General features: G+C 57.7%; 8 protein-coding genes across 20 annotated transcripts; 2 read left to right on the top strand and 6 right to left on the bottom strand.

Moving 5' to 3' along the window:
- Positions 1 to 6301: 6301 nt before the first annotated feature.
- Positions 6302 to 10626, bottom strand: TRIM47 (tripartite motif containing 47). Its single transcript, XM_079798960.1, has 6 exons — positions 9904 to 10626; positions 8798 to 8893; positions 8312 to 8542; positions 7977 to 8175; positions 7474 to 7548; positions 6302 to 7248 (listed from the first exon to the last, which is right to left on the bottom strand). The coding sequence occupies exons 1-6, from the start codon at positions 10579 to 10581 to the stop codon at positions 6608 to 6610; spliced, it is 1920 nt and encodes a 639-aa protein (XP_079655086.1). The 5' UTR covers positions 10582 to 10626; the 3' UTR covers positions 6302 to 6607.
- Positions 10627 to 14376: 3750 nt separating this feature from the next.
- Positions 14377 to 20297, bottom strand: TRIM65 (tripartite motif containing 65). The gene is made up of 6 exons (XM_079797136.1): positions 19716 to 20297; positions 18824 to 18919; positions 18351 to 18584; positions 18094 to 18268; positions 17895 to 17960; positions 14377 to 17348 (listed from the first exon to the last, which is right to left on the bottom strand). Exons 1-6 carry the CDS (start codon positions 20136 to 20138, stop codon positions 16774 to 16776), a joined length of 1569 nt encoding a protein of 522 aa, XP_079653262.1. The 5' UTR covers positions 20139 to 20297; the 3' UTR covers positions 14377 to 16773.
- A 704-nt stretch (positions 20298 to 21001) lies between these two features.
- On the bottom strand, positions 21002 to 26248 carry MRPL38 (mitochondrial ribosomal protein L38). Of its 2 annotated transcripts, XM_079798694.1 has the most exons (9): positions 26115 to 26248; positions 25802 to 25981; positions 24163 to 24297; positions 23878 to 24086; positions 23685 to 23757; positions 23525 to 23570; positions 22437 to 22595; positions 22096 to 22232; positions 21005 to 21930 (listed from the first exon to the last, which is right to left on the bottom strand). In XM_079798694.1, exons 1-9 carry the CDS (start codon positions 26179 to 26181, stop codon positions 21794 to 21796), a joined length of 1143 nt encoding a protein of 380 aa, XP_079654820.1. In that variant the 5' UTR covers positions 26182 to 26248; the 3' UTR covers positions 21005 to 21793. The 2 variants fall into 2 exon arrangements, with proteins under 2 accessions (XP_079654819.1, XP_079654820.1); XM_079798693.1 differs by having other exon boundaries at positions 21002 to 22232.
- A 1358-nt stretch (positions 26249 to 27606) lies between these two features.
- On the bottom strand, positions 27607 to 45598 carry FBF1 (Fas binding factor 1). 8 transcript variants are annotated; one of them, XM_079798794.1, is made up of 30 exons: positions 45177 to 45598; positions 44590 to 44675; positions 44001 to 44028; positions 43237 to 43278; positions 41778 to 41871; positions 40881 to 40941; positions 40314 to 40364; positions 39643 to 39781; positions 39120 to 39197; positions 38475 to 38594; positions 38002 to 38140; positions 37759 to 37892; positions 37154 to 37253; positions 35896 to 36378; positions 35672 to 35800; positions 35380 to 35468; positions 35045 to 35103; positions 33919 to 34074; positions 33686 to 33786; positions 33355 to 33561; positions 32625 to 32732; positions 32407 to 32546; positions 32210 to 32328; positions 31186 to 31308; positions 30914 to 31099; positions 30322 to 30498; positions 30095 to 30232; positions 29875 to 29992; positions 29054 to 29131; positions 27607 to 28450 (listed from the first exon to the last, which is right to left on the bottom strand). In XM_079798794.1, the coding sequence occupies exons 2-29, from the start codon at positions 44590 to 44592 to the stop codon at positions 29058 to 29060; spliced, it is 3396 nt and encodes a 1131-aa protein (XP_079654920.1). In that variant the 5' UTR covers positions 44593 to 44675; positions 45177 to 45598; the 3' UTR covers positions 27607 to 28450; positions 29054 to 29057. The 8 variants fall into 8 exon arrangements, with proteins under 8 accessions (XP_079654920.1, XP_079654919.1, XP_079654913.1 ...); XM_079798793.1 differs by having other exon boundaries at positions 27609 to 28450; positions 29054 to 29172; positions 30340 to 30498; positions 45177 to 45597; XM_079798787.1 differs by having other exon boundaries at positions 27610 to 28450; positions 29054 to 29172; positions 45177 to 45597.
- Positions 45599 to 48498: 2900 nt separating this feature from the next.
- ACOX1 (acyl-CoA oxidase 1) lies at positions 48499 to 73569 on the bottom strand. 2 transcript variants are annotated; one of them, XM_079796819.1, is made up of 14 exons: positions 73329 to 73569; positions 72923 to 73082; positions 67011 to 67171; positions 57600 to 57707; positions 55839 to 55958; positions 55577 to 55692; positions 54546 to 54715; positions 53477 to 53639; positions 52661 to 52851; positions 52244 to 52423; positions 52021 to 52126; positions 51748 to 51891; positions 51278 to 51484; positions 48499 to 50393 (listed from the first exon to the last, which is right to left on the bottom strand). In XM_079796819.1, exons 1-14 carry the CDS (start codon positions 73447 to 73449, stop codon positions 50343 to 50345), a joined length of 1998 nt encoding a protein of 665 aa, XP_079652945.1. In that variant the 5' UTR covers positions 73450 to 73569; the 3' UTR covers positions 48499 to 50342. The 2 variants fall into 2 exon arrangements, with proteins under 2 accessions (XP_079652945.1, XP_079652946.1); XM_079796820.1 differs by lacking the exon at positions 67011 to 67171 and adding an exon at positions 59719 to 59876.
- TEN1 (TEN1 subunit of CST complex) lies at positions 73541 to 84974 on the top strand. 4 transcript variants are annotated; one of them, XM_079796824.1, is made up of 5 exons: positions 73541 to 73666; positions 75558 to 75682; positions 77469 to 77603; positions 78872 to 79029; positions 84690 to 84974. In XM_079796824.1, the coding sequence occupies exons 3-5, from the start codon at positions 77512 to 77514 to the stop codon at positions 84806 to 84808; spliced, it is 369 nt and encodes a 122-aa protein (XP_079652950.1). In that variant the 5' UTR covers positions 73541 to 73666; positions 75558 to 75682; positions 77469 to 77511; the 3' UTR covers positions 84809 to 84974. The 4 variants fall into 4 exon arrangements, with proteins under 4 accessions (XP_079652950.1, XP_079652948.1, XP_079652949.1 ...); XM_079796822.1 differs by having other exon boundaries at positions 73596 to 73907; XM_079796823.1 differs by lacking the exon at positions 73541 to 73666 and adding an exon at positions 73936 to 74009.
- A 384-nt stretch (positions 84975 to 85358) lies between these two features.
- CDK3 (cyclin dependent kinase 3) lies at positions 85359 to 89006 on the top strand. The gene is made up of 7 exons (XM_079796821.1): positions 85359 to 85584; positions 85876 to 85953; positions 86038 to 86158; positions 86240 to 86410; positions 86500 to 86601; positions 87027 to 87230; positions 88329 to 89006. The coding sequence occupies exons 1-7, from the start codon at positions 85469 to 85471 to the stop codon at positions 88452 to 88454; spliced, it is 918 nt and encodes a 305-aa protein (XP_079652947.1). The 5' UTR covers positions 85359 to 85468; the 3' UTR covers positions 88455 to 89006.
- A 117-nt stretch (positions 89007 to 89123) lies between these two features.
- EVPL (envoplakin) lies at positions 89124 to 105441 on the bottom strand. The gene is made up of 22 exons (XM_079796818.1): positions 105113 to 105441; positions 102354 to 102453; positions 101885 to 102039; positions 101667 to 101793; positions 100775 to 100900; positions 100551 to 100589; positions 100271 to 100432; positions 100078 to 100185; positions 99818 to 99913; positions 98223 to 98348; positions 97674 to 97820; positions 97344 to 97498; positions 97056 to 97153; positions 96636 to 96808; positions 95587 to 95765; positions 95362 to 95500; positions 95088 to 95281; positions 94628 to 94778; positions 93831 to 93914; positions 93606 to 93716; positions 93433 to 93525; positions 89124 to 92845 (listed from the first exon to the last, which is right to left on the bottom strand). Exons 1-22 carry the CDS (start codon positions 105196 to 105198, stop codon positions 89405 to 89407), a joined length of 6090 nt encoding a protein of 2029 aa, XP_079652944.1. The 5' UTR covers positions 105199 to 105441; the 3' UTR covers positions 89124 to 89404.
- Between the last annotated feature and the right edge of the window lie 2262 nt (positions 105442 to 107703).

Here is a 107703-nt window from a genome sequence, read left to right as displayed (position 1 = left end):
GAGCAGAACAAATATCATGTGTGCTGAACAAATAATCACTCTTCTTTGTATGCCAAGACCTCAAAAAGGTGGAGAAGCCATGTGCCGGGGCGTGGCTTTCCGCGGTGGGCAGTGAGACTTGAGCAGAGCAAGGACGACGGGCCAGATTCAGAAGGTCACCAGGGAGGAAAGCCTGGGTGCCTAGCACCGGCCAGTTGTAGGGGGGACCTCGCCCCCAAGGGACCTTTCTGCCCTAGCATACCTGTGGTCACAGGCTTAGACCTCCGCACCTTTCCGCCCTAGCGATAACCTCTAGGCCTCAGTGGTATTTCAGCTCCAGGCCCAGAAGAGCAGCAAAACCAGACCAGCTACACCAAGGCTGACCTCAGGACTAACCGCATTGGCTAAGGACCCCTGACCTGGAGACCAGCAGCCTGCAAGGACACACCTGGAAAGCTACGGATCTTCCCCGGGACCTCCCCTAAAATCTGCACCCTTAAATCCTCAGGACGGAGGACCCAGTGCCTCTCCCTCCCGGGAGCAGGCCCTCACCTCTCTCCACCCTCTCCCTGTCCCCCTTCCTCACTCCCCAGCTCCCAGGGCCTTCCTGTGCCTCTGTAACTGCTTCCTAAGGCCACTTCTTCCAGGAATGACTTCTCCTCTGGGATTTTCCCAGTCAATGTTCTCTTACAGTTGGGGTCTTGGCTCTGAATTCTTTCCCAGCCCGAGCCCAGGTCCCGAGGTTGCTGGACCCAGGTGGGTCTGACCCCGCCCGTCTCACGCCCGCTGCCCTTCCTGCTGCCGCCAACATTCCCTTGTGTTTAAACTTTGACCCGCAGCAAGCAATACATTTTATAGCGAGACCCATACGCCCGGGTGCGTATCTTAAGTGCAAAGAAAGAGTGAAAATCAGCTGGACAAGCAAACAGCCTGCATCGCCCCGGCTGGGAGGGGAGACGCAGGCAGAGCCCCAGCCACGCTGCAGGGGACCCCCTTCTCCCGAGGTCACGCAGCAGTGGTCAGAGGTCATGAGGACCCCCTCCCTCAGCGACTGCTGCTTTCTTACCAGAAATGCCCCAGGCAGGCTTGGCAATTCCTCGCCATTAGGGGGTGCCCCCTGCTAAACTGCAGCACCCAACGCTCGTGAATCCCGCTGCTTCTAATCCCTGCTCAGGGCCAGCAGCCCCCTCCCCCCTCCCAGGACCGGCCTAACCCTCACTTCCTGTGGACCCTGCTCAGAACCCTCCAGAACCCACACCTGACTAAGACTACTTCCCGCCTCCCTCCGGTGGGCCGCGGGCCATCCTGGGGTGAACTGTCCGGGAGCCACTGTTTGGCCAGAGGAGACCGGGCGCCTGACCAGACAGGTGGATGGTGGGGAGCTCATTCCCAGAAACACGCTTCATGCCGTGAAGGTTTATCGAAAAATCGCTTAAGGTTTAAGTGCTTAAGCTATTTCCCCCCAAAAGGAGACTGGATTACATCAGCTAAAAAAAAAAAAAAAAAAGCTGTGCGTTTGGGACAAGTTTTATTTTATATTGTTCTCCAATATTCTCTATTCTACTTTGTTATTTTAAAAACTTGCTAATGGTTAGGCACTGAAGAGGTTTTGCAATCCTCGTCTTGAAAGCCCCCTTCCCGTTCCAGAAGAAAGGACGGGGTGGGCTGGGGGGAGGGGGCGGGGGGAGGAGAAGAGCACCCACTCGATGGGACCTGTGTTCCTGGAGCTGAATCTGCCCCATATTTATGGCTCCCCAGGCCGCGTGCTGAAGGGCGGGCCAGTGTGGCTTACGTAGTTCTCGACCTCTGGGGGTGGCAGGATCATTTATTTATTTATTTATTTATTAAATATATTTTATTGATTTTTTGCAGAGAGGAAGAGAGAGGGATAGAGAGTTAGAAACATCGATGAGAGAGAAACATCGATCAGCTGCCTCTTGCACACCCCCTACTGGGGATGTGCCCGCAACCAAGGTATATGCCCTTGACCGGAATCGAACCTGGGACCCTTGAGTCCGCAGGCCGACGCTCTATCCACTGAGCCAAACTGGTTTCGGCAGGATCATTTATTTTTTAAAACATATTTTTATTGATATCAGAGAGGAAGGGAGAGGGAGAGAGAGAGAGAATCATCAATGATGAGAGAGAATCACTGATGGGCTACCTCCTGCATGCCCCCCCCCCCCCACTGGGGATCGAGCCCACAACCCAGGCATGTGCCCTTGACCGGGAATCGAACCGCGACCTCCCGGTCATAGGCCGACGTTCAACCACTGAGCCACACCGGCCAGGCAGGGTCATTCTTTAGATATGCCCTTAGTTTTCCTCTTCCCTCGGTAGGAGACTCGAGAGACTGACAGGCATTTTCCGGAGGACAGCAGAGAGCGCGGCCAGGATCGCCACTGTGGCCGGCCAACCTCCCGGCGCTGACGGCCTGGGACAGACGCTCCCTCGCGGCCGCGGCAGGAACAGGTCTGGCCAACACCTTGATTTCGGTCTCCTGGCCTCCAGACTGCGCGACAGTAACTGGGGTGGGGTGGGGGGGGCGGGCAGCCTGTAGGACAGAGAGGAGAGGCGCGAGGGAGGCAGGCCGTTCTGGAGGGACGGAGCCCCGTCAGGATTCTGGACTTTTCCTGGGAGCCCTGGGGAGCCTCAGCAGGCTTTCACCCGGGGAAGCAATGCAATCCGACTTGAAAGTGGGAAGTCACTCTGCAATTTAGCTGAGAAATGGGTTTAAGGAAAGAAAAGAGGGTGAGAGGGGCCGAGGCTACCCTGTCTGCATCTTTCCGGGTAGATGGAGAGGAGCACCCCCAACTCTGGGAAGGGGGACTAGCCGGGAGGGGTCCAGGCCCCCAGGCGCCTGTCCGAGGCCTCCTTCCCTGAGCGCCTCCACGGGGCTCCGCAGGGCTGGCTCCCGGGGCGACGCCCGCCTCTTCCCGGCTCTGTGGGCCTTGGAGGCAGAGAGGAGCCGGACAGCAGGTCTGTGTAAACACTCCTCGCGGATGGCTCAGAACCGGCCTGCGGCTACATCTGGGGAAATGGAACTTGACAGAGCCAGGAGGTCTGGACCGGGAACCTCGGGGTGGGGCTCATCTCCATAGCAACCAGAAACAGCCCCCGCCGTGCCCTGGCTCTGCCTCCGGATGGAGAAGCAAGGGACTTGTGTTACCGAAATACCCAGGGCCAACGTGACCCGCCCCGAAATAGCTCCCTTCCACCTCACCAGGGCCTCTCCTGGCAGCGGCCACTCTGCCCGCAGCGCAGCCAACTGTCCACAGAACGCCGGACGTGAGGGTCACCGAGTTTCTCTCTCTCCCCGGCTGCGTGAAACAATCCGGTGCATCCTGCATGAATTTGCTCCAGAACCCTCAGGTCCAAGAAATGCCAACTGTGGTCTTTTCTTCTAAATAAAAGTTTATTATGAGCTGCCCTTTGTCAAGAGGGTAAGACCTTCGACCGCAGGCACCTCTGGAGGTGGCGCTGTGTCTCCCAGCTCAGCAGAGCGGTACTCTGGGTTGGCACGGCGCCACGGGACAGAGATCTGTCCTGGTGTGAGCGCCATCCGGCCCTTGTCGGAGGGCCCCGGGACATAGGCTGGGGCTTCGGGGGGGGGGCACCCCGGCCGCCAGCCCTTCTTATGCATCTTCCAGAGGAGAATGCAAAAGGGCGTGAACGCTGGCATCGAAGGGCGTGTGCGTGTGCGTTTGTGTGTGTGTGCGTGTGTGTGCGTGTGTGTGTGTGTGTGTGTGTGTGTGTGTGTGTGTGTGTGTTGGGCGTGGGACTGGGTTTGACGCAGACCCTGCAGCTAAGTGCTATTTTCCTCCCGGGGAAACCAGCCCAGCAGGGCCTCTGGACCTCAGCCCTTCCCAGCCCAGCCTGCCTTCCCGGACAGCCTGCTGCTTGGCCACAGCCTGGGCCTGGGAGGAGGGGCGGGCAGGGGACCGAGGAGGGGAGGACAAGGGTGGAGATGGTGTCTGCCTCGGCCCTCCTGGGGCGGGCGGAGGGGCTGGGAGCGGTGAGGGGTGCGGGACCCAGGGGTGCGGGACCCCGCAGTCCGCAGCTGCCAGAGCAGCGATGCGCCGGTCTGCTGTCGGAGATCCTGGACTCATTTTCCCCCAGAAACAAAGTGCAAGCGGAGGCCGGCTCCCCGCCTGGCCCAAAGGAGCCGGACTCGGCAATAGCGACAGCTCAGGGCCCTTCACACTCTCCACCATTGTCTGTGCTGGGCGCCTGCGGCAGCTTCGGAGACCACACATCCTGGGCCGCCCCGCCAGGGCTCTGGTGGCCATGGCAACCGGGCCCGGCCCAGGGCAGCTCTCATACAGGCTACTGCAACGCTGGGGAAGAGTGCATGCTTGTGCATGTGTGTGCGTGCACGTGCTCAGACATTTCTAAGCAAGGACACACCTACGCGTGGAGCATGGAGCATGTGCGGGACCGGGGACCCTTGGGGGGACCTGCATGTCCGTGCCTCGGCTTCCTCCTGTGGGAACGGTAGAGGCAGCAGGCTTGGACTACATGGGGTTTCTAACCTTTTTTCTTTTTAACAGTTCCTCTTTTTTCCAAGCAATCTCCAGTGAAATCTATCCAATTCAAGTGTCGGCGGGTGGTGCGGGGCTAGCCCTGCCCCCCTGCCCCTTCCCAGCTGCCACCTGCCCCACCTCGGGCACCTCTTATCTCCTGGTCTTCTCAGGACAGTTTGAAAAGTACAGCTGGATCCAGACACACAGATACAGACGTACACCCAGGCAGACAGGCAGATGTACACACTCCTACATGGCACACACATGCATAGACACACAGACAGACACACGAATACACAGAGAAACACAGAGACTCCCACACGCCATCCCTCCAGCTCTAGCATGATCCCAGAGTTAGAGGAAGGGCAGGCGTGTGGATACCCCAGAGTGGGGACCACAGTGACACCTGGGCCGCGCCCGCCCGCCCGCCAGCCCCGTGCCCGCTGTGCGGCCTGGGTGCCGCCCCTGCGCTGGGCTGTGAGGCTGCAGCGCCGGGTTTGCGAGGAAGTCGCACATGAGTGTTGGGAGCTGAAATCACTGCAAGTGGCGGGCACGCTGGCTGCAGACCTGACAAGTCAGCCGGAATTCCACCAGGAAGCCCCGGTGCCGGGGAGGGGGCGGGATGAGACAGAGCGGGGGTGGTGGGAGGGGTTGTGAAAGGTGGGAGGCTCAGAGCAGGTGAGCGGACACTAGGAAGCCCCACGGGTCCACCTCGTGAGGGCCCCAGCGCCGCCTCCCTCATGGGCCCCAGCGCCTGGGTGAGCTGGGGGCCCTGCTGCCTAGGGAACGGTGTTTTGAACCCAAACACCAGGAGCCAGGAGGGCCCGCCCAGAAAAACAACATCCTGGCCGTGGGCTGGGGCCGGGCTGCGCAGGAGGGACTATTTTTAGCCGCCGAGGCAGCCAGGGCAGGACTTGTATGGCCTTGCTGTCTGGCTGCATAACTCACCCATTGTCCCGCCTGACCTGGGCCGGGTGCGGAGAGGCCTCCGTCTGCCCTGGCCCTTCCTGCTGCGGGTTCTCTGGGGTGCCTCTGGGGTGCCCCTGGGCCACAAAAAACCGAGGGAGGGCAGGCTGGCCTGGAACACCGGGCAGGCAGCCTCAGGGAGCAGAATTGGGGCATCCCAGGCCACGATGAAGGTTTGCGGGCAGCAGGGGGCACCCGCCCTTCCAGACAGAGCAGAGGCTCTGCTGGGGTGCAGGGCACGGGTCTCCCCAGCCTGGAGGCTGAGCCCTGTCTCAGCTGCACAGCGGGGCCAGGAGGTGAGGCAGAGTCCAGAGGACACAGGTCCCTTTACTGGAGATGTTCTGGGCTCCAGCCACACCGGGTCAGCTGTCACACCTTTCCTGGGCTGAGGTGTGTGAGTGACAGAAACTCGCGTCTCCAGCCTTCTTGCCCACGCCCAGGAGCCGTGCTCTGTTCTCAGGGGGGGGGCGGAGGGGGTGATGTCTGCCTTTAGTCCTGGGCATAAACGCCACAGGCAGGTCCAGAGCGAGGCTGTGGCATTAAGGATGGAAACAGCTGACGGGAACCAGGCCGGCAAAGCAAACCCGTGGGCAGCCAGAACGACTGTGGGCTGGACCCCCACGGGAGAAGCCGTCTCTAACTGCCCCTGCCCGGAACCAGGGAGTAGGGCTGCCCCGAAAGGGCAGGCACCCCACTTCAGCCCCCTCTTTGGGCTCCCTCCCTCCCAACAGGAATCCCGGGACCAGGGGCTCTGTTCCCTTCTCCTGCCTTTCAAGACCGGCTCTTGAAAGATGAGAAACACCGGGGAAGTCTTGGTGGGTGGAGAGCACGAAGGAGTCATTCCTTCAACAGATGTTTATTGAGCACCTACTGTGTGCCAGGCACTGTCCTGGGCACCTGGCAAAGGAGGGCTTGGGGCAGCCTGGATCTGTCCTGGCTGTGGCTCTCTCTCCCGGAAACAAGGCCTGCAGGGGGGGGCGGAAAGGGGGGTCTGAGAGGCACTTGAGAGGGTCTGGGAGGCCTCCTCCCTGAGAGGTGGGAGGCCGAGTGTTCTAGAAACGAGGCTGCTGAGGAAGGACGTGTGGGCTGCGGAGACGCGCACGCCAGGAGCCGAGCAGCGGCGAGGCCCGGCGCCCGCTCTACCTCCTCTTCAGCACGGATATGCAGGACTTCTTGAGGGGCCCGATCTGCAGGTGGGCGTCCACGCTCTCCAGGAAGAAGGCGGGCTTCAGCCGGCTCCGGAAGAGCTCCGGGAAGTAGCTGTCCACGAAGCTCTGGAAGGGGTCGCCGAGGGAGGCCGGGGGGCCGCTCCTGCGGGCCCGGGTGGCCTTCAGCCTCCGCAGGAGGCTCACCTTGCCGTCCCGCACGGCATAGAAGGCCAGGGCTCGGTCGGCATATTCCAGGCAGACCCCAACCGTGGGCGAGAAGGCGTGGGGCAGGGGCGCCTCCTGCCCGTGGAACCACACGGAGAAGCCGCGCCCGTTCCACTGCAGGCAGCAGGAGTGGGCGTTGCGGCCGAGCCGGCCCCGGTCGTAGGGCTCTTGTGGGGAGAAGTCTTCAGCCATGACCCCCACGCTGACCCAGCCCTCGATGATCTCCACCTCCCAGTAGTAGGTGCCCCGGTCCAGGGCGCCCTCGCCCAGCACCTGCTCGCAGTGGGTGAAGCGGGTGGGCGACTCGGGGTAGCTGATGGGACACAGCACCCTCTTCACGCCTTTCGTGCCGAACAGCTGCAGGAACTTGTCCGCCGTGTCGCTGTCCAGGTCCACGATGTAGGCGACTGCTCCCCGGGCGGGAGAGGGAGACGCGGGGCTCAGGGGCAAGGCCAGAGAGGACCCCCTCCCCTAGGCGCCCACCTTTGCAGCCAGCACTACCCAGGCCTGCTGGAGAGCGCCCCATGAGCTGGCCTAGTTCACCCCATGGACAAGGGAGGGACTCCAGGGCCAGGCCAGCCCTGCGGCGTCAGAGGGCCCGTGTGCAGAGGGCCGAGCCCAGGGGAACTCACACTTGAGGAAGTAGTCCCGGGGCGCCTCGCTGTCCAGGTGGCTGCTGGTGTCTGGGTCTTGGGACTCAGCATCGGCTGCAGAGAGGAGACAGCGGAGGGGTCTCACCAGCTACCGGGGACCGGGCTGCTCCCCAAGGTGCCCCTTCCAAAGCCGTGACCCCAATTCCCTCTTCCCCCAATTCCTCCCAGCAGCCCGAGCCTCCTGGGACAGGCACACCGCCCAAGTAGGGTACCCTGTGTTCCTCGGAATCTGCCCTCTGCCCCCCTTACCCCCGGACCCCAGCCCCTCTGAAGTGACAGGGTGGGCGAGGAGAAGCCCCCTCCCGCCCCGTCCTGTAGGCTGTGCCAAAGCGGCTGACTGGTCATTGCGGGGTGGTGGCTCCAGTCACTGGCAGGATTTGGGCTCCGCCCAGCAACAGGCGGTTTCCATCCTCTGCCCCTGAATGGGCACCCGGCCTGGGGGGGAAGCCTGGGGAAGGTGAGTCACTTGGAGGGGCACCCACCTTCTGGGCCCAGCTTGTGCGGCCCGTCCTCGTCACCGCTCAGCCCCCGCAGCTGCCCCCACTGGCTGGCGCAGGCCGCGGCCAGCGCCTCTCGCACCGCCTTCACCGCCTGGGATGACTTAGTGAAGCCGAGCTCCCGCGGGGGACCAGGCCCGGGGCCGCACCCCTCCTCCAGGGCCAGCCTGAGCGCCAGCAGCTCCTGTGCCAGATACAAGCCCATGAAGGCCCCGCGAGCCACAGGGCCTCACGGCAGGGGTGAGGCAGCCCTGCCGGGAGCTGGCACAGCCCTGCAGGCTCGGCACCCGCTGCCTCTCTGGCCCCAGATGCGGCCTCACCTGCAGGAAGCTCACTGAGTCGGCCTCGGGGACCTGGCCCAGGTTGTGGCGGGCCCGGCTCAGCCTGCTGCGCTGCTCCTCCTGCCGCCGAAGGTCGCCCTGGGAGCGGCTCAGCAGGGCGGCCTCCCCCTCCTCGATGAAGCCCAGCACCTCCTTCTGGAACTCCTGCAGGGTGGCCGCAGCCTCCGCAAACAGCTGGCTCACCCTCTCCCGCTCAGCCACGGCTGCGCTCTGCACCGGGCCAAGAACATCACTGTTTGGGCCCCATCCGTCCAGACCCCACTCTCCCACCCCAGCCTCTGGGAGGGGCCGAGGGACCCGCCGGGGCCGCCCTGGGTCTATGCCAGGTCGGGGGAGACACTCGTGCTCAGTGGGACTGGGCAATGCCCTGGGCACAGGCCTCCTTGGAGGAGACCAGACCACGCTGCGAGCTCACAGTGCCAGGAGCCTCCCGCAGGAGGGGCCGGGGTCGGGGCCGGAGCTGACCTTGATGAGGGCCACGGTCCGCCGGGACTGGGCGATGCCGGCGCCCAGCTCATCCATGCGGTCCTCCACGGCACTCAGCACTTGGGGCTGCTCGGCCTGTGGGCGACAGCTTCATGAGCACGGAGCCGGGCAGCGGCCACAGCCTGCCCTGGGGTCCCAGGCCTCACCCCGGGGCAGGACAGGGGCGACGTGGGAGTGGTATCGGTGGGACTGGGAGTGGCCGAGATGTCCCACAAAATGTCAGAGGGCACTACGTCAGGCCGAGGCGGGTGGGGGTCCCAAATGGCTGGGGGCTGTCGGCCTCCCTCTCTGACCAGTGGGCAAGTCCAAGGCCATCCGTGGTCCTCCATGTCACATTCATTGGAGAACTTCCTTCAGTGGAGAAGAGGCAGAGAATGGAGGGAGTAGGGGCCACACAAGAGGCCATTCAGCTGTGCTGGGGACCCCTGTCTCTAAAGAGTCCGTGTCCCCAATCCAGGCCTTAAAAATGGGGATTCCGGGCAAATCCCCTGGGTCTTATGAGTCACGGCGGCTCAGGCTGGAGAGACGGAAAATCCCGAGGCCAAAGCGCCAAGACCGGGCTGGAGGCCAAAGGAAACTGGGGGCGGAGGCAGCGGGAAGGACCGCGCGCACATGGTCCCACCGCGGCCCGGACAGCGGGACAGAGCGGTCTGTGTGCTCCGCCGGCCACTCCGGGCGCCGCCACACCCATCTCCACCCGCTGCCTCCGCGCTGGCCGAAGCTTGAGCCCGACCCGCAGGGACTGGTCGGTCTCATCGGCCGCGCTGCGGGAGTCAGCTGCCCGGGAACCGCAGGGCCTAACCCAGATCCCTCCTGCCTTAGACCCCCACGGGCCCCGCCTGGGCGTCAGCCCCCTGCCCACCCTCCGCGTCCTTTTCCCGTTCTCACTGGGTCCCCCCATCAGCCCAGCCCATCCCGAGCGCAATGTCCCACAGCGAGCGGAGGGCATGGTCAGGGCTGGAAGGGACAGCAAGGATCCTCCACTTACAGGAGACCATGAACAGAATGGGGAAAATGGGGGGCGGGGGGCGACCCGTGACCCTCGGCCCGCCCGCCGTGACCCGTGCGCGGCGCCGGCGCCCCACCTCCTGGAGCGCGCGCTCCTGCTCCAGCGGCACCAGCTCGTGGCCGCGGTGCTCCTGGGCGCAGGCCTCGCACAGGCACCGGCGCTCCGCGCGGCAGTAGCGCTCCAGCGGCCGCAGGTGGCGCGGGCACAGGCTCTCCTCCAGCCGGCGCAGCGGCGGCACCAGGCGGTGTCCGCGTAACGCGGGGCTGCGCTCGTGCGGACCCAGGTGCGCGGGGCAGAAGGAGGCGAGGCAGGAGAGGCAGGAGCGCGCGGCGGGCAGGGCGGCGCCCTCGGGGCACGCGTCGCAGCGCACCGGCCCTTCGCCCGCAGTCCAGGGCTCGGGCGCGCAGGGAGCCGACGGCTCGGGGGCGCTGGGCGGCGCGCTGGGGGCCGCGGGCTCGGGAGCGGGGGCCGGGGCCGAGGCCCGGCCGGGCCCGGGCCCGGGGCCCGAGCCCTGGCGAAGCTGCAGCAGCTCGGACAGCGTGTGGTTCTTGCGGAGCTGCAGGCCGTCGGGGAAGGGCTCCTGGCACAGCGGGCAGCGGGCTGCGCCCCCGGGGGCGCCGGCTCCGCCCGTGCCGCGGTGCGGCCAGAGCGCGCCCAGGCAGGCGAGGCAGAAGTTGTGGCCGCAGGGCAGCGTCACCGGCTCCCGCAGCGGCTCCAGGCAGATGGGGCAGCTGAAGGGCCCGCTGCCGTCCATGGCTCCGCGGCCGCCCGGCGCCGCCTGTGCTGCTCCCGCCGGGGCGGGACCGAACCGCTCCCGCCCGGGCCCCGCCCCCTGGAACCGCCGCCAGGGGCCCCGCCCCCGCCCCTCCTCAGCTCGGACCGCCCCCAGCGCCACTGGCCCGCCCCCGGGTCCCTGACACCCCGCCCCAGCTCTGACGGCGGGGTGGCCCTGCGCCCCCGGACTTCGAGCGGCTCCTGGGTGATGGGTCCTCCTGGGCCCGCGGGTCTGAAGGGCGGCGCTGCTGCGAGGAGTGAGAGAGAGGGCCCAGGGCAGAGGATGCGAGCGAGGGCAGCACGCTGGAAGGAAACCGGGAAGGAGTTCACCCCTCCATTACCCTGCAGGGCCCCCCCCCCCCCCAAAAATGTGGCCACAGTGTCGCGCAGCCAGCACCTTTGACCTCCAGCTCCCTTCTCTCAGCTCCGGAGCCGCTGACGCAGGAAAAGAACTGCTGATGTGCGCATGTTTGTGCCCTTTAGCGACTCCATTTACCGCCCCCCCCCCCCCCCCCCCCGGGGAACTTGGGCCTTTTCTAACCCTGAAATGGGAAGTCAATGTCTTCTTCCAAGCCCCTTGTTTGAGGAATTCAGTTCTGGTCCATGGACACGCGTGGGCACCTGTGGTGTGCCTGGGGCTGGGGGTGCGGGTCCCCAAGTGGAGGCTTTTGTTAAGACTCATCTCACTATGTATTTAAAATGGTGCACTTTATTGTATGTGATGCTTTTATTTTTTAATATATATTTTTTAAAATATGTTTTGTTGATTTCAGAGAGGAAAGGAGAGGGGGAGAGAGATGGAAACATCGATGATAAGAGAATCATTGACTGGCTGCCTCCTGCACGCCCCCCACTGGGGATAGAGCCTGCAAGCCCGGCCTGTGCCCTGACAGGGAATGGAACCTGACCTCCTGGTTCATAGGTCGATGCTCAACCACGGAGCCACGCCGGCCGGGCTATGTGTGTTAACACAATAAACAACAAGATCTGATGGGGCCTAACAGTTACTGTATCTTTGAAACAGTGATGAACATAAATGGTATTCCAACGTCTCTGTCACCATGGCAACATGCTCTGAAACTGTCTGTAATTTCTATTGGTGACAAGTCACCGGTATTGCTAGTAGCTTTGTGGTGTGTTCTCTCCATTCACAACAGAGAGAAATGCTCAATTTCAGCTAGAGGACAATGAAAACACAGCTAGACTCTCCCCGCAAGACCCCAGGGTAAGAATGTCTACTTTAGAAATATGCTATGGAGCCCTAGCCGGTTTGGCTCAGTGGATAGAGCGTCCGCCTGCAGACTGAAGGGTCCCAGGTTCGATTCCGGTCAAGGGCATGTACCTTGGTTGCGGGCACATCCCCAGTAGGGGGTGTGCAGGAGGCAGCTGATGGATGTTTCTCTCTCACCGATGTTTCTAACTCTCTCTCCCTCTCCCTTCCTCTCTGTAAAAAAATCAATAAAATATATTTTAAAAAAAGAAAGAAATATGCTATGGAGAGCCTCCTGACATCTTCCTTCCCTGGGGGTGGGGTTGGGGGTGTGTGTGGGGGGGAGAAAGCTAAGATCTAGGAAACATTGAAAGAGAGGTGCCCTCCACTCCCGCTGGGGGGATTCATGATAAAGGCGGGAATCACGAAGGCCCTCCTGGAGGAAGTGACATTGGAGCTGGGCGTTCGCAGACTGACCGCTAGGGCTCAGGAGTGCAGAAACCAGGGCGGGAAGAGATCTTCAGGGCGGAAGGACAGCGAGGGAGCGGGCCTGGGCGGGCCTGCCTTGGCGGGAAGGCGGGTAATGAGTTCCATACGCTGGTTTCCACAGGCAGCCCTTGATCCTGAAGGTCCCTTGTTTGCCAAGACAGGAGCGGCTCAGAGGCTCCGGCGTCAGTGCCACCCTGCTCCTGGGCTTGCGGACACCACAGGCCTGCCTGATTCTGGAGGGGAAATGGGGTACCTTTCGGGTTGGGGGGTAGTCAGGGGCGAGTCCCAGCTGTCCCTCTGCCTCCTCCCCCACAGCCTGTTCAGGAAGATCTGCTCCCCCAGGAAGGCATGGCGATTTGATCCGTCGGGGGGGGGGAGGGGGGGTGTGGCATTTTGATAGCTATTTGCGTTATCATAGCTTTAAAGTTGTTTGCCCAGTATAGTCATTCCTTTTCAGTGAGCTGGCTCTGAAGGGTAAAGGGTAACTGGCACTTTTGAGCTCTGCTGGAGCATGCTCCTGCCTGCATCTCCCTCTGTCTCTACCCTTACAAGGACTGTTGTGAGGGATGGGAAGTGGAATTCCCACAGGCTCCGCATCTTGCCATACAGGTCGCATAACTAGTCCTGCCGAGGAGGAAGAGTTTAAACCCAGAAGGTGCAGGCTGAAAATAATCCTGAGCCTCATCGCTGAGTCTGTCTGGTTGCAGTATCGCTTAGGAAATAAATAAAGCCCTCACCGGTTTGGCTCAGTGGATAGAGCGTCAGCCTGGGGACTAAAGGGTCCTGGGTTCCATTCTGGTCAAGGGCATGTACCTTGGTTGCAAGCACATCCCCAGAAGGGGGTGTGCAGGAGGCAGCTGATTGATGTTTCTCTCTCATCCACGTTTCTAACTCTCTATCCCTCTCCCTTCCTCTCTGCAAAAAACCCAATAAAATATATTAAAAATAAATAAATAAAAGTCGACCAGAAACAAAAGTGAACAAAGCAAAAGCCGCCCAGCCAAGGCGAGTCATGAACAAGCCAGCCTCGCTCTGCTTGCATCTTTGAAAGAAACTGAAACGGGACCCACGCCTCTTGAAGTTTTAAACAATGGGATGTGTTTATTTCAAATAATATACTTAGAGTCCCTAAAGAGTAAACGGTTTCGTGTAATGAGGCTTAGAATAATAAAAACTGGCAGTCCTGTGCCCCGCATACCCCGGATCCTTGCTCCCACGGACAGCCAGTTCCTGTCAGCAGTTACCTCCACTCTCAAGTGTGCCCTCATGAGCCATGAGCCTGTGTGGGTGCTGTGCTCCGATTCCTGGAGATTTACATTCTTACTCACCTTTCATGTCCCAGTTCATTGTTTGGATCCCAGACCTTCCTTTCCCTTCACTGATTTACTTCTTTGCTTTTGAAAAGTCCTCTGGGGGCTTCCTGAGACTGGGTGGGCAAGTGCCTGCAAAGGTCTTTGTTCAGGCTTCAACCTTGATTGACAGTTTGGCTGGGTATGGGATTCTGGAATGGAAATCCTTTCCTCTCCGAATCTCGAAGGCCTGGCTCCATTGTCTTCCAGCTTCCAGTCCCCTGACTTGGAGCCACGTTTCCTACGATGGCTGTGCTGCTCCCTTCCTTCCCGTCCTGCCTGGGGGAGAGCCGCCTCCTCTCCACCCCTTACCTCTCTGACCTCCAACCCAACTCCCTCCAACTCCACTGGCCCCTAAGCCCCTAAAAGATGTACTTTTTAGGTTTTTTTTTTTTTTGTTTTGTTGTTGTTAATCCTTACTTGAGGATATTTTTTCCATTGATTTTTAGGGAGAGTGGAAGAGAGGGGGAAAGACAGAGAGAAACATCGATGTGAGAGAAACACATCAACTGGTTGCCTCCTGCATGAGCCCCAACCAGGGCCTGGGCCGGGGAGGAGCCTGCAACCAAGGTACTTGCCCTGGACCGGAATCGAAGCTGGGACCCTTTGGTCCGCAGGCCAACACTCTATCCACTGAGCCAAACCGGCTAGGGCTATTTTTTAGTTTTTTAATTCAAACTTTTTATTATTATTTTGTATTCGTTTCAGGTGTGCGGCATAGCGGTTAGACAATCATATACTTTACAAAGTGCCCCCCCTATATTTCCAGGACCCACCTGGCACTATCCTTAGTTATTTCCATACTAGTAGTCCTGCACACAAATCTGTGCACCAGTAGCTCTCTGCGGGGCCTGGCCGCTCCGCGCCCGCGGCCCAGAGGCCCATCCGCGGCCAGGTGAGGAACGCTTGCCTCGTCGCCGGGGCAACGAAGCAAGCATTCAGCCAGGCTGCTCACGCTGCCCCCTCTCAGCGGCCGCCCCCCAGGCCTGGGGGCCTCCGGCAGGGCTGAGAGGACTGGGTGCCACCATCTTTGTGATGGAGTGACCGTTAATTTGCATATTACCCTTTTATTATACAGGATTGGCAATATCTCCTGCGCTGTAAGGGTCTGTCTTGTAAAATCTCTCCTGCCCTCCCGTCCTTGTTCTGTCTGTGTGTCCCTCCTCCTGATTCTGCCGCACAGACGCCCAGACCTGTGAGCAGTGGGGGAGAAGTGCTGGAAACGCCCACGCTAGTCAAAGGTTACTCCCCAACGCCCCCGCTTCGTTTCCCTTTTACCAATGCATTTCTCTGCCAGAGCCAGTAGACCGAGTCCACGGCAGGAGCTCTCCGAGGGACTTACACCCAGAGAAGCACTGCTCCGATTCCCACTACAGAATGGCATCTCGTCATGTGACATAAAGGTTCACAGTCACGATCCAGAACACTCCCACCGAACAGTATGGAGACACCGACACCCCATGAGAAAGTACATTCGTAGAATAAAGGGCCCCTGGGAGCCGAAAGGGAGCCAGTCTTCCTTCCGCTGTCCCTGTCAGAGTGTGGGCTCAGCCAGCTGGACACGTGTGTTGGGGCCCTCGGACGAGGAGGGATGGGTGGGAGCTGTACCCTGGGGTGGCCAGCAGTGATGGCCGCGGGGCCAGCCCAGTCCTGCTTCCTCCCACGGGGTACGGCTGCTCAGTGAGGTCCTGCTGCCTCCTGTTACTCTGTCAGGCTGCCCAGGGTGAGATGCCCGCCCCCCAAGTTTGGGGAACTCCCCACACCTTAGGAATCTGATTGGGGGCTCCTTGCCCAGGCTGTACCCATCAGAGGCCTGGCCCTGTCCTTGACCAGAGAGCCACACGGCTGAGGAGCAAGGCCACAAGATGGGGTTTGCAACCGTGGCAGTGACCAAGGCCAGGTATCAATGTGGGAGGGCGACACACTTCTAACAAACACAAACATTTTTTGTACTTTTTGGAGCGTTTGCATGTGTTATCCTTTAGAAAGACTTTATTTTTAGGAGAGAAATACCGATTTGCTCTTCCACTGACTAATGCATTCACTGGTTAACTCCGGTATGTACCTGACCCGAGAGCGAACCCACAACCTTGGCATATTGGGACGACGCCCTACCCTGCTCAAAAATACTCATCACATCAATATCTTTAGGAGCCCAAATCCAACAATTGGAATGTCTGATAATGGGTCAATAAAACCCTGACGGCCATGAGAATGACTGTTTACAGGATCATCGTTCAGGAAACAGTTTTTATAATGTGAAAAATGCTTACGTTCAATAAAAATGCAGAAAACACAACTGTTTATGGAGTGGCAGCCACAAGGATGTACAAAATAAGAGATTAGAATATAGCAAAATGTTAAGAAAAGCCCTGGCTGATTTGGCTAGGTGGATAGAGCATTGGTCTGCGGACTGAAGGGTCCCGGGTTCGATTCCAGTCAAGGGCATATGCCTGGTTGTGGGCTTGATCCCCAGTGAGGGGCGTGCAGGAGGCAGCCGATCAATGATTCTCTCTCATCATTGATGTTTCTCTCTCTCTCTCCCTCTCCTAGGCAATAAAAATATATTAAGAAAAAAAAAAGAACTTAAAAAAATGTTAAGGAAAAAGAAGAGAGACAGAGACGGGGAGGAGGAGGTAAAAACCACCTTTCTCTAGATTGTCTTTAGGAAGAGTTTGCGGTTCCCCGCCCCACACCCCGAAGCTCCCCGGCTACAGTCTCGGTGGCAGGCACGCTGGAGCCGCTGGTGCACTGTTTTGCCGCCGTCTGTGGCGGGCACCACATTGCCCGGCTCTCCTGTAGGACCAGGGGACCCTGGGCGCTGCCCTTGCCTCTGACGCCCAGGCAGCCGCTGGAACTGGGCTCTGCCTGGAGCAGGGGCCTCCCATTTTACTCCATTCCTAGTCCCTGTCCCCTTTCAAAGAGGCTGGCAAAGTTAACTCCAGTTTGGGGGTCCCTCCACCCCCACAAGTGGCCCAGCCTCACCCTGAGTCAGTCTGCTGGCCAACAGCTGGCCCCGCGATAGCTGTGGCCTCAGGTCCCCAGGCCAGGGGCAAGGGCGGCTCCTGGGCACACAGGCGCGGTGGCTCCTGTCCCCAGTCCAGAGTTCCCCCCTGTGCCTTCCTCAGCGGAGCCCCGAGGCCTCTTCCTGGAGCCCCGGAGGGCACCTGGCCTCAGGCTGATGGCACAGGGTCAGGGTCCTCCCCTCCAGGAGCCAGAAGACAGGGTGGAGGGGCTGGGTGAAGATGGCGTGGAAGGTGTGCAGGCGCTGGGTCTCGGGCTCCAGGCTGTAGAAGGTGAGGCAACCAGAGGCCAGGTCCAAGTCCACGCCCAGCAGCTTCCCTGGCACCCCTCGGAGGCGCTGGGCCTCCCCGTTGTGCCAGGCCTGGGCGCTGTCCTCCTGAACACAGAGCCCCCACGAGCCGGGCCCCCGGCCGATGTTGTCCGTGTAGGGCCCCAGCTTGCGCCGTGCCAGGTCCGGGTAGGCGACGCCCAGCGTCACCAAGTGGTTCGGCGTGTGCACCTCCCAGTAGTGCCGCCCGGACCGGAAGCTCTGGGCGCACTGCACCTGCCAGAGCTCGAAGCTGCCCGGCTCGGCCGGGCCTCGGGGCACCCGCCGGTGCTCCACCTGCCGGGCCTGCCGAGACAGGTAAAGGTGGCGGTTGGCACTCTCCGGGTCGAAGGTCAGATTGCGATAATCTGTTGGGGAGAGAGGGACTGGAGGTGAGCGGGCAGGGTGCCTGTGCGTGTCCACCCTCAGGGGACAGGAGAGACGGAGACGGACGCTCCACTGATGGCGATTAAGCCCCTGCCAGGCACACTGCCCGCGGAGCGAGCGCTCAGTCCTGGCGGCGGCCTCTGAGGCAGAACCGGCCGTTAGCCCCATTTCCCAGATGAGAAAACTGAGGTCCAGAAAGGGAACGAACTTGACAGCAGCAGGAGGAGCATGACCGATCCAGCTCTGTGGGCCCAGAACCGCCTTAAACACTAAACTGGCTCCGCGTGTAGGAGGCGTGCCTCCTGCAACAGGGGTGCCGGGGCGAGGCCAGACCCAGGGAAGGGCATGGACGGGGCAGTCATAGCACGTGCCACACACACACACACCCGTGCACACACACACGTGTACAGACACACGTGCACATACACATGTGCTCACAGTGCATGTGTACACACCCGTATCCACATGTGTGCACAATGCACTCACACGCGCACACAGATGCACACGCATGTGCTGGGCCTCCTTACTCTGCCAGAGTTTCCTCCTCAGCGGACAAACCGGGCTTGGGACCAATGCCAGGGCGCCTGGGGTCTCTAGGGGGCAAAGCAGAGTTAGGGGAGTGAGGGGGAGGGGAGCTCATGGGGGCTGGGCCCTGATTCCACTCCCACCCTCAGTGGGAGGGACAGCGGGGCTCAGGGTGAGGGAGAGATGTGGGGTCAGCCTTACCCGGGGGACCCGAGTCAGCCGCCTCAGCTGGTGCCCCGCGGGGGTCCCCACTGTCCAGGAGGAGGCCACAGAGCTGGCTCAGCAATCCCTTCAGGCCGTCCAGCTGCTGATCGGCATCCCACTGTGGGGGGGTCAGCGGCCCAAGAGGCCCTGGGGGCGCCAGGAACTGTGACCCCTGAGTCCCGGGCAGCTGCAGTGAGCCGGGAGCAAGGGGCAGGCACCCTGGTCCCTCAACCCGCCGCCCTCTGTCCTGGTACCTGGAGGAAGGTTCGGTCATCCGACTGCTCCAGGAGGTCCTGGGTCCTGCGGTCAAAGACGGCCGTGGCCTCCAGGTGGCCCTGTAGCCGCCGCTCCTCCTCCTGGGCCTGCGCCAGGGCCTGCGTCTTGGCCACCTCGATGCCCCGCAGTGCCTTGATCTGAAGCAGCTCCAGGGCCTGCAGCAGGCGGCTGAACTTGCCGGAGACCATGGAAGCCAGGGTGCAGGCCGAGCTCTGGGTGGGCACAGGAGGAGCCTAGGGTGGCCGGGGCCACCGCTGCCCACTGGGCTGAGGGGTGCGGATATGGGGAGACAGGGTCCCTGGAACCTCTTTCCCCCAGTCAGCCCCTCCCTGTCTGATCCCAGGAGGCATGTTCAAGGTGGCTCACACCTACTGCCCGGGGTCCCAGGGACCAGCTGTGGCTGCCTGAAGGGCACAACATGCATTGGGGGGTGGGACGGGCAGGCCGCTACCTGGATCCGGCGGCTTCGCTGCTGCAGCTCCTGTAGCTGGCCCTCGGCCTGGGTGGCCTGCTGCCGGGTGACCTCCAGCGTGGCTCTCAGCTGGGCCTGTGGTGTCCGCCGGGGGACAGGGGGCGAGTGACAAGAGGGGGCCAGCATTGGCTGTGAGGTGTCCCCTCCTCGTGCCGCCCCCGGCGAGGCTGACCGGGGGCCCGAGGGGAAGAGGGCACTCCTGTGTGGCGGTGCCCCCTCCGGCCCCTCAGGATATAAATGTAATGTCCCAGAGCGGGAAGAACGCCCGCTGCCAGGATCTGCTTCCCTGCACCTGGCCAAGCACCTGTCTGGCGTCCTCTCCTCCCAGCCACACCTGCAGGTGAGGATGGGTGTTATCCCCACTTCCAGACCAGGAAATGGTGAGAGGTTGACAGTGTGGCCAAAGCCATCAGATCTTCCCGAGTCCAGGCCCGAGCAGGAAGTGGGTCATCTGGTTCCCCCAGAGGACACCCAGCAGCCCTACTTCACTTCCCCTCCTTCTAGCAAAATCCCCTCCACTGGCACAAGTGCCATCGGTGGGACCGCCTGTCCCCGTCCCTCGTTGCTGTCATCTACTGGCCCCTGCAAACCCTCGTGCTTAGTGCCCGTCTCTGTGCCACCAGCATTCTCGCCCAGGCCTGTTCCCTGAGACCTGGGCAGCCACGGGGGTCACCTCCTGACCCCTGGCTCTGGCCCCTGACCTCCTCACCTGCACAGCCCTTAGCTTCACCCCCTCAGCTCCTCACCACCCCCAACCCCACCCGGGCCTTGTCCCCAGCTGGGGCATCTATTCCTAGTGCGTTTTCTGACCACCGCCGCGGCGTAAAGAAGCTGCCCGCACACAGAGAGCAGAGGGGCGCCGGTGTGTCACCTCGCGCTCCCGGCGCGCAGCGTCCAGCAGCACCCGCTCGTGGAGGCGACAGTCGCCGACGGTGCACGCGCTGCACACGCAGCGGCCCTCGGTGCGGCAGAAGAGCTCGAGCGGCCGCCCGTGCTGCGGGCAGCGCGCGCCGGGGTCGGGGTCGGGGTCCGGGTCGGGGTCGGGGCGGGGGGCCGGGGGCTCGGCGCGCACCGCCTCCACCACGTCGCTCAGGGTCACGTTGCGGCGCAGCCCGGCGCGCGCGGGGCAGAGCTCCCGGCACTGGGGGCACTCGGGGCTCTCCTCGTGGGCGCGCCACCAGTCCCGGATGCAGTCCCCGCAGAAGTTGTGGCCGCAGGACAGCGTCACCGGGTCCCGGTAGAGCTCCAGGCAGATGGCGCAGGTCAGCTTTTCCTGCAGCAGCTGCTGGGCCATGGCGGCGGCGGCGGGGCGGGCGGAGCACACCCGGGCGGTCCGCGGCTTTTAAAGGGACCGAGCCCGCGGGTGCGGCGGGGAGGAGCGAGGGCCCGCCTGGGGAGAAGAGGGGGACCGCCCTCCTCCGAGGACCCGGACCAGCCGCCACGCCCAGCGCCGCCGGCTTCCGCACCCACTCCCGCCCTGCGACCCCGCCCACGGCCCCCCACTCCGTCTGCCTCCTGCCCCCCCCCCCCCCCCCGGGCTGGGAGGTGGGGTCCAGCTCTCCGGCCTCACCCTGGGACCTCCTTCCCGCTTCCCTAGACCTCAGGGCGGCAGCTCCTGAGCAGGGGGTCCGGTCCCCGCCTCCAGAGACAAGAACCCCAAGGGGCCTCCGCCTGTCCGCAGGCCTCATCTGAAAATCTGCCCCCACGCCCTCCGGCCTCAGCGGTTACGTGGACGGGGCGAGCGGGAGGGTCCGGCAGGAAGAGCGGGCGCAGCCAGTCCTCATTCAGCGCCCTCCCGCCCACCGGCCCCGCTGCACTTCCCCTGGAGCTGTTTCAGGCATTTGCCAAACCAGGTGTCTCCCTATCAACATGAGGTGGGCCTTTCTGGTCAATCACAGACCGGTCCAGCGGTTTTCCCACACCCCCTTCATGGAAACCGGAAGCACTTAACTGCACTTGGCACCCCCGCTCTGTGTGAGCCGCTGCTGCTCCAGAACCTCCCCTTTTCAGAGCAGAGGGCTTCTGATTGCAAACCCAGCTGCCCCGGGGCAGGGCGAGTCTGCCCAGGCCAGCTGGAGGAGGGTTAACTCTTCAGACCAAGCCGGCCCAATTTATTTATTTTAAAAAATATATTTTTATTGATTTCAGAGAGGAAGAGAGAGGGAGCGAGAGAGAGAAACATCAATGCTGAGAGAGAATCATTTATCGGCTGCCTCCTGCATACCCCACACTGGGGATCGAGCCCACAACCCGGGCATGTGCCCTGCCTGGGAATCGAACCCTGGTTCATAGGTCGATGCTCAACCACTGAGCCACGCCAACCCGGCCCACTGGAAAGGTAAGCTGCCCTCAGCGCAATGCAGCACCGTGTCTTGGGTTGTAAGTATGTGAAGTCGCGCTTTCTGGAGAAGGTGCACAGAGCTCCTTGCTTGGCTAGAGGAGGTCTTTCCCTTTAGAGACAGACTTGCCCGAACCACCAGGGAGGGGGCAGGGGCTCTGTCCCAAGCAGGGGTGTGAGCCTGAGGTCTCAGACACCTGACAGGCCAGGAGCCTGCACCCCACAGCCCGCCAGGGGCCAATGCTCCGTGGGCAGGCCTCTTCCCAGAGGCCTGTGGGAGGAGCCAAGACCTCGGCCTGCTTTTTCTTCTGGACCTGTCTTCAGCCACTGGATCCCAGGGGTCACTCCTGGGGTGGGAGGCAGCCCTCCTCCCACCACAAAGCAATACAACCCCATGGGGGTGGGGAGGGGAGCTGGCTGCTCCCGGAACACAGACCCAGACCAGCTATAGACATCATCTTTATTCACACCCCACCTGCCACCAGCGGGGCTGCTGAGACAGGCCCAGAGCCCCACCGCTTGGCCCCTGGAGCTGTTTATGGTTCCTGCCCGCGGAGCCTGACGGAGGGCCCAGGCCCAGCCCGCCCTCTGAGGGGGTGGCAGTCTAGCACTCAGTAGATGCCGTAGGTGGGCTCATGACTGTCTCGGTACCGGTCCAGGTAGCGAAGGGGCTGCCTGTGGGGGAAGCACTTCTGCTTGGGGTGGTAAGGGGGTGGCCGCACAAACTCGAACACGGGCTCCCGCATATCTGCAAGAAGAGTGAGGAGTGTGGGTGTGGACTGCTGCCGGCCCGAACCCCATCCTGTCTCTAGGGTGGGACTAGCCAGCCAGCCCAGCGGAGGACTGCCTGCCAGGTCTGGAAAGGTCTGTGAGTGTGCGCCAGCCACCCCCTCCGGCCCCCCACTGTCCCTACCCAAAAGCTGGTGGAAGGTGTGGGTGACCGAGTCGTCCCAGCGGCACTGGAAGAAGGCCAGGCCGGCTGGAGTCATGGCTCCCTGGTGCTTCTTGTAGAAATCAAAAGTGTGGAAGGTCCGCTGGGCAAGCTGGTAGCTGTAAGATGGGGAGAGTGTGAGTGGGGAGGGACACCAGGGCCCCACACCCGCTCTGCCCCAGAGGCAATCCCGAGAAGCCCCTGAGGGCCTGCCCGTCTCAAGTCCCGAGGGAAGAGAGGCAGGATGACTGAGCAAGGCTGGCCATTGCTGGGAAGCTGGGCTGGGGGTGGGGTGCGGGGACAAGTGTGGGGGTATAGATTACCAGGGGGAGGGCCGGGTATCCTCAGAGAAGTCGATGGGCTTCTCCTGCTTGAAGAGCAGGAAGGCAAAGCGGTGGAAGCCAGAGCCCCGGGCAGGGAAGGGGGGCAGGTAGGGACACGTCTCCTGTCCTTCAGCCACCCTGTTGCCTGGGATGTTGGTTCTGGCAGGAGGAAAGGAAGCTGTTAATTGCCACTGGACAGAAGTGGCGGCGGGAGCGTCCCCATCCAGCACTTCCTAGAGGCTGAGACAAGCCCGGGGGACACAGAGCCTACAAGGACCTCTTCTGCGCAATCAAGCAGGAGCTGGAGCTCTGCGAACCCCTGGGGCTTGAGGCGGAGGCCTAGCTGCAGAGTCAGGATGAGAGCAAAGGCAGCAGCCTGTCTGCTATGCCCTGGGAGCCGGGGGGCGGGAGCCGGGGGGCGGAGACCATGACACCTTTGAGCCGCTTCTTTCTCCGTTTCCTGAAACTCTGGGCTTTGTCAGAGTGCCTGCCCAGCTGGCACCGGAACGGCCACTGTACCCACCTCAAGAGGCAGCCCAGAGGGCCCTGCTGCAGGTTGGTAACTGCAGTTGAATAACAATGACAGAAACCAGCCTCCCAGTCACGGGCCTCGACTACCCAGAAACTCCAAGGCTGCAGCCACCTGCCTGACTTCTGCCTCCTGGTGTTCAGAGCCAAAGCCTCCGAGAAAGCAGAAGGCGGCCACCTGAGCACGTCTGCCAGAGGCCGCTCACGGTCCCTCTCATTGGACTGTCACAGAGCCCCTGAGGCGGGTAAGGAACGTGGACGCCTCATCCTAGGTTCACGGGTGAGGAGGTGCGTTCAGGGAGACCAGAAGGCCCGTGGGAGCAGCCAAGGCCCAAGGCCCGCTGCCTGCTTTTCTTCTTTCCTGTTTGCAGCCACTGGGTCCTAAGGCCCTCACTCTCTCAGGAAGCAGAGGTGAGGGGCCACCTCCAGGGGAGGGAGGTTAACCCACAGTCCCATTGTTAACCCGCGAGGGAGCCGAGACGGAAACTCAGGGGCAGCTCTTCCCAGGATGCCAGGGCCTCCCCGCGTGCCTGACCCACGGCCCCACCCCAGGTACTCACACCAGCCAGTGGACATACTCGGCATCCGGCTCCAGCAGGTGTCCATCTGCACATAAACAGACCCACCGACTGAGGGCCCACGAAAGGAGCTGGGGCTGCGGCTCTCCACCTGGCCCCGCCCCCGCCCCAGGGCCCTGGCTCCTGTACCCTAGACACCTACCCAAGTTGGTGAGCAGCAGTGTCCACAGGGAGCCCGCGTCTGCCTCATAAGTCACCTCTGGAGCCTGGGCAGCCTGATGGGGAGAGAACGAGGGACAGACGCTGTGACAAACAGACGTTCTTGGAGAAGGGAGGACATGGCCCTGCGGGGAGGTCTGCGCACAGGGCAGGAAGGGGCACAGGCCGGCAGTTACCTCTGTGGGAGTGACCTCGTTGCCGTGGTACACAGGCATCACGTCGTCCTCACCCACGGGGTAGGCCACGTGCAGGGGGACGCGGGGCACGAAGGTGGCGCCGTGGAACAGGTCTCGGTAGAGGCCATAGTACTCCGCCAGCCGCTGCTTGTGGTAGGGCCCACAGGTCCTCTCCCACTCGGCCCGCACAGCCGCCAGCGGAATGCACACTGGGAAGGAACGATGCCAGCTGGGCCCGGCGTGGGGGCAGGGACACAGCAGGGCCTCTCCCCTGGGAGGGCTTACCTGTGCGGAGGCGGGCGGCCCGCTCCTCCTCAACATCGGCCTTCAGCTCCCGGATGAACTGTTTCCGCTCCAGCAGCTGCTGGGTCCGACAGACCTTGGGTGGCGGCAGCCCAATGTCAATCTTGTCTTTGGGATCTAGGGAGGAAAGATGTGTTGGAGGAAGTGGGATCGATTCTTGGCCAAGCCACCTGTCTCTACCTAGTCCTCTCACTTGCCCAAGATCTGCTGCTAAAGCTTCCCCTTTAATTCACAAAACTAAATCAATGGGCAACAAACTCATTAGTCAACAGAGCCAAATATCAACGATTGAAATTTCTTTTGAGAGCCGAAAACCGACTTCTGCGAATGGGCCACGAAGTTTCAATTGCACTGTGCGTGCGCGCCCACATGTGGTATGTTGTGGAAGAGCCACACTCAAGGGGCCAAAGAGCCACATGTGGCTCACGAGCCGCAGTTTGCCGACCACTGAACTAAAACACTGTGTAGTCTGCTTCTCAGACCTGAGCAGGGTCCAGTTGCTAAGCAAATTGGATAAGCTTGAGAGTGCATTTTCTAACCCCTAACCCCTTCCACTGACTGTCTAGGTCATGGGAAACAGAGGCACATGCCTCCCAATTATAGCTGGGATCACCTTCAAGCCTGTCACAGCGGGGCTCGGACACACACCTGTGTCCTCAGTAGAATAGCTGAAGCTAGAACTTAAAGAAGCGCTTCTCACACTTTTATAAATGAGCCATACAAGTCACCGGGGAAATTTCTTAAAATTCAGATTCTGATTCTGCAGGTCAGAGTGGGAACTGAAACCACATTTCTTTTATTTTTTTTTAAAGTCTCACCCGAGGACATGATTTTTATTGATTTTAGAGGAAAGAGGAGGGGGAAAGAGAGAGGAACATAAACAGCTGCCCCCTACTGGGGATCGAACCCAAAACCTGGGCATTGCCTGACTAGGAATCGAACCCGTGACCTTTTGGAGTACCTGAGGGGCTCCAAACCAACTGAGCCACACTGGCCAGGGCACGGCAGTGCATTTCTAAGGAGTTCCTAGGTAATGTCTGTGCGGCTGGTCCCAGAACAGGCTTTTGGGTAGCAAGGCCCTAGAGAACTTTTAACCCAACACCTTTTCCATTTACATTAGTCAATAACAGTAACACACGCTGCACCCTCAACACTGGCCCAGCAAAGGTTTCGAAAGGATGCACTTGAAAGCTGCTCAAGGGCAGCCTTCCCCAGGCACCGTGTCCAGGGCTTTCTATTTCATTCAGCAAAGTATTGTACACTGTGGGGGTGCAAGGATCCAAAGATGGTTAAGACAGGCGGGACCCCTGTCCTTGGGGGCTCACAATCGGAGAGAGGCAGCGGTAAGAAAGTGCAGTGTGGGCAGGGCTACACACGGAGTATTTTAGGGGCACAGAGGGCGCTCCGACTCGCAATGGGGGGGGGGGGCGGCGGCGGACAAAGATTTTAGGAGTAGAAATAGCTAAGGGGGACCTCTAATGGGGGAGGGAATTTTTCAAGCAGGGGGCCCAACAGGTGTGAAAATCCTGGCTGGACAATACCACCAACGCGGGATGCAGGCCGGCCCCCGCCCCCAGGGCTCGGGGCCCGCCCCCACAGCCCCGGCTCCGGGCGCCCGCACCTGACTCCACCATGAAATGCTCCCGGTAGGTCCGCCACCAGTGCGGGGCCCGCGCCTCCTGCTCCGCCCGGCGCCGGTAGCGGTCGAAGCTGCGGTACTTCTCCAGCCGCTCCAGGTTGCTCACATCGATGTCCTCGTTGGGCATCGGCCCCAGCGGCGGGGTCCGGCGGCTCAGCGCGGCTGCGGGCAGAGAGCGGGACGGCTCAGGCCGGCGACGGCCCGGCCCCTCGGAGGGCGGGCGGGCGCTGGCTCGAGTCCCAGGGTTCGGGCTTAATGGGGACCTGCAAGAGCCCCACACCCTTAGACCCCTCACCCGAGGTGCTGAAGCACCGCCACCTCCGACTTGCGCCCAGCACCGCCTGCCACAAGGGCGCCGCCATCTTCCCTCAGGTCGGCGCCGCCCCCGCCTCCAGAAGCCTACTGAGGCGGCCGCGACGGCGCCTGAACGCCGCGGAGGCCCCGCCCCCGACAGACCACGCCCCCGACACCCAGGAGCCACGCCTCCACCCAGGCCCTGCCCCACCCCGCCCACCAGGCCACGCCCCCGCCCAGCCAAGGCCACGCCTCGGACCCAGGAGCCCCGCCCCCGCCCAGGCCAGACTCCTCTTTACGGGCGAGAGCCGGAGGTCCTTTCCTTCCCGCTAGAGGCGCCAGAGGCGGTGGAGGGCCCTGGGCTCCCGGTCCCGGAAGTGCTCGGAGGACGACAGGGCGGAGCTGGGAGCGGTCGGGGCTCCTGCCTGGAGCTCCCTGAGCCTCAGACCCTCCGGCCATGGTGTGTAGCTTGTAGGCGAGAGGTCCCAGGCCCCGCCAGTTCTAAATTAGCATTGAAAGCCACTGTTGGAGTGTAAATTGGTCCAGCTACTTTATGGAGCAATTTGCCGGTAATTAGTACAGTTTTAACTAGTCAAGTTAAGCACATATTCTATGACCTAGAAATTCTACTTCTAGTATCTACCTTAGAGAAGTGCTTACATATATGCCAAGGAGGCATGCCCAGCACAGTCGTGGCAGTATTGTTTACAATAAAATCCCAATAAAACGGTAAACACCCTAAATGCCCATTAGCAAAAGAATGAGTAAATAAATTGTGGTATAGTCAAACAATGAAATAGTATTCAGCAATTAAAATTCATGAACTGCAGCTACATGAAACAAGGTTAAATGTAAAAGTTTTGGAAAAACAAAGCTTATTGGTATTATAAATACTAGAGGCCTGGTGCACAAAATTTGTGCACTTGGGGGGAGGGATCTCTCAGCCCGGCCTGCACCCTCTTGCAGTCCATGAACCCTCACGGTATGTCTGACTGCTGGTTTAGGCCCAACTGCCCTCCCCTGCCGGCCTGATCGCCCCCAACCACCTCTGCCTCGCCCCCGCCACTGTGGTTTTGTCCGGAAGGACGTCTAGAAGACATCTGGTCTAATTAGCATATTGCCCGTAATAAAAGGGCAATATGCTAATTAGACCAGATAGCTAAAGGAGCTTCTGGACAAAGCTGGGGCTGCGAGGGCTGAGCCCCTTGCATGAAATTCCTGCATTGGGCCTCTAGTATAGGATAATACCATACAGATATTTTTAAAATTTTAGGTATTTTTAAATTGATTTTAGAGAGAGGAAGGGAGAGAGAGAGAAACATCAAAATACTAATTGATTGCCTTTTGCATGCACCAGGTATCAAACCCACACGTGCCCTGACCCAGAACTGAACCCACTACCTTCCAATGTATGGAACGACTGTACTCCAACCAAGCCACACTGACCAGGGCTAGAGATCTTTAAACACACAAATCAATATTCTGTTTTGTTTGTGGATACGTACATAGAGTGAAACTGTAGAACCAGAAAGACAAGGGCTATCTCTGAATCAAATATGGCAAGAAATGAAAGGTAGTTGGATTAAAAAACATAGCAATTTAATGGGTCCAAGATGAAGGCTGTAGATTGTTGGTAAACAAATAAGTTCCCCCCGAAAGCTGTTCTGCGACAGACACACGAACTGCCTGCTCAGGGCCACTCAGCGCGCCCCTCTGCCTTCGTGCTCACCAGGACATGTTCTTTCCAAGTAATTTACAAGTAATTGCGATTCCCACCCCTCTCCTGCCCCTGCACCCCCACCCCTGGCCAGCAGGATGGAGGCCCTTCAAAACACGTGGTCCGACTCCACGTCCCCATTAGGGAGGGGCCCTGTGCTGTCTCTGCTGGCCTCAGGCGGGAGGGCAGGAGGCTGCTCAGGGCATCCCTGGAGAAGACCCCGTCTCAGAAGAGGCCCAGGTGAAAAGACCCCTCAACCACCTGCCTACCGACGAGGGGAGGGGTCCAGAGAACCAAAGCTGAAGCTGACAGTGTCTGGGGGCAGAGACACTCAGCAAACCCGAGGCCTGGGGGCACCTGCCTGCCTCAGCTGCGGCTGGCGTGGTCGGAATGCCCTTGTACCCTGTCTATTTAAAGAGCTGCTATCAGGCCCTGGGCATCTCAGAGCCTTTCCTGGGCACTCCCTCCCTGGAGCTGGCCGCCAGGGGCACTAGGACAGAGTGCCAGGGTCTTCTGTTGAGGAGGCAGCAGGGCCTTCAGGCTGAGTGGGATGTCATGTTGTAGGAGGCTTGCTTCAGGGTCTCCAGGAAGAACTCTTCATTCTCCAAGAAGTCTCTGTCCTGAAAGGCAGAGCTGGGTGAGCACCCCCCTCTGGCCCCTCCTGTACCGCTTCTGTGAACAGGGACACAGACTCAGGGACTGCGTGAGGTGGATCCCTGGGTGCTAGGGAGCCAGCCCTCACTCCAGGCCCCTCCCCACTTACTCCCTGGCTCTGGGAAGCTGTGAGCCAGAAGGGGGGCCTGGGAGGAGCAGGTGCACTGGAGTGAAAGACCAGGTCTGTTCTGGCAAGGCCACTTGCTAGCACATGACATCACTCTCTAAGCCTGTCTGTAAACTGGAGAGAAGAGCATTACCTGCCTGGAGGGCTGGGGGAGAGGAACGCTTCAGGATAGAGCCTGAACACAGGAACTGCTGTCACTGCTACCACAGGCTTACTGTGAGGGTCAACTGGCAACATATATGCGATGGCTTTGAACAGAACCTGGCCTACAGGACAGGTCTGAGATGGTCCCCTCCGGGGGGTGGGCCCAGCCCTCCTCAGGGCCAGGACGTGCTCCTCTCTGACTGCCCTGAGTTGCCTGTCACCAAGGTGACCACGAGGACCCTGGTCCAGGGGGAGTGGCGGGCCTGGGTGGAGTCCGCCTTTGCTATGGGATGCTTACCTGCTCAGCTGTGTGTTTCAGCAGCACCAGCTTGGCATGGAGAAGCGAGGGGCCCAGGGTGGCTGATGGCTGGATGCCCTGAGGATTGGCGGAAGCAGGAGCCACGATGGCTGAAAAGGCTGAGGAGGAGGTCAGGGACGACGCATGGGTGGGAGGACAGGGCGGCCACAGCCTCTTTCCCGGGGGCCTTCTTACCACTGCGGGTGGGTGCACAGGACCCACCTTCTCCAAGGCTTTGAAAATGCTCCAGGGATTTTACCTGGCAAGTCTAATTCTAGGAACTTATTCAAGGGAAATAGCCAGGCAAAAGCGCAGAGCTGTACGTACAGATCGTCACGGACATGCTATTTATCTTAGTGACAAAAAACCACCCAGTAGAAAAACCATTAAAAGTATGGAGCAGCCTCATAATGGAAACTTATACTGATTAAAAGTTACGGTTAAATGTTTAATTTCTGGTATGAAAACATGTTCTGTATGTATATTTCCAAATAAAAAAACCAAGGCACAAAACAGTATATGATATGATGTCAATTCTGTTTTTAAAAACACACACGCAGTCTAGAACACCATGCACCAAAATGTTAAAAGTGCTCGTCTCTAGAGTGTGCGGTTGAGAGTGACATTTTATTTTAAAAGTTTTCTTCCCTCTATTTTCAAATGTATTTTTCTGTAATGAACATGCATTACTTGTGTAAAGACGTATTAACGGGATAACTTTAAAACCAGCTAGCCCCTAACGTGAGTGGAGGGAGGCGTGGGCAGGATGCTCCTGGCACTGCCCACCTGATGGTCCAAGTCCATCCTCTGGAGCCACTTACCACTCGGGCCGGACGCTGCCAGGCCCTGGGCCTGGGCGAGTGGCCCCACAGGACCGAAGGGCAGGTCCTGTCGGACATGGTCCAGCTGCAGCCTCTGCTGGGCCAGACTCAGATGCTCCTGTCCCCCGTCCCGAGAGAAGGACACAGCCATGAGGGTCTGAAGGTGGGGGGTCAGTGGAGCCAGATGGGGGATAAGGAGCTTGGGGGGGGGGGGGCTTGCCTGCTGCATGTGCTGCTCCTGCTGCTGCAGCCGCTCTACCTGCTGCCGCACCAGCTGTAGCCGGGCCTGATGCTCTGACTGCACCTGCCGGGCCTCCCGCAATGCCTGCTCCCCCTCCTGGTACTTCTCCGAGGCCACCTGCGGGGACACCGCCTGGGTCAGCCAGGCGGCCTGAGGACAGGGCACTGCCCACGCCCCGGCCACGCGCCCAGCTGAGCTGCCGGAACCTGGCTCATCTTCTCCACCTCCTCGGAGCGGAGCCTGGTGCGCAGGGCAGTGGCGCGGACCCGCTCCTTCTCCCGCCGCAGTTCTTCCCGTTCCCGCTCCAGAGCCTCCCTCTCGGCTGCCAGCTGGTCCTCCTTGGCCCGGAGCTCACTTGCCCGGATCTTCAGCTCTGCCTGCTCCTGGAGGTGGCAAAGCCTTCACTCCTGTGTCCTCAGGAGCTGAACTGGGCTCTGCTCAGGGTTCGAGGAGCCCCTGGCCCGCCCGCCTCATTGCTTTGGCTCCATCTGATCCTGATTCTGGGAGAAGGGGGTGGGGGAAGGGGGTCCCAGAACCAGTCAGGGAGGCCCAGGGCCATGCCTCAGTGCTGCCCTCACCCCTGGGCTCAGCTTCTCTGAACCCGTTTTTTATATCTAAGCCATGGAAATGCGATGAGGATTGAATGAGCAATGTGCGTAAAGCACGAGGACAGTAGAATGGAGTTGTTACTATTATGATCATTGTTGCTGTGCCCTTTGCTAAGCTGACCCAACCTGATGGAGGTGCACACCGTGAGGACCGGAAGGAAGGGGCAGGGCTGGCGGCTCTGGGCTCTACCTTGGCCAGGCTGATGAGGGTGCCCTCCCGCTGGGCGTCCACCTGCAGCGCCCGCTCCACCTCTCGCTCGGCCCTCTCTTTACTCAGCTTCTGCTGTGCGAAGAACTCGGCCCACTCGGCCGCCAGGCGCCGCCGCTCCTCCCCACACTTGTGCATGACGGACTTCTGCTCCTCCAGCAAGGCACTCTGGGACGAGGGTGCGAAGGTCAGGGGTGAGTGTCCTCGGGCATCACGGCAGGGATGGCAGCCGGATACGGTGTGGCTGGACTCACCTTGGCCCTCTCCAGCTCCTCCCGCTCCATGGCCAGCTGCTGGGCCGTGACCTTCCTCTGCTCCTCCAGGGCGCGCTGCGTGGACTCGGCCTTGGACTGCTCAGCACTCGCCCGCCAGCGTTCCTGAGGCAGGGCCGAGAGTGAGCCCGCGGCGCTCCACCGCCCCGTCAGGCCTCACTGCTGCGCAAAGCCACCCGCGCCTCCCACACTGTGTCACAATCACTTCCTTTCCAGAGGTGCAAGTGAGGGACACGAGGAGGACTCGGCCGACCGCTGGGCTAATGCTCCAGGGCTAGGGCTCAGGGCCCTCTCTCTGCTGGGAGCTCCCGAGGCAGCAGCATTCCTGGTCCCTGAATTGCCAATGACAGCACTCGCCTCCCTGTCTCCCACCAGCCACGCAGGCGAGGCAGCGGGGTGGGCATGACACTGCGCGTGCCAGGGAACGCAGGGCACACACAGCATGAGGTCAGAAGCGGACTGGCCTGGCCCGAGGCAGGGCTTCATAAAGGTACCCAGTGAGGCCTGAGTAAACACGGTCCAGGACACAGAACCCTCTCTGTCCACACACTGCTAGTCCACAGGCACCGGTGACAGCACCAGGGCTCTCTCTGGCTAGTGGGTAATTTTCACTTTTTTCTTTATTGTTTCATGTAGTTTAATTTCTTTCAGTGCAATGTATCATGCTATAACCTAGTAAAAAAGAAAGGAAAGGTATTTTTTAAAGACTACAGCTTCCTCTTATATGTAAGCTATGTAGGGAGTTCAACATCTTTCCCAATGTCACAGGCACCAGCAGCCATGACAGGTTCAAGTGACTGGAAAGAAAGTGGGACATGCAGCGGCTGGGCAGAGAGCTCGCGGCCGTGGGCGAGGGCACTTGCGGAGGTGGGGATGGGGGGCCAGGGCAGGAAGGGGCAGGAGACATTGCAGAGGGAAGTCCCGAGGCCCAGGAGGTGAGCTGAGGGTACCACTGAGCTCCCTGGTGCTCTGGGAGACGGGCCCCACGGGGTGGAGGACGGCTCACCTGCTCCAGCAGCCGGCTCTGCTCGCTCAGGTGGGCCTCCATCTTCCCGATGACCTCCTGGAGCCGGCTCCGCTCCTCCTCCATGTCCCGCTGCTGCAGGCCCAGCCGCTCCTGCAGCGCTGGGGCGGCCCACAGGACACTCAGCGTCCGCCCACCTGCCCCCTGAGCTGGGAGGGGGGAGGCGGGCCGTGCGGTACCTCGGAGCTGCCTGTCCTGCTGCCGGATGCCCAGCTCCCGCTCCTGGGCGGTGGTGAGGTGCGAGGCCTCCACCCGGGAGGACAGCGCGTCCAGGCTGCTGGAGAACTTCTCCATCTGCTCGATGACGCCATTCAGGGACCTGGGGAGGACCCGGTCACCCTGGCCTGGGGACCCCAGCACCGCCCCTGGGTGGGCAGGGCCCGGACCTCACACATACCGCGTGTGGGAGGTGGCACTGGTGACAGCATCGATCTCGCGGTCCTTCAGCAGCTTCAGCCGCTGCAGCTGGTCCTCATGGTCCTTGCGCATCTCCAGGATGGAGGCCCTGCAGCGCCGCGGGAGGGCGGGCTGTGGGCCGCTTCCAGGGAGGAGCGTGCCTCCGGCGCAGTGCTCCAGGCCTCCCTTTCTTCTCCGGGCACTGCCTCAGTTTCCCTGGCTGTCAGCCTTAACTGCCTTGGTGCCTTAATGCCACATCCACCCTCTAAGGGGATGTTCCTTCCGTCGTTCACGCGGAGGAAAAGACAGGCGTGCCTGGACTCTGACAAGTGTTAGGGGCCCTCTGCCTCATCAGCCAGCTCCCTAGGGACCTTTTCTTAGTTTTGCTCTAACCCAGAAAGGCAACCAGATCGCCATGCCAGGCACACAGTGCAAACCACACCAGGGTCCGTCTAGAAACTAGACCTGAGAGGTCCAGCAGGCGAGTGGGCTGACCTGGGCTGAGTTAGGCTGTCTGCTTGCTGCCGCCAGGCCCGGCCCAACCAGCCCTGTGGGTACCCACTCCCACCTCTGTAGGGGCGATGCCCCCTTTCCTGGGTGGGGTGGGTCAGTGAGCTGGCCTGGGTCCTCACCTCGGTTCAAAGGCACGGCGCGGGGGTGTCATGGCAGCCAGGTCGCCCGGCCACCCGAGAAGCCTGCTCCCTGCCCGCCTGGCCCGGGCCTGGCCTCACCGCTGCAGCTGCCGCAGCCGCTCCACCTCCTGGTCCTTCTCCTGCTCGGCGGCCGCCAAGCGCCGCTGGTGCTGGGCGGTGAGCTCGGCCCGGGCCTGCTCGGCCTCCTGGCAGTGCGACAGGTACTGGGCGGACAGCTCCTCGTTCTCTCTCCGCAGCCGCTCTTCCCGTTGCTGGTAGGAAGTTTCTAGCACCATGATGCGGCTTCTGCCAACAGAACACCCAGCTGTGGGCTCAAAGGTGAGGGCGGCCACCGGAAGGGCCTCCCCGAGCACATGGCTGGGGCAGGCCAGGAGCCTTGGGGAGCCCCGAAGGCTGGGGCAGGGGGTACCTGTGAGCACTCTCGATGAGCTCCAGGTCGACCTGGTGTCGCTGTTGCAACGTCTCCAGCAGCAGCGTGTGCTGGGCCCGCTCCAGCTCCAGCTTCCGCACCTGAGGCAGCAGAGAGACGGCGTGGGGGTGGGAGGCAGGTCCCGAAGGTCCCTGGGGAAGCCTTCCAGCCCGCACAGTGACGCCTTCCCACCGCAGCCCTGCCTCCCCCCTCCCCCGGGCCCAGACCCTCACCTGGGCCTCCAGCTCTGCCAGCCGGGCCTGGCTCTGCAGAAGCTCAGCCTGGAGCTGGGCGGTGCCACTCTGAAGCTGCACCTGCGCGGCCAGGAGCTGCTGCTGGTATCCTGTGCCCGGCAGCAGGCTCTGCGCCAGCGACGGCGGCAGCAGGGACTGCGAAGGAGACATGCTCCAGGTTCGGCAGGGGCAGGGACCCAGCAGAGCTCAGTTACCTCGGGCCCTCTGCTCACTGGGCCTCCCAGGCCCTGCACCTGACCGGGGGCTGCAGATGGGGTCAAGGACATGACACCAAGAAGCCGAGGAAGGGGCCCGGAGCATCACGTGGTCACTCAGGTCTGGTTAGGAGAATGAGTCCCTCCTTCTCAGGACAACACCTTCGCACAGTGGTCAGACTCCTAGACCAGTGGTCGGCAAACTGCGGCTCGCGAGCCACATGCAGCTCTTTGGCCCCTTGAGTTTTTAGCAAAGGCCAGCTTAGGAGGACCCTAATTAAGTTAATAACAATGTACCTACCTATATAGTTTAAGTTTAAAAAATTTGGCTCTCAAAAGAAATTTATATCGTACTGTTGATATTTGGCTCTGGTGACTAATGCGTTTGCCGACCACTGTACTAGGCCAACGCCACACCCAGCAGTCTTAATGACGACGAAAGCGTACGAGGCGCCTTTGCTGTCAGCCGCAGTCCAAACGGCACAGCTCCTGTTTCCTGCCCACCAACCCCATCTCCAAAAGGGCCCTGGGTTACCAGGGACATGCTCCTGTGGGGCGAGGCCTCCTCAGGCCCAGGGTCAGAGGTGACACCACACCTGGGAAGCAGGTGGAGGCATGGAGGGAGGGTGGCGGGAGAGAGGAGGCTTTCTAGATGGAGCCAGGCACTGCCACCTGCTTTCGGACAGGAGCATCCTGGCCACGCCGCCTGGGTACCACCTCTACTTCCCCATTGGTGCTGGCAAGTTGGCACCAGCTCTGCCCGACAAGGCTCAGTGCAGGGAATGCTGGTGGGAGAGCCGGGTGCGCTCTCTGACATCCTGCAGGCCACCAGGGCGAACCGCTGCCGCCACCTCTGTGCGGGGAGCTGCATCATGGGGCTGAGACCTGTGCCTATTTGTCTGCCTCCCTACCTGGACAGGCCCAGCAAGCCCTGTGGGGTCCTGGGAGCCCGGGAAACGCACTGCAGGTTCTGAAAACAAACAGCAGAGAACTGAGCAGGACGGAGGCCCACGGAGGCCCAAGGTCTGTCTCTGTCTCTCTAGCGCGCGCGCGCGCGCGCGCGTGTGTGTGCGTGTGCGTGCGTATGTGCGTGTGTGTGTGTTCCAGCATCACTGTGTGCGTGCATGCGTGTGCGTGTGCGTGCGTGTGTGTGTGTGCTCCAGCATCACTGTCTTCTGGGAGCCCCGAAGGACGCTCAACGTGCCTCTTTCTCACCCAGATTTCACCCCCAAAGCAGAAAACAAACCAGTGCCAGAGAGGCCTCCAGGGACTGTGTCCTTCTTTGAGTCGCCTGCATCGAGGGCCAAGGTGGCCAGGCTCCAAGTCCCGGGGTCCCTGCGGACACAGGGAGGGTGGCAGGAAAGGAAAACAGGTCACGTCCTCAGCGGGAGAGGCCGTGGCTGCAGTTTCACAGTGAGGCCTCCGTGAGCAGAGATGGCCGGCTGCAGGAAGCGCCTTCATCCGGGGCTGCCTCAGTCAGGAGGAGGCCGGGTGGGCCCCAGCCCTCTCATCACCCCCAGCCCTGGCTGCAGACGTACCCCGAGGCGGCAGGCTGGGCAGGCGGCTTTGGTGCTGCTGGTCCTGCGGTCCTTCCAGCAGCTGCTGGCTCGAGCCCTGGAGGGCTCGCAACAGGCTGGCCGAGGAATCCTCCTCCCGAGTCCGAGCCCCTGTGCCGCGCAGCGGGAGGGAAGCACAGGGAAGAGGTGGCGTCCTGCACCCGGCCCAGCCCTCCCGCCACTGGGACAGCAGCCCGAGCCCGCACCTGCTGGAAGGGGGTCGGCCCGCTGCCCCCACCGAGATCTGGCCCTTAGAGGCCGCAGCACGCTCTTCTCTGGCCAGGTCTCGGGCCTTCTTCCGGGACAAGGCATGGCTCAGCCAGTCCTCCTCCTCTTTCTCCGCAGACGCTCCCGGCTGGGGGGGCTGGCTGGCTTTGGCAGGGGGATCTGCACCCTCGGGCGGGGGCTGTGCCCCGGAGGAGGCGGGGGGCAGCCCAGCTGGGGCAGAGCGCGGGCCCGGAGCCGAAGGCTGTCTCTCGGGATGGGGCCCGGAGGGTGTGGGGAGTGCGGAGCCTCTCCTGCGAGGCTCTCTGGTGGGAGAGGGCGGGAGCAGGTCCTCATCTTCGTCCTTGAGGCCCAACCAGTCAGCGCCGCCCTTCCTGGGGGGGGTGGGGCTGGCTGTTGCTGGGGCGGCCTGCTTGGAGCCTGGTTCTCCCTTGCGGTCTATGCCATCTTCTGCGAAGAACCTACTTCAAGACAGAGAGGAGGGGTCGAGGGCAGGGCAAGCAGCCTGTCCCAAGAGCCCCCATAGATCTTCCCCTCTGCTGTGGGCGGGGTGACTGCCAGGCCCACGCCAAGGAGTCTGGGGTGCCCAGGGGCTCGGCACAGCCTGAGGCCCTGTGAGCACGGTGCTCACACCGGTTCAGGTGGCAGCGCGGTGGCACAGACACCTTAAAACCCATCGCAGGAACCGGGACAATTCCACGTGCAGTGACCAGGCCCAAATGCCAGCCAAGGCGCACAGGTCCAGAGGGAAGCAGCCGGTCAAGTGGTTTCCGGCAACAGTCATTTGGTTCCCGGCGCCTGCACTCGGCCACTGCCTGTGTCCCCGGCCGGGCAGCAGGGATGGAAGCGTGTTGCCGTGTACAGAGGGTCATTTAGGGAGAAAGAAGGGCACCACGCCCAACACGGCATAATGTCAGCAACCGCGAAGTCCGGGCGAAGGGTAGGAGGGAGTTCTTTGTATGGTTCCGACAACCTTCCTGTCAGCTTGAAGTTATTTTAAAATACAAAGTTTAAAATACAGACTGGGAGGAAAAAACCCTAATCCAGACAATTCTCTTCCTTCTGCGGAGGCTGGGAGCGGAACTGGGCCCAGGCTCCTGCTGGGGCGCCTCTACCACGTGGCCTGTGCAGGTGGGACGGGCGACCTCCCTCTGCCCTCACACCCGCAGAGCCCCAGCCCCGGCAAAGCGCAGCGAGGCCTCCCAGCAAGACTGTCGTGGGAGGGGCGAGGCCGCCTACCTGCCGGGCTGCCGGCGGGACTGCCAGCCCTCGGAGGAGCCCACGGTGGGCTGATAGGCCCCAAAGGTGAAGTCCTCGTCGGCCCAGGTGTCTTCTTTGTCTGTGAACGAAGGAGCCTGTGATCTAGGGCAGGGGCGTGACTCTGTCCTGGCAGCGTGGCGAGTAAGGCTGTGCGGGCGAGGCTGCTCGGCAAGAGGCGGGCGAGGGGCTGGGTGTCACCCGCCCCGCACTGGGAGCCCGCGGGGAGCTGCTGAAACGCACCAGCGGGGCCTGCCCGACAGCCTGTAGTGAGGCCACGAGTGCGTGTAACGAGAACGCGTCAGCCCCTGCGTGATGCTGTGAGCAGCCCTGCGTGGTTTGCACACTGAGCTGCTGCCTGTTAGCAGGCAGAGAATGCAATGAGTTGTGACACTGTATTTACAAATCAAATGCCGTACAAATGAAAAGTAGCAGGATGGAACGCGGTAATTATTATTTCCATGACACTGTCTCCTTTATAAACGGGAATAGCGTGTGGGTCCCGATGTAAAGCTTAGTTGTTATTATGGGTTGTGCCAAACCTGCTCTAGGGCCCCCCCACCTCCCTGTCCCGCAAGCTTCCTCACCCTGTGGCCTCTGGCACCTCCTGTCCAGCTTGAGCTCCAGGGGCTCCCCGGTGCCCCGATGAGCCAGGTGTGTGGTGGCAGCGCCTCGACCCAGCAGCTCATCCAGCTTGGAGCGAGCAGGGCGGGGCCCTTCCCTGCAGGACGGACACAGGGCTGGCACGGGTGAACACGAGGGGCTCCTGGGGGCACGCTGTGCCCACCCTCCAGCTTCGGCCAGGGACTCTGCCCTCTGAGGGTCCTTACTGGTCTCCTGGCGGCCTCCTCTCTGCTCTGGGGCTGTCTCCAAACCCCAGGGCGGCCATGAGGTCGTCCTCATCGTCAAAGAGCGATTCTTCTCTCTTCCGGACCGGGGTGTCCCCGGGAGTGAGCGGAACGGAGGGACCTAAGAGACAGGCGCAGGGCACAGTGCCAGGCACCCGGCCCGCAGCGGTGGTGCTTGGATGGGGGAAGGGAAGCGTTTCCCTGCAACCCTGACCTGTGGCTGGGGCAGCAGGCATCGGGGGGGGCCTGATCTGCCACAAGACCTGACCCCCCAACCCGCCCCACTCCCAGGCTTACCCCCTCCGCCTCCCCGCTTCTTAGAGATGAAAGATCTCTGGATCCTGGATGTCAGGCCTGCGGTCCCCGCCTGGCAGGTCTCTGCTTTGCACCGGAAAGTTTGGCGAGCGACTGCCCCCTGCCTCTTCCCGGGACAAGAAACAAGCCCCCTGCCCCACCTTGGTCTCTGGCCGGGGCTGGGCTCTTTTCAGAAACCGCTTTGCTCTCCGTCCCAGGCAGCTTCTTGGTGGTCCCTTCCTCATCGTCGGAGAGGAGTCCTGCCAACGGGTCTTCCACGTCTGGGGGAGGGAAGCTCAGGTCAGAGCGACGCCGCGCCAGGAAGACGAGCCCTGCGCTGCCTGGGGCCACCGCGTCTTTCCTCCCCTTCGCTGCCCCTCGGCATTGGACACAGACCGGGCTCCTCGCAAGGAGGGGATGGGACAGCGGCCCTGGGCCTGTGGTCCAGCGTGACTGTGCCGGGCTGGCCGGGACCCAGACCCTGAGCCGGCACAGCCTTCTGGAAACATCCCCCGGCATCGGAAGAGACGTCCAACATCTGTGTACCCACGAAGGGAAAGGGCTTCTGCACTTGACAAAAGCTCCAGCGTGAGGCCTGGCTCCAAATTTCTTGCAAACAAGTTCCCCAAATGTCCGGGTGAATCCACATTAGTCCGCCCTGGACTCATGAGGATTAAACAAGCGGCACCCGCCCCTGCTCCGTGTCTGACACACACAGCGACTGGGCTGCGGGCAAGTTTGGGTCGCCATGGCTTCTCCCTCCCAAGCTGGAGTGCCCAGAAGCGTGGCCGGAAGGCCTGTGGTACCTTCGAAAGAAAACTTCTTGTATTGATGCCCAAAGCTGCTGGGAGAGGGGGAGGGCTTCTTGGTGGGAATGGCATCCCCTGCGGAGAGAAGGCAAGGTCATGGCCGGGGCCTGGCGGGGTGGCGTGCATTCTCCCAGGGGGAGCTCAGGGGTGGCCGTGCCTCAGCCATGGGCTGTGTCTGCTCTCCCTGTTCTCACAGGCTCCTGGCCGGAAACGTGGCCTGGGAGCTCTCTGCCCGTCACCAGGCGCTCCAGGGACACAGGCCTGGGAGCCGCCCGGGCTCCACACAGCTCCGCGTTACCTCGGGTGGCTTCTGCAGGAGCTGCCGCTGGGCTCGGAGGGAAGGGGACAGGCCTGGGAGGAAGCTCCCTTGTCCCCCTCCCACCACGAACACTCACACAGTCAGCTCCGGCCTCGCCATCCGCCATCCGAGGCAGAGAACCCCACGGGGCCGGAAAGCTCCCGTCTAAGCATCTTCCACCCCCAAAGCCTCCCTCCGCCTGAGCCGCTGTGTCCTGCTCACCTTCCTCCCGGGCTGTTAACGGAGCAGCAGGTTGGGGGTTGCTAGGCGACTCTTCTTTCCCAGGACCCTTGGCCGCACCTTTGCTAGGGGCTAGAGGAGACTTCAGACCCAGGAGATCAGCATCCATCTCGTCCAGATCCTGGAGAAGCGGGGGGAGGGAGGGACCCCACGGTGCTCAGCTGTGCTAAGTGCCTCCATGCCCCAGCACTGAGAGGTTCAAGTCTTCAGAACTGATGCCTTAAATTCCAGGGTCAAGGTCAGCTTGGGTTCTGACCTATCAGAGGACAGCTGGACTGAAGGGGACTCGGCAGGGGGGTGGGAGGGGGGTGGAGAAAGGCTGAGAACCAGCTCCAGAGGAGACTGTCTCCCGTCTTCCCCACCAGGTGGTGGGGTGGAGGGATGCAGCCAGGTGAGCCTTGGGGGGTGGGGAGGCCTGGCCAAGTCACAGAGGCCTGGGCCTGATGTGTCTGCGTGGGAGAATCTCTGAACCAGGAAACCGGATTCATCCCCAGAGGGGCAGAGGGCAGCAGCTCATGATGAGCTCCATTCTTGTCCTGGGAAGGGCTCAGACGCCATCGTGAGAGGGAGAATGAAAGCGGGGCAGGAATATCGGCAGCCCAGCCCAGCCCAGCCCCGGCTACCAGAACGCAGACGGCCAGGCCGCGTCCTACCTTCATGGCCTGGAGCAGAGCCTGCGGGTCTGCATCTGAGATGTCAGAAACCTGAGGTCACGAGGGAAGGACGGGTGTTAGTGAAGGACCTGGGAGCCGGGCCCTCACCCCCTGCGGCCCCGCTTCTGTCGGGCAGGAGCAGAGCTCGCCCATGGGCCTCACTCGGAGCCTGCCCGCCCGTGGCCTTGGGTGTTGTCTGAAGTGGAACTGGCCCAGGTGTGGAGGCCCAGAGCGCTTCCTCCCGACTGGAAAGCCCACTTCCGGGCCTCAGACTGCGCTTCCCACCAGTGACTGCGCGTGGGGCCTCCTGTGGACACCCAGCTCCACGGGCGGGCGACACAGGCCCCGGCAGCTGCAGGAGCTCTGCCTTCCAGGCCGCCCCGTCTCCGTGGGGAAGGAAGGGGATGTTGCTCTGGGCATTTGGTAGCCCGTGGGTGTTGTTTTGCTTTAAGAACTGGCTTTGCTGGGCCTTCTAAGCCATTCTGTGAGCAGCCCTTGGCCATGACACCCATCTCACTGTTTCGGGGTTCCGTAGAGGGGGTGGGAGGAGGGCCGGACCAGGCTCACCTCGGCCTCATCTCCCGCCGGGTCTGCCATGGTGCCGAAGGCGTCGTGTTCCAGGAGGGACCTGCAAAGGGGGAATGAGCACCCGCTCCGCAGCGCCAGTGGCTGCGAGAGGAGACTGGCCTGGAGAGGCCAGTGCGCCCCCAGCCTCTTCCCGGGGACAGAGCTGCTGAGAGGAACCTCGCAGGCTCCCCAGTGTCCTGACTTTTAACTTTTAAAAAAGTAGAGCCTCTTCAAAACCAAAGTCTTAAAACCCAACAGGCAAGAGAGAAAAACATCTGCTTTAGCTACAATGAAGGGATGGGGCGGGGGGAGACTCACAAAGCTCCCTCCTACCGCTCAGCTGTCAGAACCTCAGAACAAACCACTGAAAATCACCAATCTGGGCCCGTGGTCGGCAAACTCATTAGCCAACAGAGCCAAATATCAACAGGACAGCGATTGAAATTTCTTTTGAGAGCCAAATTTTTTAAACTTGAACTTCTTCTAACGCCACTTCTTCAAAATAGACTCGCCCAGGCCGTGGTATTTTGTGGAAGAGCCACACTCAAGGGGCCAAAGAGCTGCATGTGGCTCGCGAGCTGAGGTTTGCCGACCACTGATCTGGGGCAAGCCTCTGAGCCCGAGAAGGAAGAGAAAGAAACGGAGGCTCAGAGAGGCTCAGGAATTGCCCAGGGGCACACAGTAGGTAGCAGGTGTAGGTGAGACCACAGCCAGGACTCTGTCCTCCAGTTCCACTCTCTTTCCACTCCCCGAGGCTGCTCCCCTGACCAGGAGCTGAGGCGAGGAGAGGAAACCGCTGGCATTGAAAGGCGGGCACCCAGTCAGTGGCAAGCAGGGGTGGGGAGGCAGAGCCTCTGGGCGGGCGGGTGGAGGCCACCCACCCAGTCGCCTGCTTACTTTGTCCTCGCCCTTGCGGAAGGGAGCGCCTGGCCTACACCTGTCTTATCTCTGGCACGTGGCGCCGGTTTAACAGGCTTCTCAGGGAGTGTCACTGGGGAAAAAGAAAACAGCAAAGATGTCACTGGGCTACAGAGAACTGGAGTGAAGATGAAAAGGGGTGCAGGTCCCCCAGCAAGCTGCCTCCCAGACCGCCCGATGGAGGAGGGCCGTTTGGAGGAAGGAGATGGGCCCCACAGGCAGCTTCCCGGGTTATCCCTTGAAAAGCCTGAACGGGGAGGGGCAGTGTGTTTCCAAGCAGGACATCAAGCCTAAATGCCGACTGGTGACAAATGAAAAGCCCCCCCCCGCCCCCCGCCCCCATGGAAATGCAGGAAGAACAATGCACTTCCGGGGCCCAGAGCTGTGGCCGGAACCCCAGGGGCTGTGCTTGGTGGGTGGTGGGGACCTCAGCCTTGCTGTCCCTGCTGTCCCGGGAGCTCTGCGTGACCCTGAAGCCCTGCTCCTCGGAACATCGAACATGGACATACGGGGGAAGAAACGAGTGCCCAGAATAAGGACCGCTTACAATGCGCCAAGTGAAAAATGACCTTCTCCAAAGAGGATAGCAAATGGCCAATAAATACACAAAGATGCTCAAAATCATTAGCCATTAGGAAAATGCACATCAAAACCACGATGAGATGCAACTTTACACCCACGAGGATGGCTAGAGTCAAGCAGACGGACAAGAGCAAGTACTGACAAGGGTGTGGAGAAGCCGGAGCCTCCCACACTGCCGGGGAAATGGGAAATGGTGCAGCTGCTGTCAAAATAGGTTGGCGGAACCTCAGGTGCCTCCAAAAGCTAAACGCAGAGTCAGCATCTAGCCCAGGAATTCTACTCCCAAGTTTATACCCCCAGAGCACTGAACACATATGTCCACACAAAAACTTGTATGTGAATGTTCATGCAGCATTATTCCTAACAGCCTAGGAACGCGTGGAAACCACCCAAATATCCATCAACTAATGGCTGAATGAACAAAATGTGGCGTATCCACACAACAGAATATCGCCCAGCCGTGGAGAGGAACGGAGAAAGAGACATCGAAAACATCCTGGAACATGGAAGAAGCCAGAGGCAAAAGCCACACACTGCAGGATTCATTTTATATAAAATGTCCGGAAGAGGTAAATCCATAGAGACAGAAAGAGGTAAATCCGGAGAGACAGAAAGGCCAGCGATTGCCTAGGGCTGGGGGGAGGAGAGAACGAGGTGTGACTGCTAATGCGCCTGGAGTGTCTTTATGGGGTGATGAAAATGTTCTGGTACTGGACTGTGGTGATGGTTGGACAACTTTGTGAATATAATAGAAGCCATCGACACGCACACTTTAAAAGAGTAAATTTTATGTGAAATGCATCTCAATCAAAGAAGAAGCAGCCTAGATCAGGGGATTCTGGGAAGGGGCACTTACTCTCATCCCCCAGGAGGTCCTCAAGGACGTCATCAATGGAGCCTGGAACAGAGGGGGCGGCGGCGCGACTTGAGGAGGAAGGAGTGGTCCTCAGAGCTGCACGTCTTGAGCCCCAGGGCCTCAGGGCTCTCAGACGCGGGACGCGGGCCTAGCTCTCTCTCACTAGCCACGAGACGTCGTCTAAGTCTCTGGCAACAAGTCACGTCGCCTTATTGGAAGACCCAGGGTAGAAACTGAGAACAACTCTCTCAAAGGGCGACGGTGAAGATTTTCAGCAGAACCTACGTTGTACGTGACACACTGGCCACCAAGCCAGTCTTCCAGACTCTGAGCAAAGCCCAGCGTGTCCTTGGGCAAAGCGTCCGAGGTTTGCGGGCACACACAAGCTTCTTCCATCCCGACAGCCCGCTAGACCCCTTCCACCAGCACTGGTCTGGGGGCACCCCTCCTTGGCCACTTCTCCGAGGGGCACGTGGGAACCCCATCCAGCTCAAGTGCCTTCACCACCCTTAACCCCAACCAAGTACTTCCGGATACAGACCCCAGGGAGAGGGATTTTTTCCCAAGTCCCATCCCTCGTTTATTTCTGAATTATGCAAAGGGCCACTGAGGCAGCATCAGGAGTCCCCTGAAGACCAAAGCTGCCACTGGAATTATGGGAAACCACCAGGGACATTCAGACACAGACACATGTAAGTTACATGTGGACCCAAGGTGGGGGGATTATTTCTGGCTTCCGGGCGATGTTCCATCTCTCCACTCACCTTTCAATCCTTTCTTGGCCTTTGATGCCTACAATGGGAGAAACAAACCACTTGAACGAAATCAAACAAGGAACGTGTGTTGAAACGAGAACACAGATGAAGTGCTTTGCCTTGGGCTAAGTCACCAGGGGAAAGGAGCACATGAGCCCTTCGTGCTTGCCTGGAGTTTCTGAGAACACACTCATTCCGAGCATGGAAACAGCCCCCACTAACGCCGTGGATGCCAATGTGGGTGCCCCCTCCCCCTCCGGCAGAAGTCTCTCCTTCTCCCTGAATTCCAGATGCCACTCGCAAACCCTCCCAGCCAGGATGCGATATGACTGGGAATGCTTTCCTCTATCCCATAGCCCCAGCTCAACGCCAGCCACAGGCTTAAAAATACTTCCCAGCGGGGCATGCAGAGGCTCCAAGAAATGCCTGCTCGGAGCTTAACAAGAAGCTCAGTTCCAGATCAATGCGACTTCCGGTCACTCTCCTCCAGGGACCACATCTGGGTCCCCGTCACCCAGCCCCACAGTACTCCGTGCAGTCAGGACCTTGGGGTGGGGCAGGTTCACATCCCACACATCTCACCCTGCATGCTGCCTACCATCTCAAGGCTTTGGGGGCTGCTTGCGCCTCCTCCACAGCACGATCCAGCTCATCGGAATTCTGCCCCCATCAGGCTCCTGCTCCCTAAGGACGAAAATGAAAGCGGTTGCTTAGAAATGGTGTCACTGAACCATGCTTGAGCCCAAGGCCTACCAAGGCTCCTCTCACTTTGCCCATTCGAGGCCGAAACTCAAAGTTCCTTACAGGGGGAGGCCCTCAGGGGAGAAGCCAAGTGCTCTCCGTCACCTGATGAGCCGGTGCTGACTCGAATCAAGTGCAGTTTTCCGCATCCCTTAGCGGAAGGAGGATGCTGAGACGGCAGGTGCCCAGCTCAGGAAGGAGGTGGGCGCCTGGCACTGTGGCCAGTACACCTGCCCAGGCCACACCAGGGCTGTCTGGGAAGCATTCAGCACAACAGCGGACTGAGGGCTGGCTCCTCCCTGACAGCACACATGGTCACGTGGAAATCTCTTCCTTCACACCAGCTACAAGCCCGTCTCACCCCATTTGGGGGACTGTTTTCTCGAGAATGATCCCGCTGCCTCCGTGCGCCGCCCCGCCCCCTCCCCGCGCCCCGGAACCGACCTGCGGCCCGCCCGGGAAGGGGGTCATCTGTTTCTCCGCTGTCGGCCTGTCCTGTTATTCGGATGCAAAGTTTATCTGGGGTTACGTACAGGGGCCACTAACGTGAATGCTTGTGTTTCTTTTCCTCTGTAATGGCCATTTTCACGACCTAAAAGTGCACACGCGCTTTGTCTCGCAGCACATCCGGGCCCTTCCGGTCACTCCCGGCGGGTCGGGTCCCCGCCTCCCAGACCGCGGGGATTTCTAAGAGGTCTACAAAGGCCACGGGGCCACGAGCACCATCTCGTCGTTGCATCTGCTCAGCCAACGCCGTGCCAGTCGTTTTAAAATCCCGAGCCTGCCCCTGAGCAAGGGTCCTCCCGGGGCCATGCCCTCGGTCCCGAGATGCCGCGCCGAGCCCCCTCCGTGCGCCCACTCCGCGCCCCCACCCCATCTCGACCCCAGCGCGGCCTACGATCCTCCCAGCCCCTGACATGCCCCGGGTTACGCGCCCTTCCCTTCGGAGGCGCAGTCCCCGGGACTTGTCCGAGCCATAGCCCAGGGTCCCGGCCCAGCTCGGTCAGGCCTCCCTCTTCGGAACCCAGTCGACGCCTCCCACTCAGTCGCCCGGCCTTCGAAAGAGGAGGCACGAAGCATCCTGGGAGTTGTAGTCTGAGCCCCGCTCACCTGCCGGGACCAAGGGAACAGGGGACGCTAAGATGAACTACATTTCCCAGGGTGCCCCGGCGCGGCCGTTAGTCGAAACCCGACCTCGGTTCACCACTCGGCCGTTGCTAGGAGTTGCCTCAGTGCCACTTTGGGAAGAGGGCCCCTGGCTCCAAGGCGGACATATCTGGGTTCTAAGACAGAGCACTCTTCTGTGGGCTGAATCTTGACCGGGAGGGCGTGAGAAATGGGTTAAGTTTAGCAGAGTGACACGTTAAGCCATAATTATGTATTTATCCCACATCCCAAAGCTTAGGGAAGTGGCTGTGACCTAACTGTTCAATTAAGAAAATCAAAGATGCAACGCCAGAATGAAACCCAATACCATCACCAATAAAGACACACAACACTTTTTGTGTTAATTACAGGTTTTATTAGGGGTCTTCCGACTTAACAAAGGAAAAAGGGGTTAGTGGTTTGGCTTACCCGCAGGCCGAACAGTGTTGGTGGGTCACCGCTGTCTAACGGTGACTGACATGCTATGGACCCGTGCACCTGGCACTCCCGTCCCGCTGAGTGTCCAGCCAGGGAAGGGCAACAACGCAAGCTAAATGCAACTTGTCAGGTAAAAACCAAACTCAAACCACAAGTAAAAGGAAAAAGGGTAGCAAAGACATTATACACTCCAACGGATACAGGTCCCATCCTTGAATCCACAGCAATTGTGAATAAAACGGTTTTCACAAAGTAGTAGTCAGCAGTCTGAATATTATGTGGGAGATTACATATTTGTTACCTAATCTATAAAAGTAAAAGTATTGTGGCAAAACAACTTATTTTGGTTCAGAATTTTTTTTTTTTGAGAGAACCATTGACTTGTTGTTCCACTTATTTATGCATCCATTGGTTGATTCTTGTATGTGCCCTGACTGGGGATTGAGCTTACAAACCTTGGCCTACTGGGACAATGCTCTAACCAACTGAGCTACCTGGCCAGGACTGGTTCAGAATTCTTAAAATCACTTCCAATTTTCCATGATTTCCTGAGATAATGAATGGTTCACTTAAATTTAAGGCAAAATCGCACAAACAAAATCCCCTTAGAATCTAGGAATGTGCAGGCCTGCAACAGCTAACATCTGGTAACTTACTCCGAAGATTCCTTATAATTCTGTTTACTGTCATGGACCACAGAAATAGTTACTGAAAAATTTAATAAGTATGCACAGCTAAAAGCAAAATTCCACCACCACCATTTTTATTGACTTCAGAGAGGACGGGAGAGAGAGAAACGTCAATGATGAGAGAGAATCATTGGCTGCCTCCTGCACGCCCCCACACTGGGGATCGAGCCCACAACCTGGGCATGTGCCCTGACCAGGAATCGAACCGTGACCTCCTGGTTCATAGGTCGATGCTCAACCACTGAGCCACGCCGGCTGGGGGAAACTACCACCACCATTTTAAAATGAAAAAATAATTTTAGTCATTTACCTATGACTTGGTCTAATCCTCCAAGTAAAATATTGAGTAGTAAACATTCAATTAGTTGAGATCTCTGCGTTACTCCAGGAAAATGACCAAAACCTTTACGGGCATCAGGAGAATCAACAACTCCTGCTCTCAGGTAGAATAATCCGTTTCCTGGCTCTGCTCCTTCTCCAGCCGCAGGAGCAGCTGCTGCTTCAAGGCAGCCTCTAACTCCAGGTATGGCTTCCACGTGTGTAAATAGAGCAGCAGCGTTAGGAAGAGCTGCATCTATTCTCTCCCTTCCTAAGAAGAGGGATGGAAAGGACTGAGAAAGGGGAGCAGGGACTGAGCAGCATTCCCCAGAGAACTCTGGGGTCGTGAACTTGAACAGTTCTTTCTCCAGCCAAAGCCCTTTATTGAAGAAAGGCAAGGATTCAGATCTAACATGTTAACTTCAGGAATTACAAAATGCCTCCAGAGAGAGAACCTGCAACTCCGGGCAGTGAATTCTCAGAGCGCACGTCAACACAGTTAACGCCGCAATGGAAGTGTTCGGGAGTCAGCTGATACTGCAGGAATGTTCCGACCTGAAAACAAGAACAGGACAGGCCCCAAGGGTTTGGGGCCAAGTGTCCTGAGGTCACTAACGTTCCAACACTGAAATACCCCTCAGCACATACCTAACAGGGAAGACAGCGCTCCAGGCACCTGAGGAAGCATCAACTTCCATCCGTCACAAAGAGCACGAGTTCCCTACTGAACCTCAAACTTTGGAGTCCTGCTCAGAGTGCTTTTACAAAAACTTAGATCAGGATCCTCTAATAGGAAAATCTTGTTAATTCTACTCGGTCTTCATCATTTTGGAGACTAGGTTGAAGTTTACCTTTGTAATGTCTGAAAATCTAATTTACACCCAAGAACCCAGCACAAACGTATCTACGGCCAAGTCTGCCTCCTTAGGGACAGCCTGGGCCTGCTGCTTCCTGTTCGGCACTCCACACACCCGTTCTCCGGACCGGACCGGAGCGCTCCTGGCTCCCCGGACGCAGCAATGCCAGCGGATGGTCGGCTGTCGGCTCAGCAGGCCTCACTCCTTCTTTTGTTCTGTGTTACCTAAACCTAATAAACCCATTACCTTAAAGTTCGTCATAATTTGAACTTGTTTAATTATGTGGTACACTCTTGGCCTCTAGACAGTACAAATTAGTGAGGTTTTACTACATCTTTATTCTTTGATTACAGTGAGTCAAGTTCAAGACAAAACATTCCAATATTAATAAAAATAGTATCAAATGTCAGATTTAGTTTATTATTAGGTGCATGTATTTCAAACACAGATCCTGATGACAGATGTTCATCTGTGGGTAAGGTGCTTAAGCACTGATTTTGAAACCATTCTGTATTGAACAGGTCAATATCCAGTAATTGAAATATTATTTCTCAGAATCTGAACTACTGTCAAGAAATACTCAAATGAGATGAACTTAGTGCTTTTTACTTCAATCTTAACACACTTATCAATTAATTCTCCTGGAGAGAGAAGGCTTGTGTCAACAGACAAGAATTCCTGCTGGGCCTAAAATTCTCCTATGACTGGGACAGATTTTATGTCAGGTCCCCAGAGAGGAATTAATTCCCATGAACTATAGCTCTTCCTCAAGGACAACCGGTTTCCTGAGGCAGAAACAACCAGTTTCACAGACACCGTTAACAGGTTAAAAAAAAAATTAAAATCCGGTGATGTATTGTTTTACATTGATTTTAAGAATAAAACTCACTAAGAGATACATGTTTACCCTTTACATGTAGAATGACTGTGTCAATTAGATTTCAGTTGAAAGGACAATTTAGCAGTTCAGATAAAACTCCTAGAAACATACTGAAAATAAAACCAGATGTACAGTAAGAAACAGATTCTCTGCAACTCCCATTTATCCTTCAGCCATAGTTTCAATGATTCTATTTTCTGATCCCAAATCAGAACACATGGTTTGCGAAGGGTTTTTCTGTGCTACCCTGGGCGTAAGAGGTTGTAACCTGAGTGATGCTTTTACTTCCGTCATGCCAGGTGCTAGAACCTCCAGACATGCTAATGGTTTAGCCAAAATGACAGCACGTATGAAATCTGGATTGTTCCAGGCTTTCCAGTTAAGGTGGTCACCAAAGTCACAGTAAGCGTAACCGAGAGCGCTCCCTACACTTCACTTCCTCCACCTCTTTCTCCTTTCTCCACCTCCTTCAGGAGGTTGAGGAGGAGGAGGGCGGGAGATCAAACACCACTGACTGAAGTCCCATCAGCTGCCAAAGGTCCTATGAGAGAGAACTTTGCTACCTACCTCTTCCCAAGATGTTGGGAACAAAGGGAGTGGCAGTGCTACTACAGGGACAACTTAGGGGTCCTGCAAACGGAAGATGAATCCCCAATTGCTCAGGACCATGACCTCGCAGTGGGCCTGTGCTGAAGAAATCCTTGTGTTGGACAAACGCTACTATGAACAATCAGAAAATACGCCAGCAATCGAGGGCAAGCAGGCAGGCAATGTGTCAAGCACGGACTCACACCGCATTTCCTGATTAGTTTATTTCTCCCAATCCGTTTTCTTCGGTTCTGCTTTTAAGCCAGGGCCCGTGGTGGGAGGGGTAGGGCATTCAGCAGGAAAGCTCAGAAGGGTTCTACTCCACTTTAAAAACACCTTTGCTTAAAAACACATATATCCAGTGATTAGCAATTAAGAAGTGAAAAATTAACTACTTAGTAGTTAAACTCTATGAATTATCAAAAGTGATGGCCTGGGATCAGCAGCGTTACAAAGGGAAATCATACTGCATTTCTTAAAGCTTTTTCTGAATGCTTAGCAGGTCTCTCTTAGTGTTAATTGCACTTGAAACATTTGATTTTTCATTTAATCTCTGAAAGCTGTTCATTGTTTTCTTCGTTGATAAGAGGAAAGGGTCAATTTATCATGTGCTCCAAAGCTCTCTGGATGGATCAAGATTCCGTGCAGGTTGTGTGACAGGCGCAGGGGGCGTGGAGGACCGAGGTCGTGCCCTTCAGAGCTTGGACTGCAGTGGCTTCAGGTGCTTGTAGAAAGATTCATGGACCTGAGGGAAGGCAGGGGGAGAAGGGACTGATCAGGAGCTTGCCGTGTAAAAGCACACTTCCTGTGGGTGTTAATCCTCACCGGAGCATGTTCCTCCCACTGACTGTTAGAGAGTGAAAGGGAGGGATGGAGCGGGGAAGAGAGAGAAGAAAGAGAGAAACATCGGACTGGGGCTGGGAATCGAACCTGAGACACTTCAGTGCTCGGCCGATGCTCTAACCACTGAGCCCACCGACCAGGGCTAAAAGAGCAAACTTTTAACCAAGAAATTATCAGGGCCTTATTTGGATCCTGATCCAAAGAATTTGAAGGTGGGGGGGAGGGCGGACAGAATTGAGCCAACTGGGAAACTCTGGGCATGGAGTAGTTAATGATATAATCCTTATCTTTTAGAGATACGTATTCATTGAAATGTCTATGGATGAAATTATCTGGCATCTTAGATCTGTTTCAAAATAATCCTTAGCAGTGGACATGGACAGTAGGGGTGTGAAGGCTTGTGCTGGGGGGAGAGGTCAATGGGGGAAAAGGAGACATATGTAATACTTTCAACAATAAAGAATTAAAAATAATAGTAATCCTTAGGAGGAGAGGGTGGAGGCTGGCCGTAAGTAGACAGTGGTCGCAGCATGACCAAGAGCACGTGGCGCTGCAGCGCAGTCTGCTCCTTCTGTGTATGTTTGGAAAACTTCAACGACTTACTAAATAGTCAAGGAAGTCCAACCTGCTCGCTGCAGGAATGACCCAGTTCCCTTCTGAACCTGCTGCTTGAGGAACCGACGGTCCGAGGCGCGCTTTCCAAGCTTTTACGGACGGACCCGCCAGAGGCTTTGCTGCCTCACAGGGCCCGGCAGAACCACCCGGGGAGAGGACACTGCTCGTTACCTCGGCTTTGTTGAGCGGGGAGGTCTTGGCCCACTCGAACAGGTTCTCATACACGTTGCCATCATAGCGGCCCAGCACGGAGCCCAGCGACACATCCTGGAAATCAAACGCATCGACCAGCGTGACAGCGTCCGGGCGGATCACGGTCAGTAGCTCCTTGATGCGCTGGTGCACCTGGGTGACCTGGGAGTCTGTCAGGATGTTCTCCTGCAAGAAACAAAGCACGCAAACGGCGTGTACGTGTCTGTCCGGGGCGGGCAACAGGAGGTTCGCGGTTGCATCGTGACGTTGAGTTAATGACGCTATTGTAACAACAAAACCTGCGTGTCTTACGAACAACTGCAAACCTATGTTTGCTCACCCCTGTATGTAGACAGCTCGATATAGCATATGCACGCACAACTATAAATCAGACCACAATCATTTTTCTACCAAAAAATAAGAAGCCTTCAACTTAAGGAAATACTGACCTGAAGGAAATCCCCCGCCTTCTGGCTGATCCCGTACAGAGCGTACAGGAGGCACAGGTTCCTCAGGACGGCCTGGATGGACTTCTCTTGAATTTTGAGGAGCTGCTCTGAGAAGAGCTTTACTGTCACGTAGTGGCAGTGCGCCTAGAGAGAGAGAGGGGTGGGCAGCAGAGGTGAGAATGCTGCAGGACTCGCCACGAGCACCAGCGTCTGCCGGAGAGCGAGGCGGTGGCGGCGTGAGGGCCGAGCCGGGAGCGCAGCGCCATCACTGACCTCACTTGCTCGCACGAGGTCCACGGAAGTCAGGTTCCACGCGACCTCCTTGCTTTTCCGGTGACTCACTTCCGTCTGAAGGTTTTTGGCAGCGATTTCTACTAACCTGTTAGGAAATGAAAGAAGACTGAAGCTCGGAGGAAGGGACCATGGTGCCCACGCCGCCCTCCTCTTCCTCAGGCCCCAGCCCGAGGCCGCACGGCTGCCCCGACGGGGAGCTCACCTGGCCGCCCGGAGCCGGTAGGCTTCGGTGAGGCTGTGGGGGCTGTCGATGTCCACCACGGTGGGCCACACGGCCACCTGCTGCGGCTGGATGCGCTGGCTGGGCAGGTCATTCAGGTAGGACACCATGCCGCACACCAGCTTCCCCGAGTGCACCTGGTCGTAACTTTTCATCAGAAACCTAAAACCAGGACACAGCTTTCAGTAGCCTGCTTCTCGTGAAACACAAATAAGACCAAACCTTCAAGAGGTGTCAGCGATGGGACAGGTGAGTTTCACACTCGCTAGTCTGACCACAAGATCAGCAGAGTGGGTGCGGACAGAACATTTAATGTGCAGAGAACACACGGTAACCGGGGCCGGTGGAAAGGACTCGAACGCTCTAGCTAACAGGCCAGGCATCGCGGCCAGGACTCACCGGGCGGTCTGCAGCATCATGACGGTGTTCTCTCCCTCGAAGGTGCAGGTCGGGGTGAAGGTGACGTAGATGTTTGGGAGGCCGCTGCAGTGAGAATAGCCGTGCCCGCCACAGGCCATCCGGCAGGCTTCGATGGCGGCGTTTGTCGTCCAGGAGGTGAACGCCTTCAGCCCGGCGGTGAGGGCATGAAGCTGAGGGCAAGCAAGGGCCGTCAGAACGTGTGCGCCGACAGCGGAGTTCCGAGGAGAAATACTAACCCTCCCCTGCCAGCGCTGGTCGCTTTCAAAATCACCTGCCACGCGTGTATCAGAAGCAGCGTGGGCATCTCCTGGCCTGATCACTCCCACTCCCACTCCCACTCCCTCAGAGCTGCTCTATTGGCAAAAAGTCTCCCCTGCGTTCCCTTCATTAACAGACGACCAACATGGTGCAGCGCTTCGGAAACTTCAAGACCAAACCCACAGCCCAACCGCGTGGCTCAGTGGTTGAGTGTCAACCAGGAGGTCATGGTTCGATTCTCAGTCAGGGCACACGCCCGGGTTGTGGGCTCGATCCCCAGTGTGGGGCATGCAGGAGGCAACCAATCAACGATTCTCTCTTATCAATGACGTTTCTCTCTCTCTTCTCTGAAATCAATAAAGATAAAAAATAAATAAACCCTACATGTGTTCATAGCTAACTCCATTCAATCAGAAGAATTTTTTGGATCTTCTGAGAATATATGGACCATCCAAGAAATGCCAATGCGTGCTTTCCTCCGGACATTGTCTAACAGGCAAACAGGGTGCCCACGAGTGCATGAGCCTCCACACGCACCTCGGGCAGCTCACTCAGGTCCCCGTGGCCAATGTCTTCATTAATGCGATGATAGGTCTCCTTCATGTAGGCGCCGACAAAATGGAAGGCATAGGCAGTGGCCAGCAGTGGGAAGAGTTTGTATTGCTGGGTTTGAAAATCCAAAATCTGTGGTTCCGGTTCACTAAAATACATAGAAAAAGGGAAAAAATTATACACACATACAGAACTGACTCTGCGCCAGGTTCCAGTCTAAGCACTTGGGGATATTAACTTATTTCATCCTCATAAAGACCCTGGGAGGCAACACGTACAACCCCATTTTACAGACGGGACAAGGCGAGGTCCAGGACCCAGCTGCACTCCCGCAGCTAGTAAGGGGCAGACCCTCGATTTACAATGAGACTATGCTGCCACAGAAGACACTCTTAACCCCCGTCTTAGGTGGACACACGTTCCTAGCTGTCAAGTTCAGATCTTCCTGTCTTTCCAGCATGACTACGGAAACTGACCTTACGGCAACATACAAAAGCAAAGTTAGTTAACTTCGTAGGAGGAAGCCATCTGCTAACTAGATGGCTGAATAAGTTATATTTTGACCGTAACTATGGAGAAGACCCAATGCACAGAATTAAATATTTAAATTCTAAGAAGGTCTGCTCTTACCAATTTCTTTATTCCTTCTTTCGGAGTGAAAGATTATGCCCAAGTGAAAGGCAGTAGTAGGGATAAACTACGGGCATGGACACAACAGGGAGCCAAGTTCAGTGTCGCTTTCGCCATGCCCGATTTGTAGTTGTTAGTAGCAATTCGAATTTGCAAACTGCCTTCATTGTTTTGAACATTTCCCGAGTAGAGCTCAAGTAATATCATTACTGTTTCTCTTAGCAGTTAAGAATAATGAAGTGGTACTCTCACCTTTCCGCTTAAGAAAAGGAAATGTAGGTTCTAAGCAGCAGGCCCCGTACACTGCCACCGTAGCTCAGTCTACGGCCAGGGCGCCTTCCCTGCACCGCATTGGGGGATTTGGTATCTGAATGGGCTCAAAGCCAGGAGTTCAGTAATGAGCCCACTCAGCCCCCGCCCTTACCCCGGCTTGATTTCAGACTGGTGCCTCACGGCGCTGTATCGGATGGCAATGGTGCAGGCCTTCGCCAGGCTCCGAGCGGCTTCTCCCACGAGGAAGGACCTGATGAACACCATGGTCCCGTAGGTCAGCTTGTTACTCACGGGTTTCACGTAGGTGCCATCAGGCTTCACCTGGAAAAGGACATGGGGCTGAGCTTCCTCTGTGAAACCCAAGAGGCAGCTTGGGCCAGTGGCTCTAAGTGTGGTCCCAGGACGGCACATGGGCATTGCCTGGGAACTTGTCTGAAACAGGAAGCCCTGGCCGGTGTGACTCAATTGGTCGGGCATAGTCCCGGGCTCCGAAAGGTTGCTGGTGTGATTCCTGGTCAGGGCACAGGCCCGGGTTGCGGGCTCGATCCCAGATAGGGGGTGTGTAGGAGGCAGCCAGTCGATGTTTCTGCTCTCACATTGATGTTACTCTCTCTCCCACTCCCTTCCTCTCTCTCTCAAAATCAATAAAATAAAATAAATAAAAAATCTCATTAAATCAGAAACTCTGGGGGCAAAGCACTGTGGATTTCAGCCGGCCCTCCAGATGATTCTAATGCGCCCTCAAGTTTGAGACCGCTGGTCTAGCCGACCGGAATATGCTCTTCAGACCTGCCAACGGCTTCTGGCTTCACTGTCATAATAAGAGCAGCATCATGCCGAAACCGGTTTGGCTCAGTGGATAGAGCGTCGGCCTGTGGACTGAAGGGTCCCAGGTTCGATTCCGGTCGGGGGCATGTACATTGGTTGTGGGCACATCCCCAGTGGGGGGGGGTGCGGGAGGCAGCTGATGAATGTTTCTCTCTCATCGATTTTTCCAACTCTCTATCCCTCTCCCTTCCTCTCTGTAAAAAATCAATAAAATATATATATAAATATATAAAAAGCAGCATCAGAAGTAAAGCCATGTCAGTAGCTCCTAGAAACAGACCCTGTTACCCCTGAGGTCATCACCAGCCACACGACCCGCGCCCGACACCGCTGCTCCTCCTTTGTCTCACACACCTGGGCGTACTTCATCAGCATGTTTTCTCTGGGGATACGAAAATGGTCCATCTTCAGGTAGCCATTGTCCATCTCATCATAGCCGAATTTGGGGCCAATGTCGCCAACGGTGATACCTACCACGAGAGAAAGGAAAGTCACCAGGGTCTATTCTTTGGAAATTCTGGCTGTCCCCGCTCTCCTTTAGTTGTGTTTTATGCTTTTTGCAGAAGAAAGTGCTCGGTTTAAGTTTTCACGTCAACATCAGATGAACAACTCTAACCTGGCAAAGGCTTGTGGGTTCCAATTTCACGAATAGGTACAATGAAGGCATGTAATCCATAGCATTTCCCCTGGGTGTAGAGCTGGGCTAGTACTATCGCATGATTTGAAGTCTTTCCAACTGCAACATCAAAAAAACAAGAGACACAAATGAGCCGTTCTTACATGATCCAAGGGACAGAAATGAAAGAGAAAACATGTTAAATGAAACGCTAGACTCTCAACAGTGTGCCAGAAAGCCTTTCTTATGACAGCACCACACTGTTTTCAGAAGAAAATCTATGTAAGATGAGAGTTATTAAAATGTATGGAACTTTGGCAGAGCAATCCTCCATTTCCATAGATCTATGTGTGTGTGTGTATACACACACATACATACACTAGAGGCCCGTTGCACAAAGATTCATGCAATAGGCCTTCCTTTCCCTGACTGCCGGCACCGGTTTTCCTCCGGTACTCAGGACCCAGGCTGCAGCGGAGCCAAGTCTTCAGCCTTCAGGCTTGGCTCCGGCCACAGCGGAGCCTTCAGTCTTTGCTCTGTGCCTGCGTATGCAAATTAACCTGCCAGTTTGTTTGGTTAATTTGCATATGCATTCCTGATTGGCTGGTGGGCATCATGGAGGTACAATCAATTTGCATCTTTCTCTTTTATTAGTGTAGATATATACACATAAACTTTTAAATGGGATAACTGACATATAATACCATCTAAGTTTAAGATGTACAACTCCTTGACTTGACAGCAATTTTAGAAGATGACAGCTCTCTTTTCTACTATTTTCTCATTTACATAAAGAAGGTAATGCTTTCCAAAGCAGTAGCCACCAGCCACCTGTGGCCATTTATATTAATTACAATGAAGTAAAAGAAAAGAAAAGATTCCATTCCCTTGCCAACCAGCGGCCCTTGGGGTGCTCCGCAGGGGTGCACGGTAGTGGCCAGCACCGAGAGCAGCCCATCGTGTGGAAGGGTCTGAGGCCCAGTGCTGTCAGGAGATTTCTGGTTAGTACTTCCAGAATTTGTGTCTTCTTTTTGCATGTATTGAAATATATAATGTGAATAACAAAATCCTTCAAGCACTAATGCCATCTGAAATATACATCCTAAGACAGTGGTCGGCAAACCGTGGCTCGCGAGCCACATGCGGCTCTTTGGCCCTTTGAGTGTGGCTCGGTGTTAGAACCACTTCTTCAAAATAGACTTGCCCAGGCCGAAAACCGACTTCTGCGCATGGGCCACGAAGTTTCAATCGCACTGTACGTGCGCGCCCGCACGCGGTATTTTGTGGAAGAGCCACACTCAAGGGGCCAAAGAGCTGCATGTGGCTCGTGAGCCGTGGTTTGCTGACCACTGTCCTAAGACAATGACTCGGAATGGAAGACAATTTTAAATAAGTTTCATGTCAAACTTATTTATAATAAAAATCTGAAAATAACTCAAGTGCTTTTCAATACAGAAATGACTAACCAAATGGAATACAGAGCTACCTGAATGATGACGATGTAAACTACGCTCATACTGAGACAGCTTCGATGAAAGCTGAGAAGCAGAGTGAGACAGCTCTCCTCTCTGCGCTCTGTGAGGTATAAGTATCTGTAATGCGCTCAGCAGAATGTTAAATAGCTTAGAATAGTTAAGCCTTGAGAGTTTTTCTATTAAGAAAAAGACGTTTTTTCTATATTTCAAAACGATATTCTCAGATAAGCTCTCCATTCTAAACATGATCTTAAAACATCCAGTAAGTGTTAAAAAGTTCACTTACGTCCACCAGGCCACCACTTGATGGAGGTCACAGTCGGACTATTGAGAATAAACTCCTGGGTTTCAGGGTCATATGTGGCTGTGGTTTCCAGGCCTCGCAGATGAGTCCCTAAGGGAATAAATCACGTTCACGTCAGCTAAATGAGGAAAAAGAGGTACAGAGTACAGTCTCCGGGCCAGTCCTCTAAGCTCTCACATCTCAGGATAACAAGCTCTAACGACAATACAGTGTTTTTAGATGAGCTACCCATGGTTGATTACCAAGATACGTAACTCCCTGTACTTAACCAGGTAACATGATGTAGAGCAACCAAAAGTAAAAGTAAAGGCAGCTTAGAGTCCTAGTTTCTAAGATCCCAGGACATGAATTTCACAGTTAACTGCCCTCTTAAGCCCATCTCTGTGTGAGTATGCCAATTCCAACGCAGACTATTGTGTTTTCCTCGCCAACTACGAAGAGTAAGATAACGTGACAGGAAGAGACTCTCTAGCTAAAGGTCTTGTAAATCGGGCGTTTATTTCAGATTAATTGCTAGGATGGCCAACAAGATCTGAAAAAGGTGTCACATTTGGGGAAAAGACCTGGGACGGTGCCTCGCGCTGGCCGGCTCACTGGGTGACAGGAAGAGCTCCCAGTGCCATGTTTCCTGAAGGGCAGGGAGCCATGTTTTGTTTTATTTTATTTTATTTTATTTTATTTTATTTTATTTTATTTTAGGGAGCCATGTTCTAAATCCCAATACAGATGTGCCGCTTCTCTTAAAGACCTACAGGCAAATGTTCTCAGTGTCGCTCTCGCTCAGAACACAGACAGCTGTGTCCTGCTGGATGGATCCCACTAACACGGAAACTCTCAAACCTTTAGAAACTTCCCAGGTGAACGCAGCCACGGCCAGTTTACGTGTGACCCACAACCTTCCCATAGTGGGAATCAAGGAAACAGACACGCAGACGCCTTTCACCAAGGCAGCAGCTTTTTAAGAGAATGAGGTGACATTGAACAGAACCAATGACGACCAAGTGCTTTCAAATGCACATCTGAACCAAATGGCATTCCTCTTTGAGCCTTGAACACCCTGCCAAGCAGCACTCAGCACCGAAGCCGGAAGACAAAGCAGCTCTAACATGAGATGAAGTCGCACAGAAATAAGATGCAAATGGCAACCACACAGACCAGATGTCCCGAAACCTCTGAGGAAGAGAGAAGCCAGAGCAGACGAATGACGAAGCCAGAGAGAAGCCAACTGCCTGGAGGCACAGCTGACCTCGTTCTTTCTTTATTTTGGCTAATCCTCACCCAAGAATATTTTTTCCCATTGATTTTTAGAGAGAATGGAAGGGAGGGAGGGAGGGGTACCGACAGAGAGAGAGAGAGAGAGAGAGAGAGAGAGAGAGAGAGAGAGAGAAACACATTGATGTGAGGGACACATCAATTGGCTGCCTCCTGCACACACCCCAACCAGGACTGGGATCGAACCTGCAGGAGTGAGCCCTTGACCTGGAATTGAGCCACAATCCTTCCGTGTAAGGGCTGACTCGCCAACCACTGAGCAACATCCACTAGGGCACAGCTAATCTTATTTTTCTGAACTCTGGCTAAGCTAGCTTTAGAACTTCACTGAATTTACTGAATCAAGGCATAAGTAACTTCCAGGTATAAAATGCTGCATGTTTTGGTTATATAAGCCACTCACTTCCGTCAGCAAATCAGAGCACACATACTATGAATCTGTATTTCTTCTGGAATTTCTGCAAGTTCATGATGCATCAGTAGTAAGGGCAATCGGATAGTAACGAAGAAAAATGGGTGCAGAGTCTATATGCGTACATTCTACGTAACTCCAGTGAGCTTGAAAAACCACTTAGACTTGTCATTACTGATCTTCTAACGGGGAAGCAATGGAAAAGAAAAACCAGCATATCTCTGTGATCCTGTAACCTCTCACTTTCACTGACCAAAGCAATGTCTTTGCCAAGACTTGTACATTGAAAAGCCTGGCTTCTACAGAAAGGTCGCATGTAACAGCTCGTACATGCCATCGCTAGCACGTGGCGGGCACGCCGTATGTGCTAAGCCTGCAGCGCCCGCCCACCCAGAACGTAGACTGAATGCAGCGTACCATGGCCCATCTCTGTCTGGGCATAAGTGCCAATGACCTCCAGGTTCCAGGCGGGCATGAAGAAGCGCTCCTGCTGTTCCGCAGTCGCCTGGTGAAGCAAGGTGGGCAGGAACATGCCCAAGTGGAGATCCAGAGGCGAAGGCCCTCGGTGCACAAAGCTTCGAAGGCATACCCAGGTGGGCATTTGGAAGAGCCATCGGGTGGGAGAGGATCAGCAATGTGCACAGACAGATGGAGGAAAGGAGAGAAAAAAACAACCTCTGTGAGTACGCGCCAGTGGGGGGCTTCCCCGTGTGTCAGAGCACTGCCCCTCTCTGCACCCCTTCCTCAGTGGCAGTTCCCGTTTCTCTTCGTACACCCTCATCTCTAACACCATCCCGTTTGGCAGGACCCACTGCCCAGTTCACAGCCCGTGCGGCACAAAACCACGTGAGCACGGCTGAGGGTCCAGGCTGGCCATCCACCAAAGGAGATGAGACAGCAGGAGAGGGTGCGTGGAATGCGGGGTTGAGGCTGCGCACTGCTTGGCTCTGAGGAGCCGCTGCGACAGAGCACGGCCGTTCTCTCGGGGGTTTTCCGAGGTCCCGTTTCAGCCACGCTGGCCTCTGCTGTCCGTCCACCGAACAGCCAGCGCCGACCCCAGGCCTCAGCTCTGCGCACTGACTCGGGGTCCTCATCGAGATCTAGCCCAGGCCATGGCAGCGGCTTACTGCAGAGACTGGCAGTGCTCTTCCCCCGACACATTGCAGAAGTTAAAAAACATGCAACTGCTAGTGAAGACCACATAGTCAATCACAAGTAACATTCATGGCTCACAAGCTCTCCATTATGGTTTATGGGGACTGTCACTAATGATAATAAGCATCTTCGCAGTAATTTTAATTCCACTTACTAAAGTCATCCTTTTCCACCTAAAATCTGCAGATGCCTTAGACTTTTGTGTGAATTTATCTTAATCGGAAATAGTTCTATATGCCTTCTACAAACCCTTGTATATTTTTATTTTATTTTTTTTTAATTTTGAGCGAGAGAGAAACATTGATTGGAGAGAGCCACATCAAGGGGCGCTTCCTGCATGCCCCTACTGGTTGTGGGTTTGCTCCCGGTCAGGACACACGCAAGAATCAAGCAATGGACGCATAAGTAAGTGGAGCCCTCTCTCCTTCCTCCTCCCTCCCTAAAAAGAAAATAAAGACTCGTATCGCCTAAACACATCTCCTATTCCAGTGCCCCTGGGTTGAGAACCATGATGAGGACACGAGAGACTTGCCGAAAGCAGAGCTGTCCCTGGAAACGCCCAGTAAGATGTGAGCACTGGGGGAAACTGGGGGAAGGTCCCCGGGACCGCCTATGCTATTTCTGCAACTTCCTAGGAATCGACAATCATTTCAAAATGATCAGTTAAAAAACACGCTCAAGGATGAGCGAGCGCCTCTCACTCACAATCAAGAAAGCCAGCCGTCCCGTTTTTAAAAGGACGGTGACTAGGGAGCAAAATAAATGTATGCCTGGGACCTGAAAGGGAAAAACCGCTCCGAACTAGGGCTGACAACTGTGGCCGGGGACCAGGCCGGCGCAGCCGAGAGGCTGGTTTGCGTTACTAGAAACCAGAGCTGCGCCGGGAGGAAGGCCCATCAGCCACGCGGGCGGGCGGGCGGGCGGCGGAGTGTGGCCTACGGAGTAGCACCACACAACCAGGGCTACCACCAAACCCACGTGTAGGACACTGGCAGAGCCACTACAACCGGAAGCTGTTCTTGAGCCTGAAGAATGTCATTTAGAAGTGGATGGAATTTAGGCATGTTACAAGGAGAACGTGATCTTAGACAATTCTTTGACTGAAATATTTGTTGTAAAAAGTCATGCATAATGAAGATTATATTAAAAAAAATTTTTAGAGAGAGGGGGATGGAGGGAGGCTGAGAGAGAGAAAAACATGGATTTGTTGTTGCACTTATTTACACATTCAATGGTTAATGCTTGCATGTGCTGCAACCTTGGTGTATGGGGATGATGCTCTAACCAATTGAGCTACCCGGCCGGGGCTTTATATATTACTAGAGGCCCGATGCACGAAATTCGTGCAAGAGTAGGCCTTCCTTCTCCCAGCTGCCGGCACCGGCTTCCCTCTGGCACCGGGACCCGGGCTTCCCTCTGGCACCTGGGACCCGGGCTTTCCTCTGGCACCGGGACCCGGGCTTCCCTCTGGCACCTGGGACCCGGGCTTTCCTCTGGCACCGGGACCCAGGCTTCCCTCTGGCACCGGGACCCGGGCTTCCCTCTGGCACCGGGACCCAGGCTTCCCTCTGGCACTGGGACCCGGGCTTCCCTCTGGCACCTGGGACCCGGGCTTTCCTCTGGCACCTGGGACCCGGGCTTTCCTCTGGCACCGGGACCCAGGCTTCCCTCTGGCACTGGGACCCGGGCTTCCCTCTGGCACCGGGACCCGGGCTTCCCTCTGGCACCCGGAACCCGGGCTTCCCTCGCAGCCCCGGCTTTGTCCGGAAGGTTGTCTAGTCTAATTAGCATATTACATTTTTATTATTATAGATTTTACATTTTACTTGGTGAAGCACTAGAGTTAATTCTTAATAAACCGTAACACTGAAGGCCTTTTCAGTCAATACTGAGGACAAAATGATTTAGTTGATGATGTAAGAGAGGAAGAAATGAAAACAACACCGTCATTCCTAAATGATTTTAGAAAAGCTGTAAGCCCTGGCTGGGTAGCTCCGTTGGTTGGAGCGTTGTCCCAGTACACCAAGGTTGTGGGTTTGATCCCCGGTCAGAGCATATACAGGAAGCAACCAATGAATGCATAAATAAGTGGAACAACGAATCCATCTCTCTCTCTCTCTCTCAAATCAATAAATAACATTTTTTAAAAAGAAAGAAAAGCTGTAGGATATAAAGAAAAAAAAATCACTGCATTCTTATTGATTAAGACCATTCAAGTAGAAACACCAGAGAAGAGATTTACAAAATCAACAAAATATTTAAAATGGGTTCAATAACTTAGCTCAGGATATTAAAGGTTTAATTAGGAAAAATATATACCTAATAAATGAATAAAAAAAGATAAGAACAAAAAAGAAATTGCTAATTCCTAGCTAAAAGGACTAAATAAAGTTAATACTTCCCAATAAATCACAAGGATTTAATGTAACATGGATTTTAAGTTCCTGTAGAATAAATTTTATGACTTGATAAACTGCGATCAGAATTCATCTAGAAGAATAAGTATGCAAGGTACACCCAATACATGTATCTTGAAATGTAACAATAGTTGTAGGCTTGGCCTATCAGGTTTTAAAATACCTTACAAAGCAACAATGAGCCCAAGTTTATGATGCTAGGAGGAAAACAAAGGAAGAAACAAATGACAATAATATATTTAAGATTCTAGAAGTAAACTGAAACTATTATAAAACTATTGTAAGATGAACCAGAAAGAACATAACAATGGTGATGAGCTAAGAGTTAATAAACATAGAAACAGTAAGGGATCATTCATTACTCTATAGCAGACTTAGGTCAAAGCACTGAACACCAAGCCAACAAGATTGGGAGAAAATAGAACACTTACACCTACTCAGAGAAGGGTGCATTGAATACATACGGCCAAATGTTTAATGAAACAGAAGGCAATAGAAAAACTATTGCAAGGGTACAGTATACTCATAAGATCAACATGCATATTCCATTTAATTGATACTCAAAGTAGAAAAATTCAGCCCTAACTGGTTTGGCTCAGTGGATAGAGCGTCGGCCTGAGGACTGAAGGGTCCCAGGTTCGATTCCCGTCAAGGGCATGTACCTTGGTTGTGGGCACATCCCCAGTGGGGGGTGTGTAGGAGGCAGCTGATTGATGTTTCTCTCTCATCGATGTTTCTAACTCTCTATCCCTCTCCCTTCCTCTCTGAAAAAAATCAGTAAAATACATTTTTTTAAAAAGACAAATTCAGTTTTATACTTGAGAAATGCAGACAGTAAGCCAAAGCACATAATAATATCTAGGCACACTAGCATTGGAAAATTAAAACTCTTAACTTAGATACATATTAATGTAGCAATACAAAGTTACAGTAACCATGTTGATGAGGCTATGGAGATAGAAGTATACTAAAAAGTTGCTAAATACATTGTAAACTGGTTCTATGTTTCAGGAAAAGTACTGAACTATGCAATAAAAGCTAGAAAATGTTCATTTCCTTTAATACGGTGATTTGTTTCTGAGATATTCTAAAGGCATAACCCAAAGAACACAGCTTTTGTAAAGAAGTTGACACTGTTATTTCTAACAGTGGGAATGGAGACTAGCCCAAATACCTAGGGAGCGAGTCTCATGGGAAGTCCCAAAAGGGAAGAGACTCACCCAGGAAAAAGAAGAGACTGTTGGGGAGACAGCAGTGAGGATACAGGGGGAGAAAGATCACTGACTTACAAATTCAAGTTCACTATTTTTCAAGTTTCGGCGGGAGAAAGATGCGTTATTAGCGATGGGAATTTGCAAAGATACTGCACCATCTTCAAGGACGATCACTGCGTATTGTATAAGCTGCATTTCCCTTAATAGTAATAACAGTAACAGTCAGTAATAGAAACGACACGCAAGAAGCGTCACTAGGGAGTGACCAGAACGTGAAATGATCAAGTGCCTGTGAAGACCACACAGACTCCCTGCTGTGACCAGGAGCAGTGTCTGGTCAGGATGGTTAACGCCGGGCCACACACGTTCTAGGTTACCCCTCAGCACGCAAACCCTAGGGACGGGTGCTCTCCGGTGTCCAGACCTCTCTGCCTTAGGCTCACAGACCCACAGACCAAATGTGTGTCAGAATCTGTGTGCCCACGCAGACATGTGCAATGTATTTAGAGGGAAGCTAGTCTAGAGGCAAGAGGGAAAACTGGTGACTGAGACTTTCGGCAGGTGATGGGATTCTAAGATTCTTGAGAATCCTGGAATGAGCATGAGCAATCCTGAGTCTCTCCACTGCTCAGTGGCTACTCCGAGGTGAAGGATAATTCTGTGCGAACACTCTGGATAACCGCTGTTGACCAATGCTCCCAAGTCTCAGGACTTCAATGAACTAATAGAATGACTGGCTTCCCTGGAAAAGAACAGCAGTCAGTGAAGTACAACTCACAGCAATGGGAACAAAATTCCAGCAAGAAACAAGACCTAATCCTAAAATAGTGTTCTCTAAGCAGTGATTTTCCACCTTTTTCATCTCATGCACACACAAAGTAATTACTAAAAATCTGCAGCACACCGAAAAATATCTTCTATCATTTCCTGATCTGACAAAAACAAGAAGGTTTAATTTTGGTTCAGGCACATTGGAATGCCATTGTTGTGTGGCTGTTGTCATTTTTTATGTGACAATCTCAGGGAAGAGGTCCGTGTCCCTGACTAAATAGGTACTGCAAGTTTTAAAATTCTTGCAGCCCACCAGCGTGCCTCGGCACAGCAGCTGAAAATCTCTGCTCTAAAGTAAACTTAGAGATCGAGACAAAGGGGGTCCAAATACGAGAAACTATCTGAAAACTAGAAGCAAAAGGAACAGAAAATTCTCACGTACGCAAACTCGCCCGGAGCAACACAGGCCCTTAGTCCAATTTCTGGGTTCCTAGAACCAGTGAAGGTCAAGTCTTCACTTTTTCCTCTCTCCTTCAAAATTTCGGGCAAATATATATTTGGGATGTACTTTATAAAGAGAGGCAGAAGGACTGACCAATCAGTAAGAGAGAAACACATCAGACCCATTCAGACTCAGGATGGTTTACATCTTATGGCTCCCATGAGCAGCGTGACTATTTAAAAATATATATGTTTTATTGATTTTTTACAGAGAGGAAGGGAGAGTGATAGAGAGTTAGAAACATCGATCAGCTGCCTCCTGCACACCTCTTACTGGGGATGTGCCCACAACCAAGGTACATGCCCTTGACCAGAATCGAACCTGGGACCCTTCAGTCCACAGGCCGACGCTCCTTCCACTGAGCCAAACCAGTCGGCAAACTCATTAGTCAGCAGAGCCAAATATCAACAGTACAACGATTGAAATTTCTTTTGAGAGCCACATTTTTTACACTTAAACTTCTTCTAACGCCACTTCTTCAAAATAGACTCGCCCAGGCCGTGGTATTTTGTGGAAGAGCCACACTCAAGGGGCCAAAGAGCTGCATGTGGCTCGCGAGCCGCAGTTTGCCGACCACGGGGTTAGGGCGAGCAACATGAGTTAAGTGATAACATGCTGCAGTGATAAATACTGAAAGAGAAAAAGGGTTCTGCACCACAACCCATTTCCAGACGACAAAACACAGTTTCTCTCGCTCTCCCCGCCCCCACTCCAAGACAGAAAGCCCGGGGAACGGGGCTTCCCTTCCCTTTCTCCAGGCTCGTGATTTCAGAACTGGCCGTCCGGAAGCTCACATCTTAGGCGTTCCACGAGGCACTCAGAACACCACGGAACCAGAGTGGGAGCCCTCTCGGGGATTAGGATAAAAAGCATTTTCTTAAACCAGCTCACAAGTCAAAATGCACCAAATCCTCTTTCCCTCTCTTTACTCTCCTTTATTTACATAATGGAAGCCATATGGTAATTAGCAATGAGACAGGGCAATGCAAATTCAAGACACACAAACCTGCCAAGGGCCTTGTCCACGAAAACAAACTTGTTTCACATCGAGACCAAACACAAAACTTTGCAAGTAGCCAGGCGTTTAGGAACAATTTAACCGAGAATTATTCATAATGCGGAGAACATGGACATGTATAGATAAGATGTATAAAAGAAACAAAGAATCATCGACTTTTTTTCAAACCACTTTATCACCCCGCTAGTGGGCGATGAAATCATGAGTAAGACTTAACTGCTCTAATCCTCCGCCCCCATTAAAATCCACATTCGATGAAAGCAGACGCATCTACCAGATGTAGAGAGAGGCATTAACCCTCTCAAGAATTTCCAACACCTCAATCAGACACCAACACAACGGGGCTCTTTGCCACATTTTCAACCCCATCTTCCCAAAGTGCTCAACCCCGTTAAAATGGGCATACAGAGCAACAGTAAATACCAATGAAGGATGTTTCAGACCAGAGTCCTGGGACCAGTTTATGGGGAAATGATCTCCGAGAGGATGGGGCACTGACTTTTCTTTAACATTTGACCATTTAAAAATAAAATCCCAAATGTTCAGCAGCAGACAGACACCGAATGCCGGGAGTCAGCTGGTAAGCGAAGTCCTGAGGCGGGTTACCCACTGGCCCTCGTTTGTGGACTAACCGTGGCCCAGCTCCGTCTGGGCGTAGGTGCCAATTATCTGGAGTCCTTTGGAGGAAAGCAGCCATTTCTCTTTCTGAGCAGTGGTGCCCTGATTCAGCAAGGTGGGAATAAACATGGAGAAATTGAGGCCCACTGGTTCCACAAAATTGATCATATGCAGTCTACAGGAGAGAAAAGAAAAGGTCTCAGCCGCACTGGAAACTGCATCTACCGCCCTGCCTGCCTGCCGGGCCCGGGGGGAGGTCAGGAACACTTAGCCCCTGCCTGTGAGATTCAGTGCAAAATTGACCATTTTACCACCGGGAGCCAACAGCAGAATCTAGTGGTATCTTTTCTGCCCCTTATCATTGCAGGGTCAGAGTTCCTCTTTAATTCCATACTTGATCCAGGAAGCCAATCTACCATCGTGTTAGCCTAAAAACACCTTTTGTTTTTTGTCTTGTTGGTGTGATTGGTTGGATTTTTTGGTCTTTACTTTTGCTTTATTTCAGGTTTTACTTATATGTAAAATCAAAAGAATTCCATACAACACTTATTTGTAGATTTGTTAACAAAAAATCCTAAAGAAGAATGTAGGAAGGAGACTGGACTTGGGGTGGTGATCACACAATACAACGTGCAGATGATGTGTTATAACACCATACACCTGAAACCTATGCTAGTGTAATCTTATTAACCAATGTCACCCCATAAAATTCAACTTAAAAAAACAACACTAAAAAAATATATATATATATAAGTCAGGAAAGTGAACACCAACTGGATATTTGATGCATTAATTAATTTCTGTTACTGTTTTCTGCATGCCAACACTATTGTGGCTATGTTAAAAAGAGAATTCTCTTAGAGACGCCTAGTAACATATTGCAGATGAAAAGAAAAGAAGGATGTAAACCACCTTCCCTAGATAACTGAAGCAAACACCCAGGCTGCTACGTAGCTCTATATTCCAGGGCGGGAGATGGCTAAAGGCCTTCAGAGTTTACAGATGGGTCAGAAGGCACCGTGAGCCTGTTAAACTCTCGCCAATGGTCTCTGAAAATTACTCTGGACTAAAGGAATTCTCATCGTCATAAAATTCAGTCTTCAACTATTTTCTCATAGAACAGAAGCTGTGAAATAATCAAAAGACAAATTACACAGCAGCCTTGGCTACAATGCAGGATGGGTTTTACAGGGGCCGATTTTGTCCCATCTGTCTGTCGAAAGAGCCTGAAGCACAAAATGAACAACTGATGTTCAGGACTTCTCCAGGGCTGCAGAGGAGGTGGTGTGGCCGCCAGGGTCCTGGTCTGTACAAGCAGAGCATGAATGCAGGGACAGGAGGGTAGGCTGCCCCTTTTCACTTCTGCAGAGGCCCTGAAATCACCCCACCCTCTTTCGGGGGGAGGATCACCCTCCAGAGGTGCTGGGACACTCACACACCCAAGGAACACCTGGACTAGCCATCACCCACGGTCTCTGGTTTTTACAGCAACATCAACTGTGCCTGAAACTGAGTGGAGGGAGAGAGGGGACGGGGGTGTGAACAGAAGAGGGGAGCTGCTTTCCCAGTAACTCGGGTTAGCAGCACTTTACTGCTGCCCTGAGGGAAGGAACACACTTCACAAACACCCCACCTCACCCAGCCAATCCACAGTTGAGTGTAGAAGTCATTGTCAAAGGCAGGACGAGAATCAGAGCACTCCCTAACGAGTGTCTTACCAAACGAGGAAATGAGATTTCTGAGAAATACAAGCAGTCACTCAGGTGCTAAAAATGGTGTCAAAAAAAAAAAGACACTCCTACTTTCAAGAGGGAACTGAGGTTGTGGGTTTATAAAATGACGACAATGGCACACACAAAATTCTAGGGAACTGAGAAGGGAAAATGTGACACAAAATAAAGACTGCGAGATATTTATGTTCTTAATAACATACTGAGCTGTGTGGGTTTTTTTGGAGGCCCCTTGAAAATCAACTTAATGCCCGACCGATGTGGCTCAGTGGTTGAGTGTCAACCTATGAACCAGGAGGTCAGCGGTTCGATTCCCAGTCAGGGCACATGCCCGGGTTGCAGGCTTGATCCCCAGGAGGCAGCCGATCCATGATTCTCTCTCATTATTGATGTTTCTATCTCTCCCTCTCCCTTCCTCTCTGAAAGCAATAAAAAAAATACTTTAAAAAAAGAGAGAAAAAATGAACTTAACAAAATCTGAGTGCTTGTTTTTTTAATCCTCACCCAGGGATATTTTTCCCATTGATTTTTTTTTTTTAGAGAGAATGGAGGAGAGGTAGGGATGGGGGAGAGAAAGAGAAACATCGATGTGAGAGAGACACATTGACTGGTTGCCGGGATCAAGTCTGCAACCGAGGTATGTGCCCTTGACTAGGAATTGAACCCAAGACCCTTCAGTCCAAAGGCTGATGCTCTAACCACTGAGGAAACCAGTCAGGGCTGAGTGCTTGTTTTCAAGTTATGTTTAATCTCTCCTGAAGATGCTTCCAGGGAACCGGCTTTGAAAACCTAAGGGCCCCACCAGGTAGCTCGGGTGGTTAGAGCGTGGTCCTGCTACGCCAAGGTGCGGTTCAACTCCTGGTCAGGGGACATACAAGCAGCAACCAATGAGACATAAGTGCAGCAACAAATCGATGTTTCTCTCAAAACCAATAAAAAATAAATAAAAACCTAAAAAAGATAACAAAATCCATGGCTGATTCTCATTAGAATTTTAAATTACTCTTAAGAACAGTTTTTTTCATAGCAAATAGTCTAGTTAACAGACAAAATTACAGGAAAGAAGATTAGAAAAACAGCTTCTATATCCCCCCAACAGCAAGGTCTTATTTTCTCAAAGACTGAAAAATTCTGTTGTTGCTCAAGTTGAGAAATTTCAAAGTTGTTTTACTAACATTCAGTCACCTTCAAAAGTGAGTTATATTTTGATGGAAGTAGATGTAAAAGAGACCAGTAAGTGCCCAAAATCCCCAGAAAGAGAAATACTCTGGTTTTCCATCAATTCTAGCAGGCCCCCACCCCAATTTTAGCATTTAAGAAATCTGATGTACCTCACAATTGAAGCTATGTCAGGGTTACCTGTCTTAGTTATGTAAGACATGGGTGTCAGTTACATTCAAAGGAGGCTTAAGACTTGGCATTCAATACTTGCCAAGATTACTTTTCAATCCCCTACGATAACATATTTATCTCCCTGTCATATCCTATGGATATTGGAAGGATGTCAAAGGGCAGTTAAAGTTTGTCCTTTAATCCCCAAACAGCAAGGTCTACGTCATGAAAAATAATACCAAACTGCTGCCCTAACCGGTTTGGCTCGGTGGATAGAGCGTCGGCCTGCAGACTGAAAGGTCCCAGGTTCGATTCCGGTCAAGGGCATGTACCTTGGTTGCGGGCACATCCCCAGTGGGGAGTGTGCAAGAGGCAGCTGATTGATGTTTCTCTCTCATCAATGTTTCTAACTCTCTATCCCTCTCCCTTCCTCTCTGTAAAAAAACAATAAAATATATTTTAAAAAAATAATACCAAACTGCCTGCTGTCCACTAATCTTTAACCCACATTAAGGACTTTGTCCTATTTCCTCATGACTTCACTTGAGTCTGAGATGATGAAATCGTCTATCCAACTCTGAACTACATTGCATCAACCACTTAAAAGCAAAACAAAATAAACCTGTTTTTGTGTTACCTTAAGGAATAATAAAATCTCAGTAATATTTTAAGGTTTACAAACCCATGTTGGGTAATTCAGAAACATAATCTTCTAGGGAGTTGCTCTACCTCAGTGATTTTCAGCAGGTGTGTGGCAAGAGGCGCACTGGTGTGTCACAGGAATTTTTAAAACATGCGATACCAGCTCTGGTCAGGTAGCTCAGCTGGTTAGAGCACTGTCCTGACATGCCAAGATTTGGGGTTTGATCTCCAGTCAGGGCACATACAAAAATCACCAATAAGAGCATAAATAAGTGGGACAAATCAATGTTTCTCTCTCTCTCCCTAAAATCAATAAAAAATTTAAAGAAAGCTTTAAAAGTTCTCTAAAACAAAGAACATATAATATCTGACCATTTAGTCAAGGGCACTGACCTCTTTTCTCTTAACTTGTCAAATAAAAAAAAATGACAACAGCCAACACAACAGTCGTCTGGTGTAAATGAATCAAAATTATACCTTTTCTTTTTGTCAGATTAGCAAAAAATGTGTTTTTTGGTGTGCCACAGAATTTTAGTAATGAGTTCATGTGTGACATGAGATGGAAAGGGTTGAAAATCACTGCTCCACCTCAGTATCTCCCCAGCCATAAGCTACAAACTTTAAAAATAAAAAAAGAGCATTTGGAAGTAAGTACTCTTAATTTGGGCTACCAAAAGTAAATTGTATTTTTATAACAAAAACGGAAAGGAATTCGGAGGGTAGTGCTAAGGGCCACAGTAAATTATTTTACATTGACAATAACAGTGAGGTAAAGTTAATACTTAGATACCAGCCTGGTCGGCGTGGCTCAGTGGTTGAGCACCAACCTATGAACCAGGGAGGTCATGGTTCGATTCCAGGTCAGGGCACATGCCCTGGTTGTGGGCTTGATCCCCGGGGTTGGGGGCGGGGCGGGGGGGGGGGGGGAGTGCAGGAGGCAGCCGATCAATGAGTCTCTCTCATCATTGATGCTTCTATCTCTCTCTCCCTCTCCCTTCCTCTCTTAAAAAATAAAAATTAGAAAAAAATTAGATACCAAATGAACTACAGGCAGTATTATGGGAGAAATGACTACATATAAATAAAAGGCTAATAAACAAAGTGTCCCCTTGGGAGTTCGACCAGGAGTTTGATCACTCGCTATGACATGAGCTGACCACCAGGGGGCGGTGCGGAATGAAGCAGCCAGAAGGCCCTGATTGACCCTGATGCAGGCCAGGCCTAGGGACACTACCTGTGCATGAATTTCGTGCACCAGGCCTCTAGTTACTACATAAAGGCAAAACTTGTAACATGTCTCATTTTTTTCTTGGCTTTTGAATATACACTACTCATCATATTTCATCTTTATTGATGAAAATAGGTTCTTCTAAAGTGAAGTTCTAATAGTGAAGTTCTTCTAAAATATAGAAACCTAAAAGAGGAAATGCCCAGGAATAAGTGAGAAGTGTAAGGGGTGCTACAGGCCAAAGGGAATCTTGTATTAATAAGATCATGTAATTATAGAGTGTTAGCTTAGATAAAGGCAAAAACACAGAGCATTTTTTTTTCCAATTAAAAAACAAAAAAACAACAACAAAAAAAAACACACAGATTGTCTGAAAAAAAGGAAGGTACTCTGCTCAGCGCTGGGACCACGGTATTTTTTATGAGGCCTCATATGCACCAGAGAACCGGTTAACACTGCCACCAGATTCAACAACGCCGAGTTCTTAGGGTGCTTTCTATTCATTCTGAGGTTTGACTAAAGGTCTTCATCCATCCCGTTTCCCATTACTTAAAACTCAAGATCTACACACTACCGTAGAAAAACACAACGTTATTGCTACGAAATATTTACTACTGTTTGGTCTGGCAAGGGAAAATTCCCTCGGAATCCAGCATCTAAAGGCAGCAAGCCTCCTTCCCACCAAGAGCCAAGGCATTCTGAATGGGAATCACTCAAATGGAGGCTCCAGGCGGAAAGAATCTGTACGATTCTTGAGAATGAACACTGCAGGGTCACCAATGCGTTATCAGCACTCCACAATGTCATTCTTTTAAAAGGCTTAGGTACAAAGGTCAACATTCTCTTCCACACACACAACTCTCAAGTGGCGTGCAAACAGGCCAGTCGGAGTCTTCCAACGCCAGGCCCGATGGACAAGCACCCACGGACCGCGGATTTAAAGTCCGGGCTTTTGTCATCGGTGAACCCTGGATCTGCGCTAAGGCATACCTACTTTTTAAACCACATGATTTCATCAGGGTCTGAGATGCCAAACTCCCTGATCTTCTTCACCAGGGTGGCACTCTTCCTCACGGCCACCTCGTAACGCTGGCTGCGAGTGAGGAAGTTCAAGTCCTCGTGCTTGAAGTCTGGGTCGTTCAGAATCAGGTTCTCTGGAAGGGAGTAAAGGGCATCAAGACGAAGACAGACATTCTGGGCTCCGTTACACCGCCCTGAATCACAGCTGGGTTCAGAGTCACGGCCCAGGTCCCCTCTGCGGATGGGCGATCCGTCCCCCCCCCCTGCCCCAGGCCGCCCCCAGAAGTGGGGGGGTCCCGGCTCCCCTAAAGCTGGGCCAGAGCCTACGTCCTACAGCTCCCCCAGGCTGTATCGAGGGAGGCCTGGCCCGCAGCCCTCACCGATCTCTCGGCGTCGCCGGGTGTTCTCCGGGCTGCCGTCCAGGATGTGCGTGAGCAGCTCGGGGTTGAAGCTGGCGGAGGCCCGCTCCCGGCGCAGGTCCTGATTCATGGTGACAGCCATCAGAAGCAGCGGAGGCCGAGACGGCGTCGACGAAGGGTGTCAGAATCTCCCAGAATCTCCGGCGCGGGCCGGGCCCAGGAGCTGCCCCAGGACCGCGCGAGTCCCCGCCCCCGGCCCGCCCCGCCCCGGCCCGCCCCCTCCACCTCCCCGCGGCTGCCGGGCGTGTGAGCGGCCTTAGCCAAGGAGGCGGCGGCGCCGAGTGGTCTCCTAGGCTCAGGTCAGCCCCCGGAAAGGCGAATCCCCACCTCTCGGCCCGGGGAGCCCCTGACCCGACCCCCCCAAACCCGGGGAAGAGACCCCGGAAGCTGCTCAAGCAATTGCCGGGAGGGAGGGGGAAGTGCGGCGCGCTCAGTACCGCCCCTGGTCGCGCGATCACGCGGGGCGGAAAAAGGAAGCAAAAGCCGGCCCGGACGCCCAAACTGGTTGGCTGGAGGCTTGGGAGGGGGCGGGACAACAAGGTAAAGGAGGATTGCGCCTGCGCCCTGGGACGTGCCCACCCTGCCGCTTCCGGGTCCACGCGCCAAGGCCTCCCCGGGAAAGAGCGGGGAAGGAGACTCAAGGTCCTGGGGGTGGGGAGCCTGTGGGCTTGGCGCAGTTGCTAAGGGAGGTCGTAGGATCTCCCCAAAGCCGCCCAGATCGGATCCGAAAGGGACGGGGACAGCAGTAGCACCGGGGAGAGGCTCTGTCCTTTGTTAAGACCGTGGCGTCTTGGCTGCCAGAGGCGTGGGCGCTGGGAACTGGGTTTGGGCTGGTGGGCGCGGACTTGGAATGAGACCGAGCTGGCCCTGTACTTGGAGATCTTGGAATCCACTTTATTGTTTTCACAATTATCATCGTCGTCATCCAAGTTGTAAATGCACACGTTTTTTAAAGACCTAGTACAGGAGGGTTTGGGACGAAAAGCAAAGTGCAGCCTTAGAAGCAGCCACTTTTCATCAGTTGTGCTCTTCGTTCTGGTTCCTAAAAAGTTGATAAGTAAAACGCTTAGATGCTGTTTCTTTATTTGTTCGTTTTCATTAGCCTTTGACTTAATGCCATGATGATGAAGATAAAGCACACTACACACCATCCCCTTTATATCTTCCCTAATTTACCTTTATAACGTCATCAACATCCTTAATCCTGTTTTTAAAAATGTAAGAAATGGCCAAACCTGTAGAGAATTTTTATGAGTCTATTTGAGCCAAATTGAGGCCATATTTGGGGAAGCAAGATCTCAAATGCTACGGAGAGTAACAATTTTGCAGCTTTTATGTATTTGGAATGAAAGGAGAAGATGTAAGGAAGATTACATGGAAGTGGGGAAAAGCAAGGGGGGATTGGATTACAGGACCGTTATCAACGTTAGGTGCTCTCGTGAGGGTGATTTTGCTTATTTCAAAGCTGTGTTAACTTAGCTGCACAAGAACAATGGACAAGGCTGGCTTAAAACCTTTTACTACAGAAGTTACAGGCCTGGGATGTGATTGCCCACCATGATGACGTGCCCATTTAGGAATTTATGATCAGATCACCCTGTGAAGTTAACTTTCCGTAGAACCTTTTTTTTCTGTCCACAAAACTATAAATTTAATGCTCTTCCTTCCAGCTCTGGGAATAGGGTACAACGAGTGAATCATTCACCTCCAACACAAAGTGTAAGGAAGTACCAAAAAATTAACAGTGTTTTATTTTATTTTATTTAAATATATTTTATTGATTTTTTACAGAGAGGAAGAGAGAGGGATAGAGAGTTAGAAACATCGATGAGAGAGAAACATCGATCAGCTGCCTCTTGCACACCCCCCACTGGGGATGTGCCCGCAACCAAGGTACATGCCCTTGACCGGAATCGAACCTGGGACCCTTGAGTCCGCAGGCCGACGCTCTATCCACTGAGCCAAACCGGTTTCGGCAAATTAACAGTGTTTCAATAAAACATTTTTAAAAATCAAAATTAATACAAGAAAATCCACAATGAACAGAATAGCAAAATTTTAAATAAATACACGTTCATGATTACTGATTGTTTTGTCTCACACTCTGGTATACTTGGGGAAGGCACTATTACTGATGCTGTTTTTAATGTTCCCAGGCATTAAGATATTTATTTTGGCTACTGTGTTTAGATTGTATTCCTCTTGGCAAAAACTGGCTCAGAAGATCACCAACACAACAAAGCCAAGGTTATTGCTTCCTCGGGCAAGGAGAACGCTCCTCGGCAAAACTTGGGCAGTGTCTCTGAGAGGAGAAGGTAAGGCCAGGGTTTTTTGAGAATTGCGGGTTTGGTTTAAGGCCAGTTTTTCAGTTTAGAGTCTTGATTAGGATTGGGTAAGAATGACTGTACAACAGTCCAAAATTGGGGGAAACAGTAAGGGGAGGGAATTCAAAGAATCTCAGTGGGCAAACTGGTTGTTGATATTCAGACCATTTGCCTGGCCTGGGCGGTGGAGGAAGAGGAAAGAAATGCCAGTGAAGACAGCAGACCACAATGTCACTCTAACGTAGGCAGTAAGGTGTGGTTGGGGTTCTCTGTGTCCCAAGCTGAGTGCGGGGTAGATGGTTTTGGTGTTCACTCTCTTCTGCATCCATTCAATAAATATTGAATAATGTCCCATATGCTGTATTAGACACATCAGACGTGTAGCCAGTGCCTTTAGCATCCATGGATGATTCTTCTCTGAATACATTTCCTCTGATTGGCAAACGTTTAAAGACAGAGGAAGATAACCCTTTAATCTGGTTACTGTGAAATCCATATCGCTGAGATCGGTGTAACATTTGTTATCCCCGTGCGCTAGGACCTTTTGAGGCCGTAGTTCAAGTCATGTGTAACAAGTTTTCAGATTGAAGATTCGTAGTGCAATATCGGCTGACAAAGAATTTCACTTCTAGAACGTGAACGGGTTGGCGAACATGTGGAGGTGTGTGTGTGGGAGAGTGGTGCCCTCAGAGGGCGTGGACACTCCCCTCCCCGCCCCCCCGCCGCTTCCCACACACCTTGCCCTGTGCACTCTTCCATGGGCCTGTTCCCGAGTTACCTCCTTTCATAATAAACCGGTAATCTAACCTAGTTGTGGAGTGGTAAGCATCCACAGGCGAGGTTCTTGTCTTCAAGAAACAAACCCAAAGCTGGTAAAAGCGCTGATGAACTTGGTTACAGGCCTTCCTTCTCTGACCTTCAGCCCGACCCCACGCATCTTGGCAATCGCTTCAGGAGAGATGGAAGAAGCAGTCAGATTGGTTCACCATCCTTCCTGTACCGTATTTTCAAACTTGCCAGTCCTTAAAAAAAGAAGACGATTTCTCTTGTTCCTGACAGGGATTTTTTTTCTCTCCCAGAAGTGTCTTGGGGAACAAAAAGGGCAGGGCCCTTAGTTACAGGTTGCACCCCTGCTCAGACTCCTAGGGAGATGAGTTGAAATCCAGCTGAGTCGAAGAGAAGCCCATCCCGATAGATCTTCTTGGAAACGTTATGGAATGTGTGATAATATGTGGCTGGTGATTTATGGAGCCAGCTGTGCTTGTCTTAATAAACACATAGCCACTTTTGTTTGAAAAGGAAAAGTTGAGGTTTAATGTGTGAGTGTGTGCCCCCAAAGAATCAATTCTGCTGTGTGATACCTTTAAAAACTAAGATAAATTTGATGGCGTTGTGACTGACAGCTCAGCGTACAATATACGTGGTCGTGAGAGGAGAAAAATGACCTGGTCTCGTCGGTTCAGGTGTCGCCTGTGTGTTTTCATACTGTGATGGCAGAGTGGAGTGGGGGTGACAGGTCTCAGGTTGCCTCCTGCCCCTTGGCAGACCCCTCCCCCCGCCCAGTCTGGGGAGAAGGGAGGGGACGGGTTGCACAGGGGTTGGAGTAGGAACAAGATTTCTCCACGTAGAGCTTTTGTATGTTGTTTTGTTTTTCAAAATAAGTGAAGGCATAACCTATCAAAAAGATTTATTTTCATTTTATTTTAAACCACCGTCCGCTGGTTGTGGCTCTCAGGCATCCGTTAATCCCCGCCTTGTGTTCTGCTTGGTGTGTCAGGAATCTTCAAAAATCCACCCCAACGCCTCGCTGACAGGCGCCGATGACGCTGCCCAAGCCTGGGACCTATTACTTCCCCTGGGAGGTCAGCGCCGGCCAGGTTCCTGACGGGGACGCACTGAGGACGTTTGGCAGGTGAGAGGCTTGTTTTTCCACAAGGTGGGGGGGATGGTTAAGTGGCTGCCTCCCCCCAAAAAAAACAATTAAAATAGTCATCATTTTGTCTGATTAAAAATGATTAAAAACTTAACATGCATTCATTGTTAAAAAAATGTAGACAATTCATAAAGGTGTAAAGAAAGCAAGCAAACATCACCTGTGATCCCACTGCCTGAACAACCACTGCTCATGTTTTGGTGTTTACATACTTTTTCATGTGTGTATGTATGTATATATGTATATGTGGGTGGGTATGTATATACACTATGTATATACACGTGTGTACATACACGTATACTACGAGTCAGTCATTTGATTGCCATGTAACACATTACCCCAAAATTTAGTGGCTTAAAAGGAGAGTGAAAGCTTATGATTTCTGCCCTGGCCTGTGTGGCTCGAGCAGCATCTCATGCACCAAAGGGTCTCAGGCAGGCACCCAGGTTTCGGGTTCAATCTCTGGTCGGGGCACATAAAGGAGGCAACCGACTCATGGATGTTTCTCTCTCGAATTGATGTTTCTCTTTCTCTCTCCTTCTCCCTTCTTCTTTCTCTTAAAGAAAACAACACCACAGCCTGGCCGGTTTGGCTCAGTGGATAGAGCATAGGCCTGCGGACCAAAGGGTCCCGGGTTTGATTCCGGCCAGGGGAACGTACCTTGGTTGCAGGCTCCTCCCTGGCCGGGGCCCTGGTCAGGGCTCAGGCAGGAGGCAACCAGTCAATGGATTTCTCTCACATCAGTGTTTCTCTCTGTCTCTCCCTCTCTCAAAAACAAACCAAAAACAAAAAGGAACAAAAAAACACACCACAATCATACAAAACAAAAGCTTATTATTTTATAGTTGCTGTGGGTCGGAAACTTGGGGGTAGATTAGCTGGGCCAACACCTGAAGGCTGGACGGGACCTGGAGGATCTGCTTCCGGGTGACTGGGTCACACATTTGGCAAGTTAGCGCTGGCTCTTGTCGATAAGACTCAGGGAATGTTGGGGTGATAGACCTGTACTAAATCTTGACGGGGGTGGTGGTTACACCAAGTGTGTGTTTTTGTCAGGACTCGTTGGACAAGTGTCTTTTGATGCAGGTAATTTATACCTCAACAGTTTTTCTGATTTGTTGCTGCCATTTTTATTTTGTCTGATCTAAGTAAGGCTGGCCATTTTTCCTCCCCAAACCTGTTAAGCTCCAAGCTCTGTGGCGGTTGTGTGTAAGGAGAGAAACGATCGCACTTTCCCTGACTTCCAGGTTGAGCGTCTACGACATGACCGAGTCCCGAGCGACCCTGACGGCTCAGCACGGATCCGAGCAGCACGAGGTCCTCGTCTGCACCAAGCTGGTGGAGCCGTTCCCGGCCCAGCTGGGCTCCCTGTACCTGGTCCTCGGGGAGCTCGAGCAGCAGAAGGGTAAGCCGGGCTCACACATGCTCTTGCACTCTGGGTCCTGAGTGCTGGCTCGGTTGGGACTGGGTCTGGTTTCTGACCCAATAGTGTCCCTCACTGGGGATAACATTCCTCCCAAATCATCCCACAGTGCAAGGGCTCATGGGAAACATGTGATTGGGCTCAGAGCCGATCTGCCACAGGGCATTGCGAAGGAGTGCAGAGAAACCATTCATTTCTGAAGGCCCACAACGTCCCGGCCTGGTACCAGGTGTGCTTAAATCTTTTGAATCTGCCCACCAGCCCTTAACCTGAGTCTTCATTATTGCGAGTTCATAGATGAGAAAACCAAGGCTCAGAGAGGGTGGGGCTGGACTAACCATCCCAAAGTCAGGGTGAGAGAAATAGGACAGCCCCAGCTGGTTTGGCTCAGTGGATAGAGTGTCGGCCTGCGGACTGAAGGGTCCTGGGTTCGATTCTGGTCAAGGGCACATGCCTGGATTGTGGGTTTGATCCCCAGTATGGGGCGTGCAGGAGGCAGCCGATCAATGATTCTCTCTCATCATTGATGTTCCTCTCTCTCTCTTCCCCTCCCTCTTCCCACCCTCCCTCCCTCCCCCTCTTCCTTTCTCTCTGAAATCAATAAAAATATATATTTTTAAAAAAACTTTTTAAAAAAGAGAGAAATAGGACACAAGGGGCGGAATAAAAGAGCCTGAAAGAATCTTGGCTTCCAGAGTTGAAGGTTGCTCTTTAAAACTCAGGTGCTCCCATCCTTTGCCTCCCATGTGGCTGTCCCTGGGCCATTTTCCTTCACATGTTTGATGTCATACAATGTTGGATCTGATTATTTTGGCTTCACATTATATCACAAGTCTTCAAGTTTTTCTAGGTATAGTGTTTAATGGCTATGTAATATTTTATAGATTAGATGTGTGACCTAATTCACGTGACCATTGGACATTCATATTGTTTTAATTCTTTGCTCTTATAAGTACACTGTACATCAATTATTGGTTAAAGCAAGTCTGGTACATTTACTCGGTAGAATATTATGCAGCCATCCACGGTGATGTTGTAGCCCTGGTGTATTTTAAAGCAAATATAGGACATGGTCTCATTTGACTCACAAATACCTCAGTATGTCTCTCTCCCACCACCACAATCACACCCAACAAAAACAATAGCCATTCTTCATATAATCTCAGACCTTGTCCATGTTCACGTCCCCCAGTCGCCTCAAAAACAAACAAACAAGCCGAGTGTTTACAACTGGCAGCTCAAACCAGGCCCCGAAGTTCACACATTGCATCGGATCACATACTCCAAGTCTCTGTTCATCTCTGACAGTTCTGTCCTCCGCTTTCCTTTCTTTTTATGAAAATAATGCCGCTCATTGGAGAACCAGTCCTCTGCTGTCGAATCTGGTGGCGTCTGGGCCTGGCCAGCTGTTTCCTCCTGGTGGCCTTCCTCACCCTGCGGCCTCCTTCCCTTGCATGATCGGCCTTTTTCTGTTTGGACTGGGCTTCAGGGAAACCACGTGATTGGTGAGGGAACGCTCTTTAGAGGCGAGCACGGTGACTAAATGCAGGAGAAAGCACTCCATTTGAAAGTCTCCAGCTGCTGGACTCGTCAGGCGAAAGCGTGTGGGGAATGTGGTAGAGCAGGGACCGGGCCAGCACCTCGGCCTGCCAGCACCTGGGCCTGCCCGTCCATCCGACCATTAACGAGGCACCCGGAAGGCACCCAGCACCACTCCGAAGTGTGCCCAAAAGGGAGAAGCTGAGCCTGGACTATCAGCCCTCAGCTCAGGGAGCAGTCTTCCCAGCTTGTGGCTAGTTTACTGAGTACGTTACAACCTGTATTTTCCTTCCCTTGTTTTTAAAGAATTTAATTGATTCTTTAAGAGAGAGAGAGAGAGAGAGAGAGAGAGAGAGAGAAACATTGAGTTGTTTCTCTTACTTATGCATTCATTGGTTGATTCTTGTATGTGCCCTGACCAGGGATTGAACCCACAACCTTGGTGTGTCTGGATGATGCTCTGACCAGCTGAGCTACCCGGCCAGGGCCTTTTTCTTTCTTAAAAACAATTTCCCCAAGTTTCTAAGTCATACACGCTCATCATTTGCAACTGACGCAGGAAAGCAACTTGAGGAGGAGGAGGTAGAGGCAGGGTGTAGGCCCAGCGTGGGCTGAGCATGGAAGCGGCCGCCCCACCCCCAGCCTGGGCAGAGGGGGTACGGCGTGGCTGACCCCGGCCAGGTCCGAAGTCCCGTGGGGACACAAAGGTCACCAGGCACCAGTCGTGCCCCGTGGCCAGGTGGGCGGTTCTGAGGACAGACAAGAGGCTCCCCAAAGTCACCTGTCCGACATGTTTACCCAGAGCGCTTGCAGAGGCGATAGGAAAGGTGAAGAAATGACAGCTGCGTTTCGAAACTCGCTGGCTGTGTCACCCTCTCTGGGCACCATCCAAAGGCCCTCGAGGCGTCCTGTCCTGTTCAGGCGCTAAGGGATTGGGGCGCAGCCTCGCCCCGCTCAGCTCCGGGGTCCCTAAGAGAATCGCCAGGCTGAAGGCAACGTGCCTGCAGCCAGGGGCCGCCTTCGATCTCTGTTAAACCCCGTAAATGCCGCCCTTCTGGCTTCTTCCAGCTGACGCGGGTCCTCCTCCACGGGCCCTCCTGTCCGCTCCTCCAGGACCCGCCTGACACCTGGCTGGTTCCCGGGCCGCGGTTCCCCACCCTCGCTCCCACAGGGAGGCCTGGTCAGCGTCCCCAGCCCCACACCCTGCTGGCTCCCTGGGGACCAGTTCTGCCACCCCGTGGCCTGCTGCCTGACACCCACGGCTCCTCCCAGCCTGGCGCCACCTCTGCCACCTGAAACAGCTCGTCCACCCTCCGTATCTCTCTGCCCGCCCCCGTCCGCCATCCGCCCCAGGGACTTTGGACTCCTCCCTTCCTCCCATCCTCTCTCTCCTGCTCGCTTCCCCCCCCCCCCCCCCCCCCCCCCCGCCGCACCTCCCTGTCCTTTCAGCCACATTCCTGGCAGACCTTCAGCCCTCGCCTTCTCTCCCTCCCGCCTGATTAAAGCCAGGCCTCCACCCTCTCCGTCCCACCCCACTGCGGATGGGCAAGTTCACGCAGCGCCTGGGGTTCCTAGCACAAAGATTTCAGGGTCCCTCCTTTCATGGGGTCCTCCACGCTGCCTACAATCCTCCCACGTCCCGATCAATCCCTGTCCCACAACCCACACGGCTGTTTCAGGCAGGCAGTTACGCAAGACACCAACTTCATCCCCTCCCCTGCCCCTTTCGGCAAACGCCTCACCTCCTCCCTCCCCGGAGAAACGGGCCACCGCAGCCGCCGTCCTCCTACAATCACACGCGTCCACAGCCGACCGACCGAAGCGCCTTCCCTCCAGGCCGGGCCGGAAGGTCCCCTGGCCGAGGCGCTCCCTGCGCCGTGGTCCTGGCCTGCCCTCCGCAGGGACGCTGCTCTGGCAGCCGACCCTTCACCTGCTCCCACAGGTGCTTCCCGCTCGGTGTTCAAAGCCCGGAGCCTCTTCCACGTTAAAGTAATGATCATCATTGGCAGTGATGCCGGGCGGCCGAGGGCGGCCTCAGCCCCACCCGGTCCTTGTCACGGCCCGAGAAGGAATTCAAGGGCAGAGAGATTTAGCGAAGCACAGTCAGCTTAGTGAAGCCACAGGGCCCACCGAGAAGGGAGAGCCGGCGGCCTCTGGGGTCGGGAGGAAGGTTTTTGTTAAACGGGGGCAAGGGGCATAGGGTGGTCCTCGGCTTCTGGCGTTTGTAGGGCCACTGCCTGTGCCCTGGTCCTTGTCCCTCCTCTCCAGACATCAGTTTCTTCCTTTTTTCTTCTTTCCCCTCTCAATGACAGGAAATCGAGGAGGGGGAAGCGGTGGGACAGGTGGGCAGTGGAGGTCATGTCTGCGATGTTCCAGCCGAGAAGGGGAGGGCAGAGCTTGAGGCCTTTGTGCCCTGCTCTGACTTCCCTGCCTCAGTAATAATAATAATTAATAATGACAATAATAACAACACTGTCATCTGCTCTCTATGCCTGCCTAGCTGGGACCCTCTTTCCCTTCACAGTCAAACTTCCTGAAGGAAGGTCTGACCTCCATACGCCCCTCCCTCATCTCCTGCTCACACCTCAGTCCCTCCTCCTTGCTCTGGGGTCTTGATCTTTGCAGGAAGAGATTCCCCTGCAGGGCTGTTTCTCTGAAGAAGCAGCTTGCTCCACTCCATACATCAGCCGGGAGGGGTCCCCGGGGGGGAGGGGTCCCCGGGGGGGGGAAGGGTCCCCGGGGGAGGGGAGGAGGCTGTCGATGGCCACAACTGGAAGGAAGGTGCTGGGAAGTAAAGTGAACAACTAAGAAAATCTTCACACAGGCAGTTTGGAACCATTTGATGTAGGATCCTATTTTGAGATTTAAAATGTTTATTTATTGATCTTACAGAGGAAGAGAGAGGGGAGAGAGAATTTGTTGTTCCACTTATCCATGCTTTCACTGGTTGATTCTTGAATGTGCCCTGAGCCCTGACTGGGGATGGAACCTGCAACCGTAGCCTATTGGGACGACACTGTGGTCAACTGAGCTAGCTGGCCAGGGCCCTGTTTGGAGATTTTTAACCGAATTAGACTGAATTTGTCCTTGCTCTCCCCGTGTCGCCCCGAACACATGCAGCTGCCCTGGGAAGCGATGTAGGGCCACGTGTGTCCCCAGAAAAGGCCTAGGCCTCTCAGGCGTTCAGGCAGACACCCTGCCTGCTGGTCAGGGCCGCTGGCCCGGCGCTTCCCGAGGAGGGCTGCGAGTCAGCCGTCCACACTGGCCTGGCCGGGAGATCCAGACGTCCACGGGTCGTGCGGTCTCTGCAGCCCAGCCCTGGGGCCAGCAGGAGCCAGTGACCGCAGGCGACCTCGTGTTCCAAACAAGTTCGTCTTCCCCGTTGAAGGCTGGCACCTGCGCCGCCCAGCACTCTGCCTTCTGCCCGGGCTGTGTTCAGTCAATAAAGGGGCCTGGGCGAGAGGGAGGCCAGCATAGACGTTGCCTAACCCAGAGCCTCGCTCTGAACCGCATCAGAGGAAGCAGGAGTGTTCTAGAACACTGAGCGGACTCGTTGATCGGCCAGGGGAGCAGCGAGGACATGACGGAGAGAAAGAAAAGAGCAAAGGAGCAGGGCCCGCCCCAGAGGCCCTTTTCCGGCTGCTGCTGCCACCTGAACAGAGACCAGCCTTCCTGTCGGGTCCCCAGGATCTGCTAGAAGCCCCTCCCCCCCGCCCAGGGTGGGATGGCTCACCCCTATAAGGCCACCCTCTCCCCTTGGGTTTATTGCATTCGGGGTGCTCGTTGCCCTGATTTCCAATGCCAGACGGTCCCAGGATGCCGTTCCCTTGGTACAGGTGGAACTGGGATGGCGATGAGACCCCCACTCAGCCCCGCCCTGGGGACCACAGAGAAGGTGGCAGGGACTGAGATGACGAGGGAGGGAGACAGAGCGGGATTTTCGGGCGATCCCCGAGTCCCAGGCGTGCGCCCATAATGCGCGGGCCCGGGGCCCCCTCCCCAGCGCCTCGTGGGCCTGTCCGACCTCCGCCGGGCTGCGGGCTGCGGGCTGGGGGCAGCGGAGGGGGCGCGGGCATGCGCGCTGAGCCGTGTCTGTCCCGCAGGCGGCCCCGTGGTGAAGGCCCGCGTGCTGACGTGCGTGGAGGGACTGCACCTCCCGCTGCTGGAACGAGCCCTCGAGGAGCAGAGGCTGTACCGGCGGGAGAGGGGCGGCCGCCCGTAGGACAGCGGCCCCGGGGACCCTCGCCGCCCGCCCCGAAGACGCGGGAGCCGCCGAGAAGAGGGGGTTGTCCCGAAGCCAGAGCCCGGGAGGCCCGAGGCCGGCCCTGTCCTCGCTGCGTCCTCGCGAATAAACGCACGACTCAGCGCACGTGGTGCGGCGCCGGGGCCGCCGGGAGGGGGCGCGGGGGGGGGGCGGGGCGGGGCTGGGGCTCCGGCCCAGGTGGGGGCCCCGGACGCAGGGGCCGAGGTTCTGCCCTCGGCGGAGGCCGAGCGACCGCAAACGAGGTCCGGGCCTTTGCCCCGGCGGCGCGGCCTAGGGCGGGGCTGCTGCCCCAGGAACCCTCGGACCCCTGACCCTGCCCCGAGCTGCCCTCTCCTCCCTCCATTCCCCCCCCGCCCCCCGCTGGCCGCTGCGAGCCCGGGGCCGGGCTGAGGCGGGAGGTTTGGGCCCTGCCGCGCCCCGTAGCCGGGCGCCTTCCTGGGGGACATCTTCCTGGGGGGCGCCTGGGCTGGGCGAGGGGCTGCCCCGCTTCAAATCCGGTTCCGGGGGGGGGGGGGCGGACCTGGGCCGGAGCCCGGGCGGCCTGTGGGCCCGGGGCGGGGAGCGGGGCCCCCCGCGAGGCCCAGCGCACAGCGGGCCCTTGTCCCGGCAGCGGCGGCTATGGACGTGTTCCAGAAGGTGGAGAAGATCGGCGAGGGCACCTACGGGGTGGTGTACAAGGCCAGGAACAAGGACACGGGGCAGCTCGTGGCCCTCAAGAAGATCAGGCTGGACCTGTGAGTGCTGGCGCCGGGGACCCGGGGACCCCCGGGCCGCTCCCGCCCGTCTCTCACCTCAGGGTCCGCACCACCTCTCCCGGTGCTGCCGGTGACCTGGGGCGGCCGCAGGCCAGCCTCCCTGGGCCTCACCCCCAGGCTCTGCCCGGCCCGTGGCGACAAGTGCACCCTAGGAGCACAGGCCCCGCCGCCGAGGGGCGCCATCCTTCCGGAAGAAGGAGCACGGCGACCCCCAGGGCAGGAGCCCCCGTGTGGGCTCCCTGCCTCCAGCTGGGCCCTCCTTTCCCGCAGGGAGACCGAGGGCGTCCCAAGCACCGCCATCCGGGAGATCTCCCTGCTCAAAGAGCTTAAGCACCCCAACATCGTCAGGTGAGGGGGGCAGGAGGCGGGGAGGCTGGGCCTGTCCCACCCTCCAGGGAGCCGCGTCCTGACTAGGCCCCCCCCATCCCCCAGGCTGCTGGACGTGGTGCACAGCGAGAAGAAGCTGTACCTGGTGTTTGAGTTCCTCAGCCAGGACCTGAAGAAGTTCATGGACGCCACCCCGGTGGCCGAGCTCCCCCTGCACTTAGTCAAGGTAGCTGGGGGAGACCCGGGAGCCCCCTGCTCAGCCAGCCCCGCGTCCGCTCAGCCAGCTCCTCTCGCCTCCCTGTTGCAGAGTTACCTCTTCCAGCTGCTGCAGGGGGTGAACTTCTGTCACTCCCATCGGGTCATCCACCGGGACCTGAAGCCCCAGAATCTGCTCATCAACGAGCTGGGCGCCATCAAGCTGGCGGACTTCGGGCTGGCGCGGGCCTTCGGGGTGCCCCTGCGCACCTACACCCACGAGGTCCCGTGGGGCCGTGGGGAGAGAAGGGCAGCTGAAGGGAAGTCCCCGGTGCCCTCAGCTACCCTGACCCCACTGCCTTGTCCCCGCAGGTGGTGACGCTCTGGTATCGCGCCCCCGAGATCCTCTTGGGCAGCAAGTTCTATTCGACAGCCGTGGACATCTGGAGCGTTGGGTGTATCTTTGCAGAGATGGTAGAGAGAGGGCAGCCGTGGCCACAGGAGGGGCCTGCGGAAGTGGGGGGGGGGGCGCTGTTGGAGGTGGATTAAGGGACTGGCTAGGGCCGTGGTCGGCAAACAGGCTCACAAGCCACATGCGGCTCTTTGGCCCCTTGAGTGTGGCTCTTCCACAAAATACCACTACCTGGGCGAGTCTATTTAGAAGAAGTGGCGTTAGAAGAAGTTTAAGTTTAAAAAATTTGGCTCTCAAAAGAAATTTCGATCATTGTGCTGTTGATATTTGGCTCTGTTGACTCATGAGTTTGCCGACCACTGGGCGAGGGAATGGGGCCTGACCCCAGAAAGGCCAGGGCCTTAGCACAGCTGGTCTGGCCTCTTATCTGGCATTGGGCTCCGAGTGATAAGGGGTGGACCCCACACCTCTCCCCTCCCCGCTTCAGGTGACCTGCAAAGCTCTGTTTCCTGGAGACTCTGAGATCGACCAGCTCTTTCGCATCTTTCGGACCCTGGGGACACCCAGCGAAGCCACGTGGCCCGGAGTCACCCAGCTGCCCGACTATAAGGGCAGCTTCCCCAAGTGGGCCAGGAAGGGGCTGGAGGATGTTGTGCCCAATCTGGACCCAGAGGGCAAGGACCTGCTCCAGGTGGGTACAGGGCGGGTGGCGGGAGGGCAAGAGAGGCCTCCTGCTGCAGCTGCTGCTCCCCCCCACAATGTCCCTTCTGTGCGCCGGCGTCTCGGGTAACCCTGGCTCCTCCCGAGTCCCGGCTGGCCTCCTTCCTGACCCCTGCCCACCCTGGCCGGCCCTGGCCCTGTGCGTATTGATTGTTCCACCTGGAGACACTTTTCACCCACGAAAGGTCCAATGTTCGCCGTTCCTTTTAAACCGTCTCTTCTAGTCAGCTTTGTGGGGCTTTGGCAGTGACCTGGCCCTTTTCCCTAAGTTACCTGTGTTCTCGGTCGTTCTCCCATCTGAGCTGTGAGCCTTTCCAGGCCGGGGCCACCCCTCCTGCGTCAGTATTCCCCACCGTGCCTTCCGCAGTGGTCACTCCCACGCCAGGCTGTTCCTGCGGCCTGGGCCCCGGCCACGTCCTCACTCACCCCTCCTGCTGCACCATCCTGATCCCTCGGGCTGGCCAGGCCAGACTGCCCCGCGGCCTTGGCAGAGCCGCCCGTTCCCGCCCACAAGGGCTCAGAGGCACCTTTTCCCTTCCATCGGTGTTGGGCCGGAGGCAGGCGGGGCCGTTTCCATCGTCCGGCCACGGTCCCACTTTCCAGAGCGGGTGTGTTCACCAGCCCGGTGCCAGCTGCCCCGCACAGACCCACCCAGCTCTTCGCACGCTGTCCTGGCTGCTCCTGCTCCCAGGCAGCGGGTCCTCCCCAGCCTGGCTGGGAAGAGGGTCTGGGCGTTCCTGCCCCACCCGGCGGGTTTGGCCCCCACTTGCTGGTGCACAGAGCGAGGTGTGTCTCGGCTACAGCAGGCTGGGGCCTGGGATCCGCAGCACAGAGGGGAGGCTGGCTCAGCGGGGCTGGACCAGCACTAAGGCTTGGTCTCCACATCCCAGGAGTGCCCAGAGCTGGCTCGGGAGCTGGGAGGAGGTGGCTTGGTGCAGTTCTGGGTCTGAAGGCAGCCCTTGGGGGCTTGGGGCCCTCCAGGCTGGGCGGGGGGGGGGGGGGGGGAATTCCTCTCCGCACCCTGGCACACCCAGGCCCAGTCTCTGTCCTCCTCCTCCTCCCTCCACAGCAACTCCTGCAGTACGACCCCAGCCAGCGCATCTCAGCCAGGGGCGCCCTGGCCCATCCGTACTTCTCGTCTGCGGAGACCTCCCGGGCCCCCCACCAGTGTGTGCTGGAGCGCTTCTGCCGCTGAGGGTCCCGAAGCCCGCCGCCCGCCGCCTCCTCACCGGCTTCCCCAGCAGGGGCCGCGTCTGGGAGCGGGCAGAGCTCTAAGGAATTTGCATCAGCCGCCGGAGGGCTGAGTTTGGGTTCGTCCTGCCAACAAGTTAGCGAGTTCCTGTGTTGTTTGTTGGGTTCGAAGGTGGCGTTTCAAGACGGGGGCACAGAAGCTCCGGGTGCGAGGGGGTATGTTAGGCCCTGGGTCTCCTGGCACTGGGGCAAGAGGTCAAGGAAAGCAGGAAGCCTGTGCCGCCAATGCTGCTATGGGCAAGGCGCTCCGCCGCCCTTCACCGCCTCGCCCTGGGCTGCAGGCAGACCCTGCGGGGAAGGGTGCCCTCTGCTGGTCTTTCGGGATTTAAAATGTTTGGGGGAAGAGTTGAATCCCAAGTTAAACCGGAAGGAGGGTGTGGGGAAGGGACACTTTCCCGGTCCCAGGGTGTGTGGCTGTTCTTAGTTGTCACCTAGGATGTGCGTGCTTTTGTTTGCTTCTGGACTGAAGAGCAGGAAATAAAAGTGATGCTCTGAGTGTCCCGTGTTTCTCTGCTGGGGGCACAGCAGGGACTTGCCCGTCTGCGACCTCCTTCCACGGCCCGCCAGCACAGCCCTCCCAGAGTCGGGGGCCCGTGTCCTAGGACCCAGTGGGCGTGCCCACCCCCCACGTGGGAAGGACTCATCCAGACAGGTCCACTCTGCACTCCCAAAGGTGAACGAGACGCCGGGAGGATTGGTTTATTGCAAGTACTGGGTGGGGAGGAACAGGTCTGATCTCCGGGCCTGGGATGGATTGGGCACCAAGTCAGGGGAGGGAGCCCGACACCGTGAACCTGAGGAACAGAACAGGGACCACACAGGGAAGGCCCACCCCCTGGGGTAGGCTGCGCTGGGGCCTACCCGCCCCCCATATACGCTCCCATGACGGCCGTGTCAGCGCAGCGCGTTCGGCCCGGAGGGGGAGGCGGAGCGGTAGCAGCGGTAGCCCTCCAGCGCCGCGGGCAGGAGCAGCAGGCCGCTCAGCGGGTCCTTCCGGCAGCGCCCCATGGCCTCCTTGTAGCTCAGCCGCTCCTTGGAGATGGGGTCGGTGAGATCCTTCTCGTAGCTGGCCTCGTCCTGCAGGAGCTGGGCCAGCTCTTCGCTGATCATGCCGGACAGCACGGCCTGCGGGACGGGGATGCGGCCCGTCCTCTTGGGGTCGATGAGCCCCCCGGTCAGGTGCTGCACCAGCAGGTGGGGGAACACGCTCTCGCGGGGCATCCAGCCCTTCTGGACGGCCTCGCCCACCGACAGCCTCTTCTTGGTGACCGGGTCCTCGATGCCGGTGAAGGCCTTCTGGGCGTTGAGCAGCCGCTGCGTCGAGGTGTTCTCCACGAGCCCCCGCTCCATGGCCTTGTGCACGGAGTAGCGCTCGCGGCTGAGGAGGTCCACGATGCCCCCCGTGGCCGCCTGGGCCTCCAGCAGCTTCTGCCCGGTGATGGGGTCCAGCATGTTCTTGGCCATGGCCGTCTTGATGGTGCACTTGTTGTCGGTGGTCGTGTCGTAGACCCCGGCGATGGGGAAGCTGTCGTCGCCAAGCCCGAGGGAGAAGCCGGGGGAGAAGAAGCCGGTGCTCTGGTGGCCTGGGGAGGTGAGCGGGGACTTGGAGATGATGGAGCCGATGGAGAGCGAGGGGCCGGGCTTGGTCTCCCCGGCCACGAGCAGGGCAAACTCGGAGATGGGGAGGCTGCCGTCCCTGTACAGGTGGTACTCCTCCTTGGAGATGCGCCGGCACCGCAGGGCGGTCTCGATGGAGTAGTGCTTCCCGCTCTTCCGGTCCAGGAGCACCGACTCCTCCCCGCAGGGCCCCGAGGTCGTGACCTCCTCCCAGTCGCACTCGAGCTCCTGCAGCTGGAGGTACTGGCCGCGGTCGATGATGCCCCTCTTGTAGGCCTCATACGGGGACAGGTCCTTGCCCGTCTCGGGTTCCAAGATGCAGATCTTGGTGGAAAGGTTGGTCTCCCGCGTCTGGGTCTCCTGGTTGAGCTCCTCCCGGCTCACCCTGCTGTGGAGGTCCCGGAGGGTCCTCTCCTTCGTGTAGATCTGGTCCTTCTCCTGGAGAATGGCCGCCTTGAGCTGCGCAAGCTCCTGGCCCTGCTGGGCGGCCCGCTGCCGCTCGCCCTCCGACCGCTGGCTGAGCAGCTTCGCCTCCTCCTGCAGCTGCAGCACTTTCTGCTGCTTCTGCCGCTCCAGCTCCCGCAGCTCCTGCTGCAGCTGCCGGCACCCCTGGCTCGCCTGGGCCCGGGCCTTCTGGAGCTCGGCCTCCTCCCGGGCCCAGGTCCTGCTCAGCGCCTCGGCCCTGTCCATCCGCTCCCGGAGGCGCTGCAGCGTCTCCTCCCGGCCCTTGCGGCCCGCGCGCTCCCTGCTGAGCATCTCCCACACGCGGGCCCGCTCGCCCTCCAGCACCCGGTCCTTCTCCACCCGGATCACCTCCTTGTAGATGGTCTTCTCCTGCGACTTGGTCTTCTGGAGGACGTCGATCTGGACCTGCAGGTTCTTGCACTCGCGGTGCAGCTCGGCCACGCGGGCCTTCTCCTGGTCCAGGTCCTGCCGCAGGGCGCCCGTGGACTCCTCCAGAGCCGGGTCCTTCTCCAGCTGGACCACCTCCTCCATGATGATCTTCTCCTGCACGGCGGGAGGCCGCTGCTCCAGCTCCTGGATCCGCAGGCTCAGCTGCCGCAGCTCCTTCTCCGCGGCCAGCTTCTTGTGGCGGTCCTCCCGGAAGCTGAGCCGGCCCTCCTGCTCCTCCACGCCGGCCCGCAGCTGCTGCACCTCCCGCTCCAGCTGCCGCCGCCGGCCCACCTCCTCGTCCAGGCTCCGGCTCAGCCGGCTGTGGTCCTCGTGGAGCTTGGGGTCCTTCTGGGTGACCACCACCTCCTGCACCACCACCTTCTCCTCGGGCCGCCGCCTCTCCAGCAGCAGGTACTTGTTCTGCAGCTCGTAGACCAGGTCCTCGGCCGCCCGCCGCTTCTGCGCCGCCTCCCGCACCTCCTGGCGGAGCCGCTCGGCCTCCTTCTCCAGCACCGGGTCCTTCTCGTGCCTCACCACCTCCTTGCTCACCGTCTTGGTCTCCACCTTGGACCGCTCCCGCCGCCACTCATCGCGCTCCCCCTGCAGCCGGATGCGCTGCTCCTGGGCCCGCCCGCTGGCGTTGACCAGCTCGTTGAGCTGAGCCTTCAGGCGGTCGACCTCCCGCAGCACCTCGGGGCTCCTCTCGTGCTTGACCACCTCCTGCGTCACCTCCTTGTACTCCACCTGGGGCTTCTGGGCCCGGAGGACGGCCAGGTCGGGCAGCAGCCGCTCCACCTCCTTCTCCACGCCGCTCCGCTTGCTGGCCGTCTCCTGCAGCTCGGCCCGGAGCCGCGCGATCTCCCGCTCCGTCTGCGGGTCCACCTGGAAGATCTCCAGGACGCGCTCCTGGAGCTCCACCTTGGGCTTCTGCTTCGCCGCCGCGCGGTACTTGCCCTGCAGCTCCTGCAGCTCCTTGGCCAGCGCCGCGTTCTTACCCCTCTCCCCCTCGAGGAGGCTCCGCAGCCTGGCCGCCTCCTTGACAAGGCCTGGGTCCTGCTCCACCTTCTTGGCCTCCTTCACGATCACCTTGGGCTGCACGCTGCTGATGGCCCGCTCCAGGTCCCCGATGCGCGCCTGCAGCTCGGCCACGGCCTGCTCCGCCCTCTTCCTCTGCGCGGCGTCCTCCTCCATCTGCAGCCTCAGGGCCCGGGCCGCCTTGACCATCTCCAGGTCCTTCTCCACCTTGACCACTTCCTTCACCACGACCTTCTCCGTCACCTGCGCCTCCTGCTGCTCCAGGGCCTGCAGCTCCCCCTTGAGCTGCTCCAGCCGGGCGGAGACAGCGGCGTTCTCGGCCCCCAGGTGCTGGATCTCACCGCTGAGCTGGGCCGCCTGGCTGTCCAGACCTGGGTCCTTCTCGATCTGGGTCACCTCCTTGGTCAGCAGGTGAGGCTGCATGGCCTTCCTCTGGCTCTCCAGCTGGACGACCCTCTGGGCCGCCGCCTCCAGGCCCGCCTGCAGGCCGGCCCGCTTCCTGCCCTCGTCCTCCACCTGGGACTTCAGCCGGGCCAGGCTGCTCTCCAGCTGGGGGTCCCGGTAAAACTCCACCACTTCCTTCTCCTCCAGCCTCTCCAAGGGCCGCTGGGTCCGCAGCTGCAGCAGCTGGTCCCTCCGCCCCTGCAGCTCGCGCTGCACCTGGGCCACCCGTTTCCTCTCCTCCTCCAGCTGCGACTTCAGGGCCTCTGCCTCCCTGCCCGCTTGGGCTGGGCCCTCAGAGCCCTGCTGCGCACCGTGGGCCACCCGGATGTCCTCGCTCAGCTCCTTCTGCAGAGAGGGAAGAAGGGGGCACTGTGGCGGGTCAGAGACCCTCCTGCTCCCTGAGACATCCTCCCCAGTCGATTCTGGGAGGTGGAGCTGAGACCCGAGGTGCTTGGGTGCAGGGTTTAGAGAGGACCCGTCCAGCCCAGGACGGCAGGATGCGAGGCAGGGTCCGGGCCAAGTTTGCATGGAAACGTGTTCCCTCCCAACCTTTCCCCATTCCCCTTCCATCCGGGTTCCCAGAAATGGGTCCACACCCCTCTGGGGGATGCTGGGTTACCCCTCTGGGTAGGAAAAGCTGGCAAGTCCCTCGGCCAGTCACCAAGAGTGATGGAGAGGAGACCTGGGGGGCCTCTTGCCCACTGCTGGGACCTGAGGCTGAGGACGGGGGGCATTTTCTCCGGTTCCCACTGGGGGGCTGCCCGGTGGCTGAGCTGCGAGCCCCCGAATGACACCTCAGGACCTTCCTCTGAGATGGAGCCCAGCCTGGAAGAGCTGCTGGGGGGAGACCGGTGGGAGGTGGAACCCCAGCCTGAGGAGGCGGGGAGGGGAGAGGAAGACGCTGGGCCAGCGGGACGGAGGGGCCTCCGTACCTTCTCCAGCACCCTCCTGGCAAACTCCAGCTGCCGCAGCTGCTCCTGGTGCACGGCCACAGCCTCCGTGTACGCCTCCGTCAGCCGCTTCTCCTGGAGGCCAAAGGGAGGGCAGAGGCGGGTCAGCCCCCGCCCGAGGCTACAGAGCTGGTCCCCGCTGGGCCCCGCCTCACCTGGGCCTGGATGCTCTCCTGCAGGGGAGCCACTTGGGGTCTCTTGGGGGCCGACCCCGCCTGGGTGGGCTCCAGGGAGCAGCGGTAGGTGTCCGCCTGCAGCGCATAGTCCTGAGCGGGGAGGAGGGAGCACAGGCTGTGGTCAGTGAGGGAATGGGGGGGACGGCGGGGACTGGCCGGGGAGGGGAGGCTGGATAACGAGGGGCCAACAGGAGGAAGACTCACCTGGAGCGCCTCCTGCAGGTCCTGGGAGAGGCGGGATGCCGCGGCCCTGTCCCGCTCCCGGCCCTGGATCTCCCGCAGCAGCCTCTGCTCAGAAGAGGTGAGGGTCGGGGGTCAGGTAGCACCAGGCACAGGACTCCCCTCCATTCAGGCGCCTCCAGGCCAGAGGCAGGGCAGGAGGGTTCTGCGGGGAACTGCCCTGTCCCTCCCCGGACCCGCCGCGGCCTCGGCTCGGACATCTCACCCCTCCCTGCCTGTTCCTCAGCCTCCAGACCACTTGCCCGGACCTGCACGTGTCCCGCCGAGGGCTCCCAGGGCACTGGCTTCCCCACCAAGCGCTTACAGCACCACGGCCTGTGACACCACCGCCCACCGCCCTAGCTGCCCAGGCCGGGCTGTCCCCCCAGCCCCAGGCTGTCCCCCCAGCGCCGGGCTGTACCCCCAGCCCCGGGCTCATGGCCAGTGCATGGAAGGGGCAACTGGGAGGAGGAAGAGATGGTAGGAGTTGTGACGCCAGGAGCGTAGAACCCACTGCCCCCCTCAGGCCAGACAGCGACGGGCTGGCCGTTTCTGGGGGCAAAGCGGAGCATTTTGGGGGTGTGGGGTGGTGATGGCCCAAGGCCTTTGTGGTCTGAGCTTTAGGTCTTTAGGGCACCGGCCACCAGGGGGCCACAGCCCCCCCCCCCCCCAGGCGGCTCTCCCAGTGGGAAAGGCTGCCAGGGAAGTGGATGTGGCTTGAGGCCCCAGCTCTGGGCAGGGGTCTGTCCTGCCCCCAGGTCCCCTGCAGCCCAGCCCCTCACCTTCTGCGCCTGCAGCTTGTAGGCGATCTGGCTGGGCCCGTCGCCGGGCCGCACCTGGTTGGGGGGCAGGTGCTCCAGCCAGGAGCTCAGGCTGTCCCTGCAGTTCTTAAACTGCTGGTAGGTGAGGCCCGCGTCCTGCACCGTCTTCTCCCTGCGGAGGGTGAGGCCGGAGCAGGTGAGAGCTGCCCTCCGGGGACAGGAAGGGGGGCACGGGGGAGGCCCGAGTGACCACCAGGCTGGTCCCCTGACTCTGGCCCTGTGCTGGAGCTGGGCCTGCAGAGGTGGACCCCACCGTCTGCCAGGCACCACCTGCGGGGGGTGGGGGGTAGGGGCTGCTATTACCCCATTTTCGAGGTGAAGAAACTGAGCCTCAGAGAGGTGAAGTCACCAGCCCAGGATCAGCAGCAGCTGCTGCGCATCGTGGGGGCGTGCCTGGAGCCCTGCCGGCCCAGCCACTCACCGCAGGTCCAGCTGGTCGCCCACGGCGTGGTAGCGGTCGGTGAGGGCCCGCACCTGGCGCTGCTGGCGCGGCAGGTCTTGGCAGAACTCGTGGAAGTTGTTCTGGAGCGCGCCGCACGCGTGCTCCGTGGCCTTCAGCTCGCGGTGCAGCCCCAGCACACAGGCCTGCTGCTCCAGCAGCGCCCTTCGCCGGCGCTGGGGGAGGAGGGACACAGGCGGTGGGCCATCACGATTGCCACCTCACCCCCAAGCGTGTTCAGGCCGTGGCCGCTCACCTGCAGCTCGCTGACCCTCTCCTGCAAGGCGCCCGGGCCGGCGGGCAAGGGGGCCTCCTGCGCCAGCGCGGACTCGAAGCCTCGGATGACCCTGTCCGCGTCCTGGATCTGCCGCTCCAGACCCAGGGCGGCCTGGGCTCTGCGCAGGGGCGGCCGAGGGTCAGGCACCCCGTTGGCCACCCCCTGCTGCCCCCCCACCCCCGCCCCTCGCCCCCGAGCACTCACTTCTCCCCGTAGAGGCTGCAGAGAGCCTGCACGTCGCTGTACTTGTTCTTGACGTTGTTGAGGGCCACGGGCAGGTGCAGGGCCGCGGGGCCCACCGGCCGCGCCGACAGGAAGGCCTCGCACTCCCGCTGCGCCGCCTCCTTCTCCGCTCCCAGGCTCTGCAGCTGCTGGGCTGTGCCCTGGGGGGGGGGCGGGCAGGGTCTGTGCTGGGGCAGGTGGCTTTCACCGCCCTCCTGCCAGGCTGAGCAGGTGCCACCTCCCGCCGCCCCCCACTGTTCACTGTGCAGCCAAGTCCCAAGTCACACGGCCATGTGAGCAGCACGGTTCCAAATTCCCAGACAGTGTATGTGAAAGGCCGTAACCCGCACTGCTCCCCGCTCCAACCTGGGCTCCGCCCACCCCCCCCAGGTGCGAGGACAGGACCCTCCCTGTGAGCACTTCCAAGCAGTTCGTTTTTATTTTTATATATCTATTTTATTGATGTCAGAGAGGAAGGGAGAGGTAGACAGAAACATCAATGATGAGAGAGAATCATTGATTGGCTGCCTCCTGCACGCCCCCTACTGGGGATCGAGCCCACAACTCAGGCTTGTGCCCTTGACGGGAATCGAACCCGGGACCCTTCAGTCCCCAGGCCGATGCTCTATCCAAACCAGCGAGGGCCAGAGCAGTTCTCTTGTCCACACACTCTGCCCTCTCCAGGGACACCCCCTCCACCCCACACCCCACCTCCCAGGAGATGACACCCCGAGATGCTCCAGGCTTTCTTACTGCCCTGGGGCCCGCCCAGGACACCTCCCAGGACGTTCCTTCGGGCCCTGCCCTCTAGAACCTTCCCGGGCCTTCCCACACTTCATCCTCCCAACAACCCGGGGAGCTGCCTATCATTGCGCCTTCAGGGCTGAGGAAACCAGGCCCAGAGCGGGTCAGTGAGGAGCCGGCGGGACCCAGTCTGAGTGATTCCTGGGCTGGGCGTTCCCTTCCTCACCCCGGGTCCCGCGGCTGCCCCAGGGCAGGGCCACCTCTTAGCCCGCTGCCGCCTCACCCACCTGGTGGCTTCGCATGCGGCCCTCCAGGTCCTCCAGGGGGGCGGCGGGGCTCAGCGGGGCCCGGGCCCGGGCCAGCACCTGCTGCTCTATCCGCCTCAGGTCCCCGTCCAGCCGGGTCATCTGCGTCAGGAGCTTCTGGGCCTGCGGGTCAGCCGTGGCCGGGCCAGTCGGAGCTGGGGGCACAGGGGCTGTGAGGGTCCAGGGCCCACCTTGCCGCTGCCCATCTGCCCGAGGGGCTCCTCCCTGAGTGCCCGCAGGGGCCCGTGCGGGGTAGGGCAGGCGGGAAGGGGGTGGGCGGGGCCTCACTGAGGGAGGGATTGCCCCAGGGACTTGCCAACCAGGAGATGGGCTCCCCAGAGCAGACCGCCCTAACCCAGGGCCACCACCCCACCCCACCCCCGCCCCGCCAGCCCTCAGTACCCTGCGGGCCAGGCCGGGAGGGCTCTGTAGCGCTGGCCTTCAGGCGGCTCTGGGCTGTGGCCAATTTCTGCTTCAGGGCCTGCAGCTCCTCGGCCAGCCTGGAGGGAGGAGGGGATCAGAGCAGGATGCCCCTCCTCCCTCGATCCCCCCCAAACCCACACAGACGCCAGGCCAGGCGAAGGCCAGGCAAAGGCCTCAAACCCCACAGGGCCAGTGTGGGCCCGCAGCCCGCCCCTGCCCCTGCCCCTGCCCCTGCCCCTGCCCCTGCGTCTCCCCAGGCAGACCCACTTGGAGGCCCTGGTCACAGCCGCAGGGTCCGGAGCCGGGATGCAGAAGCAGGCGGCCGGGGCACGCTGGGTCTCCCCGCCCGCGCCCTGCACCACCCAGGTGTGCGGGTCCGTGTTGTCCATCAGCGTGTACCGCTCACCCCGCAGCAGCTGCACCTGGGAGCAGGGGGGCGGGGCTCAATTAGGCTCAGGGGCGGGCCGAGAAGGGATCAAGGCTAAGAGGGGGTAGGAGCTGGGGACGGGGGCAGGTGGGGGGCCAGGGGCTGGGGCGCGGGCAGGGAGGTGGTGGGAATGGGGGGGGCGGGGCGGGCGGGGCGGGCTGAGCCGGTACCTCTCCCGTGTCCCAGTCGCAGATGCTGTCCACCTGCAGAGGCTGCTGGGGCGGGTTCCTGCGCTGCGGCAGGGGCGCCACCTCCCGGCTCCGCCGCTGCAGGTCCCCAACGGTCTTCTCGGCCACGGCCAGCTTCTTCTCCTCTGCCTGTGGTGTCCGAGCAGTGGGGGTCAGGCCAGCCCCCCCAAATCCACCCCCAAGAGAGCCAGGGACCTGGCCTTCATGAAGAGGGTCTCTAGGTCAGCAAAGTAAAAGGAGCCCCTCCCTGGGGCCTGGACCCGGGGTCTGCTGGGCAGAGTGGGGGGGGTGCTCAGAGCCATCCAGGCCTCAGCGTGGGAGCGGGAGGGCTCAGCAATCCTGGGGGCCCTGTCATGTTACAGGTGAGGAAACTGAGGCCCAGGGAGGGGAAGAGTTTGCTGGTGACTAGAGCACCCCGTCCTCCGGCCCCCAGACCAGGGCTCGGGCAGGATAGGCACCGGGAGGGGTGAGGCCCAGACACACAGGCCGTGTTCCCGGGAGTGGGGTGCCGGGGCTGGTGGGGTGTCTCACCTCCAGCTGACGCAGCAGCTCTGTGGGGGCGCCTGGGGCCCCCCCAGGGGCAGGGCTGTACTGGGTGTCCAGGCTGGAGCTGAGCTTTGCCAGGGTCTGGCTGACGGAGTCGGCCTCTTCCTGGAACTGAGGTCGGTGGGTGTGAAGCAGAGCCCAGGGCACCCGCTGCCCGCCAACCCCAAAAAACAGCCACGTGCCGACCGGCTCGTCCCGAACCGCCGCGGTCCCCCCGCCCGCCCTTCTCCCGGGCCGCGGGGCCTTTTAACCGAGGGCTCTGCCCACGGCCCCGTGGTTCACTGAGCCTCCTCTCCTCCCCAAGCCTGGCCTTGGCCGGAATTCCTGCACAGGGGACTCCGCCGCCTCCGCCCCTCCAGCCCGGGGGTGCCGGCTGGGACCTGGGCTGGGCCCCGGGGTGGGTGCCCACGATGGGTGCTCAGGATGGAGGAGCTGGGGATGTACTTTGATGATTTTTTTTGGTGATTTTTTTTTTAATTGACTTGAAGAAACATGGATTTGTGTTCCACTTACTGAGGCAGCCATGGGTGGACTCCTGCATGTGCCCAGACCGGGGACCCAGCCCACAAGCTCGGTGCATCGGGACGAGGCGCTAACCAGCTGAGCTGCGCCCGGCCAGGGCCTGGGGATGAGCTTTAAAGAAACACCCCAGCCCTGGCCAGTCTGGCTCAGTGGATAGAGCATCGGCCTGCGGACTGAAGGGTCCCGGGTTCGATTCCCGTTCAGGGCACATGCCCGGGTTGCAGGCTCGATCCCCAGTGGGGGGCGTGCAGGAGGCAGCCAATCAATGATTCTCATCATTGATGTTTCCCTCTCTCCCTCTTCCTTCCTCTCTGAAATCAATAAAAACATATTTTTAAAAAGAAACCCCCCCAGCGGGTGATACTGATGAGTTCTTGTCGATGGGGGCGACATGGTATGTGGTTTACACAGAAAAAGAAAAAGGGGGGAAGCGCCTTGGCTTTGTCTCTCTCGAATTTGGGGTGAAAATTACCAAAACAGTTCCCGTTGTATAGTCAGTGTTTCTCAACACTTTTTATTGTTGTCTTTTCTAAGGACATTTTTTTTCTTAATTTCCCCATCATCTCCATGAACTTTTTAAAAATATATATTTTTTTTATTGATTTTTTTACAAAGAGGAAGGGAGAGGGATAGAGAGCTAGAAACATCGATGAGAGAGAAACATCGATCAGCTGCCTCCTGCACACCCCCTACTGGGGATGTGCCTGCAACCAAGGTACATGCCCTTGACCGGAATCGAACCTGGGACCCTTCAGTCCGCAGGCCGACGCTCTATCCACTGAGCCAGACCGGTTAGGGCTCCATGAACTTTTAACACCATAGATACGTTGTATGTCCCTATGTCTGTGGTTTAGACATAAAAAGAGCAACACCTTTTTTCACTCGTGAGACCCACCTCCCAGTCCCTGGGGTGCTCCCTGTGGAGAGTGTGGGTGTGACAGCACCTTCCCTCTGAGGCCCGGCCACAGGCGCCTGCCCTTGTCCTGAGGCGCCCGCCTCCCCCAGTGCCAGGGTCCTGTCTCCTCTGTGCTCCCGCCGGGCCCGGCCGCCCCGCTCACCCGGCGGTAGTCCTCCACGTGCTGCAGCTGGCGCTCCTGGCAGATGCACAGGTTCAGGAAGTTCTGCCACTCCATCTTCAGGGCCTCCTGGTGGACCTGGGACAGCACACGGAGCCCTCGGACCCTGGTCGCTCCACGCCCACCGCCCACCCCGCTGGCCCTGCCCGCTGCCCTCAACCTGGGCCATGTCTCCACGCCCCCCGCCCCCGTCTCCCAGCTTCCCGGGGAGCCCTGGATTGAGGGGCTCTGGGCCTGGGCACCTGGATGGGCCCCACGGCCGGGTGCCCGAGCTCCACCATGCGCTCCCCGTCGTCCTCCAGCTGGTTCACGCACTGCTCCTGGCTCAGCAGCTCGTGCTGCTTGAAGTGCTGGGGGGAGTGCGGGGGGGGGGGCAGTGAGCCTGAGGACGCCCTTGTCCCCCCCCCCACCCCTCTCTTCCCTCCCCCCGCTGACCTCGTACTCCCGCCGCACGCCCGCGGGGTCCGCCATGAGGTCGCTCCAGTCCTGCTGCAGGATGCGGTGCTGCTGCTGGGCCAGGGCGCTCAGCTGGCGCGTGCAGCCCTGCAGGTGCGTGTACAGGCTGCCCAGGCTCTGCCCGCGCCACGCGGCCACCTTCTGTGCTCGGACAGAGACGGGGTCCCATCAGGCTGCACCCAGAAACAGCGGCCCCTCAAAGGTGCAGGCAGCCAGGCTCGCCCGCTCCAGCCCACCAGCCGGCCTTCCTCCTGCTCACCAGTAGGTCCCGGTACTGGTTCCGGATGGAGTTCGCATCCTGCCTCAGCCGAGGGGGAGAAAATGCGGGCCCGTGAGAGGCGGGTGGAGGGGAGATCACCCCCCTGCCCGGGCCGACGGGGGAGGCCCCCTTCTCCTTCCCGCACCCCGGAGGCCAGCGGGCCAGCCCGGGCTCTGACGGGGGAAGGGGGCCGGGGCGGGGTGCGCGTGCGGAGGCTCACCCACCGGCCCCACGAGGTCCCGCAGCTGCTGCCCGTAGGCGTCGATCTCCTTCTGCAGGATGTTGTGCTCGGCGACCTGCTGCTCCAGCTCCGCCATGCCCGGCCCGTAGGGACCCTCGCGCACCTGCTTCTGCGGAGGAACCGGCCACTCAGCTCCGCCCGGCCTGCCCTCCCGCACCCCACCAGCAGGTGGCGCTGCAGACGGTGGCCGAGCCAGGAGGATATGCGGGGTGAACAGCTGGCGGCTCACCCTCGGGGGCATGCCTTTCTCCAGTGGCCCTGGCTGAGGCCTTGGCATCCCCAACTGCGGTCCCCGAACCCCACTGGTCCCCAGGGTTTGGGTCTCAGCCTCTGAGAAGTCCCCGGCTCTGCCCTGCCTCCTCCGGGCCCCGTCTCAGCGCCTCCTGCCTGCACACCTCCAGCCGCGCTCCGGAAGCCTGAGCAGGCCCTGCTCTGCCCATGGCCCCCCTCTGTCCCGTCACTGTCATCACGGCACCCCTTCTGTGGTGGCACCAAAGCACAATTCCTCACTCAGGGTGAGGGTTGAGGGAGCCTGTGATCTGGTCCTGCCTGCCTGCCCAGGAAACCCCACTTCCTCTCACGCCCAGGGTCCTCGGGCAGGAGCCTCTGATTCTTCTTTCTGGCATGTCCTCTCCTCACCACTTCACCCCAACCCAGCCACGCCTTTCCACCTCTCTGAGGCCTCTGAGCCTCCTCTTGCAGGAAGTCTGCCCTGACTGCACTGTCTCCTTGCTCTCTCCCTTCCCAGACCCCTAACCACCTCCGGGTCCAAGCACACTGTGGGGCCCCTGACGACACTCTGCACTGCTCTGATTACTGCTGGGTGTGCCTTCCAGCTCCTTGAGGCGTCGCCAACATTGGGGATGACCCCTGACCTGTTTCTGCTCCAGCACCCGCGCCCAGTCCACCCTGGGCCCCACGCTGGGCGGCAGCACCATCTTCTCGTACAGGGCGCGGTACTCGGCACACTCCTGGGTCACCCGCTCGTGCAGCTGCTTGATGCTGCCACGGAGACACAGCAGGTCAGGGCTGGGCCAGGGGCTCCCCAGGATCCCCGCCGCCTCCATCCTTGAGCCCCAGCCCCTCCACTCACTCGTTCTCGATCTCCTCGGCCTGTGGGTGCTTCAGCCGCCGGGCCTTGTCCACGTCCAGGAAGAGGTCCTTCAGCAAAACCTCGGCCTCCTTCAGGCTGCGGCCGGCCTCCTGCCGGTGCTGCAGGGCCTGGCTCTGCTCACTGTGCAGCCGGTCCTGCGGGCGGGGGGCGGGGGGTGGCATCCTCGCTGCCCGTCGCTGCCCCTGAGCCCCACCCTGAGGAGCCCACACTGGCAGAGGGACAGGCTCGGGCTTCCGTGGGGCGAGCTCAAGGACACAGTGGAGGCCTGGGCCCCCGATTCCTCGCGCCCCCCACTGAGAGGGGCTGAGCCCGCTTTCCCACCGCGTTCTGGGAGTGGCCAGTGAAGAACAAAGGTCGCCTGTCTCACCTTCGCCAAGACCAGTGGACACCCAGGGCGTGCGAGGCCCTGCCCTGCCCCACGCCCTGCCATCCGCCCCCCAGGCCTCACCTGCTGCAGCCTCTTCTGGGTCTCCAAGATGTCCCTCTCCACCTGGTCGGCGTTGGCCTGCATGCGGGAGATGAGCAGGGCCAGCTCCTGCGTGGCAGCTCTATGGGTGGTGGGACAGAGACAGCAAGCTGGAGAAGGTCCCCTGTTCCCTTGGGCAGAGCGTACCCACCGGGGTGGGGTCCCCTGCTTCCCTGGCCCCGCCCCGCCCTGCAGCCAGGCTCGCAGCCCCGGAGGGAAGAGTCCGGGACCTGGGCGCTCTGGTGTTGTGGGGAAGGCTGAGGAACTGGCGGGTGGGGAGAGCTGCCCCCAGTTAGGGATCAGAAGGTGCGGGTCCAGGTATCACCATCCTAGCAGTGCGTTCCCACCCCGCCCAGCTCCCTGCCTGGCGGGCGGGCCGGCAGCCCAGGGAGTGAATCACCAGCTCAGCCGCTAACGCCTGAGACAGGTCGGCTGGGCCTTGGGGAGGGGCAGTTGGGCGGGCTGGGGCTGGGGAGCAGCAGCATGTCCCCACCCCAACTTCCTCCCACCCCAGCCCTGTCTCTCCCCCGTGCCCCAGGCTTTGCCTGTGTCCAGGCTCCATCCAGAGGAGCCACACAGCACTGGGGCCTGGTGGGGGCCAAGAGATTTCCAGCGCGCCCCAACATTTTCAAGATTTGGGGGTTCAGAGCCCAAATTGGGACCTGACTTGTTCCAGGTCACACAGTCAAGAGCAGACTATGAGCTTGAACCCGGTTCTCCAGAGTCTTTTCCATGCACTCATCCAGCAGCCTCTATGGGGCACCATCTGCATACACTCATCCACCAGCTTCTATGCGGCACCATCTACATACACTCATCCACTAGCCTCTATGGGGCACCATCTGCATACACTCATCCACCAGCTTCTATGCGGCACCATCTACATACACTCATCCACTAGCCTCTATGGGCGCCATCTGCATACACTCATCCATTAGCCTCTATGGGCACCATCTGCATACACTCATCCAGCAGCCTCTATGGGGCGCCACCTGCGTGCACTCATCCACCAGCCTCTATGGGCGCCATCTGCATACACTCATCCACCAGCCTCTATGGGCGCCATCTGCATACACTCATCCACCAGCCTCTATGGGCGCCATCTACATACACTCATCCACCAGCCTCTATGGGGCGCCATCTGCATACACTCATCCAGCAGCCTCTATGGGGCGCCATCTGTGTGCACTCATCCTCCAGCCCCTCTAGAGCACCTGCTGTATGCTTGAGCTCACTCTCTGGGGCTGAGGGTCAAGCAGAACTAATAAAAGGAAGAGCGTCCAGCCTCAGGAGCACGGCACGCTGTAAGGTCGCAGTCTTGGGAAGGGAGACCTTCACAGAGCTGGGCTTTGACCAGGGGTCAAAGGACAAGCCCCCGGGCAGAGGGGCGGTGCAGCGAAGACCAGTCTGAAAGGACCCTGGCCAGACTGCGTTTGATCCTTCTCCTCCTTCCGCTGTGCGGCCTTGGGCAAGTTACTTAACCTCTCTGTGCCTGAGGCTCCGCACTCGTAAAGCGGGGCTTTCACAGAATCTGCCTGGCTGTGCTGTGTTAGAGAACGGATTGTGTGGAGTGCCGGTGCAGAGCCTGCGCGTCGTCGGCCCGGCCCGGGCAGTGCTGGGTCCCAGGCCACGAGGATGAAGTGCGTGAAGGCAGGGCCGGCCAGCTCTGTGGCGGGGTGTCGGCACACAGTGGGGTGCACAGCACACGCTGAACAAGGACTGCACAGAGGGGCTGAGGGGGCTGCAGCCAGAGGCCAGGGAGCACTGCCCCGGAGGCTGCTGGGGGCGGGGGAGAGGGGCCCTGAGCCCTGGGCACCCTGTCCTCAGGCCCGGCCTCCCCGGCCAGGAGGGGCGCCTCCACCTGGGCAGGGCTCAGAGCCCCAGGGAGGACAGGTCACCCCAATGAGAGGCTTCGGTGCCGTCTTTCCCGTCCACCCGGCAGCCCAGGCTCCGTGCTGCCCTCGGCCCTGATCTCTATCGGGATAATAGGATTTCCGTCTCCATTCTGTTTGCACGCCCAGGACCCCAGGTAGCTGCCCCCCCGCCCCCCCCCCCGCAGGGGGCTGCTGGCCGAGCAGGAAGCACGCCAGCAAGTCTGTCTGCACCCGGGCTCCGGGCGCCTGGCTGGGCCCTGCAGAGAGCGGTGAGCCACGCGGGGCTCTGAGGAGGGCAGGGCCCTTCCCCCTTCCCACAGCATCCCCTCCACACGCAGTCCAGGAATCGCCCCAAAGGAGAGCCTCATGGGGAACGCTGCACCCCACCCCCGGCTCCCGGCTGCTCTGGCCTCAGGCCTCTGCCCATCCTGTGCCCAGGTCCCAAGGGTCGTCCCAGCCCAAGCAGAGCCTTGAGGGCAGAGCCATGAACTGGAGCTGGGCGCTCCCACCTCCCAGCCTCCCACCTCCCAGCCTCCAGCCTCCAGCCTCCCAGCCTCCCAGCCTCCCGGCCTCCCAGCAGGGAAGGCAGCTGCTCAGGCCCATGTAGCTGAGCAGCCTCAACTCCTGGCCCCCAGCCCCTCCTCCCACCCCGTCCCCCCTCCCCGAGAATGCGAGGAGCCCCAGGCCATCCCGAGCCGCTTGCCAGGGCTGGAGCTCAACCTCAGACAGGAAGGGAGCCCTCCCCAGGCCCTTTGGCCTCGGGACACCGAATGCCAGCACCGGGCTGGTCCTGGCTCCGGCTGCACCTCCAGGTGGCTGGGCGCCTGGGTCCGGCACCACCCACCGGCCCATCCCCGCTCCACTCACCGGTTGTGCTTGTTGGGGGAGCCCTTGGCCGGGGAGCCCTTGGGGGACCCCTTCCCCTGGGCGCCTTTGCTCAGCCCCTTGAACATGGTGGTGGGGCAGGTGCTGCTGGCTCAGGCTGGGCGGGCGGCGGCGGCGGCGTGTGTCCTCCTGGCGGCTGGCTGGGCTCTGCGAGGTGGGGCGGCGGGCGCTGGGAGGAAAGGAGTTTCTGGGAGGCCCCTCTCCCAGGTGAGGCCTGGCTGCGCACGCACCCACCCGCGCCCACACTCACGCCTGCTCCGGCACAACCAGTTTGGGAGGAAAGGAAAGGGCAGAGCCAGAGGGCGGGGCGCCGAGCCGCCCAACTGCCAGAGAAGGTCTGGACTCGTCACACCCACAGCCCGGAGGCAGCCAGCAGGTCACGCCCAGCGGGGGAAACAGCTGGGCGCAGGAGGGACAGGACTCCGGACAGACAGACAGACAGACAGACCTCTGCATGGGCAGACTGGGGGCCTCAGAGGGTCCCAGACCAGCTCCAGAGGGACAAGGACTCCCCTGGGCCCTCCCCCAAGCACCCCTGTGTCAGCCCCAGGTGCTGCTGAAGGAGCCCCAGAACCCACTGCCTCTCCCGACCCCGTCCCCGGGAGCCGCCCTGTGGCTTTGGGGGTCGGATGGAGTGGCCGACGGCGGTGCCAGCTATGGGCCTTTCCTCCCGTTGAGGGCCAGGAAGGTCATCTCGGGCGCTGCCTTCTTCGGCGGTGGCCCCCGCGTCTTCACGAAGGGAGTGGGCCCCCGTTTCCAGGCGCTCATGGCACTGGCCCAGCTCCAGGCGTCCCTTCTGCCGTTTTGGTGGAAGGAGGGGTCGAGGGCGGCCACCCTGGCTTGGCGCTGGGACGTCCGGGCGGGCCTCGCGGAGGGCGGGGAACATGGAGAAGAGAGCAGGGGCCCAGCAGGCTGGAGAGACCGGGCCAGGCCTGACACTGGCCACGTGCCCCAGGGGGACAGAGCAGGCCCGAGGCCTTGGGCTGCACCTCGTGGACTAGCCGCCGAATGTGGCCCTGGGGAGGGGACACGGAGTCACCCGCCCTGGGGGGGAGGGGCTGACGTGGCCGGGGTGGGGGCGGAGGTGGGGACAGCAGGGGCCTGCGCAGGACAGGAGCAGCAGGGAAGTGAGTGGTGTCCGCGTTCTGCCCCCACCACTTGGTGGGGGAGATGCCTCGGCCCAGGGCGCCCCCCCCCCCACCCCCTTGTTCCTGGGTGACCATCTCCTTCCAACCACCAGCAGCGCCTGCAGTCAGCCGCCCTCAGGGGGGCCCATCTGCTTACATTACGTGATTGCAGGGCCCAGGAGCAGCCTAACCACGGCCTCTCACCCCACACCAGTCAGCACACGTCCTTATCTGTGAGGTTAGGCGGCGCCCGCCCGGGAGAGCCGGACTGGGGAGGCCGCGTCAGCCCCCTGTCCGCCCCCTCCCGAGGGCGCCGGCCCCCCCTCGGAGGCGGTGGTCACTGAGGTGGGGGCGGGGGGGATGATGTCCACTCTCCAGCCCCGGGAGTGGGAGCGGCCAGGGGAGGCCCCTCGGAGCTGGGCAGGGGAGAGGCTGCGGCCTGGAGGCGGGTGGGGAGGCAGACAGGGGAGATGGGGAACGTCGATCTCGGCCTCCTGTCTGCAGAAGCCCTCCTGGGCGTAAGTGCCACGGGCCTCGCACGCCGGGGACCGGGGCTGATTCCCCGCGAGAGAAACGAGCTGGATTCCCGGCGGGCCTGGCTAATGCCCAAGCAAACCGAGCCCAGCTCCCGGCAGCGCAGCGAACGGGCAGGCGCCGCGGGTCTGAGCGCCCCGCTCTCCGAGGGAGGCTCCTACTCAGGTGGCCTGGCCCCCAGGGACAAGGGGAAGGGCACAGGGTTTAAACAGTGAGGGGCACACGCAGCCGCCGCCAGCCTGTGTGGCTCCTGAGCACGTGAAATGCCACCAGTGCGAGTGGAGGGCGCGGGCCATAGCTTCACTCCGGATTTCAGACTTCGTGTGAAAAGAGGATGTGACATACCTCAAGGTTTTATATCGATTGCATATCAAAAACATGTTTTGGATAGAGAGTTACATGAAGAGTATATTTATTTAATAAATCTTTGTTGTTGAAAGTATTACATATGTCCCCTTTCCCCCCATTCACCCCCTCCAGCCCACCCCTCCCCCCACCTCCCACTCCCGCCCCAGGCCCTCACCCCCCCACTGTCTGTGCCCATGGGCACCCATATGTGCATACAAGGTCCTTGGTGGGTTACCTCCCACCCACCCACCCTCCCCCGCCTTCTGAGATGTCTTTTTAAAAATTGGTTTCACCTGTTTCACTTTTCAATGTTTGGAAAGTTGGAAACGGCAGACGTGGCTGGCAGTGGTGCCCCACGTTAGTCCGCCGGACGGCGCTGACCGGGCCGCTGGGCAGGGCCCGACTTCAGCCTTCCTAGGTCTCGCCCCGACACGGCTCCTCCCCTCGAACCAGGCAGGAGCCCAGCCATGGCTTCTCGTCCTGCCCCAAGGCCTTCCCTCGCCTGGCACTTGCTTCCTCTGTGGATTGCGGGGTTTGAGGTCACTTGAGCCCCAGTCTCCCTCC

Source organism: Cnephaeus nilssonii (assembly GCF_951640355.1).
Source record: "Cnephaeus nilssonii genome assembly, chromosome: 19".
Taxonomy (NCBI): domain Eukaryota; kingdom Metazoa; phylum Chordata; class Mammalia; order Chiroptera; family Vespertilionidae; genus Cnephaeus; species Cnephaeus nilssonii.
This window is presented reverse-complemented; position numbering and strand designations above follow the sequence as displayed.

Excerpts from the sequence above, each read along its gene's own strand:
- FBF1 (XM_079798787.1), bottom strand. Across the intron at positions 36,379-37,153 it reads TCCCGCCGGCAGCCCGGCAG|TAGGTTCTTCGCAGAAGATG; the intron begins GTAGGCGGCCTC and ends TCTGTCTTGAAG. Across the intron at positions 32,547-32,624 it reads AGTGCCACCTCCCACACGCG|GTCCCTGAATGGCGTCATCG; the intron begins GTATGTGTGAGG and ends GGTCCTCCCCAG.
- MRPL38 (XM_079798693.1), bottom strand. The coding sequence starts at position 26,181 with ATGGCGGCGCCCTTGTGGCAGGCGGTGCTGGGCGCAAGTCGGAGGTGG. Across the intron at positions 25,982-26,114 it reads GCGGTGCTTCAGCACCTCGG|CCGCGCTGAGCCGCCGGACC; the intron begins GTGAGGGGTCTA and ends CTCTGCCCGCAG. Across the intron at positions 22,596-23,524 it reads GAGTATGTCCACTGGCTGGT|AACCAACATCCCAGGCAACA; the intron begins GTGAGTACCTGG and ends TCCTCCTGCCAG.
- CDK3 (XM_079796821.1), top strand. The coding sequence starts at position 85,469 with ATGGACGTGTTCCAGAAGGTGGAGAAGATCGGCGAGGGCACCTACGGG. Across the intron at positions 85,954-86,037 it reads AAGCACCCCAACATCGTCAG|GCTGCTGGACGTGGTGCACA; the intron begins GTGAGGGGGGCA and ends CCCATCCCCCAG. Across the intron at positions 87,231-88,328 it reads AGGGCAAGGACCTGCTCCAG|CAACTCCTGCAGTACGACCC; the intron begins GTGGGTACAGGG and ends CTCCCTCCACAG.
- TEN1 (XM_079796824.1), top strand. The coding sequence starts at position 77,512 with ATGACGCTGCCCAAGCCTGGGACCTATTACTTCCCCTGGGAGGTCAGC. Across the intron at positions 77,604-78,871 it reads GCACTGAGGACGTTTGGCAG|GTTGAGCGTCTACGACATGA; the intron begins GTGAGAGGCTTG and ends CCTGACTTCCAG. Across the intron at positions 79,030-84,689 it reads GGAGCTCGAGCAGCAGAAGG|GCGGCCCCGTGGTGAAGGCC; the intron begins GTAAGCCGGGCT and ends TCTGTCCCGCAG.
- EVPL (XM_079796818.1), bottom strand. The coding sequence starts at position 105,198 with ATGTTCAAGGGGCTGAGCAAAGGCGCCCAGGGGAAGGGGTCCCCCAAG. Across the intron at positions 99,914-100,077 it reads CGGCCGTGGGGCCCATCCAG|GTCCACCAGGAGGCCCTGAA; the intron begins GTGCCCAGGCCC and ends GTGCTGTCCCAG. Across the intron at positions 93,526-93,605 it reads AGGAGAGCATCCAGGCCCAG|GAGAAGCGGCTGACGGAGGC; the intron begins GTGAGGCGGGGC and ends TTTGGCCTCCAG.
- TRIM47 (XM_079798960.1), bottom strand. The coding sequence starts at position 10,581 with ATGGACGGCAGCGGGCCCTTCAGCTGCCCCATCTGCCTGGAGCCGCTG. Across the intron at positions 7,549-7,976 it reads GCACAAGCTGGGCCCAGAAG|CCGATGCTGAGTCCCAAGAC; the intron begins GTGGGTGCCCCT and ends TCCTCTCTGCAG. Across the intron at positions 7,249-7,473 it reads CCGGGACTACTTCCTCAAGT|TCGCCTACATCGTGGACCTG; the intron begins GTGAGTTCCCCT and ends CCCGGGGAGCAG.
- ACOX1 (XM_079796819.1), bottom strand. The coding sequence starts at position 73,449 with ATGGCTGTCACCATGAATCAGGACCTGCGCCGGGAGCGGGCCTCCGCC. Across the intron at positions 53,640-54,545 it reads CAGTCTGAAATCAAGCCGGG|TGAACCGGAACCACAGATTT; the intron begins GTAAGGGCGGGG and ends TATGTATTTTAG. Across the intron at positions 52,852-53,476 it reads ACCTGAGTGAGCTGCCCGAG|CTTCATGCCCTCACCGCCGG; the intron begins GTGCGTGTGGAG and ends GCTTGCCCTCAG.
- TRIM65 (XM_079797136.1), bottom strand. The coding sequence starts at position 20,138 with ATGGCCCAGCAGCTGCTGCAGGAAAAGCTGACCTGCGCCATCTGCCTG. Across the intron at positions 17,961-18,093 it reads GGCTGACTCGGGTCCCCCGG|AGACCCCAGGCGCCCTGGCA; the intron begins GTAAGGCTGACC and ends TTTGCCCCCTAG. Across the intron at positions 17,349-17,894 it reads GAGGAGGAAACTCTGGCAGA|ATTATCGCAATCTGACCTTC; the intron begins GTAAGGAGGCCC and ends TCTCCCCAACAG.